Genomic DNA, 144,179 nt, shown 5'->3' with positions numbered 1-144,179 from the left:
ACAGTCTCATTTAATTCATGTTTTTAGAAAATGAATTATTCAAATCTAAATAACCATTGTTTCTATGTCAGTCATTCTTTTCCCTAAAGAACAGCGTTTGCAATTCAATTCAATTCAGAAAGTTTGCAATTCAAACAATCTCACACAGATTTTTCCTTGAGACAGCCACTATTCTTGGGTATGCAGCAAAAGTGCTTTAGGCATACTTCCCATTTCATCACACCAAATATTAAAAAGTTATTTACTCAAGGGTTGAGATTTAGATAGTTTTTGCCTCAAGAACACTCTTAGGCTTAGGAAAGTGATCATTCTTTTTCCTATGAGTGCATGATGATGAATCAGGCATTAGATACAATGTCCAATATCCCATTCAGTGTCAGTGCTTTAACTTATGCCAGGTCATTGGCAGTTTTACCCAGCATTGATTCTGAACTATCTATCCAAATGTTAAGTCGGAGAAGGAGGGTCTCTGGAAAGCCCTCGGGTCACAAGAACACTGCTCTAGTTTGAAGGCAGGACTCATTATGCTTGACCCAAATCATCTTCCTTAGAAATCAGTGTGCCCTTAAGATAACCAGCCAAGCCTGAGAGTCCCACCTCATTCATTTCATGAGAATTTACTGACTGCTTCCTCTGGAAGAGGTCCAGTTGTAAGTGTGGATAATAGAATGAATGAAACATGAACCTTCCTTTTTAGATCTTACTTTCTAGAAGGGGGGAGACAACAGACAAGCACATATTTAGGATGCCTGATGGTGACCAGTGCTATGGGGGAAAACTAAACAGAAGATAGGGCATGCCAGAAGGGCAGGGGGTGAGAAGGGTGTCAGGGAATGCCTCAGTGATAAGCTTTTGAGTAAAATTCTAAAGGAAGTGAAATGCTAACTGTTCAGATAGCCTTGGGGGTGGGGGCATTTCACACAGAGAGGAGAGAGTGTAACTGCTGGTATGCTTAGGTGTTGGAGGAACAGCAGGGAGGATGTGTGGCTGGAGGACTATAAGTGAGGAGCGAGAGGGATATACTCTCTGATGAGGAGGGAGAATCACCAGACACTGTAGAACCACCCCTCCTCTCCAGCACAACCTGTGTTTCATTGAACCCAGTTGGTTTTCTCCTGTGTCTTAGTGAGTTCTCCCTAGAGGCCCTCAGTCCTCCTGCCAGTCAATATTTGGCCAGCCCATCCTGCCAATTTGCCAAATGTGCCCAGACATATCTAGTTCTCATTTATACACCCACTGGCATCTTCAGGTAATTATCTCATTTCTGATGGGTATATATTCAGAGGTAGACAACTGGATCATATGGTAATTCTACTTTTAATTTCTTGAGGAGCTGCCATACTGTTTCCTTAGTATGATGCCAGTTGACATTGATGGATGTGTTAATTAACTCAGTATATCCTATAGTTTTATAAGCTATAAGTACCTCTAAACATCATGTAATTTCAGTTGTAAGTTTTACCTCAATAAGGTTTGGGGGGACCCTTACAGTCTTCTCATTTCAAAGTTCAAGTTACAGTCCTTTCGTGGCCTGCAATGTCCTATGGGATTTGCCTGACCTAGGCCTTCTGATCACCTCACCTCTGACTGTTGTCCCTACTCTCTTCCCTTCAGTAACACTGGATTTCTTGCTTTTTGGGTATGTGCCTCTGAGCATTGCACTACGCATTCCTTTTGCCTGGAACATTCTTCCCCCCAATAGTTTTGTGGCTTGTTCCCTCTCTTTCTTCAAGACTCTCCTGAAATGTCAGTGAAGCCTTCTCTGACCACCTTTCCATCTGCAAGGTGGCCCAAGGTTGTGACACTTCTTATTCTTCCTTGTCTCATTTCCCTCCAAATATATATTGTCTTCTCACAAAAGATATGCTCCGCTTAATAGTTTTATTTATTGTCTGTCTCTTTTTTATCAGAAGAGTATGCCTAGTTCCACTAACAGTACCTGACTCTGTAGTGTGTATTCAATAAACAAATGAATAAATACAGGGATCATTCTAACTTATTTGAGGTCACTGCTCCTTGCAATCCTCAATTTATTTACAACCTTCTTAACACCAATCCTATTTTGGCAGTTGATAGTGTCATGTGAAGTAAATTGTGCCTGGAAAAATGCCATCCATCATTAGTAGCCCTAAAAGCATTGCTAGGGCAACAGAGATTGTTTTTTAACTAGTTTGGACTCAAGTGTTTCCTCTCATCATTCATGAATCCAGAGCAGAGATTGACAGAGAACAAGTTGGGTCAGCCAAACAGCAGTTATAAGTGGTCCTTTGATAGCTATCCCCTCCCTCTAGAAGTCCAGTGATCCTGTCCAAGAACCAGCTGGACTCTGGCAAAGACCCCAGAATTCTGGGAAGTTATGCTTCAGCACAGGAAGTTCAACTGCCCTCTTCTGATCCTGCTGACTGGCCATTCCCCACAGCAAGTCTTTCCCCATAAACAACAGCAACTATCTTCCTGAAACTAGACCAACACCCCTGTATTGCTTGGGATGTTTACTTCATCATCTACCCATTAGTTTTGAGATTAAAACCATGATATCTTAGATTGTGCTGTCCTCTTGTCTAGGAAACACAACAATTAACAGTGTTCTCTATTGGGAGATATCTTTGATTCTATAAGGTTAACCTTGCCTTTCCAGTTTGCGTGCTCACAGTGGGTGAGCCTAACCACCCCCAGCAACTCTTCCTCATTCTAACTCACCAAACAGTGAAAAGATTAGTCAAGAAAGCTCAATGTCTTCACTGAACAGAATTCACCACGTTATGGGCTGAATTATATCGCTCCCAAATTTATATGCTGAAGTCTCTATGACTGTATTTGAAGATAATGTCCTTAAAGAAGTGATTAAGTTAAAATGAAGTCATAAGGGTATAGGGCCCTAATTCCTTCTGAGAACATGAAGAGGCGCACAGGGAGGGGAGAGGCAGGTGCACACTGAGAGAGAATCACAGGATGTCCCAGCAAGAAGGTATCGTCTGCAAACCAGGAAGAGGGACTTCAGGTGAAACCAACCCAGCTGGCTCCTTCATCTTGGACCACCAGCTTCCAGAACTGTGAGAAAATAAACTGTCTGCCAGCCTGTGGTACGTTGCTATGGTAACTGTAACAAACAAATATATGGCTTCTTTCTCATGCTTTATTTCTGTTTCTATCTGCTTGATCACAGATCATGACATGCTGAAAATTCTGAAAATATAACTGCCTTCCAACACAAATGCATTCTGTGCTCACTATGGCAGCACATATACCAATACAAATGCATTCTTAAGTACCTGAGCAAAGTTCTGGTAGATGTCTTTATAATTTATAGCCCACACATGACTCCTATGGCAATGGTTACATGGCATTTAGACACAAACTTGCATGGTGATACAGACTGGCTGAGGGGCAACCATTAAGTTGATTTGCAGGAGGGTGGTAACTGGAATCTCGTTCTTGATTTTGTTATTGTGCGAGAGTTACTTGAAAACAAGAATGCTGACATTTGCCATTCAAGCTCCTTGAACTACATAAACCAAACCACAAATCGATTACTTTACAGTGAGAGTTATTTCTTTCCAGTAGCTATGAGACTGTTATTCCTTTCCCAGGCAATGTCTTCCCACAACTGAAGTGAATTGAGACTGGGGTATCAGACCAGGGAGGGTGGTGGAGAGTTGTGGGGTCTTCACCCAGATCACCCCCCCTGTCCAAGCACCAGAAAGCCAGGGTTCCCTGCATCTCCCTGGCCTACACAGTGCCCTGCACACACTGCCAGGTTTGCACTCTCCCAGCTGACCCTGCCCTTTCACCTACTTTTTATCCAAAAAGGATACAATTCCATTGATCGGACTTCCTTTTTCTCAAGACAGATTACATTCTGTTGGAGTATTAGCTGTTCCCAAATTCTCTGAGCCCTCATTTCCAGACAGGTTCTGCTTTGCTCTCAGAGACACCTATCCTACACATTGTATGTGAATTTTATTAAACCTTGATGGCTTTACTCAGCTGTCACAAATTCAGTAATACCTGACGGTAATACCTGGCTTTCAGGTATTAGGAAAAAAATATGTTCCGGGTACTATTTTATTGCATCCCTCTTCAATAATCCCTGGGACTGCAACAGCCTAAGTTGAAGACGCCCCTAGCTGTTTGCTGTCTCATGCCCCCTTGTGTTTGGGTTTGGGTTCTGGACAAATTCCACTTATGGTACCCACCATCCCTCTTGAGTGTTGGAGCATGGAGCGGGAGCTCTGTTTTGCAACAGAAACAACAGAAATTCCAGGTACTCTCGTCAGAATTTGATTGTAAGAAACACCCAAACAGGCTTGCGATAGGTGTTCTTACAAAGATCCACAACTATGGGTCATTGGTGGTATGAAACCCAAACCTCACCCAGGCAAAGCAGCTTCAATTTGACGCTCCTCAAATTGCCCAGTTGGGAAGAAGGGAGCCTGAAAGAAGAGGCAAGCAAGGGCTTCCCCAGCAGGGCTGCTAACTGTCCACAGCCTCTATGAGATCTTGTATAAAACAAGCTGCAAAATTACTAAGGAGAAAAGAGAATTGTTACTCTGTATCTTTAGGGGACTTTTCTTTATTATAAAAATGTTCAGCACTGCCTTTGGCTGAGAGTCTTTGATGGCACAGACCCTGCCCTGTTCTTCTTTCCTGTTCTGTTTCCAACAACTGTTGGGAAATTGATTAACAAGCATCTCTCACAAAGTCTCTTCAAGCAGCTTCTCTGTCTCTGCTGCTCTCACAGGTACTTTTGTCTCCATTCCTGACATCTTGCTTCCTATTTTTTCCTTCACGTATTCTCTCCATCAGCTGAATTTCTTAACTTAAAATTTCTGCAACTTCTCCCTAAACTTTGACTTGGCGGTGACTTTGGGATCCTTTGTTTAGTCACAACACTTAATCTATGGATCTTTCTGTACAAATTGCAGCCTCTGTAACTTTCAGATCACATTACCCAAATGGAGAAACTGACTGGTCACAGACCATCCAGTAGCTTAAGACATCTGGGACCTGTGTCCACCCATGGCGTGAGCAACAGAAACTGAGGGAAGGTGGCTATGTGCTAACCATAGAGGGTGGGGGTACAAAGTGAGGGGGGTGTGTAGGATGGCAACAAACAGATCAATCTGTCCTCTACCCCCAAGCCTCCTCGCTTTTCCTGAAAAAAAAAAAAAAATCCAAGTCCTGCAGTTAGGGGCTTCTGATGCTGGACCCAAAGCCACGTCCACTGGAATATTTGCAGTGAATGTTCTAGAAATAGTTTCTCCATCCAGAAATAGGCCATATATATGCTGTCACTTGATTTACAACAAAAGTACTACTGTACTGGAATGAGAAATGATAGTCTTCTCAGTATATAGTGCTGGAGTGACTGGGTATTCTTATGGAAGTGGGGAGCCCCTTGATCCCTACTTTATATCACACTCCAGAGTCAATTTGAGATGTAGTACTGACATGTGAATGTAAAAAGTAAACTGGTAAAATTTCTAGAAGAAACAAAGGAGAATATTTTCTCAAACTATTTATAGGCATAGGTTTCAACAGTATACAAAAAAGCACCAACTATGAAAGTAAAAGCTATTTTTTTTATAAATTGGGTCTCAATGAAATTAAGAACTTCTGTTGCTCACTATCAACTTGGAACGCAAACACTCCAAAGAATGGAGATAATATTAGTAATATATAATGCAATGAAAGATTCCTTTCAAGGAAGTATGAACAGAAGTATCTACCTAGAAAAAGGGAACGTATAGAGAACTTCTACAAATCAATAAAAAAAGGACAATGAATCCTAATAAATATGAACAAAAGAAAAACACCTCACATTTTAATTTTAAAAAATATCCAATTGGCCTGCAAGCATATGAAAAGTTGGTTTCTATCATTACTTACCAGGGAAATGGAAAATTAAAATCACAGGTGTACACACCCACCAGAGGGCTAAGATTAAAAGGAGCGGGAAGCCAAGCACTGGGAAGGGTATCGAGCCACTGGGCCCCGCACACATCATCATGGTCTCTCAGTCACCTTAGAAAACTGCTTGGCAACAGTCACTGAAGTTAAACACACAGCTGTGAGCCAGCAGCTCCACTCCTGGGCATCAACTGAGGAGAAGTGAGTGTTTGTGCCAATGGTGAAGCATCCCAGTGTGCCCTTAGCTTTCTTTATAACGTCTCAATATTGAAAGCAACCCAGAGGTCCATCAGCTGGAGAATGGATAAGTTCTGATGTGTTCACATAATGGAATCCTAGGAACCCGATACTCAACTGAAAAAAGAAAAATCTATTGATACAAGCAACAATATGAATCTCACATGAATTGGAACAAAAGAAGTTTGACACGAAAGAGAAATACCGTGTGATTCCATTTTGATAAAAAAAAGTCCACAATGAGGCAGAGCTGATAGATTGTGATAAAAATCACCACGGTGTAAACTCTCATAGGGGACCAGGAATAGGCAGGAAAGAAATATAAGGGAATTTGCACTTGAGGGAAACGTCTGCATAAATAAAATTTTAATAGTATTAGATAAGAAAATAATAAAACTTTAAAGAGAAAAAAATGACAGCATTGAACAGAAAGAACGATCCAAATTGTTCTCTATTCCACCGTGAATGAGTTATGTGACCTTGTCTGAGTTCCCTGACTTTTCTGGGCCCTCATTTTCTCATTTGCAAAATGGAGGGATTGAGTTAGAGTCACAGTCTCTATCAGCTCTCCCTGTCCTGACCTTCAGTTGTGTTTCACTTGCTCTATTTTAAAGAACTGGAAAATGGGGGCCTCCCTGGTGGCGGAAATGGTGGCGCAAGTATTTAAGACGCAACCTATAAACCTGTCCACAGCCTCTGCAGCACAGGTTCGATCCCTGGCGGGCCAGGGAGCTACCCACATGGCACAGCCGATCCCTCCTGACTCGCCCGCTGCTCCTCTCAGCAGTGTGCTTTGGTCAATCTGCCTGTTCTGTCCCCCACTCTGTCACTGGTGAATCCTCTCACCCCCCACACCTCTGGCCTGTACCCCAGCTCTTGCATGCATAAATAAATAAATCTTTTTTAAAAATTAAAAAAAAAACTGGAAAATGACTGACAGAGTTTGAGAAAGATTTTCATCAAATATGCATTCCAAAGAAAAGCTGGCCTCATACAGGCATCACCTTGTCACCTGGCAGACCTGAGGATCTGGGCAGCAGATGAGTAAGTGTTGGGGGCAGGATAATACCCCCCTAAAGATGTCCACATCCTAATACCTGGAACCTGTGAAGATGGTAAAATTGACCTGGCAGGTGTGGTTAAATTAAGGATTTTCAGATGGGGGTGGTGGTGGATTGTCCATGCGGACCCAGTGTAACCTTTAGGGTTCTTAGAAGGGGGAGCAGGAGGGCCAGGGTGATAACAGAAGAAAGAGGTTGGAGTCTCGTGATAAAGGGCCCATGAGCTGAGGCTCACAGGTGGCTTCTAATTGTTGAAAAAGGCAAAAGGAAATAGATTCAGCTCTGAAACCTCCAGAAGGAACTCGACCTTGCCAACACCTTGCTGTTAGGCTTCTGAATGCGAGAGAAGAGACTTGAGCTGTTTTATGCCTCTTGGGCCACGGTCATTTGTTAGAGCAGCTGCGGGAAATGGATACAATTAGTTATTACTCTGGTTTGCAGAGGTGACCTCTGGTTAGTGACAGTGAGTGAGCAGGGCTAGGAGGCTTAGAGGGATGATGACTAGGAGACTGTGAGCAACCACCCTGCCTAGTCACAACTGTCTGCCACAGATCTGGGCAGTGCCCATCCCTGTCCATCTGGGCACCACGCAACCCGTGCAGGGCTCAGCACTCCACCCCTTCCTGCCCAGCCCACGGGCATGAGAGATGGTAACTCTGTACAGGAACTGGAACAAGGCTCCAGAGTCCCAGCCCGCACTGGAGCCCTGACGGAGGGGTCTGGGCAGCTGAAGGCAGTAGGGAGCAGAAGGAAATGGAGGGACTGAGTTGTAGCACTGAAAGTAATTCAGGATTTTCACACAGCCTCACCATGTGACCAGCTGATGCTCCAATTTGACCACACTCCTCAAGGGGTTTTGGCCTCAGTTTCTCCCAGAGATGGAGGCCCAAAGGGGCTGTAGGGACAAGGCAGATGCAGTGTCCAGCCGCTGATCCTGACAACCCAGCTGCAGAGTTAGACGCCAGTTCCCAAGAGGAGGGAGAACAGCAAGTGATTGGATCCGGGGGTCAGGACAGGGGACAGGGGAGCCAGAGAGGTCCCAAGCACTGAAAACTTCACCGTCACCCACCAGCTGGTAGCCGATCTGAAACCCACAGCTTTTCACAGAGTGTGATCCTGCTATTCTATGATATCTTGTTCTCTTAGAAACAACAATGATCAAAAATCACAAGCAGGGCAGCCATGGTTGCTGGTCCAGAAGCAAGAAAGAACCAGCATGAGCAGCATCTGCCGGTGTGCCAGCATCTGTCTGCACTTGTGCTTTGCAGGGAGCACTCTGTCTTTCTCTCAATCTTGCTCTGTGTGTGTGTGTGTGTGTGTGTGTGTGTGTGAGTGAGTGTACACATCCCTCTTTTCTCCCCTCCCCCACCCCGTCTCACTGTTTCTTTTAGTCTTTCTCTATCTTACCTGTCAACTATCTCTGTGAGTCTCTCTCTCTCCCTCTTTCTCTCTCTGTGTCTTATCACTATTTTGTCCGTATGCTTCTATCTGTTTCTCACCCTCTCATATTTAGTTTGAATCATGCAAATCTAGGGAGTTCGTTATCTGTGAAAAAAATCAGAACAGTAATGCTTTTTCAATAGCAAGAGACACTGCAAATGTCTGGTGTCCATCTTTGTTTCCTTAACATACATAATGCACACTCCTGCGTGATCCTCAGTGCCACACTGCCGGTGTGACTTCAGGATTGGAGATCTTCTGGTGACAGCCTAAGCAGGAAGGCATCAGCCTATCACAATGTGTCTCTTGATCTAAGCTCTGATACCAACGTCTAGGGATGCCTTAATCCTTATATCAACCGCTGGTCCATAGGCACCATCATTTCATTCATGCCATGAAGTGGACTACAAAGGTTATTTGTGATTATTTCCACATGGAACTTGGATCTCAAAACTTGTCTGGATAACTCATGTCCATTCCCACTGCACAAGGGCGATGCTTAAACTCGGAGGGTCCCAAAGAATTTGCATTATTATAATTAATGTGTGTGGCACACTTCACCATTGTTGTCTTGGGAATCTATGAATGATACCCAACCTTCCTTCTCTCTTCAGAGTTTGGAATCACTTGAGCATTGAGACACAGGGGGCAGGAGATGGAGACCAGAAGGCAGTCCCTGCACAGATGAAGTGACTCTAGAACAGGCTTTAGATTGTGGACAAGGGAGCTTGAAACATTTGATCCCTGCGTAGGACTGGATCTCCAATTACAGGCAGTTCTCCACAACCAGAGGCCCCCCTTATCTTGTCATATGCAGAGACAGAATGGTACCTGCCCATCAGGGACATAATTTCAAAGAGGGTGACTGAGGTATGGAGCTTATTTCTTCTCCCAGACTCCATATCAAAGAAGTCACTTCTCCCCCTGGGAAGAAGAGAGAAAGTTCAGGAGTGATCCTAATTAAAGTCCTTCCAGCTAGAAACACAAAGAATGGAGAATACATGCTCCCCCAAACCTTACTCAGCCTGGAGTTCTGTACTATTCAATTCCTTAAAAAGCCTTACCTCAAAATAACCTTGCAAAATAAGCCATGCCATTAAACCACGTTTTGCAAATGTGGCTCAGAGAAGTTAAGTGACTTGCCCAAGATCACACAGTAAGTGGTGGCACTAGAATTTAAACCCATGTAGCCTAATGCCAGAACATCAAGCTTAGACTATTCCACTGTATCAGTTCAGTCCATCAAGTTTCCTAACATCCACATAGAAGGAAAAACATAAAGATTATAGAGTTGCACCCAGCCATCTACTCCCAGAGAAACTCAAGCACTGTGTACCAGGAACTACATTGAAAGCACCACTGTCAATGGTAGGAAGACCTAGCAAGGCCCACTGATGGGAGAATGGATAAATGGATAAATGACAGTATTGCCCAGCAGACAGTATTGCCCAGCAGATGACAGCAAAAGGCACAGGCAGAAATATGAATATTTCTGCACAGGCAAGAATAGGAATACATGCCAAGGACATAATGGTGAGAGAAAAGCAAGCAAGACTAGAGGATGATTCTATTTAATCTAAGTTAGAAAACACATAAAGTTAAAATATACATTGTTTAGGAATATAATCATGGCTGGTAAGGGCATAAGGAGAAGCAAAGAATTAACAAGGAATAGTCACACCTCCATGGGAAGTCAGGGAAATTCAGTCAGGAAGACCATACAGAAAGTTCTGGACTTTGGGAATATACTCTTTATTCTTGACATGGGGGTAGATACTTATGAGTAGTATTATTCTTATTCAATTGTAAGGATGTGTTTCATAAACTGTTGTAGATAAAGCTTGGTTTAAAATGTTTTTAAATAAAAACATTGACTCAAAGATGTCTGTGGAGTGGCCTAAGTTCAAAATTCATGAAAGAACTAGAAACAAAACTCAAATTTCTAATGCATGTAGGTTATAATTACTATGGATAATTCTCCCCTAATTATACTGGATCAGCATTATCTCATTAAATAAGAAACACAAAGATTCCTGGGTTCACAAAGCACCCATGTGCCAACATCTTTCATCCTGAGGATTTAGGGGTTTAGAGGATTCAGGGCTTAGGGCTCTAGAAACTGACCTCATTTGTAAAATGGGTCTCAAAATCACACTTTTAGGATTGATGTGTCTAAAAAGCAATCATTCATGTAAGGCATTTAAACTAGTTCCTAACACAAAGTAATGATTCAATAACTATTCATATCTGCTATTGGCCTAGAGATGAAGAATCAGAAAATAAAACTTTCAGGGCATTAACAGAAGAGCTGTTTTATACCTTTTAGTATGATTGTGTTGGGAATGGGTTACCTACTCTGGTCTTTCTGAATTAGGAACTTAATGAAAAGAGAAATCTGTATTTGTGCCATTGGAAAACTCAACTACCATTATGACACATTCAAAGAGTAGAATCTGGAAATCACTAGGTTTCAAGTTTCCTCCTTTCAGAGGCATCCAGCCTCCTTTGTATCTGAATTTCCAGGATATGAGTTGCTCTAAAGTGTCTTCCCAAATGTTTGGGTTTCCTGGGATCTTTTCACATGAGGGGTCTTTATTCTTTGAGGCAACCATCCTGAGCCAGGAGCCTGCACACTCATGGTGATATCAGCCTGGACAAGGCAGAACTACTCAGGCAAATGTGTTTTCTCACCACAGTCTTCAATGCCCTGTCCATTATCTCTTAAACTCCACCCCCACTTGACTTTCAAGATGCCAGGACAGTAAGTTAGCATTGGGTGAGAACAAAGACTCTGAAGTAAGATACACCTGGGTCCAAATCTTAGGTCTGCCACAGGTTAACAGTACGATCTTTGGTGAATAAACCTCTCTAAGCCTCTATTTCCTTATCTGTATGATGGGCATATTATCAATTTCCTTGTTATGACAGTCAAGTTATATCACACATGGGAAACAGGTCCAGTACCAGGCACACTATGAGTATACAATAGCATGTTGACTATTCCTAGTGTTATCAGACTCTGCAATCACCCCGCTGGTTTCATTGCCTGGCTGCCCCTCCTCTGCCTGCACCCTTAACATTGGGGCTCTCCCCACTCCCATGACTTTCAGAGCCACCTATCATACAAGATACATTGATGCTCCCAGAGTTCTCATAGAGCTTTGACCCTTGTCCAAGTTCTGGGTTGACGTCACCAACTATCTACTCATCATGTCACCTTAGATTTCCTGCAGGCACCCCCAGCAGATCCCACCATCATCCTCCTCTGATCCATTTTGTCTCCACTCCACTTCACCCACTTAATCTATCCAGTCTCCCAAGGTAGAAACTGTAAAGATAACTAAACCTCTCTCCCGTATCCAGCCATCCTCTAGTCTCCATTCAATCTATCTTCCTCAAAAACCAAATATCAGATGGTTCATTCATATATGGAATAGAGAAACAAAGCAGATAAACCCTTGACGTCTGACTGTAAAACTGAGGCAACCAGAAGGGTAGGATGGCTGATGGGAGCAGGGAAGGGTGGGGCGCAGTGGAACACGGTGGAGGGTTACTGGGGCTTGGGGATGGCCACGGTGTGAAAGAAAACATTTGTAAAGGTTTGAACCTATAACCCCTAAAACGAATACAAGTTTGTAAGCCAACATTACTGCAGTAGACATAATTAGGAAAAGAACAATATCCTAACAAAAATTTAACAATAAAATATTGTGGGTGTAAACATGAAGTTCAAGAAGACAGAAAAGAGCATCTAATTATAATATTATTATTTTTACTCAACATGGTTCTAGTTTTTACTACCTTGTGGGCTAAACCACCAATCCCAATAGAAATAGATGCTCCAGTCACTAGGACCCATTCTCTGCAGATGCCTTGAAAGATGTTGAAGATGTCAGGGCCACAAGAGGAGTGTCTGCTGAGTCATGGAATTTCTGTGGCGATGAGACATCCACTCACCAGCAATGCCCACAGTGAACTTTCCATGAGGGGCACATGAACTATCGTGTTGAGCCATTACACCGTCTTCATTTCTTATACAATCTAGAACTACCTTAACAAACACACCTGTCTTGATTGTCATGAACTTATATATAATTTCTATAGCAGTGCCTGGTTTGGATAGGAATTTAAACCCTCAGAACCCTGGATTTTACCAGAAAGCAGAGCTGATGTTTAAACAGCAGTGTAAGGGTCATCATTACTCTGCAGGAGCCAGACTCTGGAATTCTGCCGAGAATGTAACATCTATATTACTGACACGTTCCGGTGCTATGAGAAGGAAGAAAATGGAAGGCATTTTCCCCAATTTCAGTTCTCTTCAGATGTCACAATCAGATCCTTCAGAGCCAGAATTACCTCAAGTCGTCACATTCAGAGACAATAGAAACCAGGACATTTAAGATGAGAAGAGCAGTTATACTCCCAGAAGATTCTTCTTTGTACAATCACTGACAGCTATTTAAAGAGAATAGGAGATTGAGACTGCTTAGTTGTGTGGGGTGGGGGGGAAGAAAAATAGGGGGGCTTAGGTTTTTGCTAAAGAACTAAATGAGAAGGTTAAGTCATATGTCCCCAGGACTGACACTGTCCCAGGCATTGAGGTTGACAGTGGGAGACCAGTAGCAGTAATGAGGAAAGGCCAGTTCAGATAGATGACTGAGGTGACTTTCTAAATACCTCCCGCCACACCCTATTTCTCCTCATTCCCCAAAAAAGTTCCTAAGCAAAGAGCCCCAGCATGCTGCATTTGCCACAGCTGCGCACAAGATGAGTGTGCTGTCACATGTCACCACAAAACACCTCCTTCTTCCTCAAAGCCTTTTTTGGTCAAGGAAGCAAAATCATACTAGTTCATCTCCACCCCATCTTTTACTCTCAACTGAAGAGAAAGGTAAGACTGGTCCTGTGTCCAAGTAGGGCAGGTGGCAACTGACAAGGGGAGATCTTGGGCCAATGAGATGAGCAATAGACAGGGAAATGTCATGCTGGCGGGAGTTGGAGGCAGCCTGCAGGCATCCATGGGATTGGAGAAGCCTTAGAACTCAACTCCCCACAGACCCTGAATACAGGCTTAGACTCGGAGTTAGACACTCCCTAAGCTCTGGTTCCTGAGCATAAATGGCCATTCTGTGGCAAGTCACCTCGCCCCTAGGGCCACTGCTGCCTGAAGCAGAGATGGACGCCCAACCCACGGTGGCCAATTTAGGGTCAACTAGCAGCCCATCAGAATATCTGGGGAGAGATCTCTGCCCTACAGAGATGATGGTGATTAAAGCATCCATTCTCTATGTTGAGAATATGACATGAACATAGGGAAAGAGCCAGTCTTTAGTGGCAAGAGAAGAATATAGAAAAAATAGAGAAGAGAAAGGACAGGTAGGATTAGAAAAAAACATTGAAAGGTCACTAGAAAGCAGAAACCATGAGACAAGCCTGCAGGATCTGAGGCAGAAGTAAAACATGTGAGGTGGTTGTTGAGAGTGTGTGAGACATGGAAACACAAAAAAGTGATGCCCAGAGCAGCAGACGGCGCCCTCCAGCTCCAAGCCACATCCAGGCGCCCTGTCTCCAGACAGTGACCCGTCTCCAGACAGTGGGGCACTAAGTGACATTCTGCCATAATTCACTCTGGGCTCCAGGTGTCTTGTGTCCTCATCCACATTCAGAAGTAGTGTGACTTTCCCTTTGTTTCTAAAAGACCTGGCAGCTAACTTGAGACCCCTGTTTCCTTGTTTCCATGGATACCCTACTGGCACCCACCTTACTTGAAGTAACAAAGGTGCATTCTATTGTATTCCCTACTACCAAGGAGTGTGTGTGTGTGGTACGTATATGTGGTGAGTATGTGTGTGATAGTGTGATATCTGTGTGTTTGTGGTATGTGTGTTATGTGTGTGCAGTGTGGTGTATGTGATACATGTGGTGTGTGAAGTGTGTGTTATGTTTGTAGTATGTGTGTGTGTGGTAATAGTGTGGGGTGTGTGTGGTGTCTGAGTGTGGTATATGTGCGGTGTGTGGTATGTGTGTGTGTATTGGAAGGATGAGCTGAGAGGTGAAACAATGTGGAGGCAGCATAGCAGTGATCAGCTCCGAGGACAGGGGGTTCTGGTAGGAGAGACTGGGTCTGGGAGTAGCAGAAATGGGCAAAGTCATTTGGGCTTCTCCACACTATCAGGCCTGAGCCTGTGGCTTCCTGTGTCCCTGAGCTTCCCTTTCTCTTAAATACATCGCAGAGAAAAAGTACATGTCCCTTCTAGTGACACTTCTGATCCCTCCTTTCATTTTCCCAGAAAGTTAGTTCATCTTCTAAAGAAATTCTTGATGGGCTGTAGAGGCACAGAAAGCCTGTTTGGACGGACCTCTGTGGGCTGCTGCCCGGATTGGCAGGCACCTTCTCACAGGCCTGTTGCCTCCCTGAGTGAGACTAGAACCAGGAGGGGCAATTCCTAGTTCATATCCTTGCAGTTTCAAGACTGTTGTAACCAGCAGGGTGTCCTCAGCTCCATATCTGTGTTAATTGTTAGGCCCTTGGCAAGGGGTGTGGAGCAGCCCACCAGAAGAGCTGCTGGGATCCCCAGCCCCACCTTGTGTGGGTGTGGGGGTGACTGCGCAGGCTTACCCACTGTAGACGTGCAGCTCCCCCCTCGCCCGGTAGGAGGCAGCATTGCCCCTCTGGCGGCTCTGCCTTTTCACAGGCTGTGAGCCCAGGCTTCTGTCTCAGCAGGAATATCGGAAAAAAAGATTTTATCTTCAGAAAACACCATCAAGCCTCAAATGTCAAGACTCTCCAAGATTAATCTAGATTTCCTCTTCCTTTAAAGGTCTCAGATTTGTCAACAGAATCTTAAAATCCTAAAACCAGAAGCATTATATATCACAGGTAGCACCGTGGTTTGAAGATGAAGATATAGACCCAAAGAGGCAGACTCAAATATGTATTGGTAGCTCAAATTAAGTCATCTTAACCAAAAATAGAGGCTATCAAGGAGAGGCAACGTATCTGAATAAGGTATTGATTGTCAATTTCTGAAAGGCAGAGCTGGCCTTTTTTCCCCAGATCATATTTGAGGTAAAGTAGGTTTACATCTTTGTATCTGCTCTTTGAGGTATGCATTCCAACCTCTACAAACGTTACTTTCACACTCTGCCCACTATTCCTTTTAGTAGGAAAACAACTGCAGCAGCAGGAAGGCACAGAGCAGTTTCGCAATGATATACGCAGATGTCCAGGAGCCCTCAGTGGCTTTTTCAGGAGAGTCCTGGAGTCCTTGGTGGCTTTTTCAGGCTCTTATTGGCTTTTTTACATCATTTGTACTGCAGCAACCAGGTACATGGCAGGCAGGAGGGCCAGGGGGCCAGGAGGCTGGCAGGCCTCCCAGTGGCCGGCAGCCAGTCCTCACTCTCTCTGGGCTCTCTGGCGTTCTCTCGTGGCCTCTGTTTCTCCTTTGCTGCTCTGCTAGTCCTGCTCTCCTTCTTTGCTGCTTCTGTTCTGCTGTTGTCCCCGTGACACCGCCCTTATAAGCCCAGTTTCAGTCCAGGTGCGCCCACCTAGGCATGCCTACACCCTACTCCAGGTGCCTGCCATCAGGCATGCATGTAGGACTACAGGGGTCCATCATTAATGCTAATGGCAGGAGGGTGGAAAAGCCTGATAATTTTCACTTACCCTACACAACTTATTAAATACCCAAGTAAACCTTTAAGAAGAAATGCGACAGGTCCCTCCAAGCAGGTCCTTGTTTGTGTTATTGGGATCACCTGCTCCTTGTTTGGTGCCTCCCTGTTGTGGAAAACATGACTGGAATGGATGGCTTTCTCTCCTAGAGGGCGGTGTGTGGGGTGGGGGTGTTATTTGTAGACATAAACCAGGTAAAACACCTGTAGGTGCTTAAAGGCCCTGAAACCCAAACTATAAGACCCAGTCAGCCAATACTCTGCTTATAACACAAAGGGATATGAATCAGTGATTGAAAAAGCTAAGTGTACACCATTTGCAGCGGCAACATGGATGGAGCTGGAAGGGATTATTGTAAGTGAAGTGAGCCAGAGGAGAAGGACAAATACTTGATGGTTTCACCTATATGAGAGATATAGAGAAATCCAAAAAAACAAAGACATTTTAAAACTGCTCCTTGAAAGCTGACCAGAGATGGGGAGAGGGGTGAGTTGGGGGGACAATGGACTGTGGTGGAGGACTATGGGTGCTTTGGTGATGGTTGAGCAATAGTTATCACACCTGAGGGACTGTCAAAAAATTAACAAGGGTGTAAAATAATGATACTTCAATAAATAAATATTTTTTTAAAAGGTTAAAAAAAGAAACCCTGGCCAGCAGCCAATACCCTGCTTCTACCCCATCCTGGTAATCAAGCCCATAAAACTAGGGCCCCAAAGCTCTCAACCCAGCAGTGTGGCTCAGGGCAGTTGCCACACCTCCGCTATTATATGATCCACAATAAATGTTCCTTACTTGAAACCAGTTATTGGCTTTTTCAAAATTTATCTGGAATTAATTGGTGAACGCCAAAGATCCTTCAGAATCAGTAGCAGAAACACTTGTGCAAGGCCTGTGCAATAGCCATCTACTGTCAGCCACAGTGCAAGGCACAGGCAAAATTTACAAGTGGTTACTATAAAAAGAAATTAAAGGTAAAAAGAAACATTTGCAATTCATTTTAATAATACTTGAATATTGAACACTGTATCAAAAATAGTATCATTTCACCATGAGATCGATAAAAAATTTGAACAGCACAACTCAGGGCCGGGGCTCCGTTCCGTGAGCAGCAAGTGGTCCTGTCCTGGATGGTGTGGAGTGAAACAACAGGCTTATTTTGGACTTGCAGAGTCTTCGGGTCATGCTGCACAGCCATCCACCCTCCTCTAGATCATGCTGGAGAAATGTCTTATACAAACAGAATATAATGGGCTTTGATCAAATTTTTAATCAAAAAGAGCTTCCTCGATCAAAATAACCCACTTTAAACTTTACCTCTCCTCCTCAGACAAACTCCAGAAGGACACCAGATAAGCACATCATTATTATTCTTAAACAATGAGTGAAAGTGGACACCGTCAGGTCAATGGCAGTGGGAGTTTGATGCAAGAGGCTGTCCTGCCCTGTCCCAGAGGGGCCTGGTGCACCGTGACCCAGGAGTGTTTTCTGAGACATCAGTAAGCCTGCTGAGAATAAACGGAGGTTTTTCCCCAGTGCTGAAAATGCCAGAGGCAAGTTTTACAAACTCACCCTTCTTTTTTTTTTATAGGGGATAGTGGGAGAGCCAGCCAGTGTTTACTGAGGACAAAAAAGACCAAACAGAAAAAAAAAAAGAGGAACATGAAAGTCAAAAAAGCAAATGGCTCTCAGGACCTGGAGTCATTTCCAAGTGCTCAGGTATGGATAGCAGTTTCAAACACAACATCAAAATAGAGGACAGCCAAGGTCAAGCTGGCACCACCAGGGGAGGGTGAAGCAGCCCCTCAAGCCCCTCCTTCCCAGGAAAGATGTGTCCTTTCTGGTTTGTGGGTGCTCTCAATAGCAGCCTTTGAGATTCGGTGCTTAATTACAGGGCCAGTATTTGAACACCTCCCATGTCATCGGAATTGCTGTTTCCTATCTTTCTTATATACCCACCACCCCTAGTGTTAGCAGTGACCTATGAGAGTGGGAGTTTTACCCCAGAAGGTGAGCAGAACTTCTGCAGATCTTGAAGTATCTCACCCTGAAAGTAAAGTAAGCATCTTCCCTAAAAGGAAGCTGAGCCTTTCCTTTTTTTATGGATCCCTCCTGCTGTAAGACTCTGTGATGAGAATTGTCTAAGAGCCTCTGAGTTGTTGTTCTAAAGGTAATGATGACATTCTCTGTATCCCCCACTGGTTCTCTATAGTAACTCATTTAATGTTCTTTGTAATCATAGCAATTGTAACTCTCTTCTGCTTGCTTTTCTTACTGTACTAATTTGCTAGGCTGCTATAACAAAATGCCTCAGGTTAGGTAGCTTAAACAACAGAAATTTATTTTCTCACAGTTCTTGAGGCTAAAAGATCACAGCTGTGTATGCAAAAGATCCTCAGCCTTGGCTGTCCAGCTCCTCCTTGAATTCCATGGAAGTCCACAGAATGCTCCTCTCCCAACCCTGCCTCTTGTTATTACTGGTTAAGAGAGCTTGACCCATCTCTTTACTACTTAGTTGAGTCCTGTACACTCAGAAAAGTAGTATCAGAATCTTTTATTTCATGATTCTGAAATCATTCCCCCCGCCCGTTTATCCACTATAAAGAAGTTCCCTTTATTTAATTCTTACAAATGACCCACCATCCTCCAAATAGCTGTGTCTAAAATCAATCTATTTTATTCACACCAATAGTACAAAAGCTCCCTGAGGGTAGTAACTTCACCTACTTTGTTTGCTTCTGTATCCTGAGCACCCAGCAAGATACTTATTACATAGTAGTACTCAGTAATATCAAGAATGAGCAAATAGCTCTGAATGAATGTTTTCTCCCATTTCACACCTGGTAACTTGCTATCCATCCTGCTCTGTGTGGTGGTGGTGTTTCCTTATCCATATACGCTGGACATTGTCAGCAGTTAGAGGAACAGGAGGTGGGGCTCCCCCAACACAGGGCAAGGGACGCCTCCCTGCTGTGCAGTCTAATCCAGGACACAGCCATTCATGCGGTCTGAGTGGCCGCTGCTATTCAGGGCATGCCTGGTATGCAGCAGAACCTTCCTTTGTTCTGTTTTCAAACTAGCCTCGCCACACATGAGAGCCACGCTTCTCAGCGCACAGCACTTAGGATCCAGCTACTTTTTTTAAATGTCTACTTTAGCAGTGGAATCCTCTTATTTTCCCATCAAGTTCACCATGAGTGACTTACACCCTGCAGGCTCTCAAACATGTAAGGGATAGATCAAAAGTTAAGGTGTACTAAAAAATAAATTGCAGTAATTTTTTTAAGTGAAGGTGATTAAGACAATGAAATACCATTACACACCTATTAGAATGGCCAAATTTCAGAACATTGTCAACATTAAATGCTGGTGAAAGGGCCTCCCTGTTAGTGCAAAGGGTTAAGCACAGCACTATGAAGATATCCGCAGTCACTGCAGCACAAGTTCGATCACCAGTCAGCCAGGGAGCTGCCCACATGGCACAGCAGACCTCTCCTGACCTGCCCGCTGCTCCCCTCAGCAGTGTATTTCAGTCAGTCTGCCTGTTCTGTTCCCCACTCTGTCTCTGGTGAATCCTCTCACCCCCCGCACCTATGGCCTGTACCCCAGTTCTCGTATAAATAAATAAATTAATTTTTAAAAATGCTGGTGAGAATATGAGCAGCAAGCATCATTCATCACTTGTGAGAAGGAGCGATGGTAGTTATGAGTAAACAGTCTTATGGGAACAAGCCCTTAACCTACAGAGTCTGCACTAACTCTTCAGTGTCAGAATTTAGTTAAATTGTTGAAAGTCCAGTTGGCATGCAGAGAATTGGTACTGGTGTGGAAAACCTCTACATATTTGGTGTTGAAAGTGTTGTGAATAAAAACAATTCAGTGACAAACATTTGTTATCTCACAGTTTCTGTGAGTAAGGATTTTGGGAACAGCTTGCCTGAATGGTTCTGAATTGGAGTATTTCTATAAGGCTACCAGCATTTGAAGGTGACCTGGAAGATTTGCCTCCAAAATGGCTGACTCACATGGCAGCCAAGTTGGCGCTGGTTGTTGGCAAAGGCTTCTCAGTTCCTTGACAGTGGGCTTCTCCTGGGGGCTGATCAGGCAATGATGGCTTCCCCTATAGCAAATATCCTGAAAATGCAAGATAAAACCTAACCTGTGTTTTAAGTCCTGGCCTTCTCTAAATCACACCCTGTCATTTCCAGAAGGTTCTGTTGGTTGCCCTGGTTGGCCCCAGTGGCGGTAGAGAGAATTGAACAAGAGCAACAGGAGGAAAGCAGCTTCAGCAGCCATCTCAGAGGGCAGCACAGTGCTCAAATTTATTTTTCAAATAAATGAATAAATTATTTAATTAACTCCAAGTCCTCTAAACTCCATCTACTTGGATCTAGTATTTAGTGTGAGAGATTAGGCTCCTGGCAACATGGAACTTTTTATTGGCTTTTGTGTTTTCACTCAGGAGGACCTCAGACAAATGGTCTACTTTTCTTGTGCCCAAGTCTTAAAGCAGGAGTCATAAAATCACCATGAAGTCAAATAATTTTAGATCCATGAAGAATGTTCATTATTAAAGCCCTCCACAGGGCTAGCCCCAGGCAACATTGTGAAGCTGGGAAAAGCTGACTTTTCTAACCTAATTCTGTAAATCTCTACCCCTCTCCACCCACCACTGCCACCTAACATAGGCAATATTCAGTTCAAAGCACAGAGACCTATATTTTGCAGAATTTGCTTTTCTATACCTTTAGAAAGTACCGGTTGATGAAAAGAATACTGTAAAAATGTGTGTTTTAGAAAATTCAATCAGGCCAATTTCCTCTGGCTTCAATACATATCTCTAAATCTCATTTGAACATCTGGCAAAACTGTTGGCTTATAATAAGGAGTTGAGGTGTATAAAAATCCTCAATGCTGGGAACTTTCATGATGGTGAAAGGCTTAGCTATCTAGATCTCACAGTTAGGGGTGGAGGTAGATTTCCACACCCCATCTGAAGCTCACCGGAAGAACACATGAATTGAGAAAAGGATAGAAGGAGTAGACTTTTGTTCCATTAGCAATTACCTTGTGATTGTTACAAGATTGTGCCAGTCTGTTACAAGGTTCTGAATCTGGTCCTTGTTCTTACCTTCCTGTTATTGAATTAACCTGGAAGCCCCAATCTGCACCCTTACTACTACTCCCCAGGGATCAAGTGCATAAAACCAGGAGCTTGGCCTCTCTCAGGCTGAGAGTGTGGCTCAGGACAGTTGCCACCTCTCTCCTATTATGGGGTCCATAATAAACACTCCTTGTTTAAACCTTGAATGGGTTTCCTCTCTAAAGTCCTTTTATCACATCAATAAAGCCAGCAAGAACTCTGAAAGATTAGTAGCAAATATATCCTTACTTCAGCTTTTTGCTCAATTATCAAGGATAGTTTTGCTCAACTATCACAGCCTGAGTGCTCTCTATATTTTCTTCACATTTCTAATGATTTTATCTTAAAATTGAATCCAATTAGGGGCCTCCCTGGTGGCACAAGGGGTTAAGTCAGCACTACGAAGCTATCAGCAGCTACTGCAGTACGAGTTCATCTCCAGACCAGGGAGATACCCACATGGCGCAGCAGACCTCTCCTGTCTTGCCTGCTGCTCCCCTCAGCAGTGTATTTCAGTCAGTCCACCTGACTGCTCCCCACTCTGTCTCTAGTGAGTGCTCTTACTTCTCCACACCTCGGGCCTACACCCCAGCTCTTGTATGCATAAATAAATAAATCTTTAAATTTATATATACATAATCCAATTAAAATTTAACTCTGAACAAAAGCATTTTTTTTAATTGCGGTAACATTGGTTTACAACACTGTATGTGACTCAGAGGCATCGGACCACACCCCTCAGATGCTGGTCCTCACCCCACACCCACCACAAAGTCACCCACAGTCCTCCACCACAGGCCATTATGCCTTGTCCCCCCTGGATTCTATAGTTTAAATCTCAGGTCTCCCTTCTCCTTACTCTGCCTTACACTTTCTTCACAACACCCGTTATCTACTGACATGCTCTAATTTGCTTCTTTGTTGCCTTTTATTTGTGTAGAAAAGACACTCCAAGCAGGAATCTTACTCTGCTTTGTTCATTGGTACAGTGCCTGACTCTGGTGAATGAACTGTATAATTTGGGGGTACAAAAATGAATGGAATAGACAAAATTCTCTGTCTTCTGTAACTTATCTCTTTTTCTGCCTCTGCCCCTTCCACACGCCCCAAGAACATGGTTGCCATTTACTGGGTTAAATCCAGCAATGATGCTATTGTTCTCTGTGACCTCCCAGCATTTCCTGTAGCTGCTTAGGCACTCTGTGGCTTCTCCTTTCCAGAACAACCCAAGTGCCTTTGCTGCATAACCTAGATCCCCAGGTCACGCCACATCCCAATTTCACAATTGTTTTTATGAAAAGCAAGTTTGCCCTTGGAATGCAAATGTTCCAGAGCCCTGGTCGTGGTTTCTGAGCTATCTCTGTGATAGTACCTCTGAGCTTAGAGAATCAAACCTATTTATTTTTACTCTCAAATTGGTCAAAACAGGGTTGTAAAGTCATGCATTTTTGTCAATAAAGATGACCACCAGCCCCTTTCCAAATTATGGGGGAAAAAAATGAAAAAAACAAAGCCCATTACTCTACAAAAGTCACATTAAAAGCTAGAGCATTCTGACATCCATTTAATAAAAAACAGGACATGCCAAAGGGAAACATACAGAAATGACGACTGGAATTAAACAAGCAGGCTGGAGAGGGCGGATTAAAGTTTCTTAGAGAACACAAGCAACAGCAAGAATGTTTAAAGGCGGGTTTAATTAAAGTGCATGAAAGTGGTAACTGGCTTAAGTAACAGCAACAAGCTTTCAACACAGATAATTACATTAGTGTATGTGATAGAAATTAGACATAAAGAGTATTTTTCCAGGTAGAAAATAAAATGAAAACAAAAAGCATTGTATGTCAAAACCAACCGAGCAAAAGACCAGAGAAATAAAGAATGTGAGCAGAGAGAGGAAACTGCTTAAACCAGCAACTAAAGGCTGTCTCGGGAATTTAAAGGAGTGTTTTGGTGGAAGGGCAGGAGTAGGGAGGGACACAAGAAAGGCTTTGTGGCTTTTGGGGTTTTTTTGTTGAAAAAAGAAAGGCCAGGCATATTCGACCCTGCAAAGTTAGGCCAAAATGACCAAAGCTGGTCATCTAGTCCTGAGCTGCTTAATAGGGCTTAATAGGGCAACCACCTGTCGCATGTGCTATGTAGATTTGAACTAAAATTAATTGAAACATTATATGTTTAAAATGCATTTCCTCAGTTCCACCAACCAATTTCTAGTACTTGGTAGCCACAAGTGACATAGTAGACAATGCAGATATTGAACTTTCCCATAGTTCCAGAAAGTTCTAGAAGGCAATACTGCTATAGAACTTGACAAATGGGAAAAGCAAATACTGGTCAATATCTATACTAGCTCAACTTGTTCTCATACCCCCCTAAAGAGAGGCAGACTCGCAGTCAGAGGAAAACATTTCCCAGGGTATCACCATCTACCTACTCCTGACACCAGAATAACTTGGGTTAGTCACACCCATCCTAGGTAGGGGTAAAGGCAGTGAGATTGCTGGGAAAGTATCTGGCCTTTTCACCTGCTGTGCTAGTTAGAGGCAAGCAAGGGAAAGGAAGACTGGAGAAAGTTTGGGGAAGATCACAGCAATGCCTGCCACAAGGGGGCTAACAAAGCAGGTAGACATTGTCCTGCCTTCAGGGGCCAGGTGAGGGCAAGAGGCAGCATCCATTTGTTCAGTAGCCCAATGGGAAATAGAGAGAGAAGGGGAATGTGTGTAGTTGTTCCTATACCACACCTTACATGTGCACACACACACATACACACACCACTACCCCCACTGCTGCCACCATCATCATATAATGACTATTTGATTCAATAAGAACAATAGAACATATTAGCAAATTCTGGGCCATATGGGAAATGGATTGGATGAGACTAGTTCAAAGGTAGGAAGACCAGACTTCTCAAAAAAATCCAACTTAGCTTCAAAAGAGAGATGGGAAGTTAAATTTGAAGAGCCGACTTCATTTTTGTCTCTAAACATAAAAATTATCTCCTGTCTTCCCTAAAAAGCTTAAAATGGGAATACCATATGACCCTTGCATAGTGCTTCTAGGTATTTATCTGGAGAATATGAAAACACTGATATGAGAGGACTTATGCACCCCTGTGTTCACAGCAGCCCTGTTCACAGTGGCCAAGACACGGGAGCCAAAAACCCATCAACGAATGAATGGCAAATCAATAAAATTTGATTAAGAGTAAATAAATAAAAATTACCCTCTTCAGAATTCCTTTAAGTTTCAATGTTTTATTTCACAATGAAACAGGGTTATTGCACACTTGCAAAAAGATGAACTCAGGTCCGGAGTGTCACCTAACCTCACCCTCATCATCCCCCATCACCCACAGTATGAAGCAGAATTCACGGATCCTTTATTTACCTCTACAGCACTTGGTGCAAATCCATTAAAAAACACTGATGATTATGTGTTCCGGTGAAGTTTCTCTATTTCCCCACTAGACATGAACCTTCAGAGGAGGGCTCTCTTATTAGTGTATCATAGTGCCTGGCACATAATAGATTTCCCATATATTTTGCAAGGAAATACAACCCAAAAATACCTTATTTGTATGCCTCTTCTTTGTCCTAATTTTAACAAATCGATAGCATTCTCCTTTGCTGAGCTATTTTGGGGCAAGAAAAGGTGACCTTACCCACATTGTACTGTTCAGATATTTAGAAGACACCAGAAGGGAGTCCTCATAAGCTTTAAGAAATGGTATAGCTACTTTATGCTTCCCTGCAGCAAGTCGATCGAGCACAGGGTGTGCCCTGAGTTGGATTTAATTGCATGACTGCTTCATTGCGGCCACAGAATTCCAAAACACGACGCCTAGAGAGTACAAACAAGCCTGCCCCTTCAAGGCAACTTCCGTGGCAAAACAGACATCTAAGCCAGCACTCCCCCCTGGAGTGGGAACGCTTTAGAAGTTGACCCTCACAATGAATTTTTTCTTTTTTTAAAAAAATTAATCTCCATCGTCACGTTAATCTTCTTTAGGGACTTAATGGATTGGTGGGTTAAAAGTCAAAAGCCATGACAGAATTTTCCCAAGAGGTATCTTCATCCACTGTGATGAAAACGGAAATGTGGGTGAGTGCCAGACACGTCGGGGCGACTTCAGTTCAAATAGAACCAGAGGTTATTGGAATTTTGAGATGCCCCCAAGGACAGACACTAAATCTACAGAAGTGGAGTCCAAATGAAGATTCCATGGCAACCGTCACTAGGGATTCTGGCCACAGTGAGAGACAAAAGAGTTAAGAGCAATGGATTGGCTTTTATCTTGTGGTATTACAAAGCCTGTAACTGTCCTTTTTCCCTTTTAGAGTTGCCTGTTGAAAAAGGGAGCTCAATTGATGGCTCGCCCCTAGTATCTGTGAGTTTGCATTACACGCACAGTGCCTCTGCTGACACTGCTTTCTGTCTCTACCTTCTCTCTGTAAGTACTTAGAAATTAGTTTAGGAACAAAGTGAGAAATATTAGAAACTGTGCACAGGGATTGTTGACTGGTGGGTTATCAAGCTAATGATTACTGATTCTTTGCATGACGGGGCTAGATACCATCAAATCTTTTCCCTTGGCTGATTGGCTTTACCAATTTTCTGCCTAGAACAGGGGGTAAAAAAGTCTCTCTCAGGGGCCTCCCCTGGTGGCGCAGTGGTTGAGCTCTGGGCTGCGAGGCTGCCCGCAGCCTCTGCAGCGCCGGTTCATTCCCCAGCTGCCAGTGAGGGTCCCACAAAAAAAAAAAAAAAGTCTCTCAGCTATGTGGAGGATCCTCAAAACATTAAAAATGGATCTACCATGTGATCCAGCAATTCTGCTCCTGGGAATCTACCCAACGGACACAAAAACACATGGATAAAGAAGAAGTGGTATATACATAAAATGGAATACTACTCAGCAATCAAAAAGGATAAACTCATGCCATTTGCAGCAACATGGATGGAGCTGGAAGGGATTATGCCAAGAGAAATAACACCACACAGTTTCACTTATATGTAGACTATAAGGAAACCAAACAAAAGATCAGGAAACGACAAAATTTGCAAACTGACCATAGATGTGAGGCAGACAGCAGGGGAAGGTGGGGGAGTCAAAACAGGGGAGGAAGAGCACAAGTGTCTACGGTGCTAGGTCACGGGTGCAGTGGTGGTGGGAGTACTATGGGGACTACACCTGAGGGGAGAAATAAAATATTCTACAAAATTGAACAAGAATGTAAGAAAATAAATAAATAAAATCTCTTTCCCTCTTTGCACATGCTCGGAACTATCAAAGAGGGGGTTCACTCTGCAGTTGCTGTCCTCCTGTGATTTTGCCTGCAGTTGTCCCCTTACTAGGTATTGATGATGGAGGTGAGGTGGTGGCATGAGGAAGCATGTGTTTTCAATCTACCATGATTGATTGCCAGCCTCCCAGCGCTGCCAGGGAGAGTCCCCTGTAAGTAATTGCATGAGCAAAAACATCAGTAACCACATGACCTGGAGAACATGCCACTGAACCTTTTCTTTTGGAAACAAAGATGTTATTCTTCTGTTTGGTACATAGTAACAGCACTGTCCTGGGAGACTTTACAGGACCCTCACTGAATATTCCACAGAGGCCCATCCCCTGCCTGCCACTGAGGTTCTATACTGTGCCCAAATCAGTAATGACGCCGTCTTCAGAACCACGTTTGAGAGAAGGATGGGGACATGCCGGGAAAGTCCTGGTCCACTTCCTCAGAAGAACGGCTCCAAATTGGATTATAAACCAGGACCCCGCTAGGAGGCCTAGTCCCCTCTAGGATTAGGCTCTCTAGAGAGTATTTCCATCAGAGTGACAGCTCTCTAGGTGACCCACAAGCAGATTGACATCCCAGGAAGCTTCGGGAAGTTTGGAGGAATAGGGGCAGTTGTCCACTTTGTGCCAGGCACTGTTCTGTACGCCAGGGCTACAGCAGGGACGAAAAGGGAAAACTCCCTCTCCTTGTGATTTCATTCAGGCAGGAATGAAACAGAACCTAAATTTAAAGGAAGAAAGACCGATTTTAGGAAAAACCTCCCCATTCATTCTAATTTGGTAAGGAAAAAAAACACAAGTGATACATTTAGGTGCCTACATTTTTTGGAAACACAAGGTCTTTGGAATCAAAATGAGGGAAGGCAGTGGCCCAAGGAGTGGAATGGCAGGTCAGTGGGGGAGCAAGAGGTGAGCCCTGCTCTCCGCCCATGAGGGCTGCGCTAAACACCCCAGCCCTGTCCATGCCGGCTCGTGATGTAACATTCTAATCTTTCCTGCCTGCGTGTTGTGTCTTGGACACAGAGAGGACATGTAATGTGCTCAGCCATGGGCAGAGGAGAAACGCTGATACCATAGCCGCTGTAATGTTCAGTCCTTTCCGGCCCCCATTGTTCGAGGCTGGCAGCGCACTCAGACATTCTGAGAAAAACACCCCTCTTATCTGAAACTCTTGTTCTCCCAGACCACTTGGATATAAATTTTAGATAAAATTTCAGACGCAACTTTGAGCAAACACACTGGGAAGAGATGCCTTAATGTAAAGTACCGGTTTGGGCAATACTGGACTTTGCTGATCTGGGGTAATATGGTACCCACTCACCCTACTTCCATTTAGAGGGCCTGTTCTCGTTTTTTTTTTGTTTGTTTGTTTGTTTGTTTGTTTGAGGACCCACCTTTTCACCCCGGCCCCATCATCCCCTCTGAGGCACAAGCATGTGGCCTCAGCCGAGCTGCTCATTTAAACTCCCTAAGTGATTGGTCTGAAACCTCAACATGTGTCATCATAACCAGGGAAACCACTGAAGTGCAGACTTGAAGCAGAAGCTCTTTCGTGGTGGATTTCAGCCTCAAAGATTGGAAATTCTAGGGCCATGGCTGCCTTTGAAGCAGTCAGGCACGGGAAATAGAGCTGAAATTGTGGGAATAATGCTGAAAGAGAGAGAAAAGGAGAACCAGTGGGTATAACAGAAAGAGGGACGAGAGGTAGATCTTGGTGATGTTATTTGAACCCTGGATCAACTGTGCTTGAAGCTGAGAGAGAGCCCGAGACTTTTCAATTATGTGAAGCAATAATCTCCCATTTCTACTTTAGCCAGTTTGTATTACAGTTAAAGAAGTCTCGCTGTAATCTGGTGAGGCTACTGGCACAGAGTTCATGGGTAAGGATGCCTGGCTGATGTGTCTTGAAGCAGAAGAGGCCCAGGCCCAGCCAAATTGATGGGAGGGGATATGTACAGACAACAGAACCTTCTGGGCTCCTTCCAGAACTGGCAGTGCTAAGAGTTTGGAACGAGGAAACTACTGTTTGTGTTAAGTAATGTTGTTTATAAATTGGGGGAGGATGTGATTTGAGTGATTGCAATTAGGAGAATAACAAACTGCCTAGATTTAGAGTAGATTTCTTAGGTCTCTTGGATTCTGGAAAGGAAATGACTCTTAAGGGTTACAATGTATGAATTTTTCAAAAGATCAGTGGGTCGAGGGGAAGAACCCAATTCCTGCATCCTAAACCCTAGAGTTCTTTCCAAGTTGAAGGAAACCCCTGTCTCGGGTTGGGCTGTTATGACAAAACACCATAGACTGGGTGCTTTAAACAGTGGACATTTTTTTCTTGTGGTTCTGTTGACTAGACGTCCCAGGCTAAGATGCCAGGGTGCTCAGGCTCTAGCAGAACGCACTTCTTGCCGTGCAGACTGTCGTCTTCCTGCTGAATCCTCACAGGGTGGGGAGAGTCAGCTCTGCTGTCTCTCCATTTATAAAGATTCTAATGCCATCATGAGGTCCCTGCTCTCGTGAACTCATGTAAATCTAATTCCCTCCCAAAGGTACCACCTCCAAATACCATCCCACTGGGGGTTAGGTTTCAACATGGGAATTTGGGGGGGGGGGCAAACCTATAGTCCATGGTTATCACCACAATGCTGCAGATATTCACACAATGGCTGCTTCAGGTTGAGATTTCCTGCTGTTACAAACCCGACTTATTTTCCAGAGGGAGTAGTAACATTTTTTTAAAAGATTTATTTTATCTATCCATAGAAGAAATGGGGTGTAGGCCAGAGGTGTTGAGGGGAGGGGTGAGAGGACTCACCAGAGACAGAGTGGGGAGCAGAACAGAGAGATTTACTGAAAATACACTGCTGAGGGGAGCAGTGGGTGAGACAGGAAAGGTCTGCTGCACCATGTGGGTCACCTCCCAGGCCAGGGATCGAACTCATGTTGCAGTGGCTGCTGATAGCTTGATAGCGCTGAGACTTTAACCTCTGCGCCACCAGGAAGGCCCTGCTATGGTGACAATTTGATAGCCTAGAACCCCAAACCCACAAGGCCCCATTCTGTGGAATAAGTAGGTTTCATCTTGTGTTTCTCCCCAACTCCAAGTTTCTGAATTGGATATGATACTCTCAGCCGCCGAACATGCTGACCTTCTAAAGGGGCGCAGCCAGGAGAGATGTCTTCCATCTATAAAGGACCCCTACTGTAGAAGCTTAACTTAAACCACATTCCGCAATCACACCCCCTGGGAAGCAGCCTCCGTCCTAAGGAGATGATGGCACTCTTTAGCTTTTAAGTAGAACACAAGCTCCTGTAAATGTTGTCAGGGATTCTCCACGGAATAATGAGATTTGGGGATAGAATAAATACCAGAGCATACCTCCCCAAAGTTTCAAAGAATTTTTATTCTTCAAATCCTGTTTCACATTTTGTTAGAAAATGAAGTTAAAGGAACAACAAATGACTTGTTAGCTTGTTTGTTAATTAAAACAACATGGAGCAAGAAGCCCATCTTTTGTCAGCATGGACGGAGACTGCTATGTCCAAGTGATATCCTTTTAAATTCCAGGGTGTGCATTTGATCTAGTCTGAGCAAACAAGGAAAATCAAAGAGAAGGAGGTTAGGTAGATTCTCATGTCTTCTCTTAGGGTTTGCACATGATTGTAACAAATATCTCCAACTATAGTGTCTTACTATGAGACAGTTTTATTTCTTGCTCATGCCAAGTTCAACTGGCTGCTGGGCAGTCAGTCTAAAGGGGTCATAATCCTCTAGCTGAGCCTCGGGGGTGTCACTAGACTCTCTCAGCACCTGGCCAGCAGATACAGGAAGGAAGAGAGGCCAGAGAAGCAGGCAGGTGGTTAAGGGACAGGCAGGAAGTGGTGAGCATCACTGCCACATCTCTGGCCAGACTCAGCCAAGCTGAAAAAAATCTCTGTGCCCAGGAGGAGGACGATACCAGGTTGGTGGGCCTCTCTCCGTCCTCTGACCCCTGTCATGCCCATCACTCTAAGACTCTTCAATGTCATCTATCATAATGGTAGTATTTGCATAAAACTTTACATTTCAAAATCTTGTGCATGATTTCAGTTAATCCTCCAAACACTCTCATCTCCACTATAAAGATGAGCAAATTGAGGGAAGTGGAAATGAGCAGCAGAGCTGGGTCTTGAAGCAGATCTTGTGGCTTCCACGGGTCCACTTGCTCCCCCCCCATACCCCGGGGCTATGTTGCCAGGCACTTGGGGACCTGGCTCCAGGACCAGACAGCCTGGCTGACATCTAAACTCTGCCACGGATTGACCCCCGGATCCTAGGCACACAGCTGACCTGTCCAGGCAACGATCTACCCAACGGGGCTGCTGTTGGAATCATGGTGATGTCCAAGGTGCCAGCACCCACTTCTCTTAAACATCCTCAATGAGTTGCTATGGCAGTTGTAGGGCTGGGGTCCTCCCTCCAGAGCTTCGCTCACATTTAGATTATGGGCAGGATTAAAAGTTAAAGCACGAGCCCCCTGGCAGCAGGGATTGGGCACGCCTTCATCATCAATGCATTCCCAGCATTTAACATGGGCTTGAGAGCATACCTTTGCATGAGTGGCAGAGAGAGGGAGGGAGAAAACACACTGGTGAGCAAATGAAAGTGTGAAGCTGCCGAGCACAGTACCTGGGGACTGGAGTCTCCCAGAACTTGTTTCTCTTCCTGCCTTCGGCTTCCTGGAGATATACTATAGCATCGTAACGGCTGAATCAGGGAGCAAATGAAACTTTTCAGCAGTGCTAAATGCCTCATTTCTCAGGGAAACCATGAAATACAGAATATGAAAAGTATTTCTCAAAAAAGAGAAATACTGCCCACCGTTTCCTTAGTCTGTGGAGCACTGCGTGGACTCTCTCCCCTCCCCTGCCTTCACCCTGCTGTTCCTTCTATAGGGTGGGCAGGCCATCTGCCCAGGACAGCCTGGTGCAAGGACAGGGGCAGGGCAAAACTCTCTTTTGCTGCCTTCGCGCTTCCAGCCTGCCACTTCCCACCCCTGCCTTTTCCACCCACTTCCCAGGAGTGTGCCTGAGGAAGAACTTGCACCAGGCAGAATCTCTGACCCATTTTGGGTCCCAGGGAACCCATATACATGAGCCAGAGGCAACCTGAAAGCTCCACTTTCCAGAACAGTCTGCAGAGCTCCGCCACCAGTTTATGGCCTCACAGTTGCAGGAGCCAGAAGAGCAGAAACAAGGTGTTGGCAACCGGTTATGTCTTTCTGGAGGTTCTGAGAGACCATCCATCCCAGGTGCTGCTCCCCAGTTTCTGGTGGTTGCAGGCAATCCTTGGGGTTCCCTGCCCTGCACCCATCACTCCAATCTACCTCAGTCTTCACTGACCTTCCCCCTGTCTCTCTGAGTCTGTCTCTTAGAAAGACACCAGTCATTGGTCCCTCCCTGCTACATCCAAGATCCTTAACTAATTAATATCCATCAACACCTCATTTCCAAATAACTTCACATTATAGGTACCAAAGGGTTAGGGTTTGGACATACCTTTTTGGGAGATACAATTCAACCCACTACAAAGGAAACCATAAGTGTGGATCCTATTTTCTCTTAGAGAGAAATTTCTGGGTTTTAAGGACGTGCATGAAAATAAACCAGCTTTCTCTCTGTTGCTGGACATAATTATTACAGCCTTTTTTTTCTTCCCTAAGTGCTGTAAGGAAGAGCAGAGGTTTCAGTAGCTACATCCCACAGTTTATGTATAAACAGAGGAAACAAAGGATTTGTTTCATTGTGTATGGCCTTGGAGATATATACAAATTCTTTCAAACTAGGACTAATTATTTAGTTTAAAGGTTGATCATTTACTTGCCAAGGATTCATAAAATAACCAAAGATTAAAGAAAGCTGTGGATGAATTAATTTTATCCCTGATTACATGAACAAAAGCTGGAAATGTACCAGGAGGAAAAGGAAATAAATGAATTGAAAATCCTAGCCATGTACATTAGATGTAAGCTGATCATTTTCAATCTAGTCTCCATCACAAAGAACAGTAACAATAACTTAAAATACTAAGCATTTACTTTGTGCTTGCCAACCACCGTCAAAGCATTCTACATAGATGATCTCATGTGGTCCTCACTACAAACTATGACAATTATCACTTCGGTATGGCAGAAAAGAATATGAAGTAACAAAAGGTAAGTAACTTGCTCAAAATCAAGCAGTCACTTGGAAGCAAACAGCTGGAATTTGAGGACAGGCAGACCTACCTGAGCACCTTTAAGTTTTCCTTTACTTAAAAAAAAATGCAAGTATGTATATATGCAAATATATACAAGTAAACATATATGTACATCTACATGTGTAGTAGTTTTCTGCTAAAGGCAAAAATGTTGGGTAAAATCCTGCCTTCTATTCAGTCTTCTTCCTACCTTCCAAAATGATCATTTAACTCTATTTAATGTCCTTTGCTAAATAATGATCGATACAAAAGTATTTCTTAGGAGAGGCAATCTCCATTTTCATATTAAGCCAGTATATAAGGGAACAAAGCTGCATAAAGGAGACTGCAAGATTAAACCAAAAAAATCCAGAATGTAGGTTTGGGGAAAGAAAAGAAGAAATCTGTTGATTGAAAAAAACTTTAAAGATATAATCTTTTAATAATCAAGACAAAACAAACCAATGAACACCCAAGTATATACATTGAGTAATAAAACTATCTTTAAAAACACAAGAAAATAGCTATAAAAATCAAGAAAGTCATTATGTGTGTGAAGGGAGGGTTGTGACTCAGGTCAGACACATGGAGGGCTTTGGGGTCTCACAAAGTTTGCTTCCTTCTTGGGCGGTGGTTACAAGGTGTTCAGTTTTGTATGGCAATCTGTATGTGAGTTTTATTTTACCTTAAATGCATTAAAATTTAAGAGTAATTAAGCATGTTATTTATAAATACAGAGGTCGACAACAGGAGAAATTGCTAGAACAAGGGACTTCTAGGTCATTGCTCGGATTATGGTTGATGAACTCCTATATTTCATTGTAGATATTTTGGTGCTATTTGAAGGTTTTATTAAGATAAATTACTTTTAAAAATAAAATAACTAGGGATAAGAAAAACTTACAGGACAGTCAAAAGGATTTGATGATGTATACAGTGCACCCAGCCTTTTTCATAGGAGACACTCAAAGGAGGTTGGGAATATTTTTATTCTCCCACACCAAAAAAACATATATATGCCTAACATATATATGCACTCCATAAATATCTACATATGTAACAACCAATCAGCTATAGAGTTTTCTTTACAAAGCTCAAAATATTTTCAGTATAAACTTCCTAGCAACTCTTTGCTGATTATGGTTATGAATCACCTAGGAAAAACCACCTCACATTCTAGCTTTGGCAATTATAGTTGACCTTGAGTAAGGTACCGGTTTGGGTATTGACCCCACACAAACACCTGCATATAACTTTTTTGTTGTTGTTGTTTATTTATACAGGCACTGGGTACAGTCAGAAGCGCGGGAGGGTGAGAGAATTCACCAGAGCCAGAGCGGGGAACAGAACAGGCAGAGTGACGAAATACACTGCTGAGGGGAGCAGTGGGCGGCAGGAGAGGTCTGCGCGCCATGTGGGATCCTCCTCCAGTGGCCGGGGAGCAGCCGGGGATCGAACCAGCACTGCAGAGGCTGCGGGCAGCTTCACAACCCAGTGCTCAACCATTGTGCCACTGGGGAGGCCCTGCATATAACTTTTGACTCCCCCAAACTTTACTACTACTGATAGCCTATTGCTGACCAGAAGACTCACCAATAACAAAAAGTTGATTAACACATATTTTATGTTATGTTTATTATATACTGTAGTCTTACAATGCAAGTATCTAGAGAAAAGAAAATGTTATTAAGAAAATTCATGAGATAATAATTTACAGTTCTATACTATATTTATTGACACTGTAAGTTTACATCATCTGTTTACAAGAAAATCCACATGTAAGTGGACCCATGTAGTTCAAACTTGCGTTGTTTAGAGGTCAACTTTAATATTAGGGATGCTATTGAAGTAGGTCTGATCAAAACATTTCAAAAGAATATAGCCATCTGCCCCCAGAAGTAATCAAAATGAAAAATATTAAACTCTAAATCACAAAACAAGTATACTAAAATGTTTAAAGCTGCTTTCTGCCTTCCAACCCCATTTCTATGCCTCTCCAGTGTGGGTGGGACTTAGTGACTTGTTTCCAAAGATTGGGGTGTAGAATGGAAAAAAATAGTAAGGTTATAATGCCAAAGCAGATACACTTTAGCAAGGAAACAAGGTGAATGTCAGCAGTGCTAAGGCCTGTTGACAACACACCTGCCCCACTGATTGGATGTAATGAGAAGTGCACCCCACCTCTGTAGCATTCTTTTAAAAAATTCATCTAATACGAGACAATCCAATCTAATGTGAAACAAACTAAATGAAGGGACAGTGTATAAACTAGCCAGTATTTCTCAAAATTGTCAAGATCATGAAAAACACGGTGATTCACTTGATTGTGGCAATCATTTCACAATATATATATGTATATTAAATTACTGTTACTGGCCTTTAAAAAACAAATATTTGCTGAATGAAAAAATAAAATCAGGAAAGAATGCAAAGTGCTCCAGACCAGATTAGACTAAGGAGAGAAGACACCTATATGTAGTGTGGCATCCTCAATTGGATCCTGGAGCAGAAAGAGAATAGTAGTGGAAAAACTGATAAAATTTGAATCAAGTCTGGAGCTTAGTTTATAATAACGTACAAGTTTTGGGTTCCTGGTTTTGACAAATGCATCAAGATAAAGTGTCAACATTTTAATGGAGAATAAAAGGTTAAATGTGGCTTAAATATTAAGTGGCTGTGCCTTCAGACCATAAAGCACAAAAGAAAAAGAAAACTTATCTAAACTTTCCTCTGAGCTGCCTTTTGCAGACACAGCAGAGCCGGGAGGCTTATCAGCAAGTATCCTAGCCTGAGCAAGCAGAAGCAACTAACCTTGAAGGAAGTCCCAGACCAGCTGGAGCTGGGAGAAGACAAAAGTGGAGGAGGGAGGACTTTTCAGGGGAGTGCTCCCCAAAAAACACCAACGCAAGGATCTACTAACAGAAATTCAAAACTTGCATTATCTGAAAAAAAAACCTCCTCAGTGTGAACGGCTCTGTAATTAGTCAATGAACTTCAGCCAAGTTTACATTTCTTTACCCTTAGGCCACTCCTTAGCCAAAGATGTTAACTCTTTTGTTCTGAACTCCAAATCCTCAAACTTATATACCCTGATTCCTTTTCTTAAATCAGGGAGGCAGATTTGAGTTTCCTTTTCACCTCCCTGCCAATCAACTTGCCATAAAGCTTCCTTCTCTTTACCAAAATCTGGTGTCATGGTAACTGGCTCGTATGCACATCAGTTTGAGCCCATTACTTGGTAACAATATTAGGGGAAAAGAGTAAGGGGTTATACAGTAACTCTCTGTGTCTCTGAAACTTTTCTATAGATCTAAGTTGTTCTAAAATTTAAAATTTATTTTTAATGCTGCCTTTTAAATTCTCTTCTTGCCAACTCTTATAATGAAATAAAGGCTAGGGGCCTCCCTGGTGGCACAAGGGGTTAAGCACTGCACTATGAAGCAATTCGCAGCCTCTGCAGCATGAGTTCGATCCCCAGCTGCCCAGGGAGCAACCCACATGGCGCAGCAGACCTCTCCTGCCTTGCCTGCTGCTCCCCTCAGCAGTGTATTTCAGTCAGTCTGCCTGTTCTGCTCCCCACTCTGTCTCTGGTGAATCCTCTCACCTCCCCATATCTCTGGTCTATACCCCAGCTCTTGTTTGCATAAATAAATAAATCTTAAAAAAAAAAAAAAAAGAAAGGCTAACCTGCCACATGTCTGAACTTGAGAGTGTGCCATGTGCCAGTTATGGCTTATCCTGCATATTGAATAGCCCAGCATTACAGGAACAAGGCAAGAAAACAAGACAGTTAGTGTTAGGAAGGTAACATATTTTTTTAAAAAATCATCCTGCAGAAACTTCCATTTCAAGGTAATGGGAATTCTTTTTTTTTTTTAGGTAATGGGAATTCTTTAGTCTCTTTCAGAGCTGAACTCTGAAATGTACAGACTGACCAAGTTGCAAGCAAACCAGAAAGAATGGGGAGAACTCAACAGGGAAAGGGCTTGACTGGCTCAAGAGATGGAAGAAGTCCAGGGTGACCGTGAGAGGAAAAAGTTGAGGAGAGGGAAGCACAACAGAAGGAGGCCAGAGTGTGGGTGAGGCTGCCATCTCGGTTTGGAGAGTGTCATTCAATTAATTGCCCCTGGAGGGTGATAACCCCAACAGAAGTATCATCTGACACACATCACACATCACCCCTGGTGTGATGCTCTGGAAAGGAAGCCACCAAAACCAATCCCCTGCATTTTCTCATGTGGAAACCTCAGAAAACTGAAACAGAGGAGTGTTGCATAAAAGGCTGACTTGCACACTTTACTAATCCTAACGTCATGAGTTTGAGGTTACATATGGCCAAAGACATGGCAACAAAATGTGAGGGATTGGATCCTGGAAGGAAAAAAATTTCTAAGGTACATTTGGGGGGCAATAGGTGAAATTTAAATATGAATTATATATGAACTATTAGTATTAAATGGAAGTTCCTGAATTTGATCACGGTACTATGGTTATTAGATGAGTACGCACTTATTCTTAGAGGATACAGAAGAAAATATTTATAAATGAAGGGCCATAACATGTCCAGCTTACTCTCAAGTGGGTTAGCCGATTATAATGACAGTAATAGTGGTAATAATATACATAAGGAGATTGAACCAGATATAGCAAGACATTATAATCAGTAAATCTAAGTGAAGTGCAAACAGTTGCTTATTAATCTTTTTGCAACTTTTCTGTAGGTTTGCAATTTTTCAAAATAAAAAGGAAAAAGAAACCCCTCGGGCTGCTGTGCCATGAATAGTTTGGAGGAAGTAATCCAGAAGGTAGCTCCAAGCCAAAAAAAAAGGTGGTGTGGACTAGGCATTTGGAAACGGCTGTGCAGCGATGCCTCTGTAGCAGACCTATGTCTGGGGGTGAAGGGATGGGCTTGGGGAATGAAGATGAGGGATTAGATTTATACTTGTCGGCATCCAAGTCTACATGTCGGTTTCTTTCTGATTATTAGCATCAGGCCATTATCTTTCAACACATTACAGTAATCATTAAAATCACCATGAACAGCGATGTAAAGTGTTATCATCAATATCATTATTACTAATAACTTCTTTGCATTGATGGCACAGTATTTCTTGCTGGGGATGAACTGGAACCACACACAGGAGTCCAGGATTCATTGGATATGAGACCCAGAACACTATGTCGTTGTTGAAAACTTTCCACTGGTTCTGATGCCCCGTCAGGGGGAGCCAGGGCACCAGGCGGAGTCTACACTTGGATTCCAGGCTCCCGCCCCTGCTGCGCTCTGCCGCTCTGTTGTCTCAGAACATACTCCCTCCTCAGGCCAGAGTGGGCATATTAATCACTGTTGCAGACTGTCTGACAGGCGAACAAGATCACTCAAGAGACCATAAAGTCAAAACAGAAGTGATGTCATCACTTTCATTAAGGACTGTGTTTGAAAAGGTAGTTTCTTCTCAAGTTCTCTTTCCAAGTCTCCCCCTTCCACTTTCAGATGTCTAAAATCTGACTTTAAGAATAGCAAAATAAGAATAAACTTTGATACAAGTTCTAAAAACTTGTATCATGTGACTTTGGCAACAATTACAAAAAAACCCAAATCAAGGGCAAACATTTCTGCAAGAAGACAAGTTTCACAATTGCAGGAGTTGGAAACCCTAGATCCTGGTGAAAGGGTAACAGTGGAAAAACACACATTATCAACTTTCAAGCCTCTCTTGGCTCTAGGACACTTGAAAGAATTCCAAACACCAAAGGAGAAAAGACAACAAGTCTGTTACACTGAATTCTACAATCTTAAAATTATGTCTCTAATTGTTATCTTCAGATGAGGTTCCAGCATCTGCCTACATTAAACCAACAGCTTGGCATTCATGCAACTTAGTAGTTCTGAAGTTCAGAATCTGCTCTTGTCCAAAAGATTTAACTAATTAATGCAACACTTTCCCTGGACTAAATCAACACTTGCTCCTGGCTAACCCTTCTGGGGTCTGCCATAGAGGGAAAAGTTTTGAGTTTAAAAAGGCTATTTGTACAGAGATATAGGTACAAAGATAGCCACTGCAAGGTTGCTAATAATAGCAAGATAAGAAAAGCAAGATAAGTTCTTTAACTAAATTATGGTATGTCCATATTATGGAATTATAAACAATGATTTTTTTTTTACTGAAATAGTTCTGATATAGAAAGATATTTAAGACAATTAAGTTGTGGGGAACAAGTTCCAAGAATAACATTTAACTGTTGGCGAGGGTGTGGAGAAAAAGGAACTCTCCTGCACGTTGGTGGGAGTGCAAACTGGTCCAACCACTATGGAGAGCTGTGTGGAGATTTCTGGACCTACTAAACATAGAGCTTCCATAGGATCCAGCAATTCCACTCCTAGGTATTTACCCAAAGGACACAGAAACATCAATTCCAAAGAGCACCTGCACCCCTATGTTTATAGCAGCACTATTTACAATGGAAACAGCCCAAATGCCCAAAAATAGATGAGTGGATCAAGAAGATGTGGTACATATACACCATGGAATATTACTCAGCATTCAAAAAAGATAAGCACATGCAATTTGCAGCAACATGGATGGCGCTGGAAGGGATCATGCTCAGCGAAATAAGCCAAAAAGAAAAAGAAAAATACCGGATGGTCTCACTCATAGCAGGAATCTAGAAAACTTAAATAAGGGACCAGGAAAATGAATAACTATAAGAAAGTGAAAATCAAAATCAACAAAAACTATGAACCAGAGACACTTTTTGGGGGGTGAGGGGCGGGAGGGGAGGGATTGGGGTCGGAATAGGGGGATTGCAATTGTATGGGGAACATAAAAATAAAATTTATTATTTAAAAAAAATAACATTTAACAATATTTATGCTTAAAAAGTTAAAGCTAAATACGTATATCCATGTTTACGCATCTATGTTCATATATGTGTGTATTAATGCACACATTAAGGGCCTTCCACAAACTCTTATTAGTAATTACCATTGGGGAAGAAAATGGAGTTGGGGGCAAGAAATGGCAAAAACAAGCCTTAGTAATATAACTGCAGAACGGAGGCTAGTAGGAGGCCGAACAAAGGGGTGGGGACCCAATGGTCTATGGTAGGTCTTGGGTGCCTTGGTGGTAGATGTGGCAATGAGAAGGTGTGAACCTATTTGCTAAAATCATATACAGTCTTGTAACCCAACGCTGCCTCAATGAAACAGAAAATTTAGAAAAAAGAAATAGCAAAAAAGCATTGTGAAGAGTCTTCTTTTTCCTAATCGTAGACACTGAGAATTAACTAATTTTATATTTAAAATAACACAAAGTGTTTTTTGAAAGAAAAGGTTCTGTCTGAGTAGAGTTGGTGAAACCCACAGTGTTTTGAATAAGAGATGCCTGAATGGCACAGAAGAGAGTTGCCAATTGCTACAAATTTGGAGCAGTTTGTTCTGGGCAATCTTGGGTGGACAGGCAGGGCCTGAGAAGGGACTGGGCAACCTTCACCCTGCCCACTCCACGCCATAGGGCGTGGAGACACTGCAGTATCGGAAAGCTGGGCCTCGGCACGCCAACTGTGCTGGCTGGGCCATGCTGCCTGCGCTGGAGGAACACCAGAGACCAGACTTTGCAGAAAATACTGACTTCATTAGACACCAGCAGCATGAACAGCTCCCAGCAGGCAAAATCTCTCTCAAAGCTACTTACAGGAAAAGTTTGCTCCAATGGCAAGAGTGATGATTTGGTGACACCAGCTCTTTCTGCTGTCTCCGTCACAGGCTGCCCAGAACAGCATCTACCTCTCCCGAGACCCTGATCTGCTTATTTCACTGGCCTACAGCAAAAGCACATGTGTTGAGCAGCTAAGCTTAGAACAGGCCACAGCAGATCTGGGGTCTCTCAGAGAGGTGGCCATGCTTTAAAGAAAAAAAGAATTAAGCTAAATAATGTCAGCATAGTCCTACTTTTGTTCATTAAATGAATCCAGGCTGCTTTACTTATTCCTATTCTGAATATATTAAGCAGAAGGAATAATGGACACCATTGTGTTCAACTCGTCCAGGTCTAATAATGAATCAATATCAGTTAAAACTTTTTGGACACTTACATTCCACCATGAAATGCACTGAGCACTGCAGCCGGGGCTGTATTATGTGCCTGAAATCTTCATTCCATTTCACCCTCACCACCAGTTATCAGCTAGTGTGCCAGGTACAGGACTATTATCATCATCCCTGTTTTCCAGATGAGGAAATCGAGACTGGTCAGGTACAATCTGCCAAGTGGCAGAGCCTATATTTAACTGCATATTTGTTTGGCTTGAAAGCCCATGCCCTTAACTGTCGTGTTATTATCTGGGAAAAATTTAGTCATCAGATAAACAAAATCTTGGTTCTAAGCCACCTCATCATTTGTATCTGGAATTTGAACCAGGTACCTTGGGTGATCTCCAGAACAGAGAGCTCCAAGGGAAAATAAAAACAAAAACAGTTTCTGAAGTTCCAGCTTCGTTTTCTCATGTCTAGATGGGAATTAATTTTTTTGGTGTTTTGCTTGTTGCTTTATTTATTGTGCTATCACTGGTTTACAGCACTGTGTAGGCTTGAGGGGCAACAGGGTGACACCTCTTCAGATGTGTTACCACATCACACCCACCACCAAAGCTCTCATAATCATGTATCATAGTCCATTGTGCCCCTTCCTGCTTTGCTTCTGCACTCCCTCCCTCTCTGGTAGCCTCAGAACAGATTTCTAGGAATTCTAAAGTCAGATTTCTAGGAATAATAATAATGGAACCTGTATCATAGGCTGTTGTGAGAACCCATTGAAGTTAACTCATGCAGGATGCTAAGCTCAGTATCTGCCACAAGCAACTGCTCAATAAACGTGTGCTAAAAATAACTAATACTTGAAAGAGTACAGTAAACCTATCGCTGGGTTCACTTAACCAGCAGAGCCAACAAACACCCAGCTGAAAGCAGGGCTTCTGGATGAAGAGTTTGAAAACCTCAACTTTGGTTCATTTTTAGTTGATGAGGTTGGAAAGGATGAGGTTCTGCACCCAAGAGCCTTTGGTTTCTGCTCTGCCTTGGCTGCCAAGACCCTGCCGCTCTGGGTCCTGTCTGCAGGGACATTCAGAGAGCTGACACGAAGCTTGCATTCCTTTCCTGCTGCAGGGAAGCACCACACACAGAACGGCAACCCTGCTGCACCACTAGGGCAATGCCCCCAGTTCCCCTACCTTACCCTAGGTGATACAGACATGGAAAGAATTGCAGGCAAGTCTTGCTAAGACCTCAGGGCTGCTGGTTCCTTAGACACTGGAAAGTTTGCACTGTTATCCCAGGACTCCTTTCCTGTCTACCATTCTTTGATTTAATATAATGATCAGTGAAGTCTACTAATGGTATGTTGTGAGGGAAAATACCAACAGGAAAGGGAAGAGATAAATAGAAACATTGAGCTTGACCCCATTCCTTTGGGAAAATTCCAGAAAGGGGTGGAGGGACAGGTAGTTTTCACTTTTGAATCAATATGCACAGACTATGGTCTATATTCTCTTAGTTATAGAGGGTCATTTATTTCATCGAATTTCCCAAATAAATGTGGACACCCTCACTGAAGCTTCGGTTTCATCGTATTTCACATTAGCCATTAAACAAGCTAAGTCTACTTTAACCATAAAATCATTATCACAAAACACTTCAAGTTAGGGCCTCCCTGGTGGCGCAGGCGGTTGAGTGCAGCGCTGTGAAGCTGTTCGCAGCCTCTGCAGCACCAGTTGGATCCTGGCTGGCCGGCAAGGGTCCCACATGGTGAGCAGACCTCTCCTGTCTCGCCCCGCTGCTCCCCTCAACAGTGTATTTTGTCAGTCTGCCTGTTCTGTTCCCCACTCTGTCTCTGGTGAATCCTCTCACCCTTCCACACATTTGGCCTGTACCCCAGTTCTTATATAAATAAATAAATTAAAAAAAACCAAACATTTAAAGTTAGAGGAATGACAAAATAAATGGCCCATCCTTCAGAGCTGGTGGTTAATCTGAACTGTACTAACACCTCATTTACCCTTTCTGGGTTCAGAGATCCTAAAGGGTTAGAGATTTGTTACCTGGGTGACTTTCCAATACGATCTGAGAATTCCATCCGATACAAGACTGTCCATAGTTAACTGTTGGGATGAGCAGAGAGGTTGTAGAGGTTCAATATTCTGTTCTCTACATTTATGCATGTTTAAAATGTCCTATAATAAAGCATTTTAAAATAAAATGTCTTTTCTAAAATCTACTTTAAAATAGATTCTAGGGGCCTCCCTTGTGATGCAAGGGATGAAGTCTCAGCACTATGAAGCTATAGGCAGCCATTGTAGCATGAGTTCAATCCCCAGCCAGGGAGCTACTCACATGGTGCAGCAGACCTCTCCTGTCTCCCCTCTGCTCCCCTCAGCAGTGTATTTCAGTGGATCTGCCTATTCTGCTCCCCACTCTGTCTCTGGTGAATCCTCACCTCTCTGCACCTCTGGCCTGCACCCCAGTTCTTGTATACATAAACAAACAAATCTTAAAAAAAAAAAAATTCTATCAGTGAACTTTATCAAGACCTGCGTGTGACAGAAGCCAGGCACCAAGCAGCTGAGCAGAGGAAGGATAACTCCACGTCCCCCTGCTCCTTCAGTGCCGCTTTGCAATTTCTTTATTGAACATTCTCACATTTCCATCCTTCACCTACTCACAGCTCCTGTTCCCAGATGTCACTATAGACTTTCTGTCCAAATGGAAAAGAGAATAATCCTGAGCCTAATGTGATTAAAGTTCCATTACACATCCTATAATTTGAATCAGCAGACATGACTACAAAGAAATGCCTCAGCAAAAGTAATGCAAGAATGCTGCAAAATACATAACAATTTTCCATAAATTCTAAAATAACAAATTAGTGCCAACCCTTTATTACTTTGGGGAACTCTTACAGTTTTTGTGCAACAAAGAAATCAATAGCTCGCAAAGAATTTTAATCAGAATGCGAATAGGAGAAACAAAACTGTATTTGCCCTCAGGTAGAGCTGTAAGAATTTAAAATCAGGCTTAGTCATGTTAGCTGTCTTACTGAGGGGCATTCTCCCACACCCTCCCAAATAAGAGACTGGCTCTCAGATCTTTCATTTCAATCCTTATATCAATTTCTCCAATATGCTGTGTTTCTTTCTTCTTTTTCTTCCTTTTCTGCTTTGTGACATCTAAATAGGGACAGGAATCAATTGTTCTCAACGCTTCACAGGTGCCTCCACTCTTGCCTGATAGCAGGCATTTATTTCACTCAATGACCGACCCTGCCTAGGCCTGAACTAGAGGACTCGGTCTTCAAGACACTCTGACCTCTCTCCTTCACCCTGGTGGCCCCTCGTTCTCCTGCTCGATCCTGCAGATAGGGGAGAGCCTGTTAAACTTAAGCCTCAATTTAGATTTAAAATGGTCGGGTTTGGTTTGTTTTTAGCAAAGACCATGAACAAATAATGTATATAAAATAAAAACAGGACATGCCACAGTTCAGGAAAAATTCCCAGCAGAGGGCACTAGACCCTGCACTATATCCTCAATTACCTCTAGGCCCCTCTGCCTTCTCCACTTCTCACTGCCTCTGACTCCAGCTCTTAACTCTTGATTCTAGAAAGTTTACTGGCATACATAACAAGATCGAGACAGAACAGGGATCTTCTCAGCAGAAGATTGGAATTCCTGAAATAGACTTTGTGCCTTTCCTGCAGAAGGCACTCAGGCCCCATCTGATTAGTTTCAGATCCTGCCTCATATAGAGGTTCTGTCATTGGCTCTACAGACAGACACATGTGAGCCTGTGAGACACAAAGACAGGTGTGGAAGTGCCAAGAATGCATAGACAATGAACAAAGCCTGTCAGTCTTACCATATCCTGCTCATAACCACCATGTAATATGCCTGGCGTGCTTTGCAGCATCCATCATAACCCTGATCTCCCTAACTCTACGGGTTAGAAAAAACTGAGATCCTGATTTAGTCAGTTACTTTTAAGCTTGCCTTGGCACTCAGCCCAACACCACCACCCCTCCTGGATAGGAGTTCCTATAGATCATTAGGTGGTGGGACACTAATGACAAACCTTGAATGTGTGTGGCTTTTTCCTTCCCGCCCATGAGACGAGCAGACCCAGGCTGACCCGAGGAAGTGGTTATCTCCTCAGTTAGGGCTCCCCCAGCCAGACCACCAGGAACACAAGAGTGGTTGAACAAACTGTTTGATGTTCACAGCAGTGAGACCACACACGTTGGGCAGTGCTATAAGAGAGTGTTAGAACTTACAGGATTGGGGCTTTGGTTTGGTTCTTAGGGGAGGGTTCAAGGAATAGGGGTTCACTCCTGTTGTGTGCTTTCCAAAGTGGGGATAATTCCTTCATCATGTACATCTTAATAAATCTCATCTAACTAGCAGGACAACAAAGCTAAGTGTCATCATCGTATAAGCAGCAGCTGTGACTTGGATGTGAAGGAGGGAAAGAGATGTTTGGTATCTGGGGGTTTACAGTGACCTTGTTTTTGTCTATGCAGATAAAACTATGAAGTGGTCTTGCTTTTTGTCTCACTTCATAATGCTTTATGCTCATTTCAGCATGACCTTGTCTGAGGTTAGTGTTCTTTGAGATTGTTTATGTTCACCCAGAAACCACTGTGGCCCGGGGAGTACCAGGCCAGCTCAGAGCAGCAGGCAAGGCGCGGCTGCTGTGGGCCAGTCCCTGGCTGTCAGGAGCTGCTTTTCTGTTTCTCAGCTCCACACAATCTTGTCCTTCGTGCCTGAAAGATGTTATAGGGTTTAGGTAAAACTCAACAGTATAGTACAGTACCCGAGAACTTACTTAGTTTTTGTACACTGTTGCTATTTCTTTTTTCAGGTAACCACCTCTCAGAACTTCTTATGTAAGGAACTAGTTATATGTTTTCCACTGTTGTGCAATTCTGTCTTCATCACCCTTGAGAACCTGAGGGAAAGCTTCTTTACCAAAAAATAGTCCTTAGCATCCTAATCCCAACACTATGGCCAACATCTGACTTAGGTGACAAGGCTGTGACATCACACAGGAAGCCAGTGAGGACTTGAACTCAATCAAGTCTTTAAGCTTTCTGATGCTTCTCCCCCTCATCCCTACTAGATCCCCACACTAGTACCTGGACTTGGGTTCTAGGTCCAGAGAGCTTTTCCACACTACTGCTGAGTCTAAAGTTCTATGAGAGATCCCCGTCAGGACAACAGAAAGCACATAGAACTTGCATTTGTATATGAACTAGGGACAGGTGTGGGGTCCACAGGGGACCCTCTAAGTCTCCAGGGAAAGCACACAGATTGGGACAGGTGTTAGAGTGAGACCCAAGGTCAGAAACTGAGCAGTAATGTTAGAAGGACTACCCTCTTCTGTTTCTCCGCTGGGATTCACACCTCATTATACTCCTACATTCTATATAAATTCCTATCTGAGGGCAGATTCTGTGGTGTTTGTTCTTCATAAAAACTTCCACAGACACCTCAGATGACAGACTTTAAACACCAAGCAAATCCACAAGCATGCAGGGCACAGGTTCTTCTCCATGCCACAGCCTTCTCTCCTACTTCTGCTGAAACCTCTAAAGTGCAAGTTAGCAACTTATACTTATTGTTGTTCTCTGGGCTTTGGGATTGAGGAGGTAGAAAAAGATGCAGAAGCAACTTCTTTGCAAAGAATTTTCAAACCATTTATTCTGGGATGAGGAGAGGGAGGGGTAACTTGGAGAGGGCAATAGAATGAGCTGCTTCTTCGCATGGGCTTCATAACCCATTAAAAAAGTGTTTTTCTACGTCTCAGTTTGGGAAACAGGCAATTCTCAACCTGGAGAGAAGCTCTCTAGTGAAGAGATTTAGCTTGCTGCAGAAGGTATGAAGGCTCACTCTTACATTTTTCTGGTGTTTATTTTCAGTTGTCTCAGCACAGAATGTTCTCTCAGGCAAGGTCAATTAAGAGACTCTGAAACACAAATACAGTGGAGTTGGATCACAGGAGGAGAACTTGGTAAGATATATAGAAATGGTGGCTTCCACTATTAAATTATTTTGCTTTCTGCCAAATCTATATCTCAGTTTTCTTCTCCAAGGCCCCTACTACCTCAGAGAGGCAAGAACAAAATATGATTTCAATGAACAAGTGCCCAACCTTTCCAGGAAGGGCTCTCTGTGGAATTTCACACTGCCTTAAAACTGAAAAAATTCTCTCACAACATGAATCTGATACCCCCAAGGTTGCTAATAAATACTTTATTATGAATCTTCATGTGGGAAATGAGCACAAAATTAGGAATCCTTCCTACAAAATCTAATGTCTGACTGGTGTCTCATAACCAAAATGAAGTTTATTTTTCATTTCTCTGTAAGCTCTTAATATGTTTTGTTTGAAGCACTATTAAAACAGAGGGGAACCCAAAAATTAAAACACCAGTTGATAAGCCCATAAAATCATTAGTTCACATAGCTGAAAAATTCATGCCCTGATGGATTTTGGTTAAGTTTAGATAGTCTCTAATTATTTGGTACTAATGTAAAGAGATTGTTTAGACATTTTATTCATAAAACCCCAGTAAGACTTCTGATATTCTGGCTCTTTTTAACACAATAACTAAGAGACAAACCCTCAGGTACCTGGCTGCCACATACTGGATTCACACAGGGTTTTTAAAATTGTGTTGTCTCTAGGAGCTGAGAGCAGGCTAAGGCAACACCAAAAGCAGGCAGGAAAGGGAGTGGGACGCCCAGAAGGAGGTCCCAGAAAGAAAGGGAGTGAGTGACCTATTTTATCCTCAGTACCCATCTGCATAGTCGGAACCAGACTGAATACCAAACCATGCTGGGCATGACGAATTTTCCACACACAAGTAATTTCCACACTCTAAATTCTTTTTCCACTGACTTTCCTTTTTAAAAAAAAAAAAGATTTATTTATGCATGCAAGAGCTGGGGAGTAGGCCAGACGCGGGGCGGGGGGTGGGGGGGGACCTAGTGGGAGGGGGTGAGAGGATTCATCAGAGACAGAGTGGGGGACAGAACAGGCAGATCTACTGAAATACACTGCTGAGGGGAACAGCAGGAGAGACAGGAGAGGTCTGCTGCACCATGTGGCCAGGGGTCGAATTAGTGCAGCCCATAGCTTCATAGTACTGAGACTTAAGTCCTTTTGCCACCAGGGATGCCCTCCACTGACTTTTCTCCCAAGGCGAGAAACCTAAAGAGAGATCCTGCCTGCTTCGTCTTCCTCAAGTCCCAGCACACTGCCTAGTATAGAGCAGGTGCTAAACAATCGCTTATGAATCTTACCAGCTGAGGCACCTTTAGAGCAAGACAGAGTGGCTTGTCTTTATACTATCTCCACAATTAAATCTCCACTTGACAGATGGACAAAATGAATAGAAAATGCTTTCCCAGGGTCTTCTCTTCCCTCAGCCTTCAAGGCAGGTAAAGTGACTTTCCCAGCAGGATCTATGCCTGCTCAGTCAGGTTCAACTGAACTGCCCTAAAAAAAGACTGATGCAAAGTGGGTGACTTAGTGGCACACTGGGTTTTTATTCCCACAACTGGACCCAGGCAAATGTATTCATATGATAATCTCCTGCCCATGTACAACACCCTGAAGTGACTGGCTGGGGAGGAATATCCCAAGGATGTTAGGGAAAGGGACAGAGGAATAAAGGACACTTGCATAGACATAAAGGGCAGGAAGAGCTACCCCAGAGGGACAAGTTTGCTAAGAGAGGCCTGCAGGGTTGCAGGCAGGCAGCCTTGACAGGTCACGGGCAGGCAGGAAGGCTGCTGCCCTGCAGAGGGACAGAGTTGGTGAAAAGGGACACCTGCATAGTCACAGGTGGGCAGTGGATTGCTGCTATCTCAAGGATGTTAACAGCAATCTTGAGTCTCGAGCCTGGGAAGCCATTCCCTGAGACCACAGCATGTGGGTCCCCACCAGTCCCCCTTCTGATAGAACAGTGTAAGGAATGGTGAGCACCCAACTGGGGATCCCTAACTGTGGATCTCACAGCTGAGAAAGCAGCCCAACAGCCCAGGGCCAGGACCACACACACCTTCTGTCCTAAAACTGTCCTAAGAGCCGCGAGCTGTATCTGCGTGTCTTGTTTCAGAGCTGATGAAGGAGATTTTATAGGCAGCCACAGCTAAGCAATCGAATGGGATGTCTAATGATCTGCCCTGAATTTTTTTTTTTCATTGATCTTAATTTGCTCATCCCAAGATATAAGTTTCTGGATTAATTCAGTTAATCTTTTTCACTCAAAACAGTGGTGAATTATCTCCAGGTCACTGATTTTATCAACCTTGACAATAGCAAGTCCTTTACAGATTATAATATCAAACATTCTTTACACATCCACCACTTCAAAATTGTTTGGACCTGAATATGAGATTTGCTAATGACCCCCATTTTATTGAAAGGATTTGCATCTGTGTGTGTGTGTAACATTACTTGTATATAATTCTCTAAGAAGAGAATTCCTATTTCATTTATTTATTTTTTTTGCAAACAATTTTAGAGGCAGGGTGTTAAACTGATTGAAATTTCACAAGATTGACATTATTGCTTAAAGTGCTTGAATTGGTTACATTAAAGAAAATTAAGGTACAAATTGTTTTAAATAAAAACTAAATCTTTTTTTTTTTTTTTTTTTTTTTAGCAACAAAGTCAAATGAATGCCACACAAATACAGTAACTATTTTGGTTATACAGAAATGGAAGCCAAAAATAAATAAATGTAATACTGGAAAACAGAAATTTAATTAGGCAGGAAAGTAGGAAATAATTTTCCCGGACCCATGCCATTTACATGAGTTAATCACAATAGTGCTGATAAATGCCTTGACCATATAATAGCAAACAAGGGCAAAACATTTAGTGCACAATATTTTAATACACATGAATATACAAAGTTGATCAAAATGCAATGTTTAAAGATAAAATCCATCTGTAATAAAGCTACACTCCAATATCTAAAATAAGCCCTAAGCTCCAGTTAGAACACAGTTCATTATTAGGCATGCCCATGAAGTTAAGGGTATCCATGAAAATAAATGCATAGAGACCATTTCTGTCACTTTATTCCTATTTCATCTTAAACCCAAAGTATTATCAGGTCATAAAACCCAACATGACTGGTTTCATAGTCAAATCAACACCCATGTGTGTTGTTCCTTGGCTCCCTTCAAACCAGTTCACTTTGTGTTGCCTGGAAGGAAATGCATCAACATAACAGGACTGGATGTCCACATTTTACTGAACTGACTTCAAAATGTCATCTTAGCATACCGTATCATAACCTAGATGCTATAATAGTAAATAGCCAATAAAGCAATTATTTCTCCTCTTTTTTAAGAGTGAAAGGCTATGACTTATTTTTAAAACATCCAGCAGTTAAAAGAAATCAACAGGTCTTCTCAGGCCTGCTGGAAAATGATACACAGTCACCCTGGCCATTGGAGGGAATATTGCTGAGCCTTTGTGCTATTGCTGACCTCAGAACGGTCTTGAGTGTCTATACCTTCTCTCAGCTTTATGCAATGAGTGAGGGATGAAAAATTAAAAAGTGTTTGCATGCTACTGTGGTTACGTAAAGTAAAAAGACTGGGCGGGAAAAATGTAGCTGCCTAGTGTTTGTTTCATTTATTGGCAAGGAAGAGGGAAGAAATTATGAAATAGTTCTGAAGTTTAAAAACTTGGAGTGTTGGTGGATAAGTGCATTTTGTTCTTCCATCTTCCTTTCCTTAACCGCACAATCATTTTTAATGACTTTGCGTTATCTTCCATACTTTCTGTTAATTCTACAAGTCTATCTGTGAATACTGAATTAAACTCACCTTTTCTATGAAAAAGAAATTATTTCAGTTAAGTCACTGGGAAACACTCTTTACAGATTAAAAAAAAAAAGCCAAACACATACAAAAAAAAACCCCAAAACAAAACAAAATGTACTGAATCTATGACTTAGCATTTAGATATTACTTCTATAAGCTTCCAATTGAAACATTTTTTCCTAATAAATTAGCTTCAAGAATCATTTCAAAGATAATTTTAATAGTTTTTCTTATTAATCAGTTTGAAAATAAATTAGAGCTCAACCATCAATCAATTCTTTAAACTTTGCAACCGGTAGCCAAATATACGGGTTATATATTGTACAAACAGTTCCCTATATCAATTACCTTAAATTGGAAAGTGTTTCTCCTTAAAAACAGAATAAAGACTCACCTTCCAGGTAAGTGATTACTGTATATGACTTGTGGAAGAAAAAAAGACAAAATATTTATAAATATGTATTTGCCCTTAAACAAGGCAAGGTATAGTTTCATCACTTGTATAAAACAATAAGCTCACCCTGTTTTTGTCTTCTCCAGTGAAAAGTAAAACATTTCACTTCAAGCATGAACAAATGAGGTGTTTGCATGCTTATTTAGTTCTGAGCAATAATCAGTTCAAGATATTTCAAAGATAAGAAATCCAGTTTTCATCTAGATAAAGTGCTATGCCTTAATTGTTGCAAAATGACCACTAACATTTTCAATTTCAATTTTAGTTCACATTATGCCAAAAGTTTGCATGTTTGTTCGCTGAATTTATTAGGTAACAAGATAATATGTTCACAGTATATCATAGTGTATGGAAGTCAACTGACTTCCCACAGGAAGCCAAGATCTCCAACTCGTAGTATTTGTAGGACACCAAAAACCAGCTCAACGGCAAAACACCAAATCGACCCTTTTAATAAAAGGTACCAATACTCAAGTGATCTAATAAATACATATATAATAAAAGTGAAAAAGGTAAAAGTAACTATGGTGAGATGAGGTTCTTCCATAAAAAACTCTGTCTCGTCAAGCATTCTAGGAGTCTGAGCCAAAGAAATGCCGCCATTTTGTTTATCCCTCCACCTGCCCACTGACACTTCCTGTGAGCCACCTTCTTACCCAGCTAACTCCAATATTCCCTCTAGAGAAGGTTCCATATCAGCTCTGGGCCTTGCCAGTGCCTCGGTAAACAAACTGAAATGTTAAAAAGTGAACAGTTGTACAATGCAGCTGATGGTGGTAAAGGCGCAGTGCCTTCATTATTCCTGATAAAGAAGGATGGTGGCGCTGACCAGCTAAGGAGAGCTATGCCAGAGGTGGCCGCGTGGTGTCTTAGGCCTGCAACCACAGACTGCCAAACACCAGCAGGATTGGAAAGACACCTTGGAAAGCTTAGCAGTGCCAGATAAAGGATAAATACAACTCACACGACCCTACAGAAGAAAAGTATCACTAAAAACAGACAGCATAGAGTTATTTTCCTGAAACTTGGTTTTGGTAGAAAGATAAGAAAAGTAACTTTTCACTGTGCACTAAAGCTTCCTCCTCTTGTCTGTGCCTGCGGGGAGCCCCACACCTTCTTAGCTCCTGCAATTCTAACAGCTAGGAAGGCACAGCCCGGTGCAGACACCAGCCACCATGAACAGCTTCTCTTCACCCTGCTCCACATGGAGGATGGTTTTAGTATCGAGGTTACCCACGTTTAAACATTTTCACTTGCACAAACTTAAAGCTATAGTTGCAGCCCTAAAAGTTGAACATCTACCCAATTCTTCCATCTTCCTGTCAGAAAGAGGCAGGAAAGCTAAAAATGGGTAACAATGTTTCCAGGAACAAATTAAGGGAATGCATTGAAAGGAGACTCGGGAAGCCATTTAGGAAGTTAAGCAAAGACCCAAAACAAGACTGCAGACATTCCTAGGAAAAGTCATTCTAATTCAGCCAGATACAGCCAGTGGCACAGCATTTACCCAATCCTAAAATTAGCAACTGTTATTCATATAAATCTTACTACAATCTGATTGCAGTTAACTCTACCTCAGACTAAAATAAACCACAAGTAGTGCTGCATGTAGAAAAACACAGGGAGACAGTCAACACAGCCAGACCACTGGGACTCGGAGTAATACCGTTCGTGGGCCGCTGGGGAAGAAGGCGGTCTGCAGGGAAACCAGGTAACAGTGCTCTGAACATTTCCCCCACTTGAATTAGTCCCACAGTTCTTTAAGTTATTCTCTTGACTGATAGAATAAAATATATCCAGATTCTGAATTTTTTGATATATCTGATGTCAGGCCATAGAATTCTTCAATAGCTTGGGCATCTATTTTCTGCAATAAAAGAGAAAGAATACAACTGTTGAACATAATTACTGGGAGAAGGGAAGAAAAACTAACAGAATACACAAGAAAATGCAGTTGTAAAACACTGTTATACAACCCCAAGTGGAGATTTTCAATAGACTTGACAGAGGGATATCATTATTATATAAATTGCAAATCACTGAGAAAGGAGGAAATCTATTAGCAACCATATGTGAGCCTTCTTTGAAGCAGCCAGGGCTTCTGTCTCTCAAATGTTAAGTTGGGGGATCTTGGGAATAACCTTAATTCACTGGGACCAACTGTGCACTTCAGAGTTCATTCCCTATAGTGTTACTCTCGTGAGCTAAAACAAACTAAGTTTCTGAATATGGAATTCACTTGAGCTAATATTACTTTACAACAAAATCAACAAATAGGATGTTCTAGTATATAATATAAAGATTTTCAGGCCCAACAAACTGAAAAACATTTTTAAAAACTATCAATACAAGAAAATTTTGGTTTAATGAAAGAATCCTAATGCGACTTTGAAGTTTATTTGGTCTGTACCAGTGAAGTCCTGGTAGGAAGCAGGACTTACATTAAATGGGACTTAGGGTAACACAGAGACCCCATGTCTATGGCTGCTCGGTGAACTGAATGAGTCTCCAATTGCATCACACCTCTCTCACCAGGGAAAATGCAGAATTTCATTTTGGTGGAATATAAGTTTTTTAAGCCTGAAAGTGGCCTGTTTTATGAAATGTGCATGCAAGCACACACGTACATACGCACACGCACACACACACACCCCGACTGTGCCCTATCCCTACCCTAGAATAATCTGCATACCAACCTCTACAATGTCATCATCAAACAAAAGCCAGAAGCCATGACTTTTCACAATAGTAATATAATGCCCGCGGTTAGGACCACTGGAAAAGAACAAACAAAAGAAAGTTACCAAGTTAACATTCAGTTCCTTATAAACCTCCACATTGATTCACTTGGAAAAAATAGGGGAAGGAAACACTCCCCGCTTGTATCTCTGTCCACACTGGTGCAGCCACAAGGCTATGGGGGAACACCAGATGGGGAGCAACGCTGGGCCTGAGGATGAAGAAGACATCTGCCTTCTGTGGACTTACAATCCGGTGGGGAAAACAGACATACAAATTCGGCGACTATCAATCGTCTGCCTGCTCTGTGCCAGACTCTACTCTGGCTGTCAGAAAAGTAGAGGACAAACCAAGTCCCCACTTTCACGGGTCTGGGGTCAGAGCGGCAATAACTGACCGAAAACACAAATAATGCTCGAGGAGTACTGAGTGCCGTGAAGAACAAAGCAGCATCCGCACAGCGGATGGAGGGAAGGGACTATTCCACGCAGTGGTGAAAGAGGCCTGTCTGATCATTTGGGCGACGAAGTGTGGGGGAGTCTGTGACTATATGAGGGAAGTCTAGGAACAGGGAGAGCAGATGCCAAGGTCTGGGGAGGACAGCGGGGGAGGAAGCCTTGGCATGTTCACTGAACTGCAAAGGAGTCCCCTGGTGGGTCAGGGGGATGGGGGCCTGAGGTGGGGGGGATTGGGGTGTCATGGTTAAAATTTTGAACTTTTTGGAAGCCAGAGAGATTCTGAGGAATTTTAAAGAGCAACTGATATGATGCAAGTTTCAGAAAGCTGTTCAACCATAATGCAGAATATCCATGCTAAAATAAAAAGGTATATATTCTGCAATGTGGGGAAAATAACTGAACTGTTACATTTGTCCAGCTGAGGGGGGTGCATCCTAAACCTAGAGTCTTGTTCTGTATTTTTCAATGTACCATTAAAACTGCAAGGCTGGATTTCTCAGTTTGCTTTCTTCAAACACAGATGACCCATGAGACCTGTTCCTGCCTGTCGGCAACCTCACCCACACACACGTTGCCCTCCCTGTGCGCTCGGCTCACTAGCCTCCTCTCTGGACACACATCACCCTTCACACCGTGGGCTCTGCGCCAGCTGCAACTCTGCCTGAAATGATCCCACCCCAAAGTCTGCATTCTTGGTCCATTTCATCCTTGGGGTGTCAGCTCAAACGTCACCTGAGTAGACACCTCTTTGTGGCTCATTTTACTTGAAGATGCACCACCTCCACCCAACGTTGCCCTGCTCACTTCTCACAGCACTCATCAAAACCATAACTTATTTTGCAGTGGCCTGTTTGTTCTGGGTGGTGACTGGCTGGTATTTTCACTTGTCTGTGTCTCCCACTAGATCCTCAGCTTCCAGACGGCAGGCCCTGTGTACCTTGTCCACTGCTGTACCTTCAGGTGGTGGCATGAAACCCAGGAAACAAGGGTTCAAAAAGCACCTGTCATGGAAATCAACGAATGAGGCTGTGCACTTGCTGCAGCCATGGCCTGGAGGGGAAGGGCTCAGCATCCCAGCCTCCATGCTTCCAGTTGAGTCTCCTGATCCCCAAAGACAGGCCAGGCGTGTTCTGTATGCTAAGAACAATCCTACCTCTGGCAGGGAGGAATCTAAAGAATCCTAGTTAGTGGCATGCGTGCCTCGGCAACAAATCATCCTTACTGCGGGGCTGCTTGGGTCTTGGAGCCCCCAATTTTGGTACAGAATCCAACATCCTACTCATCCCCTACTTTCCCTAAATGGGTCTCAGCCCCTGCCCACACCAGCGCTTCCAGCGATCAGAGAACCACACTGAAAACTAGTGCATACCCACAAATCAGAGTGCTCCGTTTCCCTGTCATCTGTCCACACTGCCTCTCTGTCCATCATGGCCTACATGACCCCAGGTACCAGGCCGCTGCCTGCCAAGACCCCCTTCCACTCCTGCCACAAGGGTCTGTGTGCACAGCTAATTTCCCCATCACTGAACCCTGTGCCATTAAAAGACTTACTGTTAGAACTATCTCCAGGGAAAACACTGGTTTTTAACTGGCCAAGAAATAAATCCTATTGAGAATGTTAAGAAAATATCCGTGGCCTAATGTAACTCTGCATGGGTGAAAATATGAGGTGCTTCAGATGTAAAGTTACAATTTCAGATAGCATCCAGTCCAGCTCAGGGGGAGAATTTAATCCCTCCCTACGCTGGAACCTCACATCCTCACAATCCCTCCTGGCAAGCAGAGGAAGGCTCCGGCTTTGCAACATGTCCCCATCTAGAACCGGTGGTGTTGGGGGTGGGGGGCAGGGAGGCTGCATCTGCTGCACACAGGACAAGCCCCATCCAGTGGAGCGAAGGGGAACCACCAGGTGAAGGTGCCATGCACTTTCCATTTTTATTACAAATAATGGAACAAAAGTATTTGCTCAAAGGATTTTCAACAAAATGCTTCCTCATAATGTCGCGGGGTCTTCTCTCTTTCCCTTCTAACTGTGTGCTTACTACACTGTTGGGGAAAGAGGGAAAATTACATAAAGAACATTTTAGAGCATATTTTTAATCACTTGAAATGCCAAAAAAATTCTTAAATTGATCTACTGCTTCTCTTCTCTAGTCACATGCCTTAAAATACTCTGGAGATCTCACTCTATATGTGACCTAGCTTTTTGAAAAGTAAAATCATAGCATTAGCATTTAATTCTCCATGTCATTTCAAATTCCTCCTAAGTTTCATCTCTAATCAATGCAGATTTATTAAATTATTTACCTTATGACAGAGCATTTTGATTATCATTATAGAATGTATTTTATGTGTGGAGGTAGGTGTGTTTGCATTTACTTTTGAGATGATAAATGAACAAGAGCTTGGAAGAGATTTCCAAAAGCACTGTTATTATGGAGTCTCATGGCCCAGGAAGCATACAACTAGGTCTTTTTGAGCACTAGGGCAACCTTCACACTTCTCCTAAGCACCTGCCCCCCACCCCCCTTACCTGCCACAATGAACCACCACTGCAACCAGGTCGTACATGCGGTCCAGGTTCACTGCATCACTGGAGGTGTTGAAGAGCCGGAGTTCCAGCGGGAAGACCACCCGGTAAGAGAGCTTGGTGTACCTGTGGAGCTGCTCCATGTACTTGAATCGCTTTAGGTGCAGGGCCAAAATCATGGGCAGCTTTTTTACTCTCATCCTAAGGAACCATGAAATAGAAAATCAGTAGAACCACACCTGTGAGCAGAAGAACAAATACTGTTGCCTGCACAAGTGAAGAGCAGGAAGAGTCTAACAAATAAACCACCACTCTTGAGAATAAAAGTATGTTCACTTATGTAGAGCTAACTTATTCTTTATCTTCAGCTAACTGGAGCAAGCCAGCCAGACACAAATGCAACAGTGAGTCTCCAGTCAAAGGAGACATCCCAGAATATTTATGCCAGTAAAAAGATGCTATACAATTGCTTTCTGCCATGTCCTCTGCCTCCCAAGAAGGACTGGTGTTCGGACAATCCTGAGATAATGGAGAAGAGAGGTGGAAGCTTTTGAGAAAAGAAGTTGGAAGGAGAACAAGCAGATGGGATCTGGACCCACAGGTTCTGAGGACCTGCAAGGATGTCCAGACAAGGCACTGCTGGCCATCAGGAAGCCCAGGAGGCTCACTCTCACTCCTTACTCGTGTGCTCTTGGGCAAGTCATTCCCTTCTCTGGCAGTTTCCTCATTTATAAAATGCAGGGGTTGGCTTAGAGATATATATCCTAAACTGGGTTCAGTGGAGCACTGGATGTGTTAGTAGGTGTGGCGTTTCTGTGGTTATGTTTTGAGAACACTGCTTTGTTTTCTGAAGCTCCTCACGACACATTAACATACTTATCTGAGAAATCCCACAGTAAAGGAAGTGTTCTCTTTTGTTTGATGCAGCTTTTCCCAAACTTACATCAACACAGAAAGCTCTTTTCACTAGATCACTGTTAACAATATTCCATAAATCACAAGGACTCCAGATAATGTGGATAACTCTGCTAGAATAGAGGGTCTCCAATTACCACCCAGGACCCCCATTCTAGGAATGTCCTGAATGTCCTTTGAGTATCAATGCTGCTCAGCTTGTCCACATTCTCTGTGCATATTATTTGAAAAGAACAACATTTAGGAGAGTTTACTCCAAAATCAGAGGTAAAACCCTGTTCATAAAAACAATCAAAATAACATCAGCAGAAATACAAGATTCATGGGGCACCCTAAATGCTATAGGAACACACCACATCTTAACACATGGAATCTACCAGGCTTTTTACTGTATAAAACACCCTCAGGCCACACAGGGAGACCGAGCTGGCCATCGGTGGACTTAGATTGTAAGGACTGGAGGCACAGGTGATGGAAGAGACCTACCTCCCACCGCAATGCCTATCTCCTACAGCGACTAACCTTTTATAAGTTTTGATGCCACAGGGAGGGATGTGCATGTCTAGAGGTGAAAGGCTGGGAGGTTGATCAGAGAAATGATACCAACCTCAACTGTAGATGCCTAAGGTCTGCAGACAGCAGTAATGAGCGTCTGTGAGTTACCTTGAATGTTCCATGACTCTTGTCAGGGTGCATTTAACTCACAGTAAGACTGCACTGTGATTAAAGTATCAAGTTTCGTGGTTTCTGGGGTTGGATAACAGGGAATCACTGGATATTTAAGATAGTCCAAGAGCTGTACATGGCTAGTGCTGATAAAAAGATGGGCAGCCTTAGGCCCCCATCTCAATTCAGAATGTGATGACTTTATTACCTATCCATCTACCGCCACTGTGCTACTGATTTTCTCATGATTCCTTATGAAACGATGAATATTTTAAACTTATGTCTCCAGAAAAGAAGTACCAATACTCAGGCAATACTAACAATATTACTGAATGTCTAGTATGAGTTATGTATTATGCCAAGACCTTTTTGTAATTTGTCTTTAAATCCCATCCCAAAAGGACAGCAATTGTATTTGATCACTACTTGTTTTTCTCAGTATACTATCTGGTATAGAGTAACACTCAGTAAGTACTGTGGAATGAAGGAATGAACAAATGTGCATATAATCAGACAAATGGACAACTCTCCTAGTTTTACCTTGAGGAAGGTATCTGACTCCCCAAAGTGACATGGCTATATGCACATGGAAGTGGGATTCAAAATCAGATCTGTCCTCCCTGCTAATTAGGGACCATATTTGCCATCATAATCTGACAAGGGGTTAATATCCAAAAATATAAAGAACTAAAACTTAGCAAAAAACCACCCTATTAAAAATGGGCAGGTGCTCTGAGCAGACACTTTCTCCAAAGAAGACATATACCTGGAAAGTTGTTCATCATCTGTTATTATTAGGAAAATGAAAATTGAAACCATAGAGATGTCACTTCACATCTGTGAGAACAGCGATTATCCAAAGACAAGAAACAAGTGTGGGGGAGGATGTGGAGAGAAGCGAACTCTTGTACACTACTAGTGGGAATGTAAACTGGTATAGTCACAATGGAAGGCAGTGTGGAAATTCCTCAAAAAATTAAAAATAGAAATTTCATATGAACCATTTATCCCACCTCTGGGTGCTCACTGAAAAATATACAAACACTAATTTGAAGAGATGTATGTATGCCCAAGTTTATTGCAGCACATTAAAATAGCCAAAAACTGGAAATAACCTAAGTACCCACTGGTTGATGAATGGATAAAGATGTGGTGTATATACACAATGGAATACTATTCAGCTCTGTATAACAAATAAAAATGAAATATGCCATTTGCAACAATGTGGATAGGCCTAGAGGGGGTCGCGCTTGGTGAAATAAGTCATATGGAGAAAGACAAGCACCCTATGATTTCACGCCTTTGTGGTACATAGAGACACCAAACAATTGAACTAAATAAGACAAAAATCACCTTTTTGGCTTTAAGACCAAATCAGTGGTTACCAGAAGGGGATGGGGGTAAAATCAGGTAAAAGGCGTCAATTTATCCACGTGAGGTGGGTAAAATCAGGTAAAAGGTGTCAACTGTCCAGTAAAGGGCAGAACTGAACTTTGAGTGATGAACTTAACACAGTTCACACCGTGCTGACAGACTGAAATTGACATGATGCTATAATACAATGTTATGTCAATAAAAAAATTTTATCATTAAAAATAGAGTGAATTAGGGCCTCCCCGGTGGCGCAGCAGTTGAGCGCTGGGTTGTGAAGCTGCCCGCAGCCTCTGCAATGCCAGTTCGATCCCCGGCCGCTGGGCGAGGGTCCCACATGGCGCGCAGATCTCTCCTGCCGTCCACTGCTCCCCTCAGCAGTGTACTTTGTCAGTCTGCCTGTTCTGTTCACCGCTCTGGCTCTGGTGAATTCTCTTACCCTCCTGTGCTTCTGACTGTACCCAGCACTTGCATGCATGCATGCATAAATAAATAAATAATGGAGTGAATTTAAAAAAAAAAACAGATCTGCCGGGCATTAAGGCCTGGTTGTTTCTCAACACACAAAGCCAGATGAGCGTATACGCACCTTTTCTGGGCCTCCTGTTTGCTGCAGCAGGTTTCACAATAATATTTCTGTTCACTACACAGAGTTTCTGTGTTGCTGAAGTCTCTGCAGAGGAAAATATTTTCATCTTTTAAAAAGTCCAAAATGTTCTTGCTATTCCCTATTGGAAACCCTCTATTACCTGTAGATAGGCTCAGTTTATGATGTGGGGAAAGAAGAAATGACAACAGATCCTTCATATGAGTGGGTACCACACGGCCATTACAGCGCGTCTAGTGGATGGGGCCCTGATTTCACCACAAGAGATTTTCAAGTGTGGTTTTATTTAATGGGGCACAAGTAAATAAGAAATCAGGGCTTCCAAAGGCTTCAGTAAAATCTCAGAGTTTAACAGAGAATACCAGTAAAGTGAAGACTGAAAATGATGGCAGAAAATACTAACCACAGCAAAAAAGAAAAACTCAACATGACACTAGAAAAGTTGGGTCCAAAAAAAGGCAACCACATAAAAGGCAAAATGACGTTATTGAGCAGTTAATGAAAAGCAGTATGTCTCAGGTGGACCAGCTTTTCAAACAGCACAAAAATAAAGACGGTAAGATTTAAAGCAATTACAAGTGCTCTTATAGAAAACTAATAAAGTCCCAAATTATCAACACATGATTGCCTCCGACCAAGCCCCTGCCAATGCCCCCGCCTTCTCACACCCCGCAAGGTAAGAACTTTGGCCTGATTTCTTTTGAGAGCAAATGCCATTGAGTTTGTTATAGCCGTATTCACTTCCTCATGATGTTTTACTGTACTACTTATAGTTTTCATTTTTTAAATGTCATGGCTTTTCATTCTTTTCTGGTCATTGAGATTCTATTTAACATTCCTGTGGTATTGCTTCCCAGGCTGAAAAGAACATCCAGGATATAATAATACCCTCAGAGTCTTGAAAATGTCTGTGACATTTCCTTCTTCATAAGGAGTGTCCTAACACCAAAATGATCAGATTTTATTAAATGGAAAATGTTATTTACATGGCATTAGAGACTCAACTGCTTCAGCTGAGCTTATCCAAAGGAAACACAGATCGTTCACTCATTAAATCCCCGAACATCTAGGGACACACTCTGGACAGGGTGCTGGATTCCCGGTGAGCACCTGCCCTCCAGCAGCCCACAGTTTACAGAGCCACACAAATGAATTCACAGCATCAAGCACTCAGTGCAGGGTAAACAAACCGTCTCACACAAGCCCTTTGCAAAGCCTAAAGCCCCCACATAGTTGCTCAATGCAGGTAAGCCTACAACCCAAATGCTAGCCAAGACCACCAGTCCTGAGGTCAGGAGCATTCTCCAACCCCCTCCTCCCACCCGCTGCCTTCACTCTGTCCCAGCCTCTCTCCCCACACCCCTCCCTCCTGAAGGCCTGCTATTTTCTTCACATTGGCAGCTCCTTTCCAGATGCCTCCATGGCTGGCTCCACTTGTTTCGAGCTCAGCCTAAAGGTCATCTCTTCACAGAGGGTTTCCCTGGTCACTCTCTTGAACCCACCCAGCCTCTTTCCCATACCTGTCTCATTTCCTTCCGAGCACTTATTCCTAACTGAAATCATCCCACTTATTGGAAGTCTTGCCTCCCCTCCATGAAGGCTGAGACCTGTCTCACCCCCTGCCGTGCCCCAGCACCAAGCACAGGCCCGCCTGAGCGAGAAGGGCACTCAAACACTCAACACATTTCTTGTCTGAACAAATGAAGCAGAGCATGTGCATAAAGTCCAGGGGAAGCAAAGAGAAATGGAAAATGAACCTGGAGCAGCGCAACTCAGGTTCTCAAAGAGGGCAAGTATGGCAGGTGGATGAGAGTCAAGGGATCCAGACAGCGAGAATGTGAAGCACAGGTATGTGGAGATGGGGTGGAGATGCAGTGTTCCCGAGATGCTGCCTCAGACCCTCGGAGTCTCAGTGACTGGTCTCAGCCAGACAAAGTGCTTTTTAGAAATACCTCTTCTGGCAGCACAGGAGAAAGAGCTAGAAGGGTTTAAGAGAAGGCAAGGCAACAACTGAGAAGGTGATTTCACTCAACCTTCAGATTTCAAGTACTGAGTACGTAATACAGCTCCACCTCAGCTGAATGCCCCCTGACACATCAATGGAATAACTGACATGAAATTTTTTCCTGGCCTGCACAGGAATTATTCAGGCAGAATGGGGAAACTTAAAAAAGCAAAGATTCACATCCTTGGTGTGGCTACTGTCGTGGTGGGAAGGCACGGAGCAGGATCTCTATGATCCACGCAGATGGGGTAAGGAGAGTCCTGGTGCTGGGGGGCCGGAAGGCTGGCAGGCCTCCCAGCCCCCAGCAAGTCTTCACTCTTACTGGGCTCTCCGGCCTTCTCTCGTGGCCTCTGCTTCTCTGCTGCTGGTTCTTTCGCTCTGCTGTTCTGCTTTTTTTGCTCTTTCTCCTTCTGGTCGCTCTGCTCGCTCTTCCCTCCCGCTGGCATCCCTGTGATGCCACTCTTGTAAGCCCAAGCTCTCAGCCCAGGTGTACCCACTTACGTATGCCCACACCCCACTCCAGGTGCCCGCCGTCAGGCATGCATTCAGGACCGCAGGGTTCCGTCATCAATCCTAATGGCGGGAGGGCAGAAAAGCCCGATACCTTTTTTACCTTACCCTACACTACCCAGACAAACCTCTGTGTCCAGCTAAAAAGTCAGAACAACCGAGGCAAATACAGCAGTGACAAAGGAACTGGACATTTTCTATTCACCCTTATTTAATAAAAAAAAATTTTCCAATTATTTATAAACCCAGATAGGTAGGAAAATAGCAGAAGTTAGTGCCCAATTTAAAGCCGAGTTATAAATAACCACCATCCTGCCCAGCTGGCCGGAAGCCACCACCGCGAGAAGCAGGGTGGTGAATTCAGGGTGTCTGTGAGTGGAGACTTAGGAAATCAGCCTGCATTTGTGAAAGGGGGTGGTGACCCCAGCAGGAAAAGATGAGGGAGAGCAGGACTGCCAGCTGAAGGCTGTACAGTTGCTGGAACAAAAGCAGGCAACAAAGGCGGAGACAATATTCAGAGAAAAAGTCAAAGTGAAGGGGCCAGGAGAGGAGTCTTTCCGACACCTGGGATTAACTGCCAAAGCACAGAGCAGCTGTTGGGGAAGCACAAAACTTTCTGCAGCTCTTTAAATAGTCCCAGATGCTATAATATGGTCAAAAGATGGAAAGAGATCTCAAGAGAAATACTTGCCTTTATAAGAGAAACTCTAAAAGCTTATGGAAATGTATACCAGAAAAACTGAAAGAGTGGAGAAAGATTATGTGCCCAGAAAGGAAGGCTATCTATTATAACAGCTATCATGTCCAAGTTAATTAATGCCTATATTTGACAAACTTTTGATTAAAATCCTAACTTTTTCACTCAACACGGTAATTCAAAATTTGACTGGGAAAAAAATTCTCATGCAATGCTTTCCGATAGTTTTCATGTTATGACTCACATAGAAAATGACTCCAGGTGAGAAGGGAGCTGGGGTTAACCAATGTGGCTGCACCTGTGGGAGCCACAGCTGGCAGCTCCTGGCTCTGGCCAGCCTCCCAGGAGTGGAGGACGCAACACATACCTGTAACCTACTTCACCTGGCACAACATGTGGGGACACTTTCTTCTAGAGGCCTGTGTTCACTGGATTTACCTGGAAAGCTTTAGAAACTTTAAAAACAATCTCAATGCTTAATCCTCTACCAATCAGTTACAGCAGACACTCTCCAGGTAGAAGCCAGACATTAATGTTTGAGAGGGTGGTTCCAGTGCATTCCCAGGTCTGACAGCCACAGTTCCCAAAGCTGTGCAATCACTAACAAACATGCATTTGAATCACCTGGAGCTCTCGTCAAAATGCATATTCTCACTGATTTCATTCTTCGGAGTCTCCATTTCTGGCCAACAAAGGTGCTAAGTCCACAGACAGCTGTTTGAGTGTAAAAATCTAAAACTGTGATTCTCAAACTTTGCTGGTTATCAGAATCACCCAGAAAATTAAAATGGAAGGCCCAAGCTGACTGAGGTTGAATATGACATGGGCCTTTACTTTTGCCAACCTCCCTGGGTGATTCTGACACACAGTAAAGTTTGAAAATCACGGATTAGAGTATTAAAGAAGATTTTTAAAAGGAAATTCACAAGACAGACTTACGTGTCAGACACTGGAAAATTTGAATACTGATAATACCAAAGCACAGGTCAGAGAAACTAATATACAGGCATGGGACAATGGATGGATGTGAGTGGACTTAATCTAATAAAGAAGTTTCCCAAAATAAGTAAAGAGGAATTTTTTTGTAAAAGAGTAATTTTGAAAATAGAGGCTTTAGAGAATGAAAGAGCACTTTCCTCCTAACACTGAGCTGACCTCAGCACTGGGAAAACGGGAATTTACACAAAAGGCAGGCAGAGGGAGAGAAAAGTAGTTTCAGAACATGGCGCCCTTGAGGATAAAAGTAAGTGCCAGTGAAGGAGCCACAAGGAGGGACTAAGGCATTGAAATAGAAGACAAAAAAATACCAAAAAGGCATGGAAGGATAATTAACAGAAACTTCACGTATTTTAAGTTTTTGCCCGAGGCCACCCTTGAACCTTTCAAAAGGGAAAAAAACATTCTCAGTATCCTCCTGTGATACAGATGGCTTACCTTGCGGAAGACACAGTACTTAGGTGTGAGTATCAACTTACAGCTCAGCTACAATGTGGATTTAATGGCTCTAGACCTGTATCCTGCTTAACCACTACTTATATCATCATTTCCCTGGGACAAAAGTTCAGCAAAACCACAGTGTAAGTGATCACCAAAAGCCCTTCTAGAAGGAGGTGGCTGAGATCTTAGATTCAAATCCAGCTTGATTTTTGTCTTTTAGAGTCATCAAAGCAAATGTAATTTAAAAACATCCCCTCAGAAAAGATATGTAGAGACCTGATGTTAAGGAAGGAAATTCATAATTCTAATTTTAAAAACAAACCCAAGAAAGTCAGCCAAATTAAACCATGAAAGGAGACAAGATCTTGATCATTCCATCTCTTTTGTCTCAGCTAGGAAAAGCTAATGAACCAGCTGGCATCATTTATTCCCTGGGTCTTTCTCTGCACTTCCTTCTTTTGGGACAAGCTGGAAAGCTGCCACCCCCACCACAGAATTCTCAGGAGTGAATGACAACACCTGGCAGGCTTCCTTTTCTACTGGGGAGATGAGATCCCAGGCATATGTGAGGGCGGGTGGAGCTAGGCAGTCAAGATCCAGTTTAAGAGTGATGTAAAATGGGGGTGGGGCAGTCTTCAGGAGCACCAGCCTCGATGGTCCAATCAGATGAGAAGTTCGTGTTGAAAAGACATTCTGCAGCTCTTTCACGCTCACCCATCCCAGTTTTCATATTCCATATGCCACAAGCCTGCCTTCAATAGGTGCATGGCCTATGTACCTACACATATAGACACGGAGATATACATCATTTCTCCAGGGGGAAAAAAAAGGGAAACATAAATCTTGTTATAACAGGGTACCCCAAACTAACCAGTTAATCCTTTATCAGGTTGGCCTCAAAGCTCCTGCTACTATCATTTGCCCTAACAGCTCAGGAATTCCCTGGAAGGGAAAGGGAAGCTGTCAACTTCCTAACTCCAAATTCCTTCTAACTCCCTCACTCAGGAAGGGGAGTGGCAAGGAATAAGTTCTTCTCATTCCCCGTGGCTAACGCTGGCACAATCTTTTTCACTCCCTGTGATCATAAAAGGATTAAAACTGGCTCTTCTTTTCACAGGAATATTAAGAACCTATGCCATAGCTGAACTATTCACAAACAAAAGGGGCCATTGAGCCTACAAAAACACTTTGCAAACAAAGACATAATCAACGTGTTCTAGACACCTGGACCTAACACATTTGGGCATAAGGACTGATGTGCCTGTCCCCAGGAAGTGCTGAGGTAGCTATCAGCACAGAGCTGTGAGAGGGAGGGCTCCAGCTCCTAGAAAGACATTGGGGCAGTTAGCCCCCTGTCCCCCTGGCTCACACATGCATGGCACACAGATGAACCAAGCAGCCTTTCAACGCTGGTGCTGGTGCCTTTGCCCTGAAAGATAATTTCCTAGCAGTCAAGCACCACAGCATGTCCCTTTAATCTATTCTTCTAAAAGGTGCTCAGTAACATGAATTCTTGAAGGACAATTTTGTCACCCTGATTCCTACTAATAAAAATCAACAGTGCTTTGTTATGACCCTATAAAATATGTCTGAGCTGGGGTAACCTATACAGTGGCAGGAACACCTGACTAACCACTTGGCTATAACAACATCCCCACTACGAGGCACTCTCCTGACCCTGTCAACTGTCCTTCAAAGCCCTAATCATTGCCTCTAATTCTCACTAGAATGTAAGTGCTGAGAGAGCAGAGGACAGTGCTGCCTTCACCCCAGGGTCAGGAACAGGACTGGGCCACCTAAGAATCACTCCCGACCTCCTGGTGGGAGAAGTGAGGAGGCAGAAGGAGAATCATGTCTTCATATCAACTTGGAACACAGTTCACTATACAAGTCAACACATAACACAGTAATGTTCCATCCCCTCAACCCTAACAAGGGGGAGCGTCTTTCTCTCTATGACCTCCAGAGAATGCTGAAAATGGAGGGAAAGGCAACCCTTCATGACATCAGCTCACTGCCTAATTTTAAAATAACAGATTAGTTTAGAAAAAGAAAGTACTGGTACATATCATTTACTCACTTAAATTGTATGATTGTGTGTGTGTGTGTGTGTGTGTGTGTTACACTTTTGATCATGTAAGCAAAAGTATAGATTTATATTAAACATTAAACTTATTTTTAGTGCCTCCCCGGTGGCGCAGCAGTTGAGCGCTGGGCTGCGAAGCTGCTTGCAGCCTCTGCAGTGCTGGTTCGATCCCCAGCCTCCAGGGAGGGTCCCACATGGCGCGCAGACCTCTCCTGCCACCCACTGCTCCCCTCAGCAGTGTACTTCGGTCCTTCTGCCTGCTCTGCTCCCTGCTCTGGCTCTGGTGAATTCTTTCCCCCTCCCGCGCTTCTGACTGTACCCAATGCTTGTATAAATAAATAAATCTTAAAAAAAAAAACTTATTTTTAAACTTAATAACTAATGACTTCTTCTCCAGACCACATATACTTATTTTTAATCTCTCTTGGGTAGGAAGAATAGATTAATAGGATTACTTTCGTTTAACATAAAGGGAGATTATCTTCTGAGAAAATACAGGATTTTTTATTTTTTCCCCCACTTATTTCCTAGCCTGATCCAAAGCTCAGGGCAGTCAGAATTTACTAGATTACCTTAGACAGTGAGTAATAGATGTATTCTGCTCCACATCGACAGAAAGGTCGAGAAAATCTTCATCTTTGCTACTAACCTGAAGCAAAAAAAAAAAAAAAAGAAGAAGAAGAAAAAAAAGCATTTGGCACAAAATACTTAATAGACACAGCAGATAAAATTCGGAATATTTATAAGTAACCAAAAGCCATAACTGCAGTAAATGTCATGTGTTGTTTAGCCTACTCCTCAGCAGTGAGAGCTACCTAAAAAAAGCCCAATCTAGAGGAAATCCCAAACTCTCAATTTAACCTTATCTCTATTCCTGCTTTGGTCCAGGACTTTCAATAATTAAAATTCAACCTGATCTATTCCTCTCCATTCATCTCCCCACTGATTCTAAGTAGGAAGTACTGACAGACATTCAAAGAGTCCAGAGTGGCAGAATGATAAAAATGGAAATGGAAAAAGGACGAGATGTAGAATGCCTACTATCAGATTATCACCTTTTCATTAAGTGGTTCGCGCTTTCCGCCAGTCCCTTAAAATCAGCCCCTCACTCCTGTGAGTAGGTATTCAAATTGTGAGTGGGGCCAAGAGTCCACTGCGAGACAGAAGACCACACACAGGCTGTTCTATGGCCCGAAGGGGTCGTCATTGGCCCAACTCTGTGCCTTCTGGAGCCTTGGCTCACACTTCAGCCCAGCCCCAGCTGTTTCTTAGCCTTCCACAGCTCATACTACACCAATTCTGGGAGTCGTACTTTTCAAAGTTCACAGAATACGAAGGGCTTAAATTCTGGGGCTTCACTGGCAAGCCTGGGGTTTTCTGCCTTGGACTGGAAGGGATGAACTAGCTCAGCAACAACTATGAGCGCTCAGTCAACAGGCAGCAAGAGGACACAAACACTTCCCTAAGTATTACAGCTGCCCTGGGACCCAATATTCCACTGCAAGGAAATTATCTGAAGGAACGTTCAGAGATGTGGACACAAATGTTTTACTTTCATGACCAGGCACAGAATATGCATACCTGGCCTCTGCTACCTAGAAAGCAGATGACTTTAGACCAGTTACTTGGCCTCTCTGAACCTCAGTTTCATCTGTGAAGTAGGAAAAGTGACAGTATTTATTTCATAAGCTTGTTGAAAGGATAAAATAAAAGTAAAGTGCTTTAAGATATAAGCACTCAATAAACTGCAGACAGGTAAAAAATTTTAAATGACCTAATGTGGCCAAAAATCTACAGATGGTTTTACTACATTGTAGGCATGATAGTAAATGAAAAGTAGGCTATACAATTATATATGTGACATGTTAAATCCAATCTTGCATAAAAGGGCATGTATATATTTGTATACACATATAATATATCCTTATCACTATCACACTGTTTGAATTTTTTAATCGCATTTATTTAAGCTTATTACATGAATGCATGAAAGATCCAAAATCTTCACCATTGCCTATACCAGCTTCTTTGCCAGACATATAACTTCACGGACCAATAAGTATGTTTCCCACCCTTGACTCTGAGTTCAGCCATGTGACTTGCTTTGCAAGTGTTAGAACACACTATAATAGAAGACATGTTACAAACAGAGCTTGAACAAGCACTTGTGAAATTTCTCTCTTGCATGTCTGTCACTGCCATGAGAAACAGAAGCCCAGGCTAGTCCACTGATACTGGGAAAAAGATAGGAGACCCATGGAGGAAAGCTATTCTCACTAAGCAGCTCCCGCCAAGCCCAATGCTGTCTGCCTACATCTTCTGCTGACCCCTGAATCACACAGACACAGAGATCATGACCAGCAACTCAGCTGGAGATGAGAAGGCTGACCCAAGATTCAAGTTGCTGCCTAAGAAAGCTATTAGTTTGAGTTGAACCAAGTTAAGCACCTTCTGAAACTAAAGAAATTCAATATGCATTAAAGAAAAATAACAGTCTCTGAAACTTAACATTCTCAATGTCCCAGATAAGATCCCAAATTATACTAAATGAAGAACCGAGAAAATGGAAGACATTCGTAAAATAAAACAACTGAGACTAATCCTGGGATGACCAGGTATTAGAATTACCAGACAGAATTTTAAAGAAACTATTATAAATTATCTTCGGTAAAGAAAAATAAATCAAAAGATAAAAATAAAATCTCAGCAGAGGAATTGAAACAATAAAAATGGATCAAATGGGAATTTCAGGACTGAAAAATTAATAAACAGGATGGACTTAAGAAGTGGAGATGACAGAGGGGAGAACAAAAGAATTTGAAGCCAGATCAATGAAAATTATCCAATGATGGGCCTCCCTGGTGGCGCAAGGGGTTAAGTTGCAACCTATGAAGCTATCTGCAGCCACTGCAGTGCGAGTTTGACCCCCGGCTGAGAGCAACCCACATGGCACAGCAGACCTCTCCTGTCTCGCCCACTGCTCCCTTCAGCAGTGTATTTCAGTAAATCCGCCTGTTCTGTTCCCCACTCTGTCTCTGGTGAATCCTCTCACCCCGCACACCTCTGGCCTGTACCCCAGTTCTTGTATGCATAAATAAATCTTTAAAAAAAAATAAAGAAAATTATCCAATGAGAACAACAAAGAAAAAAGATTGAAATAAAAACAGATTCTCAGAAAACTGTCAGATAATTTTCAGGGACATGTTAGTTAATATTGTACACATAATTGGAGGTCCAGAAGAAGAAAGAATAGGACAGAAAAACTATTTGAAAAATAATGACTGAATATAACCTAAAAAGACATTCGTTTATAGATTTACTATTCAAGCAGGGTTAATACAAAGATTAGCCAGGGCACATCATAGACAAACTGCTGAAAATCAAAGGTAAAAAGTAAATCTTAACAGCTAGAGAAAAATGGCACATTACACACACAAAGATGATAAAGCTGGAAGCTAACCTTTCACCAGGAACTATGGAGGTCAGGAAACAGTGGGATAATCTTTAATGTGCTGAAAAAGGATGATGACTAATGCAGTATTTTTAGATTTCATAAATATATCCTTCAAGAATAAAGACAAAATGAAGCTTCATTATAATCAGATCTGCACACAAGAGGTTAAAGTGGCACCAGATGGAAATTCAGATCCTCAAGAAAAAAAGAAAAGCATCAAGAATGTACTTAATGGTATTGATCAGTGGCATTTATAAGTAAATAAACATATATAACACACAAGGTGGGTGGCAGAGAAGGAACATCCACCCATATAGTTATAAGTTTTCTATATCTCATGTGAAACAGCAAAATGATCAATCATAAGCAGACCTTGAAAAGTGAAAATGTATACCGTAATCTCTAGAGCAACCACTAAAAAACACACAAAGATATACTTTGAGGAAAATTAAAGTGGAATTGTAAAAAAACACATGTATTAATACGTATTTCAATCCCCACCAAAAAAGGCAGAAAGGATAACAAGAAACTAATGGGGGAATAAAAAGCAAACAAAATGGGAGCCCCAATACAAACATTTCAAAAATTACATTATACAAGAATATAACAAATGTTTCAAGAAAAAAAATTTCAAAATATATTTTTTAAAAAGACCTGTTTTATATGTTGTTCACAGAAACTATGCTTTAATATAAAGACAGAGTGAAAGTAAGTGAATGGAAAAAGATACACAATGCGAAGTTGTCGTAAGTATGAATTCAGACTGCTATATTTATATCAGATAAAATAGATTTTATATAAAATTATATAATGAAACATAAGAAGGTGTCTCTGAACAATTAGGTGAGTTTACTAGAAAAAAATATGTGGCTGCCTTTCATGACAGAGCCTTTAAAATACATGAAGCTGGAATACTATTCACCAATAAAAAAGAATGAACTGTGCTCACTTTGATAACACATATACTAAAAGTGGAATGATACAGAGAAGATTAGCATGAATTATCTCTTTGCAGGAATGACACCCAAATTTGTGAAGCATTCCATAAAAAAAAGAGAGAACTGAATTGTTGACACATACAACACAAATGAACTTTGAAAATACGTTAAGTTAAAAAAATCAGACACAAAGGCCATCCATACATGTTGCATGATTCATGTGATATGAAATGTCTAGAAAAGGCAAATACCTAAAGACAGAAAGTAATTAGTAGCGGTCCAGGACTCACAACAGAAATTAACTCCCAGATACATAGGATCTTACTGGAATCATGGAAATGTTTTTAAACTAGATTATGATAATAGTTGACAACTCAGTATATTATTAAAAGAAATCACTGGATGACTTTTACAGTACATCAACTATATCTCAATAAAGCTGTTTTTAAAAAGTAAAAAAATCATAGAAAGAAACTGACAGAATTTGAAAGAGAAATAAGATAGCCCCACAAACATAGTTAGATTTAACACTGCTTTCTTTATCATTGATTAAAAAAAAAAATACTAGGGGGAAAAAAAAATCAAGAAAGGCAAAGAAGTTCTGAATTACAATCAAAACCAAATGACAATTATAGAACACTATACCCAACAATTACAAAGTATACATTCCTTTCAACTCAGTGGTTCTCACCAGGGAAACTTTGCCTTCCTGGGCACATTTCACAATGTCTGCAGATATTTACTGTAGTCACATCCTAGGGGATGCTTCTGACATCCAGTAGGTAGAAGCCAGAATGTTGTTAAATATCCTATAATTACCCAGGGCAGCACCACACAACAAAGAATTATTGATCCTAAATATTAACAGTTTCAGGGTTGAGAGAACCCATTTTTCATGGATACCATAACAGACTATGTGTTAGGACATCAAACATGTCACAGTAAATTTCAGACAACTGAAATCATATAGAATATATTGCCTAAGCACAATGGAATTAGAAATCAGTAACATTACGATAGCTAGGAAAATCCCAAATATTTGAAAATTAAACAGCATACTTCTAAGTTATGCATGAATCAAAGATAAAAATCACAATAGAAATCAAAACTTATTTTGAAGAAATAACAAAGAAAACATCAAAATTTGAGGGATGAAGCTAAAGCAGTTGCTTAAAGGGAATTTTATAGCTTTAAATGTGTACATTAGTTTAAAAAAATCACTTTTTTATCACTTCTGTTAGCTTTAACTGCTATATTCCTAGTATCCAAAAAAATTTCCACCATTAGTAAATACCCACCAAATATTAAATAGATGAATGAAAATTGAACAGAATTATGACTTTCTTTTTATACATTCCTAAATCTGATGTTTTTAGTAATCCACAAGTATTATATTTTTTCATTAGTAAAACTTGTTTTAAACCTAAATGGTTCTTCTCTGGGAGAAAACAAAAGGATATAATTTAGACAGCTGAGATCAGATTCTGTTCAAGATCTTGTACTTGAAGGGGGACAAAAACAAAGAAATGCTGTAGAAAGAGGTAAACCTAACTAAGTAATTGAAGAATGGTACTGTAACTTTTTCAATTCCAAATGCAAACTGCTTCCAGAATTAAAGAGTGTGAAAAAGCACACTCAGGTGGATCCACCCTGCTAGGGTTATCAAAACATGGCACTAAAGTCTTCCAAAATCCATTTGGATATTTTCTTCCTCTGCCCCACACTGATATAGTCAAAATTGTTGAGTGATCAAGCAAATTTTTTTTGCCTTTCTCTTCCAAGAAAGCTGTCAGAAGATAAAACCATTTTCTTCCCACACACAGGATCTCATTCTGGTCTAAGTGAAAATACAGCTTGTCTCCAAGGAAACATATATATCACCAAGGCTCCAATCCTCAGCAAGTGCAGGCTACATCTTATTCTTCTTTCTTTGTCCCCAATGTTGGGCATGGAGTTCACACAAAACTCATTTAAGCAGGGTAGAGAGATTCTGCTTGCTCTTCTTTTAAAAAATAATTAACAATAAATCAACTGGAAGAACATTAACATAGAGAGCATACATACAAATCATGAGTCTGCGAGGTTCTTGGTAATTAAAATCCTCGTCAAATGTGCTCCTATAGGCCCCAAATCCTCTCCTGGACTTAGTAGTATAGGTGAGACTAGACAGCAGCTCCATGATATTCAGACAGGAACTAAAAAGGCTCTGGCTTAGAACAGAGTCAAAATGGTGGGGTTTGAGTGGGGCAAACTATAGCCCACCAGCATGAGCAGCCTCTGAACCCCTACTGAGGAAGTGGTCATACCTGGCTACACCACCCAGCCTCACTCCTATTCTGTGAGGTGCTCACAAGCTCTACTGGATCAATTTCAAGCTCTGTCAAGAAGGAGCTGTACGATTGGTACTTAATCAAGCTGTTCTTTTGACAACCTGCTGGGTCTAGTAACAGAAATGCGTTCAGGGAGAAGCACTAAAAACCAGAGATTTGCAGAGCGATGTTCAATGGGAAAAGGGGGGAAATTAACAACAACAAAATTAAGTTCCAACTGGCCCAGCAAAATCTTATGAACCAAGCAAGGAATAACCAAGGGAGAAGGAGGCTAGACTGGAAACTCCCCACGCCTCCATTCTGGAGCTCCTTTATCAAGGTTATCTGAGAAAACTAGCACAGAATTACCCCCTTAAAATAGCCTCTCTAAGTCTACTGCAGAATGAAACAATTTGTCTCCATAAATCTCTCAGTTGACATTTGCACTGCAATCACAAGCAACATTTACAAAGGGTGAGACCCAGAAAAAAAATCATTGTTTTCAGAAAGCATGAGAGCTGGCAGAAAGAGTTTTCCACATAGGAGGGACTAGAGGCTGAGGCTGCTACAATGGCAAGGTTCCCCCAGGGGCTAATTTGCTGCTTAGGATCTAGTGCAGTTTAATCCCACTGTGAGATTTCATGGACGCAGGTCTTGGCAATTCTGACTGAAGTGCTGTCTAAAGGCTTCCTGCCCTGGGCAGAGGATGTTACTCAAAGGGACCTGTGTTTCTCATCCTGTGAAGGAAAACATTAACGTTGGGTCTTCTTTTACACTAAATTCTCCACAGTTTACAACAAAAAGCCTGCAGCTATGTATTTTCTTAGAAAGTCTAGGGCTTTCTAACAATGGGAGCTTTCTAAAAATGGAGTGTGTGGCCTCAGGAGATTGAGTTCTCTGTCCCTGGACAGTGTCCAGCAGATACTGGTGACCAACGGGCAAGGGTGTCACAGCAGGGGCGTGGCATGGTGGAGGAAGCACGAGATGGCTCCAACCCATTACAGGAGCTGAGAAAATGGAGGTGATTATCCAAATAACTGCAGAGGAAAAACACTCTTGCTTCAAATCATCTCATCATCTCAGGGGATAAAAGTATGGGATTTTCTGAGTGTTCCACTCTCCATAAAGACACATTCAAAACTCACTCACTTTCCATAAACTATGTGTATGTAAACAGAATTCCATTCTAACAAGCTCTCCAGTATCATCTAGAAGTTTTAGGGGAAATCTCTGGGGACAGGTGTCCCATCCATAGTAACACTCCTGGAAATAACAGGCTAGGTAGCTGTCTTCACAATACAAATATTTGAGGAGAGAATATTTGTATTTGTTGCAATCAACTGACCTGTTTATAGACAAAAAAGAAAGTGCAAAAGTGAAAGAACCTATCACTTGAGACTTCCTGGAAATCTTAGTTGCCGTGTTCATTTCAGAGATAGCCACAAAGGCTAGTCCGGCTGTGCAGCCTGGAGCAGGTCTCCTGGCTGCAGAGATAGTGATGTGATGCCCACTGTTTGGCTCCTCGTCATAAGCTCATCTGAGACTCTGCACTTCTTAGAGGCTTGTAATTGTAATTATACAACTAATTCATTTTGTCATTAATATCTGTTTTCTATGCTGAAAGTTCCAGAAAGGCCAGGCTCTTACTATATCCCCAGTGCTTATTCCTTTATATGGGGAAAAATAAACCCATACTTACTGAACAAAAGAAGACTCATCCATACAGCCACTGTATTACCCACAAGAAAGTTGTTTCAAAATGATATTGCAGACAATAATGTGGAAAAATAAGAATGTTCGTATATAGGGTGTGCAAATTGGTATAATGATTTTGGGGATCAGATATTTTCTAATGAAGTTAATGATAACCTCATATGACCTAACAAATCTACTTCTTTGTCTAGATCCTAGAAAAACTGGATGAACATACACATTTTATGGACCAGAATGTCATAGAAGGGTTATTTATAATTGCCCAAAATTGGAAACAACCAAATACCCATCAACTACACAATGGATCAGTGAATTACGTTCTATTCACTCAATGGAATACTGCATGGCAAAGAAAAATGAATGAACTACAGCACTGCACAACTACACAAAAGGATCTCACAAGAGATGATGAGCAGAAGAACACAGAAAAATATGTATTTTATGATCATTCCTAAAATAAACAAAAAAACCAACTGAAGTATATGTTTAGATGGTAAGGTTCTACCTAATATTCAAAAACCTTTTTAAAAGTTATACAAACTCTTTCAAAGAAAAGAAACAAATAGGAAGTCACTATTGTACTTCAGGCAGGAGAGTAACATGGGGAAGCAAGAGAAAAAGAAAACCCAGTAGGAAGTCATTGTAGTAGTGTAGTTGGGATTGCCAGGCAAGAGCTGATGGGTGACCTGCCCTAGGGAGGGAGCAATGGGGGCTGCAGGGAGTCAAAAGATTAAAAAGACACAACAGACAGGACTTGGTGCTAAAATACATCCAAGAAGTAAGGTCAAGACGGTGTCAAGGAATACTCCTTCATTAAAAGAAAGAAAAAACAAATGGCAAATCTGCAAATTATAATATTTACAATATAGCCCTAATTTTGACATTTAAAAGTACATACATCTATTCTAAAAATAAATTCAACATCAAAAGGAATAAAAACTGCAACAGATTAAAAGACATGAAATGTTAAAATTCATGAGTTCACCAGGAAACAACTCAAAAGAAGGAAAAAGCAATGAAGTGTTCTAAAGGTTTTGGCATTGCTGGGAAAACAGCAAAAAAAATGAACTAAAAAAGGATGCATGCTGTAGTCTCTAGACTAATTCCCAAAAAACTCAAACTAACAACATAATAGATGTTATATATTGTGAGAAAGTCCAGACTCATCCAAACACACAAGCTCCTTAGTCCTACAACAGCACAGTTATAGACTCGCCCAAACACCCAAATAGCTGCTGTAGAGTCAGAAAGCAGGCCTGTCCTCTAAACTCAAGTTCACCATACCACATCCTTGAAGTTGGAGCAATGGTCTGTTCTAAGTCTCACATGACCTCCTGGTGACCAAAATCTTTTCAAGGTAAGCTGATTGAGATCCAGGTAAATTTGTGGACCCTAACATTTGCTCATGGTGCAAATGAGCTTATAAGCTTCCAGCTTATAACACTCTACATTAGTCAGCTGAGATTTCTTGGAGGAAGATGTGCTTCCAAAAGTTTGCCCCTGGGGTTTGAACATAAAAAGAATTGTCTGCATATATTAAGAACAAATGGTAGATGCTATAATGCCACATTGTACCCTTGTGCAAGAAAAATGGTGCAACTAAGAACAGATTGTATTCTTAACACTTACAGTTTCACAGTTCAAGCATCGAGTTTCATTGGTGAGTGTTCCCTGAAAAATCTCATGGACCCAGGTGAGTTCTGGTTTATTATTCTCCGCAGGTTCATTCATGTTGCCATTTTTTAATTTTCCATTTTGCTTTTCCTGTTTCTTCTCTTCCTGCAGGATGTCCGCAATAGTGTTTAGCAAATAATTTAAAAATTCGTGAGCGTCCTGCTGCATGTAGTTATCAAAGAGATCTGAAAAGGAGAAGGTCATTATTTCAGTGTGTGGTGTCTGGTTCTTGAAAAGCAAATGAAAATGCTCAGTTTTACACACCACATTTCGTTTTTATGCTGAGAGAGTAGACAGGCTTGGAACATATTCATCACTATTTTGCAATTTCAGTGGGTAAGTTTTAAAAGAACTTTTGTTTATTTCCATTTCCGACCACCCTGAAGGACTAAATTTTCCATATTGCCCTAAAGTCATCATGTATACAAAATGGTACCAAAATTTTTATTTGTCCCACAAAAAAAAGTATATAAAGAATAGAAATACTTGATAAATTCCCTGATAAAATATCAATATTTAATATGTCATGACCACCAATGATCAATTATTCATTTTGTAATTTATCTAGAGCAACTGGAGTCCTTTCCCAAAGATCATATGAAACCCTGGAGCAGGCTGGAAGCAGCTTAAATGAAACACATAAGGGAGATGAGGGACACACATGAGAGTGTGACTATCTGATAGAGTTCTGCAACCAGATACATCACAGAAGCCTATGCTGGTCCCTGCCATAAGAACAATCAAGAGATGAATGCAGCTGCAAAACTTCATTATTAATCATGTTCACAACGAGACTTGGGAGTGCTCTGTTTCCTTCTCGAATTATTTTTATTCTGGTAAGTATAAACTACAGCAACATTAAAAGACAGCAATCAAATTAAAGGAGACTTTATAAAACAAACATCTGATTAACTGTACAAATCTGTTAAGTAAAGCTGAAATCTAGGATAAACAGAAGTAACAATAGTAAATATTTCTTTTTTTTTAAAGATTTATTTATTTATTTATGCAAGAACTGGGGTACAGGCCAGATATGAGGGAGGGTGAGAGGATTCACCAGAGACACAGCAGGGAGCAGAACAGGCAGACTGACAAAATACACTGCTAAGGGGAGCAGCGGGAGAGACAGGAGAGGTCTGCTGCGCCATGTGGGACCCTCACCGGCCAGCCGGGATCGAACTGGTGCTCCAGAGGCTGCCGACAGCTTCACAGCGCGTCGCTCAACCGCCTGTGCCACCAGGGGAGGCCCTAGCAACTATTTCTATAGTCACAAAAACTACTAATACAGAACTTCTGGAATAATCTAATTTCTAACAGCACTTCCCTTGAAAAGAAGATTAAAAAATCAGGGGGGGAAATGGATATAGTTATTATATAAAGATATCAATTTCATAGCTTTCAATCGTCTAGCAAATAAAAATCAGAGATATTTTTAAAACAGCAGTGGCTCGGATTAGATGGTATATATTTATTCTAATCACTTATGACAGGTTTATAAAACATTACTATTTTGTTCCTTTATTGCATCAACCTATTTATTCCAGTGTCCTGCTCAGAAGGGTTCTCTTGGGCCATTTTTCCCGTTACAAAGATCCTACCCAGAAAAAAAACCCAATGTGAAACAAATAAAACAATCATTCCAAAATAGCATGATAAATCTAAATTTTTTTTTTTTAAGATTTATTTATACAAGCACTGGGCACAGTCAGAAGCACGGGAGGGCAAGTGAACTCACCAGAGCCAAAGCAGGGAACAGAACAGGCAGAACAACAAAACACACCTCTGAGGGGAGCAGCGGGCACGACAGGAGAGGTCTGCACACCACGTGGGACCCCCACCGGTGACCGGGGATCGAACCGGCGCTGCAGAGGCTGCAGGCAGCCTCACAACCTAGCGCTCAACCGCTGCGCCAACAGAGAGGCCCAAATCTAAATTTTAAGCATATTTTTTATCCAGTTCCATTTTATATCTTCTGGGCAGGAAAGGTGAGATATCTTTTCTTTAAAAGAATATTATCTGAGGGCCTCCCTGGTTGCGCAGGGGTTATAGTCTCAGCACTATGAAGTTACAGTCAGCTACTACAGCACAAGTTCAATCTCCAGCCAGGGAGGTGACCCACATTGCATAGCAGACCTCTCCTGCCTTGCCCGCTGCTCCCCTCAGCAGTGTATTTCAGCAGATCTGCCTGTTCTGCTCCCTACTCCAACTCCGGTGAATCCTCTTACCCCCGCACCTCTGGACTATACACAGAGTTTTTGTATGTATAAAAAATAAAAATAAATCTTTAAAAAATATGTATTATTTGACGACTGAGTCATTCTATTTTCCCTTTCAAGGAATGGGTTCATTTTTGAAGATACACAGTCAATGCTCCTTATTTCAGAACCCTCGACACATTAATTGCTATAGTACTCACCATTTTCTTTCCTCAGCCTTGAGATGAACTTCTTTGGTGGGATCACGCCAACCTTCTTCTTCTGTGTGGCAATGCTGTGGAAGAGGTCTGCCAGGCACGTCAGCAGGTTTTCCTTCTTTTTTTGCTGGGCCTTGTATGCCAGCACATTCTCCCGGAACGGCCGGCAGAAGTACAGTGCCTGCAGCACGGAGTTACAGTAGCACGTGTTTCCGAACTGCCAAAGGACAAGGGGCGGGGTGTTCAAGCTCTTGTCCAGGATGCGCCATCTCTGCCTCTGGTAGGGAGAGGGGTAACGCCACCCACCGCCTGCTGGCCCAGGTCTCCTGACAGCAGGGTTCCACCCCCACATTAGGAAACCACTCCAGACACCAGTGACTAGCTCATCAGCAGGGAAATGAACACAAGTTTGCATCAGCCTGGTACCTCTCGAGCCCAGGAAGTTCCTAAAATGATTAGCAAGTACTCTGCCTTGATTAAGGGGAAAAAAAAAATCTAAGGAGACCTTCTGGTATTGAAAGGAAGACACAGCAAACAAATCTACATCATATGAAGACCCAGAAAAGCAGCTGGCTAAATAAAAGATGCAACATTGCAACAAATCCAAACTTCCATGACATGGAAAATAAAGACGCAAGTCAGAAAGACATCCAGGAACTAGGAACCACCGGCTCAGGGGAAAGAGCTTCAAATGAATGAAGACTTCTTTTAGTGTTTCTCTTTCAGGACTCCCTAGTCCCCAACTCTACCACATTTCCTCATGACTCCAGAATGGCAGAGGCAAAGAAGTGCCTTTTTATGTCATCCCCTTGTGGCTCAAAATTACTTCTCAGTCTTGTTTCTGCCAAGGTGGCCACTGTCCCATTATACCACCACCAAGGCTGTGCTCTCCTGACAGTCAGATGCGGGTCCATACAGTAATATTCTGCACCTCTCAAAACCCACGGACACTCAGATGAGGATTAAACAGGGAAAAAGTCATCCTCTCACCGGTTTTCAACTGACTATAAAACCAACTCTGGGAAAACACAGCTAAGGCGATGGCTTTAGACTTTTTCAAATGCACTGAAATGAAAAGGAAAAAATCTAAGGCAATAGCCAGATTAATAACAGATTACAAAATGCTGTGTAAGATTAAAATAGGACATGAACATCTTCTCAAGATTGGCTGTTGGCTTGTGTGTCGTTTACCCAGGAGCAAGACAGATGCTGTGCCATACTTAACATGACATTTCTACGTATGCTAAGATAGAACATTTCCTATTTTTACATATTTTCCTCTACTTTGACACAATTATGTAAGAAGAGACAAGCCTCTCTTTAAAGAGAAGCTGCAACTTTGATGAGTTGCCCTTTGAAGTAAACACAAATGAAGCTATTAATAAACTCAGCTCTCACGCAGCTTCTACAAACTAGGAAGTGGTCTTAGTTCCTTTTCCTCCAGAGTCTGCATTTGGACTAACCAGGGCAGAATTCCCAGAACTTGAGTAACTATCTTCACAGAGCTCAAGCAAGGGAGCTGTGCACAATGGCAAAAATAAATAGATAAATAAACAAATAAATGGAAATTGTATCAAAATCAGAAGCCAGTAATCCCAACACTTGAGCCTTCCTCCAACCATGCTTTTCTCTTTTACTCAATGTCTCAGCTTTAACCAGAGGCCCTTCAGAACGCCTGTCCCTGACCCAGTGGGCCAGGAGACAAGTCCTGTGGAAGAAAAGGAACTAACATTTACTGAGAATCTACATGTGCCTCACCCTCCTGTCAAGGTCTCCAGAAGGAGCTTGAGTTTAACCTTCACTAGAATCCAAGAGGTACACACGGAGATCTCCATTTTGTAGACAGGGATATCGAAGTTCAGAGAGGTCAAATGACGTGCCAAGCTAGAACACAGAGCCAGTGAGCAGCCTGGGCAGAATTCAGATGTGCGCAGGTCAGTATAACTTAGACACCAACGTTCTCCCCATGAGCCCACAGGTGGCACACACCCCCAGAGAGTATTTCCAGCTCCCCCAGTGGAAATTACGCCCTATGGCTCCTGGGCATGAACAGGCTATGCCCGCAGCAATTGTTCAAGAAAACAAGTTACTATGACTGAAAGTTTATATCATGTAAAACCTTCTCCTCACCCCCCAGAGAAAGGATCAGGTGAGGATCCACTTGACCAGGGTGGGAGAATTGCTGCTGACTCCTCGGTCACAACTCAGAGCCTGGGAAGCGCCGCCGCTGACAGAAGCCAAGGCTGAGCATGGTGATATAAGGACGGGGAGTTTTGAGACAAACTGGTCCCGGTTTTTCTTTTTTTTCTTTTATATATTTTTTACATCATTTCTCATTTTTGCACAACGTCTGCAGTTTCATCTTGGTTATATTCCCCATACAATTCCCACCCCCCTTAACTTGACCCCAATCCCTCTTCCTCTCCCCTCCCCCCTGTAGTGTGTTTCTGGTTTATAGCTGCTTGTTGATTTTGATTTTTACTTTATTATAAGTAGTCTTTTTTCTGGTCCCTTATTTGCGTTTTCTAAATTCTTGCTATGAGTGAGACCATCCGGTAATTTTCTTTTTCTTTCTGGCTTATTTCGCTGAGCATGAAGATGTGGTACATATATATAATGGAATATTACTCAGCAATCAAAAAAGATAAACTCATGCAATTTGCAGCAAACTGGTCCCAGCTTTCCTCCACACCGTGCCTCTGTGCCAGGGACTACCACCAAGTTAATATTGTTGAGCAATGTGGTAAAGAGCTGGTAACACTTTTTTAAAAACTGTTTGCACTGATATTATTGAAACAAAGACACCCTGGAGTCCATGAGATGAGAGAGAATATGGAAAGGCAGACGTGGCTACAAGGACTAATAAATTCACTGTTCCAGTCAGGTGTGCAAAGGCTATCCTGGAAAGCACAGGGGGAGGAGAGGAGAGGTGGCTGTGACCCAAAATATAGTCATGAAACCTCTTTCTGAAACTACTGAGTCTTTCAAAACCTGGACTAAATTTTCCTCCTCCCGAACATTTGTCACTTTTAATAACAAAAGAGTATGTACAAGATTGGATCTTCTTTAAAGACTGGAGATGATGAAAGTGGCAGTGGAGTTGCTTCTGGGACACGAAAACATTTGATAAAAATAGTACATTTTTAAATACTTACATTGACCAATCCGAAGTAGTGTTCATTGATTGGAAACTGCTCTGGACCAATGTCTTTTTCCAGAGCAGAGGCATTGGTGCCCTAAAAGAGAAAAATAACAGAAGTCTATTGAGCATAAGATAGACAAGAAAGTAAAAATGATACTTGGGACAAGCATCCCTGCTGGCCGCCAAGGTGTCTGGAGATGTTCATGCTGAAAGAAAAAGTGTTAAGACACAAACCAGTCAACTCACGTTGAATTAATGTCAGCCTTACCTCCTCTCCAACTTGTACTACTCGGCTTCAATTATCTCTCCCTGGGGAAGGAGGCTTTAGACAAGCAAATGAACAACTATCACTAAAAACTTCTGAATAAAAATATGTGAAGCTCAGACAGTTGCAGCAGCTTCTATGCTACACAGTGGTGCAAAGAATCCTACCACCACTCTAAAAAGTCAGTTTCTTCATTCTGACAGAGCTGTGCTGTACACCCATCTGTTAGGAAATATTCCAGGTGCTGGCAACAGAACAGAGAGCAAGACAGACACCATGCCTGCTCTCAGGACCTTTGTATTTTCATGGATGAAAACAGCCTGAAAGTACATTGGACAGTATAGGAGAAGGTGACAAGGAGAGTAGAGAAAAATATAGAAGGTAATGAGGGTGGGGACTCCAGGGAGAGGGGGAGAGATAGAGGTTAGACAATTGCAGCTTTAAATAGGGTGGTCAAAGAAGGCCTTATTGCAAAAGCGAAATGTCCAAGGAATAGTGTGAGTGACAGAGAAAGACAAAATTTAAAACCCAACAAATCTACCAAAGTGAAGATAATAAAGACAGTTACCAGGCACCTGACCATGTGCCAGGGACTGCACTCAATTCTCACAACAAGCCTGGATTATTATCCCCATTTAACAGTTGGTAAGTGGTAGAGCTGGGACTTGAACCCAGGAACTGGACTTTGTAGTCCACATTCATAACCACATGCTACGTGGAGCAATCAGATCAAATGAACCATTTACCAAACCCCACAAAGGGCCAGTGTGGCTGGTTACAGGACACTGCCATTACCATCCCCCTCCCCAAAGCCCGGATGAGTCTGCTGGGGTTAGGAAGAGAGACTGACAGATCAGTGCAACCAGGTCATTGGAGGGGTGCGCAGGATCAGGCCCCTTGTGCACCGTGGTTCCCTCACGGCTCTGCAGTGTCAGTCCACAGTCATCACATCCTCCAGCCACCACAGCAGGCTCACAGCATGTCAGAGATTTGGGAGACAGGTATTATAAAAAGAAAACACTTTACAAAAATAAATCTGCCTCTACTTGACTCATAATTAGCATCTCCTGCCTGTCTCGGGGAGAAATGGCCACACAAGTGGGCTGAGACCAGTAAAAATGGTCACGCAGCAACAAGCAAACATTAAATGCAGAATAACCCAATTCCGAGGAAACAGAACCAGAGCAGAAATGGCACATTCCGCCCCCTGATAATAACAGCCTTTGTATCCGCTTTCTTCTAGGTTCATTATACTTTTCCTCTCCCCATCACTGAGACTAGGAGCTCAATGTTCATCTGTGTGTAACACAGTTTCTCCATCTTCTCCTGTGTGGGTGTGGCTTTCATTGCTTTTACAATAATGCACCCCCAAAGAAAAGGCTGGAAAGTTTTAGGTAATACCAGGTTACGGTAGACACTATGGCATACACAAAAATCACTAAAAAAGTTTCAATAAAGCTACATCTCAATCATAAATCAATGTAAATAATGCATATTAAATATACCCAGAGTCATTGCTGAACATTTGAATACATGGCTGAGAGCCCAGGAGGAATTTCAGATATAAAAGTATAGTACAGGTAGCCAGAAATCGTTAAATTTCTCTTTACGAGGTAGCTATATATTCAAGCTAATACATGACTTTTGCTATTTGAGAACTCTTAGGTTGACTCTGCTTTTTTCTACCTATCTTAATATTTTCCTTGGGAGTAGGTGGTGACTCATACTAAGGATAGCTACCCAGGGGCAGAGGGGAGACCCAGCACGCAGCAGAGAAAGGAGAGGGTGGACTCAGTGAAACCAGCTCTTTCCTCAGGTCAATCTGTCCTCACTACCCTTCCGGTGAAGCTTGCCCATTTTCTTGCTTGATACCTGCACACACATCATCCAGAGAGGTCTAGAGGGCAAGTCACCTGGGCCCTGACCCTCAGAGCTGCTTCTGCACACTGCACCTTCACCCTCTTGTCTGAGCGTCTACCCTTGTGAGGCTTGAGCCACCCGGCACCCCTTCCTCACCTCTTTTTGGCTGATCCCCCACTGACCCCTCTCACCCCATTCACAGAAGATCTACATTTATACTCTAATCCCTGCAATCAGCCTGGTGGTTTCAGGATCCTTGCGGAGGAGACTTCCCACATCTTATTCAATCATCTTTTTTATCCCCTTCCCCTTCAGCTGCCCAGTGCCAAAGACGCACACTGGACTCTAACGCCCACTGAGGTCGAGCACCGCTGCTTCCTCGGGCACCCCACTCAGCTCACTCACACCTCGCTGGCCCTTTCACACCTCTACTTTCTCACTTGGAGTCCATGAGCCATGAATCCAATTGCTCTTGAAAACACCCCTTACTCTGCCCTTTGACCAAAAAAAATCCACCAGTTTGAACCAAATTATTCACCTTCTTTAAACAAACACCCAGACAGATGTACAAGCTAAGGGATGCGAGTCACATGGCCCAGCCCACTGGATGCACTAAGATCCGCCAAATCCACATCCCGTGTTCCAGCATCTCTCTGGTGTACTCATTCTCCACACTGCGATGACTATTTCACCTTCCCCAAGCATATCAAAACTTCAACAGTCCCCTTGTGCCTCACGTAGCCTCCCTCTCAACAGAAGAAAAAAAATGAAACCAGCAGAGAGAAACGCGTTCAACTTTCCAAATCTTCAAGCCTAGGTGCCTCCCTCTGTTAATGACAGAATTCACTGTCCACACCAATGTCTCCTCCATTATTAGATCCTTCCTGACAGAATTTCACATGCTTAAGCCTCTAATATTAAACATACATACATACGGGCCTCCCTGGTGGCGCAAGGGGTTAAGCACCGCACTATGGAGCAATCTACAGCCTCTGCAACAGGAGTTCGATCCCCGGGCCAGCCAGGGAGAAACCCACATGGCGCAGCAGACCTCTCCGGTCTCGCCCTCTGCTCCCCTCAGCAGTGTATTTCAGTCAATCTGCCTGTTCTGTTCCCTGCTCTGTCTCTGGTGAATCCTCTCACCCCCCCACACCTCTGGCCTATATCCCAGCTCTTGTATGCATAAATAAATAAATCTTAAAAAAAAAAAGAAAACATACATACGCTCCCACACATCTGCTCCGGTTACTGCCTCTTTCTCAGGCCCCCTTCATGGCTAAGCTTCTTTAAACAACTGTCTACTCCGAAACATTGACAGACAAATCAGACGATTTCTAAGATTTGTCTCAATTAATATGGTAGGTCGGGGATGAGGTAAAAATTGTCACAGCTGAGTGGAGGCTATGCGGGGCTTACTACACTGTTCTATTGATATTTTAAATATATGTATATAAGCAGAATAATGGTCCTCAAGAGATGTCCCTATTCTAACCCCCCAGAACATTACCTTACACAGCAAAGGAAAACTGGGGCTGCAAATGGAATGAATTTACTGATCAGCTGACCTTAACATAGAGGAAGGGTCCCTGATTATCTAGGTAGCCCAATGTAATCACAAACATCCACCTTACCACCCCTACCCCACTGCCAACACAGCAGCCAAAGTGCTCTTTTTAAACACAAATCTGCTTTAGAAGACAGAAGTACAAGGACAGATCGGAGTGCTGCGATGTGTGAAGGACTCAACTCGCCTTTGGTAACTATGAAGGTGAAGGAGGGGCCTGGAGCCTGAAAAATCCAGAAGGCAGAGGCAGCTAAAGCCTTCAAGAAAAACCAGCACTGAGCTTCAGGAGTTTTCTGCTGTTTCCGCCAATAAGCTAATGATAAGAGTAGCAACAGAAAATGAATACGGTACGTTTAAAGTTTTCCATAATATTCCTTAAGGCTTGTCCCTATTGCTTCACCTCCATTACCTCTCCTCAAAACAGCCCCTTCGGGATTCTACCACCCCCACTTCATTTCCCAAAAGCTGCAAACATTGCCAACTTCAGGGGGCACTTTTAGCTGGTGCTTTTGGGGGGTTCTCTCCCTCTCCCCATGTCTCCCTGTAGATGCCAGGCAATCGCCATTCATATAGCTTCACTCAGCGGCTCATGCCAAACATTTCCAAGTATTTATCTTTTCATGGCAGAGAACCTCATTTCTGATCTCATTCAGACTGAGCGAATAGTGGTATTTTCGCTTGCGTATCTCCCAGCCCTCCAAATGCAGCTCCTCAAAACTAGAGAGTTCCCTTCTCCTTTCGCCTTTCCCAATCTTTCCTTGGCATTTCTTGTCTTAGTAAAGTGACAGTGCCTCCCTCCCCTTGGTTCATGCTGGAAACCTCAGGGTCGTACGCGGCATCCCCGTGACACCCCTCACCCATCCCTCACCATGTCCTACTGATTCACTCTCCTTCGGTGTCCAGTCCAGTCTCTTCTGTTTGATCTCTCTCCACCAGCAAGGCCAGCCCACCAGCATCTCTCATCTAAATTAAAAGAGTGGCTTCCACGTCCACCTTACCACCCCCACCCCACTGCCAACACAGCAGCCACAGTGCTCTTTTTAAACACAAATCTGCTTTAGACTCTCCCAGTGACTTCCATGGGGAAGACACTCTCACACACTTGGTCTATCACGATCACCTTCATTGCCCAAAGATCTCAAGTTCCCTCCCCCACATCACCTAAATGCTCTCCCCCAGTTCTTCACCTGATGGTTCCCTACCATCCTTCTCATGGAATTTTTCACTGACCACCCCTATGTTCAGTGAGCCCCTATGACAGAATAATGGGCCCTCATAGTTGTCCACACCCTATTCTCTGGAACCTATGAATACGGTACCTTCCATGGCAAAAGGGACTTTGTAGATGTGATTTAATTAGGGACCTTGAGATGGGGAAATAACCTGGATGACCTATAATTAATCTCAAAGAACGTCAGGCGAGCAAGGCAAAGAGGATCAGAGCCTGAGATGTGATGACACAAGCATAGTTCAGAGAGATGCTAAGACGCCGCACCACTGGCCTTAAAGGAGGAAGAGTCCATGAGCCAGCAGGCAAGCAGTCTCAGGAAACCGGACACAAGACTACACATTCTCTCCTAGAGCCTCCAGAAGGTGTGCAGCCCTCCTGATGCCCTCATTTTAGGACTTTTGACCCCCAGAGCTCTAGGACCATAAATTTGTGTCATTTTAAGCTACTTAGGTTATGGTACTGTCTTTGACAGCAGTGCTAGGAAACTAATACACCTCCTACATACAACCTCCCCACCTGTAGCCTCGTCTATGTCTTCCTTATTTACTCCAACTGTTAGTTATATGACTGTCATCCTTGGTCCTATCTCCTAAACATGTACTGAATGGGAACAAAGAATATCTAACCTGCTCAATACTATACTCTCAGCGACTGTTAGACTAACAATACCTACTACATACAAGGGTGGTTGAATGGACGGTGGTTGATCTGTGGGGGGTGGATGGATGGATACATAGATGGGGATTGTTAGGGCTGTCTGGGTGATGAGGCCATGTAGCTGATGAGGCCTACATGGTATCCTCCACCACTTCTCCATTCTCTTTTCCCTTCTGTAAATATGTATTCTAGAATTGCTTCCTATAGAGATACAATGTCACTGATATTGACATGTGGAACCAAACTCTTGCTTCACACACTAGCATTTTCCATTGGTAACAAAGTTTTGTATATCTTTAACAAGTTCTGGAATTCAATTATGTTAAATATAAATCCTTACATGATAAAAGGACATACACGATGGGAATGTTTCATGAGATGAGGAGGAGGAGGAATACTTAGAGAACCAGGTAGTCTCAATCAAAATTTTATATGAGCATTATCTTCCCATCCTGCAATTCTACTTTCAGCAACTTATTCTACATATAAACTCACACAGGTAGGAAAACACATAGAGACTATAACAAAGACCCAAATAAGTTTGGCTTTAAAAAGATGGAAGTTTAGTTCTCTCTTCTCTGTCAGTGGCAGCACAGGCCTGATATGGTGGCTCTGCAGAGTCGGGGATTTGGCTCATTGCATCTTGTTGCACTCTCATCCTAGAGAATCAGTTGCTATCTGTGGAGTGAAGAGGGCTACTCCAGCTCCTGCCATCAAACAGCCTCTGTCTGCATGGGGGGTGGGGGGTGGAGTAAAACAGACAAAAGGGAAAGGACTGTCCCTTCCCTTTCAAAGTTGCTCCTGGAAGTTTCACACATCACTTCTGCTCACAATCCCACTGGTCAAAATCTAACGTAGCCACGTGGCCACACCTAGCTACAAGGGAGCGGGGCAAACATGCCTTCCCCTGAGCAGCCATGACCAGCTTAAGTAAAAAATGGAAGTAGGAACTGAGGGGACACACAGAGTCAGTGGCACGCAGGTCCCTGCAGCAAGGTCTGTAACAGAAACTTGAGTTACTTTAGAAGTACCTTGAACTTGTTGAATAATTATGGTAGTTCATATGAGGAGATGCCATGTAGCTTTTTCAACTGCTACATGAAACTGCTTTGAAAACTGTTCCAAGATACAGAGTGTGCATTAACACATGTGAGAGCATCAACATGAGGAGGATAATACTGTAAATGTTAGGGGGAAAAGGCAGTCCCAAGGCAAATCCCATATAGGCTTTGTGGACTCCACCCCCACCCCAGGTCAAAGCCAAAGACACTGGGAACTCCAAATCCCATCACCACCAAAGGGAAGGTGGCTGGGACCTGAGGGTGGGGTTAAGCAGCCAGGTGGATACAAAAGGCAGACACGTGGGCTTTGGGGGGGCTCTCCATTTTTGGGCTCTCAGCCAGCTCGGAGCGTCCGGTCAGCTCTGAGAGTGACTTTGGGTTTCCAGGTCGGCGGATCGGGTAGGACGCATTAAAGACTTTATTTCCCTATTTTCTCCCTGAGTTGTACATTTTCCTTATTTCTTTTTCTCTTGTAAATAAACCTTTTATTAACCCTGTTGCGTGTGTCTGTAGTAGAGTATTCATAAGTCCCTTTAAAGCGCACGGGTGAGGACCCACAGCCAGGAACCCGTTTAATATCGGGGTTGCTCTATAACAGCTACACTACTCATCCAATCTACAGACACTCAGCCCTGGCACTGTTTTGCATATAAGGGACACAGATGACCAGAGCAGGCCAAGTCCATATTCTCAGTATACTCGAGAATTATTAACACTGGTCACCCATGTCTGGGAGTAGAACTGGGTGGGGCTGGGAGATGAGGTCACCATGGATACTTTTTATTTTCTCTACTCAATTGTTTGAATTTCTTACTATGAGCATGTATTATTTTTGTCATGAAAACTGAACAAAAAGTTAGCAAACTCACACCCGGTGGGCCAGTTATCTCTGGCTATGCCCCAGAGCTATCTGGCCATTCTTTTTTCTCCCCAGGATGAATTTACCTTTGATTTTAATGGCTTCTCTCACTAGGCGTTAGTTTCCTGGCTGAGCGGTCCAGTTGCTGCTACCTGTCTATTTATTGCTCAGGGTGGCAGAGAGAATCAAGTAAAACTGGGCACACTATCAGCACTACGTAAATTGTAAGTGGCGATGCAAAGCCAAGAGATGGCGTTTCTACCGCTAGCACCCAGTGCGCTGGCACAAAAGGCAAGTGGGAGGCGCTGAAAATAATTGTTATATGACCAGATGCTGAACAAAACACTTCTCTATGGTGGTAAATCACAGGGTCTGGAGGTATAAGAAACAGAGTTCTTATTTCCATGAGGGAAAAACAATGCACTGCATTTCATTAAAAATAGAATCTCGGCTGGGACAAGTTCCAACAAGAAGACTGTGATGTTAGCTCTTCGGAGCACTTCTGCAAGCAGTTCTGTGCCTGCCAAAGGGGGCTGCAAAAACACAAAACAAACAACAACACGAAGTCGGGGAGGATGAATCACAAATGCTAAGATGGGCACAGAAAGGCAAGTCTTTTTAAAGCAATTATAAAAGTAATTTATAAGGAAAAATGTGCTAGAATTTCTCCTTTGGGAAAAGAAGGAGCCTGGTTCTTATCCAGAGGGAGGCTGTCATCAGAACAATGGCACTGCAAGGTCTATAAAAGCCAAGAAAACATTGTTCTAATATGGAGGCGTCTGAGCCCAAAACACAGAGATGAGATCAGCAAGACCACTTCATGGATGAAATAACTAAGGTCCAGAGGAGTTAACTTACTTGTCCAAGATCATCCCAAAGTGCTCCATTTTTCTGCATCCTACAACAGGCAACCTCTCAAGTTTGGCCAATGTAGAGAGGGGAAATAAGAAAGGCCAAAAAAATTATAACATGTGGGCCTCCCTAGTGATGCAAGAGGTAAAGGCTTCAGCACTATGAAGCTGTCTGCAGCCACAGCAGCAGGAGTTCGATCCCCGGCCAGGGAGCTGCCCACATGCTCCCCTCAGCGTGTATTCAGTAGATCTGCCTGTTCTGCTCCCCACTCTCTCTGGTGAATCCTCTCACCACCCCCACACCTCTGGCTTACACCCCAGTCTTGTATGCATAAATAAATCTTAAAAAATTGTAACATGTAAGGATTTCTGAGTACACGGAGAGTAAGCCATGAATTCTAAAACAGGAATTAAAATAGGTGACAAGAGAGGTGAATTTTGTTGCTAACATCACATTTTTAATTTTCAAAAGGCCATTTTACTTATTAAAGATGCTTTCAAAGGACAGAAGTACATAAAGAACTAGTTTTCCAAAGGACTACTGTGTCCAGACTTCTGATACCAAAAGGTCATTCCCAGAGCCTTATGGAGAAAGTGAAGCAGACACGAAGCAATGCAGCCCCAGATCTTGAATGAGTCCAGAGCCCCGGCCAAAGTTCCAGGATGATGAAGACGGCGCTGGTGTTCACAGCGACGGGTAACCTAAACCATACCCACTGTGTTCCGTTACTGCTCTAAGGACCAATGGGTATTTTACTCATGACAATCCTCACAACAACTCTATTAGGAGGATACTATTATATCCTCATTTTAAAGATAAGAAAACTGAGACACAGAGAGGGTAAGCAACTTTATCCAAGCTCACACAGCTAATGAGTAGTGAAACTCATGTGGCTCCAGAGGGTATGTGCTCACAAGACTTACCTCTCAAGGAGGCAGAGGGCCCTCTGGACCTGAGAATTGCAAGAATTAAAGAACTGAAAAAACTGGGGCCTCCCTGGTGGTGCAAGGGGTTAAGCACCGCACTATGAAGCAATCTGCAGCTTCTGCAACACAAGTTCAATCCCCGGCCAGCCAGGGAGCAACCCACATGGTGAAGCAGACCTCTCCTGTCTTGCTTGCTGCTCCCCTCAGCAGAGTATTTCACTCAGTCTGCCTGTTCTGTTTCCCATTCTGTCTCTAGTGGATCCTCTCACTCCCCTACCCCCGCATCTCTGGCCTGTACACTAGCTCTTGTTTGCATAAATAAATTAATCTTAAAAAAAAAAAAAAGAACTGAAAAAACTGAAGTGGCCACAAAGCTATACAGGCAAACCCCTGTACCCCTCTGGGATACCCCTGAAACAGTCTAGAATGAGGAACACATGTGTCCTTTCCTGTAAAGTCTCTACAGAATACTGCAACTTGTTTAAAGGAAATGCAAATTTGAAGTTGGAAGTCAGGGGAAACATGAGCTGTAGTCAAGAGGAAAATGGATTTTTTTCCCACGATGGTTTCAGGTCTGTGATTCTTTCACAAGTCGAGTAAGAAAATAAAGTTTTAAAAGGCAGAAAGAGAAAACAGCATCAAATTGTAAAAAATGAGTCCTGAATAAAATATATCTAATAATAGAATAAATGCCATCTTAATACCCTACCTTCCAAATTTTGGGATAAATATTGATATAACAAAAGCAATAGGACATAGAGAGAAAGAACTTACCAGAAGTATGCAGAACAAAATGTGTTACTAGAGTAATGAGTTTATCTCCTAGGGTTGAGATGCGGGGAAGGGAAGATGGGCATGAATTATCTTAGGAAAAAATTATCATTCTTTAAATCCAAAGAAAGCTGCAAAAGACCTACTGCACCTCTAGAAGACAGAACTGCAGATGGCCAATTTTCTGACCCCTTAGAGCTGTTTCCCCCTTCCCCTCTTCTCCTTACCATTTGACTTTAACATCACTTCTTCTTCCAAGCCACTTGTTCTGATCCTGCCCTCTCACAGAATGCTGTATGCAACTTCACAGCACTTATCACAATTTGTAATATTATACTTATTTAACATCTGTATTCCCACAGGATCAAAGCTGGCTAGTGACAGCCTATGGCCCAACAACTGTTTTTGCAAAGAAAGTTTTATTGGAACAGTCACAATCATTACTTACTATAGCTACTTTTACAATGGCAGGGTTAAGTATTTGCAATAGATATGTTATGGCCCACAAAGTCTAAAAATATTTGCCACCTAGCCCTTTACTAACAGCCTGCCAATCCCTGCATGAGGCTGTGCTCTGTGAGGCCTGGGGTGACCTCTGATTGGTTAGCCAGCACCTCCAGAGCATCTGGCCTGTGAAAGGCACTTAATAAATTTGCTGATTGAATAAACTTGGGAAACAAGGGCAGGGTAAGGATATGCCCCTTTGTTCAGTGCACTTCACGTCTATGTGTTCACCTAATCTTGCCAACTACCCCAGGCAGATTACACTAATTACCCCCATTGTATACATGAAAAAAGAGAAGGGAGGCTGCCCCAGCTCTCTCAGCCCAGAAAGGCAGAGCCAGGACTCCAACCCAGGTCATTCAGCTTCAGAGTCTGAGCTCCTGGCCACAAGTCAGAGGAGATGATCTTTTCATTCATATTTTTAGTAATTCCTTAGCTGCAGATGTCGGGACTGGGCAGAGAGCCAGGACTTTCTGAGCATGTCCTCTCAGCTGCCGGCTCTCACATTACCTAACCACCACGCACAAGACCCAGAGTGGCTGTGGCTGCCCATCCTGTTTGGACAGCAGAGGGGTCACCCAGCCCCACCAGACAATACTGAGTGAAACTCTCTCTCCAGATACATCACTAATGGGAACTCATTATCCTCATTTCATAGTTGAAGGAAATGAGGTTAGCACAGGGGTTAGCCATGGTTAAATGTTAGTGTGAAGCAGCAGTGAGTTGTGCACCCTCAATCTCAATACCATCACATGCATCCCCACCTTGGTGTTAACAGCACTCCTAAAGCCAGTCATCCACAGGAAGGCACTACAGGGCAATTTCATTCCGCACCATGCCAGCCCATCACTTCCATGTCTTCTATGACATTGGATAAAATAACGGGGGAAAAAAACCCACCATGACTTCATTTAATGATGATAACATAGAAACAACAATATCTGCTTCTGAAGAAAGGACCCTGGGGTACATAATGATTTCAAGTTATGCCAAAAGGAACATTAAAGAACTCCTCGAGACTCCGGCTTGTAAAACTCTCCATGTGTCTAGAGACTGCTAGCATCACAAAGTCTTCACACAAAGATGAGATTTCAATTCAAAGTAGAACAGAGAAAACTGGGTCCGTGTCTGTCTTCTAGCTGAAGGTGGAGGAGGAAATATTTATTCACCCACAGTCGCTGAACTCAGTGAACCAGAAGCAAGAATCTCATCTCCAAACCAGTGTTCTCCAAAGTCACCAAGACGCCCCCACAATTATGAGGTCTCTTCAAGCTCCTACTTCGAAGAATCAGGAGACTCTTCCAAGAAAGGCAGCATAGGTGACCCAGGATTCCAGCAACGCAGGATTCCAGCAAATCCACTCTGCAAATTTCACTCATGAGGTAATTTGGAGCATTCTCCCTTCCCCCTAGTTCAAGGTCAGGTTCTTCTATCGGTGAAAAACCAGAACACCAGTATCACCACTTCACGGCATAAAAAAAACCACCTGAAGGCGTTTTTGTGGCTTTCCTGCCCTAGATTGTCCAGCCCTTCTGGATCAGTACTGCACCACCAGAGATGATTTACTCAATGGAGTGAAAACATCCTGTAAAGTAATGGTTGTGAAATAAAAATTCTGTGTTCTCTTCTTCTATCCCTAGAGTGGCGATGGTAGAAAAGAGATGAGTAAGTTCTTTACATCAATATTACTCAAAGTGTTACCATTCTGCCATGAGCTAAGCTCAGAAACTGAAGCCATGTATAATGAGTGGATTGAGCAATTTTATATCTGTTGAGCTTAGTAATTAAAAAAAAGTGGGGTTTGTGTTCTATATATTTTGGGGGGTTTTATTCCATTTTGCTAATAATTTTTTACTATATTTTACAAAAATATCACTCTGCAACAGATTGAAAATAAAAATAGAACTAGTCCTTCCCTGCAGACTTTGAAAATAATTGCCAACAGCAAAGCAATGAGATGAAATTGGGCTTGTTTTCTTAAATGTGTGAGTAGCTGCTCAAGCTCACTCCTAATGAGAAAAATGCAAACTAAAAATAGAACAAGACACCATTTTCCCCCTCACTGGAAAAGATCACAAGGTTTTGGGACAGTACACTGCTTTGACATGGTATGGGCAGTAAGAGTCACATATAATGTTGGTAGGGGGCTATATGGCAAAAATCTATCAAAGCTACAAATGCAAATCCATTTCTAGGAAGTCAATTGACAATCATACTCCCACATGAGCAAAATGATGTGTGGACAAAGCTGTTTCCTCCAACCTTGTTTGTAAAAACCCAAGACTGGAAAGCTACCACGTGCCGATCAGTGGGGGCCTGGTTAAGTGAATTCAATACATTCAAGCAACTGAATACGCTGAAGACATATAAAAAAAAGAATAAGGATGCTCTTCACATATCGACATAGATTCCCCTCCAAGACACAGAAAGAGGTAGATTAGGAAAGATCAGTCTATGTCACGAGTACTATCTGTGTTTTTAAAAATTATGAAAAAATATATAAACATACTTGGCTTGTATGTGTGTAGGATAAGCTACCTCTGAATGGGAGTAGAAGAAACTGCAAGTAGCGATAAATGCCAGAGATAAGAATTGGGTGGTGGGCAGATTTTCAACATAATTTGCACAATGTGAAATATCTACCATGTAAATTTTTCAGAAATGTTATTTTAAAATATTTTTTTTGAAAAAGGAAGTCAGAAAGAAAAGAAGAGAGAAAGTAGCAAGCTGAGCTACTTCATCTATAGCTCAGTTAGAAATACTAACTGTAGGGGCCTCCCTTGTGGCACAAGGGGTTAAGACACAACCTATGAAGCTGTCCCATTCAACCTATGAAGCTGTCCGCAGGCTCTGCAGCATGAGTTCAATCCCAGGCTGGACAGAGAGCAACGCACATGGCACAGCAGACCTCTCCTGACTCGCCCGCTGCTCCCCTCAGCAGTGTATTTCAGTCAGTCTGTCTGTTCTGTTCCCCACTCTGTCTCTGGTGAATCCTCTCACTCCCTGCATCTCTGGCCTGTACTCCAGCTCTTAACATGCATAAATAGATAAATCTTTAAAAAAGAAAAAAGAAAGAAAGAAATACCTAACTGTATATACCTGATACCACAAGAGTATTCTAGATGCTTACTGGATAAATAAAAATCTTCTACTACATACATGATGTGCCCTTGTTATCAGGGGGAAAAAAAAAGCATTGTATTCTAACTGACTACGACAAAACCTTTTCAGTAACTCATGAGCCCTGCATCTCCCAACAGCATTTCAGGAGGAAATCACAGCTTCTTCCTCCTTTTGTCTGCCCCTAGGACTTGCCCTCCCTGGTAAGCTCCGTCACTGAAGACCACAGCTGGCTTGCCACATGCTTGCTCATCTTCTCACTGGTGTTCTAACCAGGAGGAATGGTTCTTAATACCCTACAGGTCAGGGAGAACCATGTCACCTGTCCATTGTCACATGGGGTTGGCACTGGAAACTGGCAGGTTAGGTGTCTAGCTCAGAGCTCTTTCCACCAGATTGTTTGGAATCCTTTGCTAGTAGGAAAAAGAAGGGCACAAGAAGAAAACAGGAGTAATATGGCCAGGCACCGGGCTAGGCACCGGACATATATGATTCTAGTTAAGCTCCTCAATGTCCAGGAAACTAAGTCCTCTTACTGCCTACAAAGGATGAGGCAAAAATCTCCCCAAGGGTAGATAAGGGCAAGTCCTCACACCCAACCAACATCGGTATAGAAACTCCACCAGATTTCATCCATATGCCAACCTCACCAACCAGTTTAACAGTGTTCCTCCAACAGCCAGTTATTTGAACCACAATAAAGAACCTCTTATCTGAGCTAATGTCTCCCAAATGGTGGGCTATGAATCCCAGAGGCAGGTGAGATCATATCAGGTGACACAAGTATGAATATTTTTCACTTCAGCAGCTATGGTTTTGATGTGTATGAGAAAAGCACATAACTGGTTCATCAAATCCATTACTTCACAGATGCCTTAGCACAGCAGGTGGCCAAATTAAAAGAAGGTGAACAGATTTAAGAAGAACTAAGTAAATAAGTTAGGTAGTTTGCAGATACAGTGAAGGATATTTGAAAATCACTGGTCTAAGGAACTGGATCCGCTCCATGGTTTTTCTCGAGAGGAAGAGAAATTTGGGAATAATAGGTGACTCATGTTTAATGTCACCTATTTTTTTATTTATTTTCATCCGCCCTCCTCTGGATGCCTCTCTCAGACTGAATGAGGCAGGTGCCCATTGCCCCAGCATCCTCAAGCTTGATTACATGGCAGTATCTCACAGTGGTTTAACCCTTGGTGGACCATAGGTCTAGTTGGCCCTGAATTGTTCAGATAATACCTATTACTGCTTAATTATTTTTAGTATCCTCCTGTTGCTTTAAGAAGTGTCTGACTTCAAAGAGAAACTTTTAAGCCAGCCCTTGAAAGCGAACCACAGAATTGAGATATCCAGAAGGGTAGGAGAGGTGAGAACAAGGTGGGGAAAAGCAAAGCTGACTAAGGTGGAGGACAATGGGTGCTTTGAATGGTGGGTGCACTAGGGCTACCACACCTGAAGGGGGAGAGCCTTCCAAAATACTAACAATAATGTGAACCAACAGTGCTACAATTAAAAAAAAAATTTTAAGTGACTTGGGAAATTAATTGGAGTGTCAGCTACAATGCAGCGCTGATTGGGAATGAGCTATGGGTGTCTCTCTAGCTCTGTTCCTCCCCATACTAGAGTGAAAAGGAACCCCTCCTACCCCCAATCCTCAGCACCAACTCATGCCTCTACTCTTGCCCAACCTCCTTCCCCAACCTCACTCCTCCCAAAATGCCCACTAAATGTGGTTGGCGGGTCAAAATGAAGGCAGAGTTTCAGTGAGTCCTGCAATACTAACAGCTCTGTGTGTTGACAAACTGAAAAGAATATTATAATTCACTAAAAGAGTGAGAGTAATTATAGAAAAAAAGATGCATGAGGGGATCACAGCTCACAAAATACTTCCATAGGCAAGGTCTCTTTTGAGTCTCCCAAATAAGCTATAAAGAATGTATTTCATCACCTGCCTTGGTGTGTTGTAGAAAGATGAGGAAAATAGGCGCTGAGATTTACAAATAGGACTCCAAATGCCAAACTCCTCCACTTTAGAGCTATATGGAAGGAGAAGTGATTTTCTTTTTTTTCCCAAGGCCTTGCTGCTCTAAGTGTGCTCCCCAAATCAGAAGCATCTGGTCACCAGAGAAGTTGCTAGAAAAGCAAAATCTCAGCCCCACTGTAGACCTACTGAGTCAGAATCTGCGTTTTAACAAGATCCCCTGGTACTTCCTATGGATAAGAAAATTTAAGAAGCACTGCTTCAGTGCAAGGCAATTCTTCTACCCTATCAAACTACATCTCTTCATTCACTCATCCAGTAACTATTTACTGTGCATCTACTAGACTATGTGCTAGGTTCTGTGCTGAGTGCTAGGAAATCAACAGTAAATATTCAATAACATAAATGTAGCTCCTGCCCTCATGGAGCTGTCAGTCTAACACTGGTTTACTACCTAGGATTTTCATCAGAATCAGCTGCAGAACCATTAAAGAAAAAAATGCAGATGACTAAAACCCAGCTCCAGACCTGCTACACTTACAGTCTGGAAATCTGAAGCATGTGGCCCTAAAAGCTTTATAGCAAGAAAGCTCCAATTGGAGCAATTACTTTGGGGAGCAAAATGACAAGACCTAGCACAGCTGCAGAGAGCACATCCTAGGAGTGGCACTTGCTTGTCCAGGATTATGTTTTGGAGATGGGAAGGCACAAGAGGACGACAGACATGAGCATTCCTCGCAGAGCTGTTTCCAGAGGGAATATGTTGGAAACTGCCCAATGGTCCCTAGATAAGGGACCGGACAAGTAAACCATTGTTAAGTCAACGAATGGGGTTATAAAACAGTTAAAATAAACAAACTAGATCTATTTGTGTCAACACAATCTCAAATATAATTGTTGAATAAAAAAAGAGTCGCAAAATGCTACATAGTTTTGCACACACCCACAAACATTGATATTCTGCTCATGACTACATAAAGATAAAGAAAAAAGTATGAAGACATTCACAGTAAACATTGACCCACTTCAGGAAATGATTAGTTCTGAGAGGAGCGAGGGAAGAGTAGGCTGGGTATTATGTCTGAAACAGATCTTAGCCAAATGTGACTAATTTTAACATCTGTTAAATGTGAAGGGTAGGTATTTCAGTATGTAGCCTATATTAAATTACATGCTATTTTCCATAATTTTGTGTGTTGTTTCATGATTTAACTATTTTTTTAATGTTCTTTTAAAAGTGGCTCAGGTGATGTGATATAATGTTGTGGGAGTATAAAGAAATAAAAACCTGACTATTATATATCAAGAAATACATGTACAGAGAGAGATCTGTGACTCTTGAAGTTAAATTACTACCTGAAATAATTTTACATAAATTTTTAAAACTTTCCAAAAAAGGTAAGTTTTAAAAACTTTCACTTGGTAGTTACTTTCTATAAGCAATATTTTTTAGGAGGCCAAGGCTATTCCCCAGGGAAAGCAATGTTTCTTAAAGTTGGTCCTCAGCTCACATGTAACAGAACGAGAGGGAGTAGGAAGGAGAACACTAATATAACATGCACATTCTGGGCCCCACCTTACAACTACTTCATCAGGATTTCTGCAGGCAGGACCTCAAAGCCTGAAATTTTCATAAGAGAATGCACGTGGGGCGCAAGTCCAGTCTAGCATAGAACCACGAATGTAGAATATTTTTAAAGTAACTGTTAACTCTATTTTTAAAACTACACATTTCTGTGTTCAATCAAGTGACATTCATCATTCTTTGAAAATTAAAATAAAGTGCAGGGAATGTTTTCTAAATACCCAAGGGAATAATTCCACGAGTACATTCAAGTAGATCTTGATAAAAACTGGTTTCCTGCACAGGGTTCCTAACTCAAAGGACAAAGAAATGTATTTTAGGAAGAACATAATTTCACCTTGCCTTTCTACAAGAACTTCAAAAAGCAACTGAGTAAACAGGAAAACTCTACAAGTCCAGCCTTGCTGCTATTCTCAGCGGAAAAGGATCTAGACAAAATTTTCACCAAAGCCAATTTCAATTAAGCATGCCCAGCGTAACTTGAACTGAGAGGCTTGGCTGGCCCAGCAATGTATCCGGAATTTACTTTCAACACTCAAGATAGCTCCGGCATTCTACACTATGGCCCTTTTGCTTCAAGTTTTCACCACCTTGCTAGCATCCCCTCGGCCTGCATCTTCCACTCCATCCCTATCTCTCTTGACCCTTTCTTTGGTTTCCCCGATTTCCCCCTCCATGGTCTCTTTCCCTATTTTCAGGCAAAAGCAACTCTGCAGTTCCAACTTTCAAGTCCTGGGAAACTGCTCTGCAGCTCCTACAGCGCAATGTAATCCAGCACAACAAACACATTAAAAGACATGCAACTTTCCGATTAAGCAGGAAAGTGCACATTTTAAACCACAAAGGTACCATTTCACATCAATTATTCTAGCAAAACATGCAGCCCAACATCAGGTGCATGCGAGGATGTGGAGCAGTGGGAACTCCCAAGCACTGCGGTTTGGAATGCAAATTGGCACAACTGCTTTGGGGGGCAATATGGCAAAATACTAGAGCTGAAGATGCCCATTTCCTGTGGCCCAGCAATTGCCTTTCTAGGTTTAAACCACAGAGAGCTTTAAACAATACACAGGGAGACAAGTTCAGAACAGTTCATTGCTCTAAAATTGTAAGCCCAAATGTTTTATAAAATGAGTATGTATTGTAACATATTGATAAGATAGAATAGTATACAGCAGTTAATATAACCCAGAGTTACATGTATCTTAAGAGATAAATCTCACAATAATTATTTGTTTGTTTATTTATTTATTTACCTACAAGAGCTGGGGTGCAGGCCAGAGATGCAGGAAGGTGAGAGGATTCATCAGAGACAGAGTGGAGAACAGAACAGGCAGACTGACTGAAATACACTGCTGAGGGGAGCAGCAGGTGAGTCAGGAGAGGTCTGCTGCGCCATGTGGGTTGCTCTCTGGCCGGCCGGGGATCGAACTCGTGCTGCAGAGGCTGTGGATAGCTTCATAGTGTGGTGCTTACCCACTTGCGCCACCAAGGAGGCCCTCACAATCATAATTTAAACAATAAAAGCAACTGAGGATTTGCTCAGTATCACAGAGCAAGTTTAAAACATGAGGAAACAACAGTACATCTGGTTTATGAAAACACACATAGCTGGGAAAGCAAAAACAAGTGATATTCACCAAATTCAGAATCGTGGTTACTGTCTGGAGGGAGCAGGAACGAGAAGGGACGGGCTCACGGGTTTCAGCTGTCTTCACAATATTTTATTTCTTTACCAGGTTGTGGCTACATGAGCACACTCTATTATTCTCCATATTTTTCTATAGACCTGGGATTTGCCAACACCCAGAAGAAGAGCCCCAAGTTTGAGCTACTTTAAAGCAACTGAAGGTCCTGAAAGTGCATCATTGATGGACAAGAGGAAGACGGTTGCCATACCAGAGCAAAGTTACATTTTAGGGAACTGACAAGGTTATGCTCCTCTTCCTCTCCGCAAAGCTATCCTTAGAAAATAATCATTCCGGGCCTCCCCTGGTGGCGCAGGCGGTTGAATGCTGCACTGTGAAGCTGTCTGCAGCCTCTGCAGCGCCTGTTCAATCCTGGTAGGCCGGCAAGGGTCCCACATGGTGCAGCAGACCTCTCCTGTCTTGCCTGCTGCTCCCCTCAGCAGTGTATTTCAGTCAGTCAGTCTGCTTGTTCTGTTCCCCACTCTGTCTCTAGTGAATCCTCTCACACTCCAGTGCATCCGGCCTGTACCTGGGTGCTTATATAAATAAATAAATCTTTAAAAAAAAAAAAAAAAAGGCAATTATATCCCATAGCAATAAATGTACCTAACACCCAAATGTTTTGGAAAAAAGAAAAAGAAAAAAGAAAGAAAATAATTCCTAGGATTGGGGTAAAATTCCACTGAGGGGACTTATGATATCCCCAAAAATTCTAAGTCATAACCCCAACAGAAATATCCCCACACCATGCTTGGGCTGATACAGAATTTATTTGCCTCAAGAACATTTTTGTTAGTTCATTTTGGGGCGACCTTTTCTCTTAAAGGATTGGCAAACTCTTTCAAATCCTTAAGCTAGCTTTTGGTTTCACCACAACTGAAGGTTTATTAGAAAAGACTGCATTAAAATATTTAGGCCAGGAAAGTTAACTACACTAAAAGGACACTATCTTTTGACAGCTCTTCCAGTATGCCTTGGGCTGGCTCCATGGGAGACTAGAGATAAAACCACCAAGAGATACTTTTCTGATGATACTACAGAATTAAACACCATTATAATACCTCAACTCATTCAAACCAATAAGATGGTCCAGGATGGGGGTGGGGGGGGTGGGAAGGGGGAGTATATATGAACTAGACAAATTTCTCTTAATTGCTAAGAGTATCAAAATTGAAAAGTGCTTGATTACAATCCAAACATACCAACATTCCACATTAATGAAAAATAACTAGGTTTTATTGTTTGGGTGAACTTAAACACATAAAATTGTACCCAAAAAACCAGTATTACAATCTTTAATTTTAAGTAAATATTGGCATTCAACATTGTTTGCCCCTAGGATTCCAAGAAAAACAGACAAAAACCTGTAGACCTAATTGCCAGGTCCTGACCCAACACAAATTCCTACATGTTAGACCTGAGAGGCCAGAAAAACAGAATTTTCCTTTCTACCTCAGGCTGCAATATCTAAACTCTGACAATCACCCACCTAGACTCTCATACATGACTTAAACCACTTCCAGCTGATACATTAAACTTACAGTTTCCAATTATCTTTGAGACTGGAAACCCTGCGTAATAGTAACGGAGGAAGAAGTAAGATATCTTTTCCCCCAAATTAACATTTTTTCATCATTAAAATTCATTTCCAAATATTCTCATAATACTTGCCTCAGATAATTGACTTACCAGATTAAATGATTGCTATAAAAATCATCTAGTTTTATTTCAAATTTGTATTAATTATACTTTCCCTTCATATCAAGGTGACTTAATTTATTTAAAAGAATTCAGATGTCACACTCGTTATGGTGTCCAATAAAATCCTAGGATTATTCAATGGATGCTAAAAGGCTAACATTTGGTAAATTTGAGAGTATTCAATGAGGTAGTTCGGGACATAAATGGGTGCTAACCAATTTAGAAATGTGGATTTTTATAAAGTCTCAAGCAATGCTACGCACTAAAAACATATGAAAATAGTTTATCAGTTCGATAAACTTTTAGGTTGTAAGAACAAAATGGTGGTTACAGAGGGGAGGGAGATTCCCCTTTAAACTGATTCCCTTTAAACTGAGCAAAGGGAATCAATTGCATGGGATGGATGACTTCTGGTGATGATCATAACGTAGTATGTACAGATGTCGAATTATAATACCATACACCTGAAATTTAACGCAATGTTTTAAACCAGGGTAGCTCCAATTGGAAAAAAATTTTAAAGAAAAAAAGAACACCATTACAAGTCGAGAAGATGATAGAGCAAAGCAAAAAGCCTTATATTTTCATAACGTTAATATCTTTTACTGCTGCTTGAAAAAAATATATGCCAATTTTACAAGCTGGGGAAAACTAAGGTCCCAAGAAATACAATTTGTCCACAGGCACCATTAGAGGAGTGCTTAACTGCAGAAGCACCCCATGGCACAAACTCTAGATCTAAATTACATTGAGTGTAATCATGTCCTCCTATAAAATAACAGATTGCCAAACTTTGGCCAAATTGCAAATTATATTAAAGAAATGTCCTGCCGTGTTCATCAGCCTTTCCACTACATTACTTCTGAGACTTTGTTCAACCTTTATCTCTGCCGATATGATACTGTATTGAAAAAGCTTCATTTTCACCAGTATTAAGGCCACAAGATAAGAAACTGTGCTCTTTGGGGATAGAGACTCACCTCATTCATTTAGGAAGCACCTGTACATAGTATGTACCAAAGCTAACATAGCAGGTCCTCAACAAATGACCACTCTTATGAACAAAACTTGTAAACTATTGGACACATGGCATTTCCCGTATCGTGTGACTTACGGAACTATTAACAATAAAACTAAGATTAGGTGATTTGAAGCAATTTGCATTGTCAAAAGTCACATTTCAAAAGGGTTTGTTTGGTTTCTCCTAACAAATGCTGCTTCTTTTAGAAAATTCCTCAATCTCTTCAGAGAATTTACCCCAACAACCCTTCCATCTATAGGGCCACGGAAATACACAGGAAGTTAAATCCATTGGTCTGGACAAAAATCAGAGGATTATCAACAAGGGACATTTCCTCATGCCTGGTAGCAGCTAATGCATTTGAAAATTACAACACACCAGCCAAACAAGCTTTACTATCTCCGAACCAGGCATGCTCTGTGGCTAAGCTGACATGCCCTAAGCAAGTTGATCAAGAATCACTACGGCAGAAATTCACATGGAAATAAAATTAAACTTCCAATGGGCAATTTAATTTTAGTGAGAAAGAAGGCAAGCTGAGGGATGGGAACATTTTCCAAGACTCCTACCTCTAGCACTGGCACGGGAAGTGTGAGAAGAGAAGGTGTTTATTTCTCAGTCACATGAAGGGTTTGCTACCAGTTTAGTTTCAGCTTTGCTGAGCCCTTTCTTGTCTGGTAAAGGAAACAAATCCACTTCTCAACGTTTGGTCTTGGTTTCAAGTGTCACCCAGAAGGAGGCTGTCTTTTTAACACCTTTCTCAACACACATCAGCCTGTTTAAAATATGCCAAGTGACCTGCTTAGAAGCAAATATGCCATCACCACTAGCTCTTGCTACAACTACTCAAACCAGCTGGGACCAAATGGAGTCAGGAGTGGGAAGGGTCAGCAGGAGCCCTGGAGAGAAGCTGGACAGGGAGGGGAGACCCAAGGAGGACCTACCTGGAAACAATTCATCATCAAGTGAACACACTAAAGAAGGGTCCAGTGGAAATTCAAGTCTGCTCAGGTGAAAAGACCAGTCTCCTCAGCACCCAGCCTCCTCTGGGAGCGAGACTGGGAGGGGCAGGGATGACCTGAGCGGCTTTTATGTGGGGCGGGGTTAAGGATTCCCACCCTGGCCTTTGTATACAGCCACTCAGCTTGGTTTGCATAAATGAACATGTGGGTTGTTTACATCAGTGACTGCTTCCATCAGATGCAAGAAGGCATCTTCATTGTCCTTTAAACAACTGGAAGGTCACATAATACTGAGAAAGATGCTGTTAATAATAACAGTCTATACTCACTGAGCACTTGCTGTGTGGTAGGCCCCATACCCCCGTAACTCATTTCACACCACAGTCCCAGGAATGATTTATCATTCCCTTTTTTGTAGATAAGGAAAGTAACATGGAGACAAACTTGTTCAGGGACAAAAATCTAGCATATGTTAGAACCAGGCAGTACTTGAACCCAGGAAGTCCGACTTTAGAGCTCAAACTTTACATCACTTGCTCAAGACACTGTCCAAACAGAGATGTAAAACTCCTTCCTATGAATTCTTGGTTCCTCGATTCATCGGGGTGATGATCCCAAATGGTCTCTTTTTAGGGTCGCCTCCCGAGGTTCCAAGTCTCCAGACGCAGTACTGACCTGCTCCTCTAACGCCCTTCCCGCAGCTCGCCTACCTGGCTAAGTTTTAAGGAAACAGGTTGTGACATTTGCCCAGGTGTGCCAAGAAGCCCCAGCTGCACAGTGTGAAGAAAGAAAAAAAAAAAGGCTGGAGGCTGGCTTCCTCTTGGGACATGCCAGCTCTCAAGTCTCCAGCCTGCTTCAAGGCAGAGAGGTGTCATCACACACAAGCAGGACAGGAACAGCACCAAGGACAAGGACCTCCTCTCACGGCCCTGTAAGCCCGAGGCCACCCCAGCAGGCAGAAAGTGTATTAGCCTCCTCTGCTGTCACTGTTCCCCTCAGGAGTCAGACTTAGCAGAGAGAGAACCAGAGGAGAAAGGTATCACCTTTTCACTGCACCAAGAAACATTAATTCCACTGGACAGGAAGAAGCAGAGACCGTCTGCAGGCGAAGAGCAGAAAAGAGAAAGGCCACCCCACCACAGCTAACTGGTCCTGCGCCAGCACCTTCGGCAGCTATCACTCTGGGAAGCCCGGGCATTTGTTCTGTTGGCCAAGGCAGTGGCCACGTCCAACAGTGCTGAAAACTGAAGCCAGCACCAGTAGGTCTCCATTCCAACCCTGAGCTAACACATGGCTCCTTAATACTCCTTTGCCATGTGTTAATCTTGCAACAGAATGTGGGACAGAAGATTTAAAAAGCTGTGTGATGGGGGAAGGGCAGCATATCACCTTACCCACAAGGCTTCTCAATCAAGCCTCCTAGGATTCCCTTTAGGGGCCTGCACCACTAGCTTCAACGGAGGCTTCCCCAAACTGGCATTAAAAGAGCACGTGTTGCAGTTGGGGAGAAGGGGAGCACCAGAGAACGAAGGCAAAGCATACACCCTCTCACCCTGTACAGGAGGGGGATGCCTTATTCAGGGGCCAAGCTGCTGCTGCAAGGCTCTGACAAGTCGGGGTGCCAGCAGGATGCACCCTGGAAACCCAAGAGCTGGAGGCTTTTCCTGCAGAAACTGAGCAAGGGAAAGCAATGGGAGAAATCAAGTTAAAGTAACCACCACCTCTTGCTCCCCCCCGCCCCCCCACCAAAACCCAGTGATGTCCCCTTGCTTTTTCCACACTCCCCCCAGACTCAGCTGGGTCTACAGTGGATCAGGCAGGATAACCAGGGAGATCAGCTCCATGCCCACAGCCCAACCCTCTCTTTGGGCCTCCAAAAGCTACCACCCTATCACCCTGTCCCTCTTTCACAGATGGGGAAACTGAGTCACCCAAATCATCTCACCATGCTTTCACACGCCAGATAAAATTTCACTTCTCTAACCACAAGGTTGCACTTTTTTATAGCTTTATTACATTTCAGATTTCTCCTGATACACCGACTGCCTTTGCAAAGTGAATTTTCAATACAGTTCAAGGAGTGAACTCCTAACGAGACGAGGGCGGTCGGGGAGCCCGGCCGGGCTTCACCCACCGCCAGGGCAGGATGGACGCCCCGCACGCCCGGCTCGCGCCCCAACCCCCTCCCCCGGGACGTCCGGGCTCGGCCTCTCCCCTCCCCCCAAGGCGCTTCCACCGCAACCCGAGGGCGGAGGCACCGCGGCGCGGCCCGGGCACCCGCGGGCGAGCGCCCCGGCCCCGGGGCTGCGCGGGGCGGGGGTCGGGGCCCCTCCCCGTCCGCCCGGGGCGCGCGTCCGGCCGGCCGGCCCAGCCCGGGGCCCGGAACTTGCGGCGGCGCCGCGGGGACCCCGGCGCCCCGCGCCCCCGCCCCCACCCCACCCGCCGCGGGCCGGAGCGCGCGCGGGTTTCCCTTTCTTCGCTTGGCCGCGCCCGCGGCGACCCCCGCGGCGGCGGCCACTCACCATATTACAGATGGAGGCGATGTTTCGGACAGTCATTAGTCTAAAGGTTGCAGCGACCCCGCACCGCCATCTTTACGAGGTGAAAACAGGGCTGCCCATGGTGCAGGCGGGCGGCCGGGGCGGGCGGCGGCGGCCTGGGGTCCGGCTTGCAGTTTGGCTGCACGGAGGAGGCCGGGCGGGCGGCGGCGGCGCGGGGAGGCGGGCGGCGGGAGGCGGGGGGAGCGCGGAGGGGCGGGGAGTGGCGGAGCGAGGGAGCCTGGGCCGCGGCCGGCGGCGCCGGGAGGAGGGGCGGCCGGGCCGCCGCGTGCCGAACGCGCCCCGCGCCCCGAACCCCGCCGCGCCCCGCGCCCCGCGCCCCGAACCCCGCCGCGCCCCGAGCCCCCGCGCCCCGCCGAGCCCCGCGCCCCGCGCCCGCAGCCGGGAGCCCGGAGAGCCGCTCTCCACGCCTTTTCTTGCCCCCGCTCTGCTGCGGGCGGGCGGCTGCCGCACCGCGAGGGTCCCCCGGGAAGACCCCGGCGCGGCGGCGGCCTCCTCGGCCCCCCACCTCGGGCCCGCGGGCGGCGGGGAGCCTGGGACTGCGCGGGGGCGATCTCGGGCCGACGCGGGCGGGGAGCAGGGCGCCCCTCGCTGGGCACCGACCCCGCGGAGGGAGCGCACGGGGGCTCGCCTTTTCTTGCCGCCCGTCGGCTCCTAGCCCCAGCTTTTTGTTTTCTTAGGGTGGGTTTGTGTGTTGGCGAGTGGAGAAGGCAAAGAGTCGGGGGGTTACGTCCAACTTTTCGTGTCTTTTTCGAGTTCCAGCCAGATGGCACCTGTGGGCACCTCACAAGTAAATGGGGGCAGGAGTTGGGAGTGTCAGGCAGAGCTCACGGGCGGCGGGCCGGCGGTCTGGAAGTGGGGAGCAGGGCGAGGAGAGGAATCTGGAGGAGAAGTCGCGGTTCTGGGCAGACTTGGGGCTGTCTGGAAAGAGCGACAAGCAAGCTTCTCTGTATGGTCAAGGAAAACAGCTCTCGGGGCACCCAACCTCGAGGTTTGGAGAAGGACGCAGTATTGACTTAGGCACGTTTCCTGCAGTAAAGGTCTTGACCTCTGGCTGAATACGCAAATCTGTGTCCCTTACCAGACGCGCTCAGGCGGGGTGAAGGAACCCATTTCCGAAGGTGTGATGCAATTCTTCACGCGGGGTTGTAATTCAGTGCTTTCGACAGGGAAGTTGTACGAGTGTAGCCCGTGAGAGTTCTTAAACCAATATATTTAATGACACGTTGAATTAGAAGAGAAATTGATAGAATGGAAGATAGCTTTTATCTAACCAAGGGTATAGTAAGGTACTGGAAAATATCACCCTTTCAATCCCCTATTACCTACTTAGTGTTATGCACCTAAGATTTGAAAACCATTGATTGCTAATATCCCTGAGACCTGAAGTAGAAATAACCACATCTGCTGACAGGTTTTATAGGGTTACGTTGGCTGGGAATATTTCAGTGGATATAAGAAATTATATTCCTGCTTATAAATCATTCTGCCTTTTTTCCCACCAGATCCTGATGATGATGATAGCTGGCTTTGATTTCTTACCATTGTCAATCATGATCTTTACATTTAAGATCTGCAGTTACCATTGTAATGCTCAGGTGATAGATGTATTATTGTTGTCTTTTGCATATCAATAAAAAATAAGGCTAAGAGGATCAAGTATCCTACCTCCATCCTGATACCCAAATGTTACAAATGAAACTGGTGTACAAACCTGGCCAAGCACTTAGGGGGCGGAGGAGAAGACAGCAAAACACCCAGACTATGGCCCGTTGATAACAGAGGCCTAGAAAAGTTTAGACTTCAGAGAAGTCACAGAGCAACCACAAGACTAAAATTCAGGCCTTGGGACTCAATTTCACAGCCGTCCCACTATAAAGGCCTTAATCCAAAGTCTTAAACGACATGGAAATTTTATATATCGGAGAGTTCAGTAGTTCTGCCAATTGGCACAATGGATTGCAGAGTCCACAGGACTGAAAACATCAGTGACAGAATGCAAGTTGAACATTGTCTGATTACTGAGTGCTCTATGAGCCAGTCAGCAGTATACTTTGCATGCCTCTTAACAACCCATAGTCTTAAAACAGGTGGTCAATATATACAGACATCCAGATTGAAACTCAGGTTGTGAATTACATACACAACAAATCAATTGAACACAGCAGATCTTGTCGGGCTTATGAATAATTAAATACATTTTTACAGTACTACAAGGTTGGTATTCACAGGTCTAAATTGAAAAAGGTATCCATTGAAGAATAATCCTAACTTCCACTTCATTCAGTGAGGAAGCATTTGGAGCTGATAAAATGTAAAATCATGAAAGTGTTGACAAGCTAAAGAAAGAGCTTTGAAGGAAGGTGTTTACTGTGAAGGGTCCAGCTGACCTGAAGGTGTAGAGTTAGACTAAAAAGTAGGCAAATGGGAAGGTGGGAGATAGACCAACACTAAACAGCCCAAATGGATTCTAGGAAGGCAGTCGCTCCAGGTAACACCCTTGCTATACAGTGTGATCAGTGAACCAGCAGTATTGGCATCACTTGGAAACTGATTAGAAGTATGCTCTCAGTTCCCATCCCAGACCTGCTAAATGGATTCAGCATAAAGCAGAAGGAGCCAATCCAGCCAGTTTTTATGATGGCATTCTGTTTTTACCTGCCCAGCATACATTCCCCTGCTTCCTATAATAGCTCCCAGATTCTGCTTTGAGGAACTCTCCCATTATCCGAACAGTAGGTCCAGATGCGGCTGACACTGCCCCTGGCTTCAAAGGAAGGCAAGTGATCCACGCCTGGCCAAAGAGAGGACCTCATGGTCCAGCCACAGGAACTGTTTCAGGAAGGAGGATGTCAGGCAAGCTGGGTCTGTGAGAAGCAGCCCTGGGTCTTTGGTGAATGAAGTGCTCCCCTTCCTGAGTTTGCTGGGCTGATCAGATAAAATCTAGAGCTGCCGTCTTTCTACTGCAAGTGAATGAAGTCAGCACTGGAAAATGGAAGCAAGATCCTATCAATATCACATACCCACTTGCTGCCAGATCTATGTTCTGGACTTTCAGCAAGTGAAGTCTATTTTCTTCAGCCAGTTCAACTGTCTACTTCTCACAACTAAAAGAATCCTAATACCCCATTGTCTCCCTGCCTCCCAAATTCATTAGTTTCATTCAGAATTCTTTTTTTTATGATTTATTTATGCATACAAGAACTGGGGTACAGGCAGGAAGTGTAGGGGCAGAGGGGATGAGAGGATTCACCAGCGACAGAGCGGGGAGCAGAACTGGCAGACTGACTGAAATGCACTGCTGAGGGGAGCAGCCTGCGAGATAGGAGAGGTCTGCGACACCATGTGGGGATCTCTACACTGCAGAGGCTGCAGACTGCTTCATAGTGCAGTGCTTAACCCCTTGCACCACCAGGGAGGCCCCATTCTGAATTCTTGAATATCCACTAAACTAGTCTTTGCAAATCTTCCTCCAGATGGGTCCATGAAGTCTCCCCCACCAACATCAGTGAACTACCTCCATCCAGGCTGTCCCCAGCTTTCCTATTTGTTACAACTTTTGTTCTATCCTCCTCCTGCTTCCCCTCTTTGCTTAGTTAACACCACTCAGCCTTGAAATGTTGCCTGAGACATAATGAGATACCCTTGTTTTATGTTCTCACAGCACCACCCATTTTCCCTTCATAGATCTTATATTTGAAAATATGTTTATAGGCCACAGCAAGGAGGTAGGAGAGGGCATGGCTTAAAAATGGACCCTGGATCCACCTTGACCAGGTTTCTACCCATCTCTCTGCTAAAAATTCTATCTGTAACAGGAAGCTAATAAGAATACCTCTCATAGATGTGATTGTGTAGTTTGTATGAAGTACTAAAACTATGCCTGTACTGGGCCTCCCTGGTGGCGCAGCGGGTTGAGCACAGCACTGTGAAGCTGTCTGTGGCCTTTGCAGCGCTGGTTCAATTCCCAGCCAGCCAGGGAGATTCCCACATGGCACAGCAGACCTCTCCTGTCTCGACCGCTGCGCCCCTCAGCAGTGTATTTCAGTCCGTCTGCCTGTTCTGTTCCCCGCTCTGTCTCTGGTGAATCCTTTCACCCTCCCGCGCCTCTGGCCTGTACCCCAGCTCTTGTATAAAAATAAATATATCTTAAAAAAAAAAAAAAAGAAGAAGAAGAACTAAGTAAGTGGGAGACAGTGATAAAGGGAAATATAAAATTTCTAAAAAAAAATTATGCCTGTACTAACCACTGTATAAGTGATAGCTACTATCACTGTGCATTTGATTAATGTCAGTTTCCTACCTCTAACATCAGGCATTTAGAGACAAGACTGGTTTTGCCCACCATTTCACACCTAAAGGAAAACACAGTGCCTGGTCCATAGGAGGAGCCAAAAACTCAAATATGAAATATTTAGACACTCACCTCTCACCAAGTGGCCTGGAAGCTCCTGTGGGAAGGAACCATGTCTTGTGCATTTTGTTAAAAAAAAATCTCATCTGGTCTCAGCATGGTGCTTGATACACTGATTCTTTTCCTTTGTTCTTAATTGTCAAATAGATTATTGCAACTCTTTTGATATGCAAATACTAGTAAATATTTTCATGGGGAGTGGGGGAGCTTTTGCGGACTATAGACTTTTTGATTACCAAAATGGATTTATATTACAGTTCTGGGAGGAGCTTTATGACAGCTTTTTTCCTTCTTCACCATGTGTTGAACAAATATTTATTGAAGACTACTTTGTACCATGCAGCACTGGTAACCCTAAGATAGAGAAGTGCTCCTGGTGCTGGTAGTGCTGAGATTCTAACATGGGGCTTGCTGGCCTTGCTTATGAATGCTTTGCTGCTTTTTGCATGCCAGTAGCATAAAATAAGGATGTTAACTTTGGAGTGAGCATCTAAGTGCCTACAACAGGAAAACTGCATCTAAAGTCATGAATTTACTTGTGACAGTTAAGATTCCCTAAGCCTCTGGCCCTTATTCTGAAGGACCAATTGAAATGCCATTGAAGGATTTTGAAGCTAGTTTGGAATTGATTAGATTTTTATTTGCTATGCATTTTGATGAACTGAAAGCAAAGATTAATCTAGTGGGCTTCCATGTGGAAAGGGGCCTAAGGACAACAAAAGCACTCTAGGTCAGGGCATCTTGTGAATCTCTGTGTGATGAGAGAGTCCTGGAGTTAGCTGCCCACAGTTAAGGGGGACACAATGGAAAAAGAGAAGCAGACAGATGAAAGACTTTGGGAAGTCATCAGCTGAATATGGCGACTAGCTGGGATGAGTCCCAAGGCTCTGTCAGAGTGGAAAGTAGTGCCATATTTTATAATAGGAAATGCTGAAGGAGAAGATTCAGATACAGGTGGTTTTGGAAAGAAGGAGTTTGGCTTCAGACGTGTTGAGTTTGACAAACATAAAATACCTGAATAGGGCCTCCCTGGTGGCACAAGGGGTTAAGACGCAAACTTTGAAGCTGTCTTGTTGGCAGCCACTGCAGCATGAATTCGATCCCCCGCCAGGAAGATACCCACATGGCGCAGCCAGCCTCTCCTGACTCGCCTGCTGTTCCCCTCAGCAGTGTATTTCAGTCAGTCTGCCTGTTCTGTTCCCCACTCTGTTTCTGGTGAATCCTCTCACTCCCCGCTACACCTCTGGCCTGTACCCCAGATCTTGTATGCATAAATAAATTTTAAAAATCTTTTAAAAAAATTGAAGGACTGAAAAAAATACATCAGTGCAAAGTCCTCTGACTGAATTGATTTGCAAGGATCCCTCTAATCTGACTGCTCACCTCTTCCAACTTTTATCTCAAACAAATATATCACTCTCACATCAGGCTTTCAGACCTGCAGTCGCATGACTTCCCCACCCTCAATAGATTTATTCTTCCTTCTGTTTCAGACTCACTCATTCTTAAAGCTCAGTTCAAACCTCACTTCTAAAGGAAATCTTCTCAGTCTCACCTTCCTTGGTAAGTTTTTATCAAAGGTCACTTTTTTTTCTTTAGAAACCTAAAATACTCAGCACGAAGATAACTCCCTACACAGGAGGTTTTCAGATACTTAGGAAGAGTTGTTTTACCTGAAACTCTTGGCTCATTGGATCAAAACCATTTTACTCACCAACCTTCATTCCTCCAAGTTCTGATCTGATTAAATAAAACTGCTGGTCCTGGTGGGCATCGAAGGTTGAGGGTGTAGAAAGTCAACATATGCTAAGGAAGCTGAAGCACATGACTTTCCCTGCGTGGTCTGGCCATAAATTCAGGAGGAAACTCAGCAGCATTGGAAGGCAGAGGAAACTGGTGAAAGGGGTTAGTCATTTTATTTATTCTTTTTATCATGAATAATTAGTTGGGGAGACCCTGATCATGTTTATCATCGAGATGAGGGGTAATGAACCTAGCAGGGTTGCTGACAGTTGTTACTGGAACAGTAGTCAGGGGCCAGGTCAAGGACTCCTGTCAAGAGCTTTAGACAGGAGGAAGTTCATACATTAGGTTGAGGGAATTAACATGAAATGGACTCCATCTTCTCAGTAGACAGGAATATCAGCTCCATCACTCCCAAAGGAATTTTGACTGCTCAGTTCACTGCCATCTCCTTCAGAACCATAAGTCACATACTAGGTGCTCAGTAAATATTTGTTGACTAGGGATGTGGTTAGATCTCTAAATTCAGACCCTCTGGGGTATGGTGAATAGTTGTTCTATGTGCCCAACTCAGTTAGAACAGACTTGCTTTGGGGCCATTTACATTCCTTCCAAGTCCATAAGCACTATTTAAATAAGGTTTAAAATTATGCCAGATTATAACCTTGTGCCCTCCCAACTCATGTGCCAGCAAGTCTTATATTTAACAGACCTCCACTATCGCCACCTGGTGGGGGGGCAAGGATTTACAAGTGGTACCTGGAATGAGATTTCCCTTAGGGGCTGCACCTAGTAATTCTCCACTTTGGTCCAGCCCTTCTAGAAACATGTGATCTGTGGAAAACAAGGCTGTTCTTAACCCTCTCGCCATGCAGCTTTGTCCCCAGGCAGGGGTAAAAATCTTACTCTTCCATTTCTTTTAAGAAAATTGGGCCAGACATCCAGATTAAGAGTGACACTAACAGGGACCCCTGAGCAGCATCCTGCTAGTGTGTCCATGGTGTCCTGTGACCCGTAAGACTCTTCACGCATACGCGGCATCCTTGCTGTCACAGTGGCCAAAAGGAGGTAGGCTGGGAGGAACTGACTGGCTCAGGACACTAAACTCTGTTTGATAAGCCTTTCGAGGTTCACCTGAACTAGGTAAATGGATTTAAAAGTTTCAAGAGTGCTCATTGACTCTAATGGTTACAAATGGTTTATGCTGTTCCTGATAGAATTCTGGTTCACTGAAACCTTTTAAACAATGATACTGTAGATATTTCCATGGTAAGCACATTGCACTCATTGCTAATTGGGTGTTTTGTTTGTTTGTTTGTTTTTTAATAAAATGAGCTATTTGAGATAACATATCTTTTTTGGGGGGTAATAATTCAAGCCATCTGTTTGAAGTCAGTGTTATGGCATAAGTTTCAGCAGCAGCTATAACTGGTTCCTATAGGTTATTACAACTTTTTAAAGAGCTATTATTATGTTTAACAAGACATCAAATTTTGCCTGTGTTTTTAGTCTTTTAATTAAAATATATCCAGAAAAGTACATAAATCTGAAATGAGTTGTCACAAAGCAGATACAACTGTGCAACCACCACCCAAGTGAAGGAATAAAGCACAGCATCCCAAAGCTTCACCCATGCTCCTCCCAACTGACCCTTCTACAGAATAGGCGACTCCTATCCTAACTTCTCACACCATAGCTTAGATGTGCCTGGGATTGTTGTTTGTGTGTGTTTATATAAATAAGATGCAGTGTGTAACTCTTCTTTTGCCTGGCTTCTTTTGCTCAATATTACGTTTATGATATTCAGCCATGTTGCTCATAAAAACTGTACCTTGCTTTTTTGTGCTATATAGTATTCCATTGTATGGAGGCATCACAATTTATTTACAAAGTCAACTTTGAGGGATATTTGGGCTGTTTCTTGCTTGAGGCTATCAGCAAAAATGCTTCTATGAGCATTCTTCTATGTATCTTTTGCTGTATGTATGCATAAATTTCTGTCAGGTACCAATTTGGCATAAGTTGCTGGGTCATAGGACATAAATAGTGTCAACTTGAGATAATGGCAAGTGGGTATTGGTTTTGTAAATGGCACTATACCAACTTAACACTCACTCTAGCAGAGTGTCAGTTGTTCTACATCCTCCCCACACTTAGTGTTAGCAGAATCTTTAATCTTAGCTATTTTGGTGAATTTATAGTGGTATGTCATTGTGGAATAAAAACACTGTATGTAATAAACAAGCAATTGCTTCCTTTTACAGCAGAACAGAGAACTGTATATGGCTTGTAATACTACAAAAATGTTGTTGGTAGTGAGCCTATGTCATCCTATTTACTTTTAAGCACATCTTGATGATCAGTCCATGTCCTAATACCAAAACAACTACATAGACAAGTGACAGGTCCATACAAACCAACTAGCAAGGAGAAAGACCATCTAATACCTACTCAAAACAAAACAAGACAACAGAGGTATTGGTGTTATGGCGATGAGCATAGACAGAGAATGAATAGTCAATGACTATAAGCAATAAAGAAAATCCATTTTTTAAGAAGCAAAGTATAATCTGCTATTAGATTCTCTAATCAATCAACTTACAGTCAAGAGAGGGTTAATGATTACGACTCATACCAGTTAAAGACAGAGCCCGAATTGGAAGTTCAATCTGCACACCCTTAGTGTTTTATAGGACATGCAGACTTTTATTCAAATTATATACTCTTAGATCTAAAATTTCTCCTTAAACTCAATTTAATTTCCCAAAGTTCAGATTAATTTTGTAAGTGCACTTAGTTAACCATGAGAAAGATCACTATGTCCATATGTTGTAATTATATAGCCATGCTTTTTCTCTCAGATTAATTAAAAGACAACTCGACACTGAAATCCAATCCCAATAGAACACGCTCTCTAGCTACCACCCTTCAGAAAGACAAAAGCAGTCTAAATTCCTACTACCTTCTCTGCCAGCAAGTCCAGGCCTACAATGTTATACAGCAATCCATGTAAATACTCAATTCTGTTCTCCTCTGCAGACTTGGGGGTGGGTGGGGGATGGGGGGCTAGTACTGTAAGGTGATAGATTTCTTTCCTTTGTTTTTTTGTTTTGTTTTGTTTTGTTTTTGTAGCTAGCTGTCACTGCTGGCCCACAACCGATAAAATGTGAACTTTGAGCTATGACTCTGCACTGATCCTTATACATTCATCCACAGCTTCTAGGTGACAAATGACGCACAACTACAAATGTCTAGCTTCTGGCTACTGACCAGAATCTAGCTAATTTCTCCCAATAAGGTTTATGGGTTGAGTCAGCAAACCAGCTTAGACTGTAACATCACTCATCTTGATCCAGGAAATATCAGCCCTCCTCTAGTCCACTGTGGTATTAATGTAAGTGACTGCATCTCCTAAATCAAAATTCCCAAAATGGTAGCCCATAGACATGTTTAGCTTAATCATCACTGTGTTTAAAATCCATTTTAATTAGTGCCAACATCTGCTATCTAGGGAGTTCACATACAAATTTAGATTATTGCCTTCTCCTGAAATGTCTAAAACCCTTGCCTGTTAAGGTCCACGCTCCCGGCATGGCCAGGAAGAGCTGAAGGGGAATGGCCTCCTTTAGTGAGGACATGTCTTCCTAACTCACCAGTCTCTATCCAGAACTCTTTAATCCGTTATATTCCCTTCCTGGTCCCCACAGACCATTGAACTTAAGACCCCTGCCCTAATCTAATGGTCTCAAAGCCAGGTTTCTGCCTAGAGGAAAAATGCCAGGCCATCAGCAGCAACTTGATTCTCAAAACAGGCTGCATAAAATTCCGGTTTCCTGCAGGGCCCTGCTGGATTGCCAGACACTCTTCTCTGCCATGCCCTCTCTATGGCCTGGATATTGACATAAAGCAGCGCTTCACTAGTGTACAATAAAATTGCACTCATCCAGAAAGATCTGGGACTTCCGTTTTGCCCCAGGAGCCATATTCTCATTCTTTCTGCCCAAGCACATGGGCAGAAAAATGCTGAGAAGATGTAGTTTAGTTTTCTCTAATCTGCAAAAAATTCAATTGACAAGATCTGCAAGTTTGGTTCTTCTTTTAGCCAACGGAATTTTGCCTTATGAGTCAGTGCATTCAACAATGCTATTTAAAATTAAATAAATAAAGGCTAATGAAACTGGAAAAATGGATCATCACTTTTATGGAAAACCAAATGAAATGTTTTGCTCAAAATGTCAAGCATTAGCAAACTTTAATGAAATATTAAAGGTGAATTCCCTCAGATGAGCAATTCGAAAATAGGACGCGTGAGAACAGTGCTAATTGATACTTCAACTACAAATGGCACTCCGTGTCCTAATGGATGCAGAACTGTGTGACCTGATGAGATGACACAAAAGCTGTGGGAATCTCTGGGGCGCTGTGCGCAGCAGCTGCGCTGAATCTAAGGCTAGGCTAGGGGAATGAACGACATCAGTCTGCAAGAACCCACAGGAGAGGTTAGAATCATGTTGCAGAGGATTTCAGTTCCCCAGAGTTCTAATAACAACGGCAAGTCAGAATGTAGATTGTCTCAACCAAGACACAGCGTTGCAAGGAACCCGCACTACCCAGCACCACTCTGGTCTGGTGGGCCCTTTCAAAGGAGGTAGTTTACCTACCCTCCCTCCTCTTGACTTGTCAGTGGTTAATCTCATGATCTTATTTTGGAGTAAGTGCTCAGGTGTGCACCTACTTGGTGCTTTGTCTCCATGCTCCGATGAGGTTACCCATAAGCCTATCCCTTCCACAGCTATTTTAGAAATCCCCAGAGGAATTTGGGACTCTACTCCAAAAATTTCTGATCCAATAGATTCTGGTAGGAACCAGGAATTATGTATCAGCCAATTTCCTAGGAGATTCTGCTATAGGTGGTCTATGGCCATGCTTTGAGTAACTATCTCAGAAGACTGCTGCTAATATTTCATGATTCCATCTTCAGCATCAAATTTTTAAAAAGATTTATTTTTTAGTTATGCATAAAAGAACTGGGGTGTAAGCCAGAGGTTGGGGGGAGAGCATTCACCAGAGTGGGGAGCAGAACAGGCGAATCTCCTGAAATACACTGCTAAGGGGAACAGCAGGTGAGACAGGAGAGGTCTGCTGTATGTAGATTAACTCTCTAGCCAGGGAGTGAGCTCAGGCTATAGAGGTGTTAGCGCTGAGACTTAACCCCTATGCCACCAGGGAGACCCCTAAAGCATCAATTTTAAAAACATACTTTGGGGGCCTCCCTGGTGACACAGGGGGTTAAGTCTCAGCACTATGAAGCTATCAATAGCCCCTGCAGCACAAGAGTTTGATCCCCCACCAGGGAGCTAACCCACATGGTGCAGCAGACCTCTTCTGTCTCGCCCACTGCTTTCCCTCAGCAGTATATTTCAGTCAGTCCGCCTGTTCTGCTCCCCACTTGGTCTCCGGTGAATCCTCTCACCACCACCCCACCCCCCGCACCTCTGGCCTATATCCCAGCTCTTGTATGCACAAATAAATAAATCTTAAAAAAAAAATTTTAAATTACTTTGGATAAAATACAAGACATAAAAATTATGAATTCATAAAAATACAAAACCTGCCTATCATTATTGATGTACTACTATGAAGTTTGATGAAGGCATAAAAAAATAATTATCTTGTTATTCCTGTATGAACAGCTGTTGTTGGATTTTTTAGGAGAGGGGTACTCAAATAGTATTGGCGGGGATGTTGTGCCTTATAGGAATCTAATTAATTAATGCAGAATGAATGATTTTTTTTTAAAGATTTATTTATTTATTTATTTATTTATTTATGCAAGCACTGGGTATAGTCAGAAGCGAGGGAGGGTGAGAGAATTCACCAGAGACAGCGCGGGGAACAGAGCAGGCAGACCGACGAAATACACTGCTGAGGGGAGCAGCGGGCATGGCAGGAGAGGTCTGCATGCCATGTGGGACCCTCCAGCAGCCCGGGATCAAACCGGTGCTGTAGAGGTTGCAGGCAGCCTCGCAGCCCAGCGCTCAACTGCTGAGCCACCAGGGGCTGAATGATCATTTTTAAGAAAAGTAATTACTATCTTAAGCTACCAATGGGATAAAGAGGATCATAAATGGACGCTAAAGGCATTCAGTGAAAGGGCAAAGGCTAAGAATAATGGAGGACTCAGACACAACTCGAACACACTCAGAAAACCTAGAAAAGGCAACCCCTGTGCCTTACGTGCCTTGTGCTATGATGCACCAGGAAGTAGGACATTTTCTTACCCCAAAAATTCTACGTGAATCTCATCAAGTTAGTTTACAAAAAATAAACAAGTGAAGGAAGCAAGTTAAATGATAAAAGTTAAATAAACAAGTGAATTTTACAAAACAAATTACTCAATTTCTGCAACAACTCAGTGACCAGGTAAGGAAGAAGGATTGTTCTAAAAGAGATGTAAAGGCATAACCAAATGCTATGTGTGGATCTTGTTTGGATTCTGATTAAAAGACAACTCTGAGACGTCAGGGAAATCCAACTATGGTGTTAGTATCAGATGGTCAAAAATAGGTGTGATGATGGCATATAATTACATTTTAAAATGTTTTTGTCAATTAGAAATGCATACTAAATTTTTTACAGGTGAAATGACACAATGTCTGGGATTTCCTTGAAAATGCTTGAGCATAAATAATGGTACATAGCCAAATGAAGTGCTATTGGCAAAATACTGCTAATTGCTTAAGTTTGATGCTGGTTACCTGGAGCTCTACAAGATACTTCTCCTTATTTGCCTGAAATTTTCTACAATATACTTTTGTTGTAGGCACTCATCCCTACAACATTCAAATCAGACTAATGAGTTCAAAAAGTTGAGGTTTTTATTACTTAAGAAGCAAGAAATCTAAGAGATTATTATTCAGAAATTTAACTTTCCCGTTGACTGATAACTCCCCTCCCACCCCATACATACCATTGGAAGGATATTTGGAAGTCGAAATTCAGTTTTCATATTCTGAAATCCATTTTTTCTCTCAAAGTCCAAATAAAAGCAGTGATATTTTTTTTTTCCTCAGCTGCATTACCCTCTTCTGTAATAGCTTAATGAGACACACAGAGCAAATGGAACTCCATTTGCCACTTTGGCTGCTGAAGAACCATTAAAAGACCTTTAAAAGCATCATTCATCTATTAAGTGAAGGAAAATTTTTGTCAGTAAATTAAGGGAAAACAACTTTTCATGCTCAAGAATTTTTGGTGTTTAAAATACCTATTTAGATAACCAAAAAAAAAAAAAAAAAAAAGATGATGAAAGTGTTGAAGCAAAAAAGGTTGTACTTTGTTATAGCATATTTGTAGAAAGGCTTTCTTAGACTGCCTCTGACTTCCTTTGTTCTTGGCCTCCTAAAAGAGAATGGCTTCAAATTAAGAATTAAAATTTCCTGAATCAAATGTACTTTAATTAATCTAAGTGCATTTGTAAAATTTTAGGTTAATACTGTAAAGATCTGTGCAGTAATTTAATTCTTAGAAATTATTGGCTTTAAAACTAAATGTGGCTCCTTCATTTCCTCCATGGTGGTAATTAGCATCCACAACACAAGTCTCTTGGCCATCATTCCATAAATTATCTCCAATCCAGAAGACATCAGCCAGGATATTAACTTTGGCCCATTTCAGTAATTCCATCAGTAGTATTTCCAGCTTTGTTTTCAGAAAGACTTAATGACTTAACAGTTACCTTTAAGGCTTCCCGGTGAAATGTCAAGAGCCCATCAAAATCAATATTTAGGGTCCTCCCTGGTGGCACAAGGGTCTAAGTCTTAGCACTTTCAAGCTATCGTCCTCCACTGTGGCATGAGTTCCATCCCAGGCCAGGATGCTGACCCACATTAAATTGCTCATTGCCAGAGGATTGGGGGCTATTGATGGGTCAAAGTTTCTTTTTTTTTTTTTTTTAAGATTTATTTATTTATGCACACAAGAGCTGAGGTACAGGCCAGAGGTGTGGGGGTGAGAGGATTCACCAGAGACAGAGTGGGGACCCGAACAGGCAGACTGACTGAAACACACTGCTGAGGGGAGCAGTGGGCGAAACAGGCGAGGTCTATTTTACCATGTGGATTTCTTCCTGGCGGGCCTGGGTTTGAACTCATGCTGCAGAGGCTGCAGATTGCTTCACAGTGCTGTGCTTGACGCTTTGTGTCACCAGGGAGGCCCTCAAAGTTTATTTTTAAGAGTGATAAAAATGAAAAAAAAAAGTGATAAAAATGTTCTAATAATGTTCAGATAATGTTCATAATTATATGCCCTAAGAACCACTGAATTGTGCACCTTTTTTAAAGGGTAAATTTTTCATGGTATTTGAATTATATCTGAAAAACTTATTATAAAAGTTAAAGGCATGAAGAGCAGGGAAGGAGGGCATATTTTTCTGAATTAAAAGAGGTTTGAAAGAAATCTAAGAGACATAACAACTGAATACAATGAGTAGACCTTATTTGAATCTTGATTTAAAAAACTGTAAAATAGACATGTTTATCCAATAGGAGAAGCTGAATATGGATTTGGAACTATTTTCTTAGCAATCATACTGGCATTGTTGTCAGGTATAATTATATCTTCTCATTCGAGATGGATACTGAAATATTTGGGGGTGAAATAACATATCTGAGATTTCCCTTAAAATACTTTTTAAAAATATAAGAAAATGGAACAGGTATGCAAAACAATTGTTTGGGTTGATAGTTGTTGCTTGGAAGATAAAAACACAGGGGATTGTTGAATTCTATCTTTGTGCCTATTTGGAAATTTTCATGATAAAGAGTTAACAGTGAAGGAACTCAGGGTTTCTTGATTATCTTAATTTGTTTTGATTTTAAGATTTTCAGTGGTATAATTGAAAACTGGCAGTGTTAGGGTGAGGTGGTAAGGGGAAAGATCAGCAGCACATCTTTTTTTTATAGGTTTTTAAAATTTATGTATTTTATATATTTCTTGCATCATTTTTCATTTTTGCATAATACATGCATTTTCATCTTGGTTGTAGTCCCCATACAATTCCCACCACCCTTGTTTTGATCCTCCTCCCTTCTCTCCCCCCTGTAGTGTGTCCCTGGTTTATAGTTGTTTGTTGATTTTGATTTTTACTGTATCATAATTAGTCTTTTCCCTGGTCCCTTATTTAGGTTTTCCAAATTCCTGCTAAGAGTGAGACCATCCTGTATTTTTCTTTTTCTTTCTGGCTTATTTCACTGAGCATGATCCCTTCCAGCTCCATCCATGTTGCTTCAAATTGCATGAGTTTATCTTTTTTGATGGCTGCGTAATATTCCATTGTGTATATGTACTACATCTTCTTGATTCAGTCATCTGTTTTTGGGCATATGGGTTGTTTCCATAGCTTACCTATTGTAAATAGTCAGCAGCACATCTTTACTTTTGAACTTTTCAGCAGGAACTGGTCAGAGGGAGTCTTTAAAATGTTTGTAGGAACTCAGAAAAATTAATGGACACATTAGAAAGGCATTGGTCACAGCAGACCTCTCCTGTCTTGCCTGCTGCTCCCCTCAGCAGTGTATTTCAGTACATCTGTCTGTTCTGCTCCTCACTTTGTCTCTGGTGAATCCTCTTACCTCCTGCACCTCTGACCTACACCCCAGCTCTTGTATGCATAAATAAATATTTTTTTTAAAAAAGGCATTGGGCTTCAATGTATAGAGAGGAGTGGAGAAAAGTGGGAAAACTCACGGAATGGTTAATAGAAAGAATTGACTGAGCAAAGGAGGAGAGGCAGTGAGAGGACAGCATTCGTGAAGAGTCCAGAAACACTGGGCTTAGTTATTGTCATTCACCAAGACAGCACAAAAGAGGGGCCTCCCCGGTGGCAGTGGCGCAGTGGTTGAGCGCTGGGCTGCGAAGCTGCCTGCAGCCTCTGCAGCACCGGTTCCTTCCCTGGCAACTGGGCGAAGGTCCCACATGGTGCGCAGACCTCTCCTGCCGCCCGCTGCTCCCCTCAGCAGTGTACTTTACAGTCTGCCTGTTCTGCTCCTCGCTCTGGCTCTGGTGAATTCTCTCACCCTCCCGTGCTTCTGACTGTACCCAGTGCTTATATAAATAAATAAATAAATCTTTTTTTTTTTTTTTTTTTTTTTAAAGACAGCACAAAAGAGAGATGTGGGAGTTCAAAGAATGAACTCTTTGGGATATGCTGATTTTATGGTGCCATAAGGAACTATAAGGATGTGTGGAGGGCTACTGGATATAGACTACCTTAAGCCAAGGGGTGGGTTCTAGGCTGGATAATCACCTCTGTCTGGGAGGTAATGAGGGTGGTGGAAGGCAGCCAGGCTGAAAGTCCAGGATAGGAATCCCAGTGTGTAGTATGGGAAGGTCACTCAGGCTTTTTTAAACTCAATCAATAATCTCAAAGGGGATGATAATGGGGTTTTTACACAGAGGACTAAATATAATGACTGGTTCACAAGTGCTCATTCAGTCTTGCTAATATTCTTATTATAGTTCTTATTAGTATAATCTTAATGTTAACATAATATTGTTGTAACATTCTTATCCTTGCAGAATGGCTTTATGATTTAGCAATAACATGTGTAAAGTGTCTGATACTCAGTGAATGGCTCTTATTATTGTCATTCCTGGGAAGTTGCTCAGCAAGAGTAAAAAGAGAATTGAGGGAGGCCTCCCTGGTGGCACAGGGGGTTAAGTGTCAGCACTATGAAGCTACCGCAGCCACTGCAACATGAGTTGGATCCCGAGCCAGTGAGCTACCCACATGGTGCAGCAGACCTCTCCTGTCTCACCCACTGCTCCCCTCAGCAGTGTATTTCAGTCAGTCTGCCTGTTCTGTTCCCCACTCTGTCTCTGGTGAATCCTCTCACCCCACATACCTCTGGCCTGTACCCCAGTTCTTGTATGTATAAATAAATCTTTAAAAGAGAGAGAGAGAGAGAGAATTGAGAAATTCACCAGAATCAACACTTGAAGAGTGGGAAAAAGAGTCAGAAGTAAGGGCCACTAGTAGAGAAACTCCAGAGAGGAGTGGACACCAAAGGGAAGGAGAAGTCAACAGGGGAGTCGTCAGTTGTGCGCAGTGCCACTGAGAGATTAGAGGAAATACAGACCACTAGATTGGGTAACTAGGAGGTCTCTGGTGACCTTGAAAACACACTTTCAGGGAAATAGAAGGAGAAAATCAGACTATACTGAGTTGAGGATTAAATAGGACTGAGGTAATGAAGATGTGAATAATCCACATCTTTTCAGAAGGTTGGTTTGTGATGGAAGCTTAGAGCAGACAATTTAAGATGGATATTTCACAAGATCAAAAATCAGAGGTGGGGTAGAGATGATTAACCCAGCCATGAAAGTTTCCAGGAATCAGAAGTGGGATCAGAAGGGATTATTTGTCTTTATGGAAAACAAACACAACACAACCCTGAAGCAGTAAAATTCCACAAAGGAATGAATCCCCCCAAAGAACACTATTAGAAGCTACCCCTTGCTCTGGCAAAAGGCAAATCTGGCCCTAAGACTGCCTGCCTGCCTCTGGGCAGGCGTCTCTTTCTTAATAAACCTGCCCCTTTCAAAATGCAGCCCTTTAACTGCCAGTGTCTATACAAGCATCTCTTTTTCCCTAATAACCTTTAAAATGCAGCCTTTGCCTGTTTGTATCTATGCAAATATTTTTCCTCAATAAACTTGCTGTGCCTTAATAAACTCACCATTGCCACTAATTGGGAAACTGCTGAAATCTTTCTCAGAGAGAACCCAAGAAGCCCACACACTAAACCCCAACATTAGGAAGGGGAAAAGAGAGTGGTTTCAGTTTGCAGGGGGATATGTGACGGAGGAAAGGTTTATTCAGGCTGGGAGAAATAGGGTATATATGCCAGAGCAGCTAAAAGTCAAGAGAGAGGGAAATGAGAAGAGACAGAAAGAAAGAAATAGGGCTAGCTGGGAGACTGCCGAAGCTGGCAGGCATGCTGCCCAGAGCCCAGAGGGAGGAGCTAATGGCGGTTTAGGGCGGTTTAGTGCCTGATTTTATCGAGGTGTGAGTTTAGGGGAATATGAAGACAGTACATAACCGTTGGGACTGTCAACAGGCTCTCCTGCGCCTTTCCCTCTCGGTCCCTTTGTTCCTTTTCTGACAGTCTAAATTTGGAGAAACGAAATTTTTCTCAAATGGGACAGACTAATTTCTCTCAAATCATCAGGCCCAGTAATGAGGCCAATTGATTCAGTTCCCTTTAAGCTGAATTAGAAGCATCTTAAATACCAAATACAAATTACCCTGACTTTAACTCAAAGGCAATTATACCGGAGAGTTTGCTGTATCATCTCTATACTTGATTTGGATTAAAAGTTCAGTGTTGCTGAGAAGGCATTTCTCCTCTAAGCCAGGGGAGATCTTATTTTTTTTAAAGATTTTTTTTTTTTATTTATGCATACAAGAACTGGGGTGTAGGCCAAAGGTGCGGGGTGGGGGTAAAATGAGAGGAGAGCACAACAAGAGGATCTACTGAAATATACTCAGCTTCTATGTCCTTAAATTCCACTTTTGGTCTGTGAATAAGTCAAGTGCTTTCCTGTTCTACCTCTGGGCTCTACTGCCTTCACAGTGTGCAGAACCCCTGACCCCTCCGGGAAAGCCTAACTTGATCACAGATCAGTGTAGGTTATTTGTGTATTTATTTCCCTTTCCACCTCACCCCCGCCCCCACCTAGGAAGAGGCAGCATGGTATAGAATTTTGAGGGGCTCTGCATTCAGATTCTTCAGGTTCAAATCTCAAGCCCACCACTTGCTAGCTACCCTCTGACCTTGGAAAGTTACTCAGCATGTCACCATTGATGTGGGGATAATATACATTTTAAGCTTAAAAAATGTTAACAGATAGGGGGGCCTCCCTGGTGGTGCAAGGGATAAGACACAACCTATGAAGCTCTCTGTAACCACTGCAGCATGAGTTCAATCCCCAGTCAGGGAGCTACCCACATGGCACAGCAGACCTCTCCTGACTCACCCACTGCTCCCCTCAGCAGTGTATTTCTTCAGTCTGCCTGTTATGCTTCACACTCTGTCTCTGGTGAATCCTCTCACCCCTCACACCTCTGGCCTGTACCCCAGCTCTTGTATGCATAAATAAGTAAATCTTTTTTTAAAAATGTTAAGAGGATAAGCGCTGAGAACAGTAATAGACGTTACTGCTTTAGCATATGCACCATTTTGGAGTCTGTCACCTTAGGGAAGGATTTTGGTTCCCACCACACAGCACACCGGGTTTATTACGATTTGCTCATGAACACTGAACTAATGAGGAGCCTGAGAGTATAGAAGAGAGGCTGGTCCTGCAGGTTCAGGAGGGGCCCTGGAGTGAGCTTGTGGAGCAAGACCTGCTCTCCCCTTCTTTGAAACATTCGATTTAGGGGCCTCCCTGGTGGCGCAAGGGGTTAAGCACCGCACTGGGAAGCAATCCGAAGCCTCTGAGTTCGGCTGCAGCACAAGTTCGATCCCAGGCCGGCCAGGGAACAACCCAGACGGCGCAGCAGACCTCTTCTGACTCGCCCACTGCTCCCCTCAGCAGTGTAGTTCGGTCAATCTGGCTGTTCTGCTCCCCACTCTGTCTCTGGTGAATCCTCTCACCCCCCGCATCTCTGGTCTGTACCCCAGCTCTTGTATGCATACATAAATCTTTTTAAAAAATCAGATTTAGCCGACACAAACTAAACATATACTGGAATAGCGTGGTTTTGGAAGGGTAAACTCTGCTCGTGGCCCAGTCCTGGCATCCTGGCAGGAGTGGGGGTGCGGAGAGAGGCTGGGGGAGCGGAGGGGGAAAGCAGTTTCTGGGAGGCTGCAGGAGGAAGGCACGTTGGCCTGCAAGAACCAGATCCACCGAGGGCTCTGGGGAGGAGCCAGAACTCCCAGATGTGCTGAGCGGGACGCTCCGCGCAGGTCGGCCTCACACTCCCGCTGCGGGAAGAGCCGGAAGGACCCGGGTGGCCAGAGCCCCGCGGTCACCAATGGCCGGTCCAGTGTGGGTTCCCGTCCCAGCCTTCCCGGGGATTGGCTGCTCCCCCTCCTCGGCCCGCCCCGGCCCGCCCCGGCCCGCCCCGGCCCCGCCCGTGCCTCCCCCGGGATTTCTCCGCCGAGCCCGAGCCGCCGGCCTCTCACTCGGGCCGGCTGACTCGTGAGTGTGGACGCGCGCGCGGGGGTGGGGGGGGCGCTTGCCACCTGCGCGCCGGGATGGAGTGGGATGGGGTGGGGTGGAGTTGGGGTCGCCCCGAATCCCCTCAAGCTTTGCCCGCCTGGAGCTCCGCTGCTCCCGGCGGCCAGATCCGAGGGGTAGAGCAGCCCTCGGGAGCCCGGGGGGCGGGCGGCCGTGCCCGCCCCGGGGCCGCGCGAGGCACAGACCCCGCGCCGCGCCGCGCCGCCCGCGGCCAGGGCTTCCGAGCGGCTGTCGGCGCCGCGGCAACAAGCTTGCGCTCTGCTTCCCCAGGGCGCAGCCGCGGCTACTCTGTAGCGGCTTCAGGGCCCGGCCGACGGCCGCGAAGGCTTCAGAAACCGACCTTGAACTTGGAGCGTGTCTGCAACGTCCACCGGGGGTGCCGCGGCCCGCTCCCCAGCGCAGGTATGGCCCGGTGCTGGGGTGAGCGCGAATCCACCCGCGTCCCTGGGCACGTGACCTATGGCGACCGGAGGGTTGCAGGCGCGGGCTTGGTGCAGCGTCCCCATTCTGGCTCTCCCTTTAATGGACATGTGGCTTTTGTCCTTTTGTATCCGAGTTGGTGAGAGGGTCAGCAGCAGCTCTGCTGCAGCCATCCGAGCTAATAAACCCGAGTTCTCCCTGTTGCCGCGTGCGCTTAAACCCCCACAGCCCCTGCCGGAAATCCGGCCGCCTCATGTGCTGCGAGCTCTAGCAGGACATAGGCCCTGTCGTTCAAGTGGTCACCAAAGACGCCTGTCTTAACAGCAGAAAGAATGCTAGCACTTTGTAGATTTAAAAAAAATTAATACTTAAAAAACCGCAGGCAACTGTACGCATGGCCCCACCCAGCAAAACAGCTGGTTCTGATGGGCTTGTCAGCTTTTCAAAGAAACTTGGAGAGATCAGTGAATACTGGTGGAGTGCAGGAAATAGAGAAATCTGTTAAAAACCCAGAGTGCCCTTTCCTGTGCCCTTTTAAGGTTGATGCAGTGCTTTAAGAGGCTAACACAGAAGGGTAAAGTAAGTCTCCATAAAACCCAAAGAAGAGCTTATAAAACTCCTCTTTGGATCCTGTCTGGAGTTACAGCTGAAAAAGAAGAACAAGAAAATTTCCCTGGAGTGTAAGCATCTTTGCAATGTATTTACATGTTCATAGGAAAGTTAGGAATTTAAACAAGTACAGGCATGCATTTCCACTTTAGTTTTCTTTGAAGGTGGGGGGAAATACAAATGATGCAACTTTGAGGCAAATTGCATATACTTTAAATTTATTTATATCTATTTAGAAGGTCATTTAAAACCTTTTTTTTTTCTTTTTTAGGTTGAAACTACAGGTACAAGCCATTGAAGCTAGGATGCTCTGTTGCTGGTATTTTAATTGACTTACTACCAATTATTTTATAATTTACAGTAAACATGTGCCCAGTGAGGTCAGGCAGTCTTTCCTAAATTGTAGCAACCATGTGCTTTCCCAGGAGTTAGAGCAGTTGGACAATGGACGAAGCAGTATAGCATGTGCTTTATTTACATCTTTTAATTCTCAACTCTATGGAGTTGATATTGTTCTCCATTTACAGATGAAGCAACTGGGGTTAGGTAGTGACTCCGGATCCCATACATGCATAGCCCAGTGAAGGAACCTTTATGTGACCTCTGGAAAGTCACATAGCTCTCCTAAAATTTACTGTCCTGCTCTAACTGTACATGTAGTTAGAGATGGAGTCGGGGGGTAGGGGGGACCACAGTAGAGTTGGTTAAGAATTTAGGCTGTTCGTGGTATTTAATTGCATTGAAACTCCAAAAAAACCCACAAAATTTGTCACAGAGGGGCATCTGTCAGCACATTGGATCTTTTAGATGAGTGTAGCATAATGAGGTGTAAAAAAGTATTTAAACAGTCCATGATATTCTAGAAGTTTCTTCAAGCTCAGAATGTCTACAAAATACCTCAATTTTCAGATATTTTAAATAAAAGTATTTGAATAATTATCTTGGAGTCAGTTTTAATGCTTGCTACATAACATTTTCCTTTCTATATAAGCATTTATATTTCAGGCGGGGGGAAGCAAGTGCTGCTTGATAGATTTCAAGCAGCAGTGACCTTAAAGGGGAGGATTTCATAAGTTTGTATACTGGGCTGACAATTATAAAATGGCAAACTGAGTATATATGTAGTACATCTAATCTGGGCCAAAAGGGTATAAGTAGGAATATATTAAGATTTATTTATGCATATAAGAGGTGGGGTGGTGGTTAGGAGGATTCACCAGAGATAGTAGGGAGCGAAACATGTGGCTTGACTGAATGAAAATACACTGCTGTGGGGAGCAGTGGGAGAGACAAGAGGTCTGCTGGGCCATGTGGGTCACCTCCCTGGCCTGAGATTACTTCACAGTATTGTGTATTAACCCCTTGCTCCATCAGGGAGGCCCCTAGAGAACACCTTTAAATGCTAAGTAGGTAAAGGGAAAGAAAAGTTAGGAGGAAACAGACCTGAAGACTTAAGGATATTAATAGGTCATTCTGCGGGGACAAGAAATGCAAGCATGGTACAGCAGTGTTCTAGTGAAAACAGTCCCAAGAGAAGGACCCTGTTTGCTAGCTACTGTAGAGATAAACATATTCACATATCAAATATCTGAAGGTTCTAGCAAATGGTTTCTTTTTTTTTTTTTTTTAATTTTTTTTATTTATTTTTTTTAATGATGAATTTTATTGTTATATTCCCCATACAATTGCAGCCCCCCCATTCTGACCCCAATCCCTCCCCTCCCGCCCCCGCCCCCCTAAAAGTGTCTCTGGTTCATAGTTTTTTGTTGATTTTGATTTTCACTTTCTTATAGTTATTCATTTTCCTGGTCCCTTATTTAAGTTTTCTAGATTCCTGCTATGAGTGAGACCATCCGGTATTTTTCTTTTTCTTTTTGGCTTATTTCGCTGAGCATGATCCCTTCCAGCGCCATCCATGTTGCTGCAAATTGCATGTGTTTATCTTTTTTGAATGCTGAGTAATATTCCATGGTATATATGTACCACATCTTCTTGATCCAGTCATCTATTTTTGGGCATTTGGGTTGTTTCCAAAGCTTAGCTATTGTAAACAGTTCTAGCAAATGGTTTCTAAAAGAGCCACTGCCCTCACAAATGGCTCCACTCCACTGGGTCCTAGTAGTGGTTCCTTGCCCCCAAGGAGTTGCTGGGCTGGGTGAACAGGTGAAGAGAGTACGTCATCCACAGGCCTTCCTCTTCTCAACTTCAACCTGCACATCCTTTACACACTTTGGTTTTCCAAATAGTTTTTCAGTACATAGTTTTGGATAAAAAGTTTCTGAAGTATATGAAAGTGAAAGTACAGCAAGTGAAAGATGTGCAGTCTTAGAGCCAGGGGGTTGAAGTACTGGGGAGAAAAGGGACCTTATGGCCCAGAATTTAGAACTACAGAGACTAGGACTGCACTGTCCAGTGGGCCAAAGTGCCAAGTGACCACATTCACCTTCCTTCTGTTTATCTCCCCCCCCCCCCCCCCCGCCCCACACACACACCCCTTGGATCCCCTCATTCCTTCAGGGTCACTCACCCCTTCCTCAACCTCAGAGCCCTCAATATATAATACTATCCGTTAGTTTTTAAAGATGTTATAAAATCCACAGTGTAAATGTCCAATATGTGTTTTTACTCTGACTTTGCTGCACATAATTATCTCATTCCTCATTTTGTTGAAAATGACTGCCTTTCAACATCTCTTATAATCAGGGAAATGGAAATCAAAGCCACATTGAGATACCACCTTACACCAGTAAGACTGGCACATATCAAAACAACAAGCAACAACAAATGTTAAGGATGTGGTGAAAAAGGAACTCTCCTACATTGCTGGTGGAAGTGCAAACTGGTCTAACTGTTAGGGGGAAAAGGATGTCCCAAAACTAATTCCATACAGGCTTTGTGGACTCCACCCCCACCCCAGGTCAAAGCCAAAGACACTGGGAACTCCAAATCCCATCACCACCAAAGGGAAGGTGGCTGGGACCTGAGGGTGGGGTTAAGCAGCCAGGTGGATAGAAAAGGCAGACACGTGGGCTTTGGGGAATCCCCCCCATTTTGGCTCTCCGCCAGCTCACAGCGTCGGGCCAGCTCTGAGAGTGACTTTGGGTTTCCAGGTCTTCGGATCAGGTAGGACGCATTAAAGACTTTATTTCCCAATTTTCTCCCTGAGTTGTACTTTTTTCCTTATTTCCTTTTCCCTTGTAAATAAACCTCTTATTAACCTTTTGTGTGTGCCTGTAGTGGAGTATTCATAAGTCCCTTTTAAGCACGCGGGTGAGGACCCACAGCCAGGAACCCGTTCAATATCGGGGCTGCTCTAGAACATAACCACTATGGAAAGCTATCTGGAGGTGCCACGGTCTATTAAAAATGGAGCTACCACACAACTGGGCAATTCCACTCCTAGGAATCTCCCCAAAGGGCACAAAAACATTGATTCAAAATGTTAGGGGGAAAAGGATGTCCCAAAGCTAATTCCATATAGGCTTTGTGGACTCCACCCCCACCCCAGGTCAAAGCCAAAGACACTGGGAACTCCAAATCCCATGGGATTTGGAATTAGCTTTGGGACATCCTTTTCCCCCTAACAAAAAGACCACCTGTTAGGTTTATTGCAGCACTATTTACAATAGGTAAAACCTGGAAACAACCCAAATGCCCCAAAATAGATGACTGGATCAAGAAGATGTAGTATATATACACAATGGAATATTATTCAGCAATCAGAAAAGATAAACTCATGCCATTCGCAGCAACGTGGATGGAGCTAGAAGGAATTATGCTCAGTGAAATAAGCCAGAAGGGAAGAAAATATATCGCATGGTTTTACTTATAGCAAGAATATAGGGGAACCAAATAAGACATCAGTGTAAAAAAAATAACAGTACAAAGCACAACAAAGCAAAAACATTGGTAAAGGAAACTATGGGGACTACACCTGAGGGGTGGGGGGAAGCAAATGTTGAAAAATGAGCAATGATGTAAAAAAAATTTTAAAAAGGGAAAAAAAGAAAATGACTGCATTTCATTATGTTGTCGAACACTCCATGGTGTGCAAATAATCTTTGGAGACCCTGATGTAAATTTAAGCCTACCACACCAGGACGACATCCATACATGTTGCTATGATCCTTACCGAAAGAATTTGCATTACATTTTTAGGAACTGAATGGGTCTGCTTTAAATGTCTGCCTTAGAAGCAAATTTTAGAAGTAAATGTGCCCACTCCGTCTGTAAATTAGCGGAATAAGTACGAGCAGAAACAGTTTGGGGCAACAGGAGCCCCCCCATTTAAGAGGGTTAATCCCTGCCAGTTACGCTGTCATTACTGCATGCACTAAAAAGTTAAAGAGATCCACAAATTCACCTACTTTTAGCTCAATCGGCAGTGCCTTTCAAGGTTACTCCAATACTGCTGGAGTGCGCGGCAGTACCCGGCAGGGCCCAACCGGGTTTCCTGTTACTACCACGGGGTCCTATCAGGGAGCAGCAGAGCCGCCCCGACCGCCAATTTCCGCGCCTGCGGAGAAGGCAGGTGCGCGCCAGGTAAAGCAGGCAGCTAACGGAGCCCAGAATCCTACCGCGCCTCACTTGGGCCACCTGCGTGGCAGGTCCGGGGTTGGAGAGGAAACCCCCCTGACACACCCATCACTACGGGTGGCCCCGGGACCCAGGTAGAGAGCGCCAGGTACGCCGGAGCCCGACCGCGGGACAGGAGAGTCTGCACCCTCGCGAGAGCCCTGGCGCGCCCCGCAGGGCCTGCGAGCCCAGGGATGCGATCGGCCAACCAGCAAATGGGCACGGACCCGCGCGCATCTTATTGGTTAATGCGGAGAAACTCACATCTCATTGGACTCTTTTCAGGCAGAAAGCCACCCCCTTCGCCTGAACCCCCCGCCCCCCGCTTTCCGCTTGTGATCCAGCCACTGCGTCGAAATGGCGGGGCACAGGAAGCTGGGCTTTGCCCTAGGTTCCATTTATGGAGCTCTGGACAGTCCTAACTCTTCACCTGCTGCACTTTAGGACCCCTCCAAGTCGAGCTTCTGATATTTTCTGTCTAATTTCTAATTTCAGCCTCTACCCTCTGTCCCACACAAACCCAGTCCTTAGGCAGGAAGGTGAGTTCACCTGTGCATGGAAGAAGGCAAATATTTCTCTTAAATCCTTTGAATCTCAATACCTTATATCTTGCCTTGCATGGTATGCTAGGAACAGCGATTTATTATTTTTTTTTTTAATAAACGTTAAGTCAGGGCCTCCCTGGTGGTGCAAGGGGTTAAGCACTGCAGCCTCTGCAGCACTAGTTGGATCCTGGGCCAGCCAGGGAGCTACCCACATGGCAAGGCAGACCTCTCCTGTCTTGCCTGCTGCTTCTCTCAGCAGTGTACTTCAGCAGATCTGCCTGTTCTGTTCCCACTGTGTCTCTGGTGAATCTTCTTACCCACCACACTTCTGGCCTGTACCCCAGTTCTTGTATGCATAAATAAATAAATCTTTTAAAAAAAAAAAAAGTTTAAAAAAAAAACACAAAACCCCTGAGTCAACTGTTCCATGACGCTAAATACTCAAAATAGCCTCAATGAAGTTATTCTGGTTTTCAAGTGAGTTATTTCACTTAACATAATTACTTAAAGCTCCATCCATGTTGTCAGTAAAGGCACAATGTCATCTATTTAAAAGTATTTAAGTAATATCCCGTTGAGTATATATATACCACAATGACTTTACCCAGCTGTTTGTCCATGGGTATTTAGGTTGTTTCCATGTCTTGGCTATTGTGAATAATGATGCTATCAAATAGGGGTACCTATCTCTTTTCATCTTAGTGTTTTAATATTCTTAGGATAAATACCTAGAATTGTTGGATTATATGGTCGTTCTGCTTTTAGTTTTTGACGGCAACTTCACACCATTTTCAATAGAGACTGCACCAATTTCATGCCTGCCAACAGTGAATATGTACTGCTTGTTCTCCACATCTTCTCCAACACTTGTTGCTTCCAGTCTGATGTAGGTCATTGTTCTCACAAGGGTGAGGTGATTATCTCATTGTGATTTGATTTGCATGTCCCTCATAAGTGATTTTTGAGCATATTTTCACATGCCTGTTGCCAGCTGTGTCTTCTTTGGAGAAGTGTCTCTTCAGGGCTTCTCATTTTTTTTTTTTAGATTTATTTATTTATTTATTTATTTATTTATTTATTTATTTATACAAGAACCAGGGTATAGGCCAGATGTTCAGGAGGGTGAGAGGATTCACCAGCGACAGAGTGGAGAACTGAACAGGCAGACTGACTGAAGTGCACTGCTGAGGGGAGCAGTGGGATAGACAAGAGAGGTCTGCTGCGCCCTGTGGGTTGTTCCCTGGCTGGCTGGGGATCAAACTTGTGCTGCAGAGACTGTGAATTGCTTCATAGTGCGGTGCTTAACTTCTCGTGCCACCAGGGAGGCCCCCCATTTTTAAATTTTTGCTTTTGTTCCCTTGAAATTAAAGTCAAGTTTCCAAAGACATCTCTGTGGTTGATGTCTAGGGCTTATGTTTTCTTCTTCTTTTTTAATTATTAATTTATTATTTTTATTTTCTTACATTGTTGATCATTTTCGTACAGTATTTTTGATTTCTGCACTCAGGTATAGTTCCCATAATGGTATACCCCACACATGGTCAGTGAATTTATGAAAAAAAGGCCAAGACCATACAATGAAAAAAAGAATGCCTCTTTATATGACTTTAATTTGATCTCCTTGATGATTAATGAAATTCAATATCTTTTCATATGTTTACTGATTATTTAGATCTCACTTTAAATGCCCGCCTAAAATTTTTACCCACTTTTCTGAGTGGGTAAAAACTCTCTATCTGTATATATTCTCTATACTGAGGTAACTTTGCTTTACAACACTGTATATGATTTGCAGGAATAGGTTCACCCCACCTCAGATGTATGTTGCCCCAACACCACCATCATCCAAACACCCATAGTCCTTTACTCTAGGCCATTGGGCCCCCTCCCTCCTCTAGCCTCCATTCTGCTGTCATAGTTCTTGGGTTTGTTTTAGTTTAGTTTCGTTGGTTCCTTTTTTCACCCCCTATACACTCATTATATGAGTGAATTCATTTGTTATTTGTCTTTCTACTTCTGACTTATTTCACTTAGCATAATGCCTCCAGTTCCAACCATGTTGTCACAAATGGCAAAAGTCACTCTTTTTAATGGCTGAGTAGTATTCCATTGTGTATGTATACCACACTTTCTTAACACACTGCTCTGTTGATGGGCATTTACAGTTTCCTTAACGTGACTATTATAAATAGTGCTGCAAAGAACATAGGAGTGCATATGCCTCTACAAATGAATGATTTTGTATTCTTTGGGTAGATAACTCAGAGAAGAATTGCTGGATCATATGTTTGATCTATTTTTAATATTTTGAGTTTGTTTTCCATAGGTGCCAGACCAATCTACATTCCCACCAATAGTAGTATATGAGGGTTCCTTTTTTCCCACACCCCAAATGATACTTCTCTTGATAAATGTCTCACTTAATACAAACTGTGATTTTGAGATCTCATGAAAGCAACTCACCTGTGATCTTTGCTTCAAAAGTCTCCATGCATAATAGACTTCAGAGCTGAAAAGCTTTATGCCGCCTCCTGTCTGCACACATGTGAAGGGGTTAATAATGGCTATCAATTGTTTAAAAACATGAAAGTTCTAACTTTTTTGAAAAGTATAGAGAAAAAACCCACTAAACACATTTTATTAAGGCAATTATTAAACCACCCTGTGTTACATTCCTTGACATCAACACTCTAAAACAAGTTGGAAATGGTGGCTCAAAGTCCACCACTGACAATTTTTTGTTTGAATTTTCTATATGTATCAAAAAATTCACCACTAAGTATACAATTTAGTAGCATTTGTAAACTGAAACTCTATACCTAGTTAATAAATTATATTGACCCTCCTCCCAGCCCTGTAATCGCTGTTTTCTTTCTCTATGAATGTTGTTTTAAGATCATTATATAAGAGATGGGCCTCCCCGGTGGCGCAGCGGTTGAGCGCTGGGTTGTGAAGCTGCCCTCAGGCTCTGCAGCACCGGTTCAATCCCCAGCTGCTCCCTGGCCACCGGAGTAGGGTCCCGCATGGTGCGCAGACCTCTCCTGCCGCCCGCTGCTCCCCTCAGCAGTGTACCTCAGTCCTTCTGCCTGTTCTGTTCCCCGCTCTGGCTCTGGTGAATTCTCTCACCCTCCTGCGCTTCTGGCTGTACCCAGTGCTTGCATAAATAAATAAATCTTTAAAAAAAAAAAAAAAAGATTTAAAAAAAAAAAGATCATTATATAAGAGGAACCATGCAATATTTGTCCTTTTGTGTTAATTTCACTCAGCATGATGTTCTCAAGGTCCAAGATGTTCTCAATATCAGAATTTTATTTTTTTAATATATATTTATTTATGCATACAAGAATCGGGATACAGGCCAGAGGTGTGGGGGGTGAGAGGATCACCAGAGACAGAGTGGGGAACAGAACAGGCAGACTGACTGAAATACACTGCTGAGGGGAGCAGCAGGTGAGACAGGAGAGGTCTGCTGAGTCATGTGGGTAGCTCCCTGTCCAGGGATCGAACTCGTGCTTCAGTGGCTGAATATAGTAGCTTCATAGGCTGCGTCTTAACCCCTTGTGCCACCAGGGAGGCCCCAGAATTTTTTTTAAAGATTTATGCACAAAAGAGTTGGGGTGTAGGCCAGAGGTGTGGGGTGGGGTGGGGGGAGGGCGAGAGAATTCACCAGCCATAGAGTGGGGAGCAGAACAGGTGGATTGACTGAAATACACTGCTAAGGGGAGCAGCAGATGAGACAGGAGAGGTCTGCTGCACCATATGTGGGTAGCTCCCTGGCCGGAGATCAAACTTGTGCTGCAGTGGTTTCTGATAGCTTCAGTTTGCTGAGACTTAACCTCTTGCACCACCATGAAGGCCTAGAATTTTATTCTTTTTGAGAATGAATACTATTCCATTTGAGGACTAGTATTCCAAGTTTGAGGACTAGTGCCCTGAGTAGTTGACTAGTAAATACTATTTTTTTAAGCCATTTTTTTTTAAAGACTTATTTATTTGTGCATACAAGCACTGGGGTGTAAGCCAGAGGTGCGGGAGGTGAGAGGATTCACCAGAGACAGAGTGGGGAGCAGATCAGGCAGCTGTACTGAAATACACTGCTGAGGGTAGCAGTGGGCGAGTCAGGAGAGGTCTGCTATGCCATATGGGTTGCTCCCTGGCTGGTGAGGGATCGAACTCCTGCAGTGGCTGGCAGTAGCTTGATAGAGCTGTCTTTAACCCCCGCAACACCAGGGAGGCCCTGTAAGTACTATTTTTAAAACTCTTTTCCCTATAATCTCTATATCACAGGTTTTTCTAGCCAAAGTACTCAGCCTTTATAATTTCCATTTGGGGAGGTAAATTTCAGTACTTTTTTTTTTTTTTAAGTTTATTTATTTATTTATTTATACATACATACATACATACATACATACATACATACATACATACATACAAGCACTGGGTACAGTCAGAAGCGCAGGACGTGAGAGAATTCACCAGAGCCAGAGTGGAGAGGAGAGCAGAGCAGGCAGACTGACCAAGTACACTGCTGAGGGGATCTGTGGGTGGCAGGTGAGGTCTGCGCGCCATGTGGGACCCTTGCCTGGTGGCCAGGGATCGAACCGGCGTTGAAGCGGCTGCGGCCAGCTTCACAACCCAGCGCTCAACTGCTGCGCCACTGGGGAGGCCCGTAAATCTCAGTTCTACCTACCATTATTAACAAAATATTTGTCCTATCAGAGACAAGATGAATATATTCAAAAATGTGCAATTAGTTCTTATAATGAAGCTCTAGACTCATTTTCTTCAATTTCAAGTCTAAAAATTAACTCCCACTAATACAATTATTTGATATTGCTTAGAAATTCCGTGCTAGGGCCTCCCTGATGGTGCAAGGGGTTAAGATGCAACCTATGAAGCAATCCACAAGCACTGCAGCACAAGTTCGATCCCCAGCCAGGGAGCTACCCAAATGGCGCAGCAGACCTCTTCTAACTCACTGGCTGCTCCCCTCAGCAGTGTATTTCAATCTGCCTGTTTTGTTCCCCACTCTGTCTCTGGTGAATCCTTTCACTTCCCTACACTTCTGGCCTCTACCCTAGTTCTTGTATGCATAAATAAATAAATCTTGAAAGAAAAAAAAAAAAGAAATTCCATGCTAATTATACGTGAAAAGAGAAAAAACTCCATTTTTGTTGGAAATGCAATTGATATTCCTAAAAAATCCGAAGGAGTCAGCTTTTAAAAAATCCTGGCAGTATAAAAATGAAGTTAATAGAATCCTTATATAACCAGTCATAGCCAGCTGAAAAATAAGACATTCAATTTAAAACAATCAATACAGGGCCTCCCTGGTGTTGCAGGGGTTAGTCTCAGCACTATCAAGCTGTTCCCAGCCACTGCAGCTTGAGTTCTATCCCTGGCCAGAGAGCTGACCCACATTTGGTGCACAGACCTCTCCTGTCTTGCCCACTGCTCCCCTCAGCAGTTTATTTCAGTAGATCTGCCTGTTCTGTTCCCCATTCTCTGCGTGAATCCTCTCACCCCCACCTCAACCCCACTTCTTCTATGCAGAAATAAACCTTTAAAAAGAAAAGAGTGATTCCATGCACTTTCACTTAGATTCTCCCAGAGAAGTAACTATATTATTAAAACCAGGAAAATTGACATTGGTGTATTCTGACGTCCCTTAGTTCTGTTTCGTCATGTGTAGATTCATTTATTCCCCATCACAATCAAGAGTCAGAAGTATGTCATTACAAATATCCCCCTCAAAAATGATTAAACCTTAATGGCTTCAGTTTAGAAAGCTGAGAAAATCATCCACATTTTCCTCTAACAATTATTTTTATTGTGTTTCCCCAGTTATAATTACTGTGGACAGGCCCTCCCTGGTGGCACAGGGGTTAAAGGCCATGCTATCAAGATACTGCCAGCCACTGCAGCACGAGTTCAATCCCCAGCCGGCCAGGGAGCTATCCACATGGCGCAGCAGACCTCTCCAGTCTCGCCCATCTGCTCCCCTCAGCAGTGTATTTTAGTAGATCTGCCTGTTCTGCTCCCCACTCTCTCTAATAAATCCTCTCACCGCCCTGCTCCCGCACCTCTGGCTTACACTCCAGTTCTTGTATGCATAAATAAATCTTTAAAAAAATATATAATTACTGTGGACAATTATTTTTATGTCAGTGGGCATTTTCTTCACCTTTGATTTTACAAACCCCTAAATCAGAAGGTTGGATGCTGTAGAATTGTAGCAAGGTAATACTGCAGTTGCTCCCTCGGAAAGCTGCCTTTACAGTAAGTAGACCACCGGTTAAGATTGCTACATTTAAATACTGTCCTATAAAATGCAATGATCAGAATAAACCCACCTGTTTTTGTATAACTCAAAAAATTGTTTTCTTGTGAAGTTACAATATGCTATTGACAAGTATATGCTATATTACTCATTGGTTATTTATATTCATCCCTTCAATAGGAGTGGGAATGTCACATATTCCCCTTTCACTTGATTACATTGACACCTTCTGGCTTACCCAGTTGTCTATTTCCTCTTTTTTTCCTGTATTTCCTGTTATGAAAGGTAGCATATTGAAAACCCTGGACTTACATCTTACTCTTACATCTTAATCTTTAACAAGTTATCTACCCTTTGAGTTGATGCCTCCGTAAAATGAGCTCCTCTCTGCTGTTGTCCAGGGTAGGACAGAAGACACAACTCAGCAAACACTTTAGACAGTTGCCTACAGGAAAGCAGGACAGCTCAGCAAATTATCTAGCTTAAGTGATTTAGTTTTCTTCCTAAGGGAAAGGGAAAGTTTCAGTTATTAGACACACTGGATAACTTTTTAAAGTTTATTGAGAAAAATTTAAGATTTCCAGAAAAACTGTGCACTATACATTGATTTCTTACATCTTCAAACAAAACCAAATTCCCTTAGGTATTTGAACATATTCTGTATTCAGAAAAATCTATAAAAGTGTTACTGGGAAGAAAGGTTTTCTTCTACAAACTAGGTTCAGGTGGTTGCGGGGCGGGGGGGTTGAGGGGGGTGGCGGGTGGTGCCTGTCAATTGACAGGAGCAAAGCTTATTGTACATTTATGTGGGAGGAGCATGTTCTCAGGAATAGCTCTTTGAAGAGTCTTAAGTAAGGTCTTATATACTAGCTTAATGAGATAGGGGAGGAGGGTATTAAGTCTTTATTGGGAAAGATTGAATGGTTCTGCTAGGACTTATTTACACCCTTCCTGGGATTTCCTGATGCTAAGTCAGGTTCCTTCATTACCAAAGGATCCCGTGGAAAGGGTATTTCAAAGCAGAACTGTTTTTTTCCTACTAATATATTCTCAGTTTAAAGTCATCTTTATGGCATGCTGGTGGGGTCAGTCCCCTCCTTTCCATTTGAAAGCTGACATGAAGCTTCAGAGACAATGAGCCTTGTCAATTGCTGTGGAGAGACAACTGGAGTTAGGTGTTGGGAGGTAAGAGATCTGTACCTGGAAACACCACCACAGATAAAAACAAGGAACAAGAAGGCAAAAAAAACCAAATACAAGCACATAGCTCCAGTTTTCATTCAACCAGTCCCCCATTCCTGAAATCCAAGCAAAGCTTTTAGGTTGCTTGGCTAGTTCTTGCAAACGATTGATTTTAGCATGTACTATTCCTGACTTGTTCACATAGAGGCAGCACTGCTTGCCAACCACTGCACAGCTTCTTTGTTCAGTAGCCTGTCTCTCCAGGTAACTGGGACTTTGCAGGACTGAGTCCCAATTAACTCCTGATTGGCGTGCTTCTAAAATCTGTCGGGTAGCCATCAATTCTTTTTCCATTATTTTGGAAATTCCTTGAATTGCTTTTTCTTGTTGCTCAGCTCCCAAACTTGATATAATGCTTGCTAAACTGGTCTTACGATATGTGGGTGGAATGCCTATGGCATCTCGTTGGATTCGGCTTCGTGGTGCTACTTTATGTATGAAGGAGCCCAGGTTTGTAATTTGGCTAGCATTTAAAGCAGAATACTTGGTGACAGAAGGTGCCAGGTATCCAAGTCCACATCGCCCTGCCCACTTAGGTGGGAACTCTTTATATAACTTATTGCCACACAAAATAAAAAGACCGGAGTTGTTTATAGACAAGGACAGGGTGGAACCCATGCCCTGCTGGGTTGAAGCCTGGTATCCCTCTCGACCTCTGTCATTAGCTCTATTGGCAGCCACACATCTCCAGTTCCCACGTGCCTCTGTCATACTAGAAGAGCAGAACAGGTTGCGAAATATTTGGTAGAGAAGCCCTTCTGCTCGGTTTGGGCAGCTATAGAGATGGGTGTCATTACCTGACCAGGTCATTCCAGAATTTTGGTCTATCCATTTGTAGTCTTTAGTATCAGGCACACGTACCAGAGGAACAGCTGAGCTGCTCCAGGTCCCATTTGTGTGGTCTGAGAACCAGGAATACTGTCCAATGACTAGGCAAACATTCACATTATAATAATCACTCTTAGAACGATATATGACATCTATAGATGGCTTGAAGATACCTTCTGTGGAATCAAACAGTAGTGTTTGATTACAGTATTGCTCTGGTATGTTACCCAAGAAAGGTCCATTGCCATTTTTATTTTCAATGCACAGAGAAAAATTTTCCTCCAATAGTCTCACCTGAATAAAAGATAAACCTTGAAGATCCCTGGAGATTTCCCAATGCCAAGTAACACTACCAGAGGAGGAAGCAGATTGCTCTTCATACATCCACTGTCCAGAAACGGTCCACCAGGTGCTTACACTGGCAGGGACAAAAACTACTTCAGATTCTTCTGCGTTATCTAGATGTTGACATAACCAGCAATCAGATTGATTAGTTAAGGTGGCCAGGGTTTGGAAGACTGGTTTGAGCGGGTATAGGGGTTGTGCTAGAACTGCTGAAAAAGCAGTAAGGATCAGTTGAAGAAAGACACAGTTTGAAAGGGGGCCCATAGTAGAGGAACAGGAAGAACAGATTAAGATAAGCAACCTCCAACCAATCTTTCTGTAAACGAAAGGAGAAAGGGTTTCCTTTAAACTTCTGTCAGAGAATTTTCCTGGTCAGTGGGAGGAGAGATTTGAAGGGAAGAACGGAGAGGAAATTCTTGATCCGTGATCTTGGGTAAAGCTGTCTACTTCATGGTGTCGTCTGCTTCAGGAGCATGAGCAGGCTCTGGAAATCCTCACAGGGATGGCCTTCTAATTGTCATAGGACAACAATCTGTAGCCAGCTCGGTGTGTTACATATATCCAGGATTTATTTCAACAATATAGATGATTACTGCTGGTATTTCCTAGGGCCTCTTCAAATGAGGTGATAATATATGTTTTCTTCTAAAAGCTTTGGTGTTTACTCCAGCTCCTGGCAGAAAGGGATAACATAACCTGTCAGGGAAAACCATGCTTTATTCACATATTGACAACAGACTCCAAGCACATTAATTCTGCATACAACTAGTCCTATGTTGAATCG

At 43.1% G+C, this 144,179-nt stretch overlaps 1 protein-coding gene across 2 annotated transcripts; it reads right to left on the bottom strand.

Annotated features, from left to right (window-relative positions):
* Positions 1–53,085: 53,085 nt before the first annotated feature.
* On the bottom strand, positions 53,086–108,150 carry USP46 (ubiquitin specific peptidase 46; the record flags this gene model as incomplete). 2 transcript variants are annotated; one of them, XM_084233644.1, is made up of 9 exons in its annotated part: positions 53,086–53,187; positions 54,017–54,095; positions 57,051–57,248; positions 60,589–60,672; positions 67,914–67,990; positions 77,385–77,614; positions 79,846–80,059; positions 82,998–83,078; positions 108,115–108,150. In XM_084233644.1, 9 exons carry the CDS (start codon positions 108,148–108,150, stop codon positions 53,086–53,088), a joined length of 1,101 nt encoding a protein of 366 aa, XP_084089770.1. The 2 variants fall into 2 exon arrangements, with proteins under 2 accessions (XP_084089770.1, XP_084089771.1); XM_084233645.1 differs by having other exon boundaries at positions 79,846–80,023.
* Positions 108,151–144,179: the final 36,029 nt, after the last annotated feature.

The sequence above is a fragment of the Talpa europaea genome (assembly GCF_964194135.1).
Source record: "Talpa europaea genome assembly, chromosome: 5".
Taxonomy (NCBI): domain Eukaryota; kingdom Metazoa; phylum Chordata; class Mammalia; order Eulipotyphla; family Talpidae; genus Talpa; species Talpa europaea.
The sequence above is the reverse complement of the archived record's forward strand: the minus strand, read 5'-3'. Positions and strand labels throughout refer to the sequence as shown.